Raw genomic sequence first — 144,179 nt, 5'->3', positions numbered from 1 at the left:
TAAGCGAACTTGGGATTCAGTATTCCTTCAGGTACCGAGCAGAGCTCTATATGACTTTCAATAGATTCTCGAACTTACTTGAATCTCCAGTGAAATCAAAACATTTATGGACACTTTACAGTGTGCTGGATGATTTCAAAATACAGATAATCATGTTTTTCGTTCTGAAAGAATGTTTGCTGGATGTTTCTGTTATTAACCAGTGTTATATCATCGTCGGGAATGGGGACCGTGTACGTTTTTATCTTCCTCTGGCTGTGGCACAAGCTGGTGGTAATTATCAATGTGACTATGATGACTAAATGCCCCTTATGGTCTGATTAAGCCCTTTTTTGTGATTAATTGCCCTGGATGGCACATTGGTAACCAGGTAGAAGATGACGTTTTGGGGTATGTATGTGCCCCCTGTGCGCAGGGGCTAGATGCATTTCATTTTGTGGATTTGTATGCAAGTAATTTTGGAAAGTTTTGAGGGCATGTTAATTGTAATAAGTTTAGTCTGTCTAGTTTTTGGCTCTATAATTTTTTTTCATTGATGCTCGGCGGTTTGTTGTTGGAGTTCTTCCTCTTTGGATTTCAAATGTTTTTACAGTGTACTCTTGCTAATGATGTACTGAAATGGTGTACCTGGAACATTAAGGGGAGACATTCGCCAGTGACACAATGATGTATTTTTATCAAATAACTCGCGAATATGGACTACGTCGTGGAGACCTCTTTCTTTTTTGCACATCTTGGATTTTCTTCAAAAAAGAACAATACCATTAATGGATCCTGATGCGTGACAGAGAAGATTGTGCGTAATACTTAGATCCCACTGTCAGTCAATCCTCTTTATCATTACTTGGAGACTGGAATGTCAGACGAGCCTGTGTGGATTTGTGATGTCAAAGAAAGAGAGTTGGTTTTCAGATCTCTTGGGAGACCTTGAAGGGATATTTGTGAAAACGCAAAAAGGATTTTAATTTGTAATAGAATCCATTGTCATGCAGTTGAAGATGCTTCAACGAGTCTATCTGGCCAAAGGTGTTTCTCAAACTTCAAAGTGGGGTTATATTCAACATGTTGTAAATGCAGAATGACTACAGACACGCTTCTTGATTGCCTGTGGTCTTGCCGAATTGGAGAACGAACCGGTTTGTCTTCTCCAGTGCCTGTCCAGCGTACGTTCTGCAGATGTGCACGTGGAGAAGACAATATAGCATCATTACTTTCTGTGGTAGAGAAAAAAAATATTATGTTGAGTTGGGTGTCTGAAAACGCCTCTGATCTGTAAGTTTGGCGTAAGCTGGTCATGGAGCATATCACTTTGGACTTTCTCACAAGTAGCTACAGGCTTATCTTCCACTCTAATAAGGGTTTTTGTATGGCCATGACGGTCTTGTCTAACGAATCTAATAAATAGAACATAGAACATAGAACATAGAAGGATACAGCGCAGTACAGGCCCTTCGGCCCTCGATGTTGCGCCGACCGAATCCTACCTAACCTATACTAGCCCAATAACTTCCAAATGCCTATCCAATGCCCGCTTAAATGACCATAAAGAAGGAGAGTTCACCACTGATACGGGCAGGGCATTCCATGAACTCACAACCCGCTGTGTGAAGAATCTACCCCTAACATCTGTCCTATACCTACCACCCCTTAATTTAAAGCTATGTCCCCTAGTAACACCTGACTCCATTAGCGGTAAAAGGTTCCTAGTATCTACCCTATCTAAACCCCTAATCATCTTATACACTTCTATCAGATCTCCCCTAAACCTTCTCTTCTCCAATGAGAACAGCCCCAAGTGCCTCAGCCTTTCCTCATAAGATTTTCCTACCATTCCAGGCAACATCCTGGTAAACCTCCTCTGCACTCGTTCTAAAGCTTCCACATCCTTCCTATAGTATGGCGACCAAAACTGCACACAATACTCCAGATGAGGCCGCACCAGAGTCTTATACAACTGCAACATGACCTCAGGACTCTGGAACTCAATTCCTCTGCCAATAAAGCCCAGTACACCATATGCTTTCCTCACAGCACTATTTACCTGGGTGGCAACTTTCAGAGATCTGTGTACATGGACACCAAGATCCCTCTGCTCATCCACACTACCAAGTAGCCTACCATTAGCCCAGTAATCCATCACCTTGTTATTCCTACCAAAGTGAACGACTTCGCACTTAGCTACATTGAATTCCATTTGCCACATTTCCGCCCAGCTCTGCAACTTATCTATATCCCGCTGTAACCTACCACTTCCTTCCTCACTATCCACAACTCCACCGACTTTTGTGTCATCCGCAAACTTGCTTACCCAGCTTTCAAGTCCTTCCTCTAGATCATTTATAAAGATAACAAAAAGCAATGGTCCCAAAACAGATCCTTATGGTACACCGCTAGTAACTGCGCTCCAAGATGAACATAATCCATCAACTACTACCCTCTGTCTCCTTCCAGCCAGCCAATTCCTAATCCAAACCTCTAATGTATCCTCAATGCCATACCTCCGAAGTTTTAGCATTAGCCTACCATGGGGAACCTTATCGAACGCCTTACTAAAATCCATATACACAACATCTACTGCTTTACCCTCATCCACTTCCTTGGTCACCTTCTCAAAGAACTCAATAAGGTTTGTGAGGCACGACCTGCCCTTCACAAAACCATGCTGGCTATCCCTGATCACGTTATTCCTACCCAGATGTTCATAAATCTTATCCCTTACCATTCTCTCTAAGACTTTGCCCACCACTGAAGTCAGACTCACTGGCCTATAGTTGCTAGGGCTATCCCTACTCCCTTTCTTGAACAATGGGACCACATTCGCTATCCTCCAGTCCTCTGGTACTATTCCTGTTGACAACGATGACATAAAAATCCAGGCCAATGGCTCTGCTATCTCCTCCCTAGCTTCCCATAGGATCCTGGGGTAAATGCCATCAGGCCCAGGAGACTTATCTATATTCATCCTTTCCAATATTCCCAAAACCTCTTCCCTGCATATTTCCAGGGCATCCATTCTAATTATTTGTGATTCCATATTCACATCAGCAACAGTGTCCTGTTCCTGAGTGAATACTGATGAAAAGTACTGATTTAATGTCTCTCCAATCTCCTCCGCCTCCACACACAACTTCCCACTACTATCCTTGACTGGACCGATACCTACCCTAGTCATCCTTTTATTCTTGACATACCTATAGAAAGCCTTTGGGTTTTCCCTAATCCTACCAGCTAAAGACTTTTCATGTCCCCTTCTCGCTTCTCTTAGCTCCCTCTTTAGCTCCTTCCTGGCTACCTTATAACTCTCAATCGCCCCTACTGAACCTTCACGCCTCATCTTTACATATGCCGCCTTCTTCCCTTTCACAAGGGACTCCAATTCCTTACTAAACCACGGCTGCCTCACAAGGCCCTTTACACCATGCCTGACTGGTACATACCTATCGAGGACACGCAGTAGCTGCTCCTTGAACACTCCCCACATCTCATTAGTGTTCTTCTCTTGAAGCCTGTTTTTCCAATCCACACATCCTAAGTCATGCCTCACTGCATCATAATTTCCCTGCCCCCAGCTATAGCTCTTGCCCTGCGGCACACGATTATCCCTCTCCATCACTAAAGTAAAAGTCACCGAGTTGTGGTCACTGTCCCCGAAGTGCTCACCTACCTCCAAGTCTAACACCTGGCCTGGTTCATTACCTAGAACCAAATCCAATATAGCCTCCCCTCTTGTTGGCCTGTCGACATATTGTGTCAGGAAACCCTCCTGCACACATTGGACAAACACCGACCCATCTAATCTATAGGAAGATAGGAAGAATTACGAATGTATGAATGTACACTATGTAAAGCCCTCGAAGAATGAGGGCTGTCATGTCGTTATGCTGAGATCTATTATTTATTTTTTACTTTTATTTACTTTTGTTTTTCTTCTATTCAATTACTATATTTACCTTGCTGATTTGTATGTACATGCCCATTGGTGTAATGCTGCTCAATTTGTACAGTTTTAGAGTTGTATTGTTATTGGTTTATTATAACATTAATAAATCTCTTTCTCAATAAAAACATTTTAAAAATTAAAATGTTAACATTGATAGAGTTTCCCAAAGGACTGTCATTAGAGAAACCACAAATGGTCGTTTAAATTAAGGATCAGCACATTTTGGGGAAGGGATGAGTTTGAGAAAGCGCCCTCTTAATGATAACCTCAGTCAGTGTGGGGAATTAAATCTGTGAAGTTGACCTGTCTCTACAGCACAAACCAGCCGTCAAGCCAACTGAGTGGGCGACTATTACTAACTGTGATTGGATATCGAAAATCTTAAAATGCGTTTAGATTTTTGATTGATCTGTGTAAAGCATGTTCACTATTTCATGAAAGCATAAACCTGATCGACTACATTGGAGAGTCAGTCCTCTTGGGAAATGCCTCCCGAACACATCCTCGATGAAAACCTGGGTAAAAGTGCCTGAGTGTCGTCTCGTCAGTGACAGGAGCATAGGGGGTTGAACGAATGAAAGTTCCCGTAACATGGAGCTGAGAAAACATACAGATCAGCCGTTATCGAATTAAATGCTAAACCACGGTTTAATGGCTGTATGGACTCACGATGTATTTGAATTGCAATTGATGTTAAAAACATACAAATCTACTTCTCCCTCTTATGTTTACACACTGGGGCACTGCCGCTTTCCTAAAACTGGGAATTATTTGCAATATTATTTGGGGCATTCCTTCATCAGCTCTCTTCAAAACATTCTCTAACAGAGAGAGGGAACGACCTGCCTGCAGCAGTGAGAGTGTTTCTGCCTGAAACAGTGAGCATGAGTCTTGTTAGGGGTTAAGCGCGATGACAGATATGCTGTGAGTTTGAGAGAGCAGAGCGAATATAGTGGCAATTATCCTGACAGAGTGGGAAAATTTATTGACACTTGTCGTGTATTGCTGGACATATATTCAGAGCGCAGATATTGTACTGAGCTGCGTTGTGAGCTCAGACCATGGATCTGGTAGGTCAGGTAGTTTTCCCCGACTCCCCCCACCCCCGTAAGCGAATTGTTCCCACTGTAGTAGCTCATCCACAAGCCCTCCACACCCCTGTCGACAAACTGTGGTGTAATTGCTCCTTATCTACCATTCTCGTGGTAAACTATGCAGGGCAGCTCTGAACTGAGAAAGCTCTACCGTGTGCTCATTGGTCTTTTCAAGATGAAACCGGTGCCTGGAACCACGGAAAGTCCATGGCCATCTGGGTAATGGCGACTACCTCCAGCATGAATGGTGGAGATGCCGCTGGCATTGAATTTTAGAACACCGTTGGTTGGGGTAGACAATTAATGAGGTGAGTTCAATATGGTAGCAGCAGGAAACTAGCTCAGCTTCATGCAGTCAATTCCTCTGTCAAACTGAGTGAAAATGTTACTGAGATAAATTATTATTAGATTTGGCTCAATTAGTCGAAGATTCTCCTGACCAACTGAGGCCTTACCAACGTCCTGTGCATCAGTAACACAACGTCCCAACTTCTATACTAAATGCCCTGATGTTGGCCAGTGTGCCAAAAGCCTTATTCAGTGCCCTGTGTATCGGCGACTCCACTTACAGAGAACCATGCACCTGATATCCAAGGTCTGTCTGTTCCACTATACTCCTTTCGGGCTATCATTCATCATTAAACTACTGCCTGGATTTCACTTCCGGTGTGACGGTATCCTGGGGCCTCACTGACTTCGAGATTTCCGGGTGTCCCACGCTCAAACATTTGAATTACTGCATCCTGTCCTTGTAACCTAGTCTGGTGCAACTCAATGACTGATTTCCGTTCCTGTGTACCAGTCTCATTTAGATGAATGTCAGCCTCCTGCCCGGTGTCCCAGTATCGAGCAGTTGAATGACTGTCACTTGTTCATTTGTACTAGTCTCGAGCAGGTGAATGATTGTTTGCTGTCCTTTGTCTCCGTGTCGAGAAGTTGAATGACTCCCTTCTGTTCCTTTGCCCCAGTCTCGAGCCGTTGAATGACTGCCTTCTGCTCCTGTTTCCTAGACTTGGGCTGGTGAATGACTGCCTCCTGTTCCTCTGCCCCAGGTTTGTGAAAATAGATGTCCTCCTCCTGTTCTTGACTAAAATGCTCCAATAGCTTTTTGCACTCCTGTTTCTCCTAGTAACGGGCTCCAGCAGCTTTGTGCTATCCCGCTGCTCCTTTCGAGTGGAATTCATGAACTAATTGTTCTCTTCACATTCCTCACAGCTTCCGTTGACTGAAAACCTTTCTGCTGCTTCTGTAACACATCCTCAAAATCTAAATGTTGTGCTTTTGTATTTTAAATTTTGTACTATTTACTCTTAGTAATTCAGCAAGCAAGCTGATTGACAAATTTCTGAAGCTGAATGATCTCTTCCTGTTCATTTGTTACAGACTCAGGAGAGAACAGTGTCTCAGAGATGTAGAACACAGAAAATAAAAACTCTTCCGTCCAGGTTGTTCATGCCGACTAGATATCAGAAATTAATCTCGTCTCATTTGTCAGCACTTTGCCCATATATGTCTGAAAGCTTTCTATGCATGGACACATCGAAATGCCTTTTAAAATTGTGTAATTTTACCTGCTTCCACACCCTCTTAGGGTTGCTCATTCTACGCGTACAGCGCCCTATGTGTAAACAAGTTGTGCCTCATTTCCCACTTTTAAATCATCCCCCCACCCCCTCTCCTCAAACCTTTGTCGTCTAATTTTTTTTACCTCCCCATACTGGGAAAGAAATGTTGACAACTTTCCTTATCTATGCCGCTTGTGATGTCATAAAACTCTAGGAGGTAACCCCAAGGACTCAACACTTTAAGATAGTCCCAGTCGATTAATAAATGGCAGTGTATGAACTATTGATCCTTGTGGGACGCCATTGGACACTGGTCTCCAATTTCAATGAACAAACCTGCACGTGCTGTCTCCTACCTTCATAAAATTTTGTATCTAAATAGTTCGCTCATCCTGGATTTCAAGCAGTCTAAACTTGCTAACCAGTCTAGCATGCAGAACCATTCGATGTCTTACTGATATCCATGAAGACAATATCGACTGCCCTGCCATCAAAAGTCATCTTAATCACTTCTTTAAAAAAAATCAACAATCAGTGAAACGCGATTTCCCATGGACAAACCGTCTTCATTGCTGGTTCTTCCAGATACATATATAGCCTTTCCCTCATAGTCCTCTCCTACAACTTTGTCATCATTGATTTCAGGCTCACCAGTCCATAATTCCATGTTTTTTCTTACCTTCTTAAATAATGACACTATGTTAGCAGGCAGGTTAAAGTGAGGACTGCAGATGCTGGAGATCAGAGTCGAGATTAGAGGGGTGCTAGAAAAGTACAGCAGGTCAGGCAGCATCCGAGAAGCAGGAAAATCGATGTTTCTGGAAAAAGACCTTCATCAGCACCACTCTAATCTAGACTATGACAGCAACCATTCAGTCTTTTGGCACCATACCTCTGGCAATCGACGTGACATATATATCAGCAAAAGACTTAAAGATCAATTCCCAAGCTTTCCACGACATTCTGGGTGTCAACCGATCAGGTCCGAGTATTTTGTTCATCTTTATGTGCTTTAAAACGTCCAACACTTCTTGAAAGAGAACGACTTTTTAAGATGTCACGAAGTATTTCTCCAAGTTCTCTCGCTCTTGTCGTCTACTACACAGAAACATTTGAGGGGTATACTCGTTTAGTATCTCACCCATCTCCTGTGGTTCCACCATAGACAGTCTGACTAATCCTTAATGGACCCCATTGTCTCTCCAGTTAATCTTTTTCACTTATTTGTCGAATTTCTTCAATATCTTGTTAACCCTACTTACAAAGCCATCTCATGTCCTACATTTTCTGCCCCGAAAGCCCTGTTGACTTTCCACGTACTGCCCTTGTACTCCACTGGTGATTCACTCCGTCCCAACTCTGTTTACCTGACGCATTCTTTTTTCCTTTCCTTGAACAGACCATCGATATCACTGGCCATCCAGCACTCTCTGCAGTTGCCAGCCTTGCCCATCTCTGATAGGAACACCTTGCCGATGGAAACGCAGAATACAATTTTTGAATGCCTTCCATTTTCTAACCATCCTTTTACCAGTCAACACGGTCTTCCAATCAGCCTTTTAAAGGGCTTGACTGACACTTTCAAAATTGGCCTTACTCCAAGCTACCAGACTAGGTGGGATTGAGGTTCATAAGGAAGATTTATCAGAAATCCTATAGAGTGTGAAAATAGGTAAGTCCCCTGCGCCGGATAAGATTTATTCTAGGATCCTCGGGGAAGCCTGGGAGGAGATTCTCGAGTCTTTGGCATTGATGTGTAAATCGTCATTTTCGAGAGGAATAGTGACAGAAGATTGGAGGAGAGCAAATGTGGCTCTCCTATTCAAGAAGAGGAGGAGAGACAACCCTGGTAATTATAGACCAGTGAGCCTTACTTCAGTTGTTGGTAAAGTGTTGGAAATCTTAGAACAGATAGGATATGTAATCATCTGGAAAAGAATAATTTCATTAGGGATAGTCAGCACTGTTTTGTGAAGGGTAGGCCATGTCTTACAAAACTTATTGAGTTCTTTGAGAAGGTTACCAAACAGGTAGATGAGTGTAAACCGGTTGATGTGGTGTATATGGATTTCATCAAGGCGTCCGATAAGTTTCCCCACAGTAGGCTGTTGTACAAAATGCGGATCAATGGGACTGTGGGAGATATAGCAGTTTGGATCAGTAAATGGATTGCTGAAAGAAGACAGAGGGTGATGATTGATGGGCATATTCATCCTGGAGTCCAGTTCCTGGTGGTGGACCGCTAGAGTCGGTGTTGGGTCCACTACTGTTCATCATTTTAATAAATAGGACGTAGAAGGGTGGGTTAATAAATTTGCAGAGGACACTAAGGTCGGTGGAGTTGTTGATAGTGGCGCAGAATGTTGTCAGTTACAGAGAGACATAGACAAAATGTAGAACTCGGCTGAGAGGTGGCAAATGGAGCTGACTGCAGTCAAGTGTGAGGTTATTTTCTTTGGTCGGAGTAACCGGAATGCAATGTATTTGGGCTTATGGTAAGATTCCTGGTAGTGTCGATGAGCAGAGACGTCTCGGTGTCCAGGTACGCAGATCTTTAAAAGTTGCCAACCTGGTTCACCTTGTTGTTCAGAATGCATACAGTGTTTTAGCTTTTATTAATAGATGGATCGAGTACCGGAACCATGTGCTGTGCAAAATCCTGGTGCGGTTGCACTTGGAGTATTGTGTACAGTTCCAGTCACCGCATTGTGAGAAGGATGTGGAAGATTTGGAAAGGATGCAGTCGAGATTTACTCGGATGTTGCTTGGTATGGAGGGAAGGTCTCTTGAGACAAGGCTGTGGAACCTGAGGCTGTTTTCGTTGGAGTGAAGGAGATTGAGAGGTGACTTAATAGAGACATATAAGATAATCAGAGGGTTAGATAGGATGGACAGGGAAAGCCTTTTTCCAAGTATGGTGATGGTAAGCACGAGGGGGCATATCTTTAAATTGAGGGGTGGCAGATATAGGACTGATGTCAGAGATAGTTTCTTTACTCAAAGAGTCGTAATGGTATGGAATGCTTTGCCTGCAACGGTAGTAGATTAACCAACTTTAAGTACATTTAAGTCGTCATTGAACAAGCATATCGAATAGTGTAGTTTAGATGGGCTTCAGATTGGTATGACAGGTCGGCGCAACATCGAGGGCCAAAGGACCTGTACTGCGCTGTAATGTTCTATGTTCTATGTTTTGTGTAACGTTGACATTAGGTCTGTCGTTTTCCTTAACTATTTTAAAACTAATATTTATGGAGTAACAGATTTGCAAGGTTGAATGAACTCCGCCTGTCCCTTTGTACCAGTCACGATAGGCTGAGTGGTCTCCTACTGTGCCTCTGTAACAGGCTCGAGCGGCTGAATTATCTCCTCGTATCCGTCTGCAACGTTCCTCCAAGTTGAATGGCCTCCTCCTGTCCCTCTGTAGCTGACACAAGAGATTAAGTGACCTCCTGCTGTCCAACTGTAGCAGACTCGAGAGGATGAATGGCTTCCTCATGTTCCCATGTGACTGGCCTGAGAGGTTGAATAGCCTCCTCCAGTAATCTGAAACAGGCATATGGGGACAGAATTGATTCCTATTGTTCCTGACCAACAGTCTCAATGCTCTGAATAATGTCTGATTGTTATGGAAGTATTTGACAACGGAGGACTTAAAACCAGGAGCAGCATTGCGCAATGCCAATGGGCAATAAACATTGTAACAGTGGTTTATGATCTCTAGAAATTTCCCCACCAGATATTTTATGCAGCTGATCTGTTATTTTAGACTTGTCACCTTTTATAAGCGGGTTGGAACATATATAACCCTGAAGTGGTCTGGCAATATTCTCACATCCAAGAAAGGTAGAGTAAAAAGTTTGAACATTTATGGTACGTCCCTCAGCAAACGCTATAAATTCAATCGAGATCGAGTACATGTTTCGTTTTGTTATGATTTGGAAAGTGATGTCAGGAAGGCGTTAGCTGAAACTGTTTGTTCAATGACTGTGATTAATCTCAGTCTCCATGGATTATAATTATCCCAGTGGATGGTTTCCATCGTTTAAAGGTCAATGGGGTCTGTCAATGTATTATTGCAATGTATGTGCGGCAGCATCACCGACAGAATTTACAGGGATCAGCAGCTACAGAGAGAGGGGGAGGAGAGATCCGAACCTGAGTACAAGTGATTGGAATATTATTACATTGGTTCAGGATTTGAGCAAAGTAGATTGAAATATTGTAAGAATGAACAGGAGTTTATCTTGGGATGTTTGGTTTTTTTCTACATTTGATGAACAAGTATCATTATCATGGCGGACCCTGTTTGCACTTTACATTATTCAATATTTTTATTATCCAATCCTGGCTTTTGTCGGTGTCCCTGGTAAGTTTACTGTCCAATTATTAACCCTAGAAATGATGTTTGATGATAACACTGTTCTTTTAATTGATTCTACTATCCTTGCCACTGTTCTTGATCTTGCTAAGACTCTGAATCCAGATTTTAACTTTACAAACCATTACTAACTGCATCAATGAACTTGATATATCACTCTCTCCTTGTCTGCTTCTGGCAGTGTTTCTCATGGGTCTCTATATTAACCTACCGAGTTTCAGCTGTGAGCCGAAATTCATTGTATTACTGCCTTTGCTAGCTAAATGTTGGGAGCATGGAGACCTCTGAGGTCTCTTCTGGTTGCAAAAGCTATTTCATTCCTCCGACTCAATCCCATCCGTGGTTAATATCCGACTTCATCTGACGATACTTCACTGTCATGTCCCATCTGCTATTTGATTATTGATCTATGGAATGCTGTCTTTATGATGGCAATAATCTGCCACTGAGACTCCCAGCTTCAACTCTACAGAAACAACTCTGAATCGATACTCCACAACTCGTATCTGAACTCACAACAAAATCCCCATTCATCCATTACTCCTGTGCACACTGATCTGCATTTTTATTGGGTTTACTTATATATTCTAAAGCACCTCATGACACCGATCCATGCAAAGTTTCTCCGTCTCTCTCTCTGTCCATTAATTGAACTCCACCAGTTGTTCATCTGATTTCCTCCATGCAAGTTTTCTCTCAGACTATGATTCTCACATCTATCACTGTTCCGGACACACGCGCACACATGTACACTTAAAACCCCTTGCCTTGTGCTGATGCATGGAGATGCCAAGACACAAACCTGTGGGAGACCCTTTTAATCTCATTCGCAGTATGGGCTGCAAATCTTCCTTCGCTTGTCAGTTACCGAGTGCAAGAGGCACTGCAATACTCTGGCAAATGCTGGGAATACGCCCGATGCTGGGCACATAGTCCAGCTTAATGAGCAATACACTGGCATAGTCTGTACAACTCTCCATGTTGAGCTGTCGGCTTGTCCCAGTTTACTGTCTGAGCTGGTTCTGTGAGGCAGATTCAGAATTTTAAGTAACAAGCCATTTCAGCTAATCTGGCATTGCCTTTATTCAACGTTCTCATTCGTGTGATTGGGCACTCGAAAGTCCCATTACTCTATTTAGACCCACTGTCTTTCCTGTTTCGCCATATTTCAACAACATGTGGTATTTTTTTATCTTAATTGCCTCTTTCTGTCTTGAATGTGAATCCTTCTACGCCTTTCTATCTTTCACTGGCATTGGTTTCTGTCTCCCTCGTGTATTGAGTGTTGGCATTATCAAGTTCAAAACAATGAAATGGCTTGTGTTGGGCTGTTGTTCTCTTCCTGGCGTGCACCATGTGATGCTGCATATTAGATAGAGGGGTTCAGAAGCTTTGAGCTATGTCTTTGAAGCTTAGTCTTTGCCTATAATTGAATGCCTGTGCTTGTCCTTCTCAGCTGATCGTGCGGCCAGTAACACGAGGACGCCTCTCGAGTATTATTGTAAAGGACCAGGCATCTAACTTGTAGCTGAGGGGCTGCTGACTGACACCTGTTTTTGAAAGTTTAGTGGAGGTGCAAGATTTGCTTTGCTGCAGGTTGAGCTCTGAATTGCCTCAGACATTCAACGAGATCAGAGGATTTAATGTTGCAACTCTGGCCGCAGCACGGGGACTGTAGTTACAGCATCTGCGTCTGCAAAATGAACAGCGAATGGAGCAGAGTCTGCAGAGAGGGGAAACTCTGAAAACAGGGAGTGAGTTTGTGTGGGGGGGAAGAGAACTGCCATGTCTGTCTGGGTCTTCACCTAGACACACACATACACTCACTCTCACCCTTACACACACACAAGCACACAAACATACACATACAGATTACCCCCGAGCTCTCTGTCACATACATGCACACACACTCTCTCAATGTCTCCCCATTTCACACTCTACATTTATATCTCTCTCATGCACGCACACACACACGCGCACGCGCACATAGACATACGCACACACGTACTAATTTATTTGTTGAATTTGCATTTGCAATTTTGTGCTTACGTTCCATTTGTTCCAAAACATACATTTCTGTAGACAAGCAGTCAATATGGCATTATTAATGTCCAACTTTGAAAATAAGAAAGAATCTGACTCCAGGTTCAGGTACAGAGTGACTCTGCACAAGTACGTCCCTGTTTTTTTTGTGCAGGGAAGGTCACGTCTTAGCAAACTTAGTAGAATTCTTGCACAAAGTGACAAAATTGAACGTGCGAAAAAGATGGTCGATGCCATATGCATTGACAAGGCGTCTATTAAGATAGACTAATGGAGAAATTAAAATCGCATGGGTTCCAGGATGTACGAAACAGCTGGATAGTGACCTGGCTGGGCCGCAGGAGTCAGAGAGTAGTGGTAGAAGAGAATTTCTCAAAATGGAATACTGTGACCAGTGGTGCTCCCCAAGGATCCGTGATGGGGCCACAGTTGTTAGTAACATACATAACTGATCTGAAGACCGGTCTAGGTAGTCTGATGAATAAGTCTGCAGATGACAGTAAGATTGTTGGAGTAGCAGATAATGATGGAGACTGTCAGGATATGCTACAGAATATAACATGGATTGGACAGCTGGGCAGATAAATGTCAGACAGAGTTCAATCCGGGCATCTTGTGAGGTGGTGCAATTTGGAAAATCCAATTCAAGAGCGAACTAAATGAGGAATGGAAAATACCTCGGAAAATTGATGCACAGAGAGACCTGGGAGTTCAGCTCCATTTTGCACTGAAAGTGGCAACGCTGTTCAATAAAGTGATCAAGAAGGCAGACGGTATACTTTCCTTCTTGCATTCCAAGGATTAATGAATGGAACAAAAGAGAAAGTGGAAAACTACTGCGATGAATTCTCATCCACAGTGGGGAATCTGTTGGAATGTATTCAGTACAAGTGTTGGCAGGGTTTATCATGTCTGTGCAAGACTTTGCTTCAGCCACATTTGGAATACCTTGTACAGTTCTGATCGTCTCATTAACAAAAGGATGTGAATGGTTTGGAGAGGATGCAGAGCCTATTCCCCAGGTGTTGTCTGTATGGCGACGCTCGCTATGAGGAGAAGATGAGTTGATCTGGATTGTTTTCATGAGAAAGCCGGAGGTTGACGAAGGACCTGATTGACGTCTAGAAAATCATATGGGGTGCAATCACGATGGATGGCAAAATGCATTCTTTCCCTAAGTGGGGGCTGAATTACTACGGGTGACGAGTTCAAGCTGAGAGGTGATAATGTTTTGGAGGATATGCTCAGAAAGTTCTTCACGCAGAAGGTGGTCAGTGCCTGGAATAAGTTACCATAGGAAGTGGAAGAGGTGGGCACGATAGCGTCATTTAACACGCATCTAGACATATACATAAATGGACGGGAAGCACGGGGAACAGGTACTTGGAAAATCGGCGACAGTTTAGATAGAGGATTTACATTGGTGCAGACTTGGATGCCCGAAGGGCCTGTTCCTGTGATGGATATGCTTTTTTTTTTCCTTGCAAATATTCGCAAAAAGCTTCTGTTGATATTTGGAAGGGCGGCACGGTGGCACAGTGGTTAGCACTGCTGTCTCACAGCGACTGAGACCCGGGTTCAATTCCCGACTCAGGCGACTGACTGTGTGGAGTTTGCACGTTTCCCTGTGTCTGCGTGGGTTTCCTCCAGGTGCTCCGGTTTCCTCCCACAGTCCAAAGATGCGCGGGTCAGGTGAATTGGCCATGCTAAAATTGCCCGTAGTGTTAGGTAAGGGGTAAATGTAGGGTATGGGTGGGTTGCGCTTCGGCGGGTCAGAGTGGACTTGTTGGGCCGAAGGGCCTGTTTCCACACTGTAAGTAATCTAATCTAATTTAAACTGCTAACATTTGTAGAACAGTGAATATGTGGACAGGATAATATATTGTAGAAAACTGACATGGAAACTAAACAGTTATATTTCGTTTGTCTGCATGGAGGAAGATCCAGAAAAGCTCACAGAGAGACCACGTGACGATGGGACCTTATTAATTAAGACGAAAATCAGTCATATAAGGAACGAGGTAATATTTAGAAATACGGCTGGATTGAGGATTTTTAAGTCTGACGGACCAAATGACCTACGTACTGAAATTTTGGAGGAGGCAGCAATGGACCTAATGATTGCATTGGGGATTCAGAGATGGAATTCGAGAAAATGGGCTGGGAAAACTCTTTTACAGATTGTCATAAGATGCAAATAGGGATGACGGTTTTAGCTGATATAACATTGGAAAAATCCCTATGCCTGGGTGAATTGTATCTCAAGCTGCTGTTGGAGACAAGTGGGGAACGTCGCTGATGCAAACATTTTAATAGAATCTGTTCACGGGGGTGGTGTCAGTAGACTGGACAACACCCTTAATGGGAAGGCTAATGAAGATAAACCAAGAAATTAGAGACCAGTGAGTATTCCGACAGTTTTAGGGCAACTGAAGTACATAGCTGGCGGCAGAATACTCTTTGTGCGACTGGAAACCAGCATACACTACTGCACCACAGAGATCACTGCTGTGCCCCTTATTACCTGTGGTATTCATAAATGACGTTGGTGTGAATGTGCAGTCACCAGTACGGTCAGTGTGATAAGTAAGTTTGTACTTGACACAAAGGTTGCGTGGGTGGTTGGCACTGAGGGGGAGGGTCTTATGTTGCAGGAAGATATAGATAGAATGCTCAGATGGGCAGATCAATGGCACGTGGACACGAACCCTGATAAATATGAAGTGACGTAATTTTGAAGAAGCAACCAGACGGGGAGTGACAGCATACTAGGAGGCTCAGAGGGTGTTTCTTCACAAATCTATGAATGTGACTGAACAGGGTGATCGGTTATTAAGAAGTCACTGGGAGTAGTATATATAGCGTTACCTCATCCAGATGCAGATTATAACAGCGATATAAAAAGATGTTTCAGCCAATGTGGAATAATGTGTACAGTTCTGCGAGCCACATTACTGGAACGATGTGATTGCACTGAATGGGACGCAGAGGAGATTCAAAAGGACCTTCCCTGCGATGGAGCAAATCAGCTATGAAGAGAGCCTGGATAAGCTCGGGTCATTTCTTTGGGAGCAGAGAAGGCTGGGGGTGGTGGGATTCGGGAGGATAAGTTTCCGATGAGAATGGACGGGGTGAATAGACAAATGATCAAGAACTTGGGAATACACCTTTGAAAGTGAAGGTTTCGAGGTTCCAAGAGGGTTCGTGAATTGTTTTCACCCAGATGATGTTTTGGATTTGCAATGCACTTCATGACTGTGCAGTCGTCACAAAAAAAAATGTTTAAAAAAAGTAATTGGGCGAGCACCTAGAGTATCATAACCTTCACGGCAACGGGTCTTGTGTCGGAACGTGGGACTAACGTAGACGGTGTTGTATTTCTGACGGTAGAGATTCAATGCTTTTCTGACTGTATGATTGTGGAAAATCAACTGCTTAACTGATTAAGACAGGAAGTGACGGTTTTCTGGAACCGAAGTTTCAGATTTGAGAGAAGCAAATATAACCATAATATTTCCCAATGAGGCAGGGAGACAACAGGAAATTGCAGTCTGCTGAGCACCAAAGAAGCAGTCAGAACAATACAAGAATCTATTCTAAAGGATGCATTACCAGAGAACTTTGAAAATGAGGAGCTCGCTGTCCTCGATGTGGCTCTTTGTAATGAGAAATGAACAATTAATGACTTCATAGTTACAGATCCTCTTGGAAGGAATGATCACAGTCTGGTTGAATTTAGAATAGAGAGAGAGAGAGACTGTGAAAATAAAATCCAATTCCATGGTCCTGTGTTTCAACAGGTAACACTGCAATATACAGAGAGGTAGGACTTAGGCAAAAGTAGACTGGGAGCAAATACTTTATGGTGAGAATTTTGATGAGCAGTTAAGTACTTACAAAGCAATTTTTTCAAAGTCCAAATCAAAAATATGTACCAGTGAAAAGGAAGGATTGTGAGAAAAGGGGTTCTCTGCCACGCGTGTTTGAGGATATTAAGGAAGTCTATCATATTGAAAGAGAAGGCATAGAAAGTGACCAAAGAGTGTACGAAAATGGAAGTTTGGGAAAATTTTAAACGTCAATAGAAAGCCACAAAAAGTACTATAGAGAACGGTAAGATAGAAAAAGAAAAAAACACAGAAAATAAAAATAGATAGCAGAAGTTTCTATAAAAATATAAAACGATTTAGAATGGCTGAAGTGAACGTGTTTCCTTTCGAGGATGAGAAGGATCATTTAGTAATGGGATGTGATTAAACGGCAGAGGCATTGAACAGGTATTTTGTGACGGTCTTCACAGTGTGTACGTAATAACATATCAATATTTGATAAAGAGATGAAGGTAGGTGAGGACCTGGAAACAATCATTATTACAGAAATGCGGCGTTGAGCAACCTAATGGAACTAAGGATAGGCATGTCTCCTGGCCCTGACGGAATGCATCTCACAACACGAAAAGTGATGGAGGGAGAAATAGCAAGTGGATTAGTGCTAATTTCCCAAAATTACCTGCACTCAAGGGAAATTCCAGCGGATTGCAAAACAGTGAATGTGACATCATGATTCAAAATGGGAGTTGGAGAAAAGATCAGCAATTGTACACCAATTAGTATAACCTCTGATGTGGGGAAGATGCTTGAGGATACTACCATGGAATAAATGCTAGGCATTTCGATAGAAATTGTCCCGTTGCGCAGACACAGCAGGATTTAATGAAAGGCACGACATGCTGAACAAAACATCTGGAAACCTACGAAGGCATTACTAGAAAAGAGATCGCCGCATACCAGGAAGCTGTAGTGAACCGAGATTTCCAAAACACCTTTGACAAGGTGCTGCACAAGAAGCCGCTGCATGGGATAAGAATGCATGATGTTCGGGGTAAAGTATTACCATGGACAGAGGATTAGATGACTAACAGGAAGTAGAGAGTGGAGCGAGTTATTCTGGCTGGCAATCAGTGACTCGTAGAGTGCCTCAGGAATCGCTGTTGGAACTGCAATTATTCACATTTTATAAAGGTGATCAGGAGTTGGGGACCACGTGTAAGGTGTCAAAATTTGCAGTTGATCCAAAGAAGAGTGCCAGAGCAAAGTGTGCAGAGGACTGTGAAACAATGCAGAGTAATATAGATCCCCAAAATGAGTTGGCAAACGTTGGGCAGATGGAATACAATGTTGAGAAACGTGAAGTCGATCATTTTCATAAGAGTAACCGTAAAAGCTACACTTACCTGAATGATAAAATATTGCAGAATGCGGCTATGGAGAGGGACCCTGGGTATCCTTGTGCATGAATCACAGAAGGTCGGTCTGCAGGTGCAACAGGTACTTAGGAAGGCAAACAATTTTTGTCCATCATGTTACAAAGATTGAGATTAAAAGCAAGAAGGTGATGTTGCACCTGAACACGGTGCTGGTAAGGCCACACTTGGAGTACTGTGTGCAGTTTTGCTCTCTTTACCTGAGAAATGATATACTGATACTGCAGGGAAAGCAGAATACGTTCACTAGTTAGATTCTGGAGTTGAGGGGTTTATGTATGAAGAGATACTGAGTAGTCTGGAAATATATTCATTGGAAAATAGAACAACGAGGGGGGATGTTGTAGGAACATATAAAATTATGACCGCAAGGCACAAGATACAAGTAGAGAGGATGGTTCAAAAGACAAGTGAAGCTAGGACAAAAGAGCATAGCCACAAGATTAGTGGGAGCAGATTTAGGATTGAATTGAGAATTAACTTCTTCACCCAATGGTTTGTAAATTGATGGAATTCTTTGCTCAGTGAAGCAGTTGACGCTACTTCAGTAAACGTTTTCAAAGCAAAGATAGACATTTTTAGCAGTAAAGTAATTAAGGGATAGGGTGACAGCGCAGGTAAGTGGATGAGAATTCATGAAAAAAAGTCTGTTGTCCTTTTGAGTCGTGGAACAGGCTGGAAGGGCCAGGTGGCCTACACCTACTCCTCTGCTTTAGTGTGTTTGTTTTGGCGTTTATCAGGCTGGCTGAACACTGAAAGTAAGAAGCCTGTTGTGAAGATGCTGAACCCAAAGAAGCAGTCCCGCGCTGATCCTCCCACTCTACGACATCTCTCCTGCAAAACTTGTGATTGGATTTTTTTTTCCTTTATTTGCCATGGGTGTTTATGTGGGTTGTTACAAATACTTTGTGCAACTTCATTTATTTGCAATAATGGGTTCAGTTTTCAGATCGTAAACAATGAGGTCTGCAGATGCTGGAGATCACAGCTGCAAATGTGTTGCTGGTCAAAGCACAGCAGGCCAGGCAGCATCTCAGGTAGGCTGTTATACTAACTTCTATCCTCTTTTGTTTGTGGTTCATTTGGTAATCTTGTAAAGAAATATTGTTGTGCTAAAAACTAAGTGTTTGATTGGCTGCACCACTTCTGGAATATCCACCTTACACCTGCTTAAGATAACAAACATAATTTGATTCAGAACTTGGAGTGGAAAGCAGGGACTGGCGGGATAATCCAGAAATTGATATTTGGGCCCCAGCTACTCAGAAAGCAGATCACTCTTTTGTTAGAGGGTATTAAATGCAACCTTTCTAAGTCTGCTGATGCCATAAAAGTGAGATAGTGAGTTGGTGAGGAACACTTAAAGAAGTTCCAATGTGATTGAAACAAGTAAACTGAACAGGCAAATACGTGGGAGAGGAAGAGCAATATGAATGGACGTGGCATTGAGTACTTTGGTGGGAAAACAGAATTGCTGGTTATCATTTCAAAAGAGCTTAATGTAAATATGTTGGATTATGAAATTCTTATGTGCATACGTTGGTTGACTTCTTCCAGAAGTTAATATTGGGAATGGCATTGGCACACTGACCAGTGCGCATAGATCTATCAGGTGGGTAGAAGGAACATTGAAGGGGATCTTGATTTCAATGCATACCATCACTGAAAACAATATTGCAGGAACACAAAGATGTTAGAACGATAATTGATGTGTTGTCCTCCGTTTCAAGTGGGTTTGATTGGATGAGTAAGGACGTGTTTCTGCAGCTGTACAGGCCATGGTTAGACCACATCTCAGACATTGTGCAGTCTTGTGTGCACTTTAGCTCTTAAACAAAGGACAAACTTGACATTGAGGGAGTCTAGAAGAAAGTTAGGACTGCAGATGCTGAGGATCAGAGCTTAAAAATGTGTTGCTGGAAAAGCGCAGCAGGTCAAGCAGTAGGAGAATCGACGTTTCGGGCATTGTCCAAAGCAAAAATATATACCAGTGAAAAGGAAGGATTGTGAGAAAAGGGTACACTGCCACGCGTGTTTAAGGATATTAAGGAAGTCTATCATATTGAAAGAGAAGGCAGACAAAGTGACCAAAGTGTGTCCGAAAATGGAAGATTGGGAAAATTGTAAACGTCAATAGAAAGCCACGAAATGTATTATAGAGAAAGGTAAGATAGAACACGAGAAAAAGCACATAAAATGAAAATAACCAGCGGAAGTTTCTTTAAATATATAAAACGATTTAGAATGGCTAAAGTGAACGTTATAAGGTATCACCACACAAAAATGACAGACATGGAGAAACTGTGAGAATTGAGTCAATGTCAACTGATCATGTGTTCAGCCACATGCAGATGTTTCGCTGAATAGTAGAAATGGACCAGGCACAGAGATTGAGGATTGCTGGCTTACATCTGCTCTGAAGAAGAATAATGTGGTTAAAGACCGAAAGGAAGGTCAGTGGGCACGCATGGGCAGACATATAAACATATATCCAGTAACACTCAGTAATTATTGTTTCTGATCAAACAGAAAGACTCGATAAGAAGATGATGCATCATGTTTGGCAAAGTCTTTCATGGAGAGTATTCAATCACAAACTGGCGAGTATTACTGTCAGGACCGATTTAGGAGGTTTAGTTCTGGGACCAGAAGCACGTGATAGGCATGAATTTCAACTGTGCTTCCGGAATTATCCCCAGAAAGCCCTGTTATTGCTGCTCGACGTTGTTTCCTTCTGACTTCCAACCGACTCTGGCTCGCTCTCCCTCGTGTCTTTGCAGTAACCTTTACTCAATGTTAATAACAATACCTCTGATTCCTTATTCTCCTTCTCAAATTACAGAGCATTCCCTGACCTGATTGTCACGCAGTTCACCTTGAGCTGCTTGATTAAGTCTATCTTCCATGCATTTACATTAATCTGATTTTGTGCTGCCATTTTGCCTCTGGTCTCAGTGTGGTTCAGCCTCTCCATTCGGGCTGTTTTACATGTTACATTCCCATTTCCTTCTTGAAAGTTTACATCTTGTAGCAAACCTTATTGAATACATCTTTCACGTTTTGTACAGAAATCATACTTTCATGCAAGTTTCAAAAATTATATTCAGCCTTCCTTCACTTTGCTTTAGGCAAGTGCAGGCTGACCGTGTAATAGAAGAATTCCCTTTCTTATATAGATCTAGTGGAAATGGTTTTTCACTGTAGAGATCATCAGCTCCTTTAGAAAAAGGACTCAGGTGCTTGGCATCATATTGGCACAATTAAACGTTTCATGCTGCCTTAGCATTGCAATATGAAGACAAACAAAATCAACAGTATGAAGTGTTCGGCTGAGTGCTGTTTACCTGTCATTTTAAATATAGTCTCAAATTTCCAGTGCTTACTTTTAAATGCTTTATCTTGAAGTTATTATCAGATGGAATGTGGGAGGTCGAGCGGTAAAATTCTCGAAGTTTATAAAATCATGAGAGACATGGATAGGCGTGTTCAGACGTAGAGGGAAGAGACTTGCGTTACAAGGGGAAAGATGACAAAGGGACAAAGGGGCAACTTTTTCACGCAAAAGCTGATGTCGGTATTGAATGAGTTGCCAGAGAAAGAGTGATCGATGCAAGTGCAGCAACAACATTTCAAATAAATTTGGACAATCATGTGAATTGGAACAAATGCAGGCATTTGGACCAAGTACAAACAGATGGGACTAATTAAGTGGGCGGTAAGGTGTTTCTGTGTTTACCACTATGCCTGACTGCACCATGGTCCTGGGTACGATTCCCACCTGTCCTTGTGGAGTTTGCACATTCTCCCTGTGTCACGGTGGGTTTCCTCTGGGTGGTTCGGCTTCCTCCACAATCCAAAGATATGCAGATCAGGTGAATTGGCGATGCTAAACTGCCCACTGTGTTAGTCGGGGTAAATATAAGGTAGGGGAATGGGTTTGGGTGGGTGTCTCTTCGGAGGGGCGGTGTGGACCTGCTGGGCCAAAGGGCCTGTTTCCACACTGTCGAGAATGAAAAGTTTGGAATGCTCAGCCAGATGGACAAGTTGGATCAGAATTAGTTTCTGCGCTATATGACTATATGATTCTATACAGCTGAGAAAAAACAGTTAGAAAATATTACGGAAGTAAATTGGGAAGGAATATTTGCAAACGCATCATGAGCTTTCTGTACATATATAAGAAAAAAATCAATATGAGTGCGACTTTTGGCAGAAGTCAAATTTAGAAAGTATATTGAGAACATCTGAATGTTGTGACCGTGGAATTGAGTGCAGAGAACAGGCGGATAATTTGCACCAGTACTTTACATGATTCCTCACAGTGGAAGGCACCGTAAGTATTTCAATGATATAAACAAAATGGTAAAAGGACGAAAGTTCATGAAATGTCTCTAACTGAAGGAACAAGGTTTTTATTATCAAACTGATAAGGGAATACAGGTCAGCAGTAAATTATAGTTGATTTTAAATTACGCATTTAAACTTTGAATGGGATGTGTTGCAATACCCCTCACTTGCCTGGATTATTGCAGCCCAAACAAGATGCATTGCATCATCCAGGATAAAGCACCCGGTTTGACTATCAGTTCATCCATTATTCTCCACCAGCAACTCTCATCAGCATCAGTTTGTACTATCTCCAAGCTGCACTGAAATGATTCATCAAAGATCCACAGACAGTATCTTGCAAAGCCATGACCACGTCTATCCAGGAGGAAAAGGGCAGAAGATGTCAGGGAATATCACCATCGCTTGGTCACCAGTTGCTCACTATAGACATTCAGCATTCTGTTGATTGAAGCAAATGTCATATAACCCAGTTTGCTGACGGCACGTAAGGACGTTGGATTGTTTGTGTGTGAGCTGGATATAAAAATAAATCTCTCCAAGGTGATGGAGGCAAATGGAGTGAATGCGGAACTACGTGGGAGAAGGAGAATACTGTGGGTAGATGTGATGTTGAACCCATTGGTGAGAACAATAGATTTCAGCCTACCATTTTGAAAGTGGTTGAGTGAAAGACGTTACTGTATAAAGAGAATTATGCGTTTTGTTGTTTCCTTCTGTGCAGGCATCTGCAGTCCATGCAGGGCAGGGAGTTCTAAAGTCAGAGGTCTATACTGAGAATGGCATTGGCACACTGATTAGATTAGATACCCTACAGTGTGAAAACCTGCCCTTCGGACCAGCAAGTCCACACCTACCGTCCGAACAGTAATCCATCCAGACCCGTTTCCCATTGGCTAGTGCATTTAACACGATGGACAGATTAGCATTGCCAATTCACCTGACCTGTACATATTTGGACTAGTGTACATAGACCAAGCAAGTGTGTAGCTGTAACATTGCAAAGGATCTGAGTCTTCCTGCACACCAGTCGCTGAAAACAATATTGGAAGAAAAGGAAGCAGTTAAAAAATAAATGTTGAGTGAAACTTTAAGTCATGGGCACTTGAGGACAGGTGTTGGCGTGCCTAGCTGCAGCGGTACAGGGCCTTCGTGCGACTTTGTCTCGAACGTTGTTCTGTATTATGTGCAATCTTAGTCTCCTTCCCCACCGAAGAACAAATCTGACGTTGAGTGATTGCAAGGAAGGAAGACCAGACTGATCTCTGTGATGACAGGCTCTTTGTGTAAGCAGAGTTTGAGTCGTCTGGGCCTGTATTCCATGAGTGTAGGAAAATGAGTGGAGAAATCAGTGAAATATCTAAATCACTGCAGGACATGTCAGATTGGAATCAGGGACGATAATTCCCCGGACTGGGACGTGTTAGGTGCAGGCGGGCCATTCTACACTGAAATGACAACAAATGCCTACACTCAGAGAAGGGAAAAATGGTGAATTTTCTCCCACATAAAGCTGTGGAAGCCAAGGCAATTCATATCAGTTATGACTTACAGACACTAAAGGGGTATGGAGGGAGAAGGATTATTTCGTGGTGATAGAGAATTAGCCACCTACGGGGTAGAAATCTCTGAAGAGAAACTTGCAGTTCCTACTTCACATTTTTCCAAAGAGAATCACAACAAGCAATAAATGTCTTATGTGGGAAAAATACATTGGGAAGATGCTCAGTCATGTACTAGAATTGGGAAAGCTTAATTTGTTGAATGACCTTCTCCTTTCTTGGAGGTTCTGTGCAGTGTATGTGATTGTTCTGTAAATGTTGCAACAAACTCTCGAATGTTAGGAATGAGGACTCTGCAGAGTCAACTGGACTGTATTTCCCATTCGCTTTTCCGATACCGAGGCTGTTGACCTGTGTTCTGAGCGATTTAATCCGTTAAGGCCTTGTAGCACTTTGCTACAGTTGAGACTCTTGCTTTTCCCGTTCAGAGACCATTGAAGGGTCTGTGTGTCGGGAGTCACATTTCAGCCAGACCAGGAAAACTTCTTCCTGAAAGTACATGGGGAAGCAGATTAGTGTTTACAAACGACATTGGCTTTAGGGTGACTATTTCTGACACCAGCTTTGAGATCTTGATTTTTAAAATTGTTCTTAACTTCCACCAGTTGCCTGACAATTAACCTGGTTTGGACTAATATTCCAGTGACATTTCCACAACAGCCCCATCTCCACGTGGGTACCTACCGCCAACCACACTGAGCGGGTTATTTCTGTGCTGTTGACACCTCTGAAAAAACAACTTTCAGAAGTTTGACTGTTGTGATGAGATCGAGGGGTGCTAATCGGTCAGACTGTGATTATTCCCCTCTTTGGCGACTGGACATAGTTGAGTAATTTTCCATATTACCAAGGCGATGTCAGAGTTTGTGCTGGAATGAAACAGCATCCCCAGGGACACGGCTTGTTGTGCAGCACGAGTCCTCACTCCTATTGCAGGAATGGCGTCAGGGCCCATTGCCTTCGTCGTATCTATTGTGTTCAGCTGTTTTTTCATGGCACGGTCAGCGAGTCAAATTGTTTGAAGACAGGTATCGGAGATTCTGTGGTGAGTGTGAGTTGGATCATCGAGTCAACACTTCTGTCTGAAGATATTGCATATACTACATCCTTGTCTTTTACACTGATAGAAAGGGCTGTTCCATTATTTAGCAATGATATCTTTGTGAAGCCGTCTCCTTCAGTGAGTTGGTTCCATGAAAATTTACGACGGGACGCAAAAGGACTCTTCGTCTGTTGGTGTTGGGATTATTTCGGCCTCTCCATCGTATTGTCGTCCTGCTCTTTCGAATGTAAGCGGTCAAGTGCGGAGGCTTTCACGGGTTGCCATCAGGTGTAGGTACACATGGTTCTGACCCTTGAATATTCACCTACACTCGTTATTAAACCATAGATCGGCTTGATGTTCATGGTAGACTGAAGAATTATCCCAGCCGAAAAGTTACAGATTGTCGTTGAATACAATTCTGCAGGTTCTGCTGTGGTCCGCAGCACCAAATCAATGCCAGGAATACTCTAAGAAAGTTCAGAGATGATCGAAAGTATTTAAAGGGAATTGTTAACCTGGAAATGCATTGAGGACTTTGAAGAATTGGTGATGAAAGAGACCTCATACAGTCAAAGACACTTCGAAACATTCAAAAAGCAAAAGGACGCTTCAATCCAACTTGTCGATGCTCACCACGTTTCCTAAACTGAATTCATTCGATTTGCCTGCATTTGGCACATACCGAGTTGAAACTGTCGTTTTCTGTCCCCATTCAGTTGTGTTTTACATGTTTTAATTGTCTTCGCCTGTGCCACTTCCACCTACAGCTCTTTACATATGCACACCATCCTGTCTGAGAAACAGCTGCATCTTATTTCCCTTTTAAATCTCTCGCCTCTCACCTTATCCTACCTGGTTTGGACACGTGCACCGTGCAGTAAAGACGTTAGGCATACACCCTATCCATGTATCCCATGCTCTCATAAACCCTGCAAGGGCACCTCATCACCACCCATGCAAAAGGGGAAAATAATTCCGCACTACCAATTCTATCCTTATATCTCAAAGCTCCAGTCTCCATTACATCATTTAAAATATTGTACAGAGAATATTAATGTGTCGGGTCCAGTGACCCTTTCTCAGATCTCTGAGGGATAATGCAAATTTCTTAGCCAGTGGCACTGCAATTTCTCCCCCTGTTTTCCACAATGACCTGGCATACACAAACAGATGTTGGGTATTCATTTACTGTTATGAATTTCAAGACCTCCAGCACTTCAAGTTCTCTAACGTGGCCTCCTTTCAAAACATCACTACATGGATTCCTTTCCCCAATTTCACTCGCTTGAATGTCTTCCCACAGTAAATATTCATGAGATATGTTTGTATAAGACATCACACATCGAGCAGGAGCAGAATGTAAGGCAGAGGAGTGGGGAAGGTCGACTACTTGTGAGGAATGTAAACCCAGCTTGGCCAGGGACTTGTGGGCTGTTTTGTTGAACTGTCAACTATGTTTCTGCTTTTTACGGGAATCGATGTAATGTTTTCCATTCTAATGTTGTTTTCTTTACTTTTCTGGTTTGCATCAGGATTCTGTCCCTGGGTAGTTCGAATGGGGGAGGTTGAGGAAGCGTGCAGAGCTGTTATCATTGTCTGTAAGATTGCGTCACATGTGGTGACTTGTAACATTTTTACTTTCCTCATGTGAGTACATAGAACAATAAATCTAATAAATCTAATCATTCTCGTGTGAATCATCGCAAATAGACGGCAGAGGTATAGCGTGAGAGGGGAAAGATATAAAAGAGACCTGAGAGATAACCTTTTCATTCAGAAGGTGGTACGTGTATGGAATGAGCTGCCAGAGGAAGTTATGGAGGCTGACGCAATTGCAACATTTAAAAGGCATCTGGATTGGTATATGAATAGTAAGGATTGAGAGGGATATGGGCCAGGTGCTGGCAGAGGGAATAGATTGGGTTCGGATATCTGGTCGGCATGGACGAGTTAGACGTGGGGTCCGTTTCCATGCTGTACATCTATGCCATAAATGGCTGTTCAATTTTTAAGGGGCTCTATTCTCTCCCTGTTTTTTCTTTCGCCATTCATATGCTTATGGAATCTTATCTGATTCTGCAAGCACTATTTTCCAAAACTGTCTCATGCCCCTTTTCCTCTCCCGATTTCTCCCGTAAGTATACGTCCTCCATGCTTCTTAACGGTTTCATTGAGACCCGACATATGCATACTTCTTTTGTCCTTGGCTAGAGTCTCTATCATGTTTTGTTCCCTACTCCTGGTGACATTGCCCTTGACAGTGACTGGAACATGTTGTCACTGAACTCTTATTTTATCGCTTCTGAAAGAGTCTCACTTGCCAGATGTACCTCTACCTGTGAACAGTTTCCCTGAATCATTTTTGAAAGTTCATGTCTAATACTATCTAAATGGTCCTTGTCCCAATTTATAATATTAACTTTAGGACCGCACTGTCCTTTTCCATTACTATTTTCAAGCTAATAAAATTATGGTCAGTCGTCTCAAAGAGCTTTCACTGCAACAGCGCGTTCACCTGCCCTCTTATTTCCTAACTGCTAAGGGAAGGATGATATTCAACTGGAAAAGGTGAAGAAGAAATTTGTAAGGATATTGCCTTAAATCAACAGTCTGAGATACAGGGAGAGTTTGGACAAGGTAGGAATTTGTTTCTTTACAGTAAAGGAGACTGCGGTGTCTCTTATAGAGGTGTATTTTATAGATGAGTATAAGATCATAAGAGGCATGTATATGTTGAATAAACACAAACATTTTCCACAGGATTGGGAAAGTGAGGATGAGAAAGCATCAGTGTAAAGTTCGAGGGGAATGGGGAAAAGGGAACCTGAGGGACAACGTTTTTCTACAGAGGGTTGTATGCATCCGGAATGAGTAACGAGCAGAAGGGGTTGAGACGGGTCTGTTAACAACATTGCAAAGGCATTTGGACAAGTACATGGATAGGCAATGTTACGGAGGATATGGTCTACGTGCAGGGAAATGGGACTCCGTGAATGGACATGTTCATCGAATTACATCAGTTTCGTCCAAAGTACCATGTCTGTATGACTCCCACATACCAATTGCTGCCCCGTAAACTACCACTGGCTGTTTCCAGAAATTTAAATCGAATCTTACTATAATTTGGTAAATTATATCAATAAAATGTAATAAAATTCTCAAACTCTTCTAAAATGCTTCATTCAGAGTGGCCTGAATACAACTGTACTGCTTTGGTCTGCGTATTTGCCTCTGCTGGACAGATATCTAGTCTAGGTCAGTGCACTGCTATGGTCTGCATAGCTCCAGGTACTGGAAGGCTGGTACAATTGTAAGATTTAAAAGTAATTATTTTGAGGGATATGGGTGGGGTGATGGCAGGTGGGAATAGATTAGGTTTTAGATATCTATTCGGCATGGACGGGTTGGACCGAAGTGTCTGTTTCCATGCTGTACATCTCTATGACTCTATATCTCGTCTGGGTTTATAGATGAATGCAGTGTCGTGGTCTAAAGAGCACCCCGTGCTGAACAGATATCGAGTTAGAATTTATGGACCAATGTACTCATATGGTCTGCGTAGCTGCCTGTGCAGGACATATAGCTCACCCGGTTCTATAGGTCAATGCATGGATGTGGTTTGCATACCTCTCTTTGCTGGACAGATATCTAGTCCGGGTTTATAGATCAATGCACGGCCATGGTCTGCACATTGTTGCACTCTGAGTAGACTGATGGTGTGGATCAAGGAGAGCTTGCTCAACACAGTGCTCAATGCTGAATAGATATCTCCTCTGCATTTCTGGTACATGGGCTAGTTCTGTAAGTGAGATTGAAAACCTGATATAAGTAACTATTCCAGATGATCTGGCAATGTATTTCTTTTATGTTTCCATTCTTGTGGTTGGACTCTCCGTATCTCACTCTACTAATGTTAAAGTGTGCCCATGCACAGTACATCATGTTGGTGTCTATACACTGTCTTGGCAGCAGCCACATCCTCTTCATTTGGAAGCAGTCAACCATTCTCATTGTCTTCGGGACTTCACATAGAAAGAAAGGATGAACTCTCACATAAAGGCAGACCCTTTGATACATGGCTCAAATCACCCTCCCGCCCATCACTCACCACCGTCAACCGACGACATGAAAATATCCCATGCGTACCGACAGCAATGGCGCCATGGTGAACGGCATGGAGCAGATCATCAAGGAGATGGAACAACTCTTCCCATGTCTGAACAGACCTGGGTGAACCCTCCAGTATACACTGTCAAGAAGTCCAGTAAACTGTCACCATTTGTGTAATATTCAACCTTTTATTCTGCCAGAAAAAATCACAGATTCACAGTTATCCGTATTATATGCTATCGAACAATTATTGTCCATTGTGTATCCAGTGAGAGATTCTCTACCTCCTCTTGATAACTTGGTTTCCAGTGTATTTTAGTTTCATCCACAAATTCAGCTACTGTTTCGTTACATTTACCAAAACGATTGAAGTAGTTTGCAAATAGTTTAGTTCTCAGGACTGGCCACTGTGTCACAGTGAATCTGTGTTAATCTGATGAAGACTAATTTATCCCGAATTTATCCTGCTTCTGGCTCAGCAACCAGTCCTCCCTGTATTCCTGTGTCGCAGTATTGAAAGGCTGGATATTCCTTTCCATTTGCTGTGTAACAGACATGAGACGTGAAAAGATCTGCTCCAGTTGCTGAGTATCAGCTCTGAATGCCTGAATAGGCTCATTCTGTTCCATCTTAAAACTCTTGATGGGCTGAATCGTCTGCTTCAGGATAGGTGCAGGTTTTGAATGGTGCTAAATATTTTTAAACCGTCAGTGAACAATCCACTTCTTCTTTATCTCGGAGGCAAGTCATTGATGCTGTAGTTGCTGATAGCCCACAGTGATTCATGGATGATCAGTTTCGATTTGTCAGTACTACAGAGGAGGAGGTGCCACATGACACAGTAGGTTGTATCTTCAAAATAAGGCTGAGCCTTTTCCTCTGCCAGGACTGAGTGCTGGCTGCTCCTACATCTCTGTAAAGTAGTTTGGTGAGAATGTCTCCCACTTGTTGGTTCCTCCATCACTTCCCACAGTCCAGCTGCTGTGTATTAGAAGTCTCGTCCTGTTCAGTCAGTGGTGAGCTTGTGGGGACACTGTTGGTGATTGCCATTGAAGTTCCACACGAAAAGTCCGACCTGGGTCATTGTAACAATGAATAAAAGCTAAAAAGAAGTCACAGCATAGGAACAAGCCCTCGGGCCATCCAATCCTGTGCCCATCAGACCCTCGAACTAAACCTGTCGTCTATTTTCCAGCGATATGTATCCGTCTGCTCCCTGCCGATTCATGTATCTGTCTTAATAGATTTAAAATAGCGCAATTATATACGCCTCTGTCACCCCCAGTGGCAATGCATTCCAGGCAACGTGCCCCCCTGCATGAAGAACTTTCCACTCATACCTCCCAAAAACGTTTCCCCTCTAAAATGAAATTTGTGACTCCGAGTAATGGAGTCCACACTCTGGGAAAAAAAGCATCTGACTTTCCAACCTGTCTACACCTCTCATGATTTTCTCGATCTCATTCTGGTTCCCCTCAATCTATGTCTTTCGAAGGAAAAGTAGTTTAATATAGTCAATCTCCCTTCAGAGCTTGCACCCTCCATACTGGGCAACATCCTGTTGAACTTTCTCTAAGACTCTTCAAAATACCCAAATTCTTTTGCTAATGTGGCGACCAGACTGCACGCAATATTCCAAACGGTGCCAAACTGTAGTCCTATGCAACTGCAGCATGACTTGCCATCTCACAAAACACCCTTCAATGATTGAAAGCTTGCTGTATGCCTTCTTGACCACCCTATTGAACTACGTTGCCACCTTCAGGGAGCATGAGACCTGTACACCCAGAACTCTCGGTGCTGCAGTTTCCCCCAGGGCTTTTCTCGTTTTCATGTAGGACACTCCAGAATTGGGTCTTCAAAACTGCATCACCTCACATTTGCTCGGATTGAACTCTATTTGCCATTTCTCTGCCCAACACTCCACATGTATCTGTATTCTGCTGTATTCTCAGACAGTTCCATTCACCATCTGCTACGGCACCAATCTTAGTGTCATCTGAAAACTTGCTAATCCGTGTTCAAGGATGCTGCAAAGACATCTAGCATCGCTGCAACAATTTCGACTCTCGCTTCCTTCACTAATTGGGATAGATTCCATCAGGACCTGGGGACATGTCACCTGAGTGACTTTTAAAGTACCCAACACTTCTTCCATCCTTGTGCTGACTTGACCTAAACTAATCAAACATCCATCCTTAAACTCAACATTTGTTAAGTCCCTCTCTTCTGTCAGTACCGACTCACAGTACTCATTCAGAATCTCAGCTATTTTCTCTAATTCCACCTATAACTTTCCTACTTTCTTCCTGAGTGGGCCTACCCTTTCCCTTGATGCCATCTCAATCCCATGTACGAATAAAAGCTTTTGGAATTTTCCTTAACACTGCTTGCTGAAGTTATATCATCATCCCTTTCAGCCATCTTAATCCCTCGTTTCAAATTGGTCCTAATTTCCTGATATTCTTCCAAAACTTCATTTGCTTTCAGTCACCTAGACTTTACAGATGTTGCTTTTATCTTCTTAGCCCCTCTCTCAATTCAACCTGTCCTCCATGGTTCCATAATCTTGACATTTCCATTCTTCATTTTCACAGAAATATATTTCTCATGGACTTTAATCGACCTCTCTTTAAAAACCTCCCTAATATCAAATCTGAATTTATCCTCAAACAGTTGCTCCCAATCCACATTCCCCAGCAGCCGAAGCTTGCTACAGTTGGCCTTGCACCAGTTAAGAACTCTTCCTATCCGACTACACGCGTCTTTGTCCATGGCTGTTTTTTAACTTACAACAATGTGATCACCACTGACTAAGTAATCCCTTACCGAAACTTTAACCACCAGATCAGTCTTATTCCCAAACACCAGGTCCATATAGACACTTCCCGACTTGGATATGAACACGCTGCCCTTGAAAACACTTCTCTTTGCTCATTACAAATTCTGCTCCATCAAAACGTGATTTGGACGAGCCGTTGTTGGACTGGGGTGAACAAAGTTATACAATCACACGACATTAGGTTATATTCCAACCTGTTGATTTGGAGGCGCTGACCTTCGTAGTGTTGCTCCTTTAACCAACTGCAGCGCTTCGAAGTGCAGTGTCTCGAAAAAAACATATTGGACTACACCTGTTGTTGAGTGATATTTTCTGAAAGGAAATCAAATTTTATTTTGAGAGATTAAGAACCCATACAATAAATTGTATACTATACAATACTCTGGTCATATTTAACAGTTGTACTGTCTTACACTAGGCTTGTGCAATGCTAATGATACTTCATATAAAACAGACAACTTCAAATGGGATTACCAACGCGAAGCCAATATCTGCCCATCGATAAAGGGCATTCATACAGCAACAATTATCATTTTCTTTCGAGGCTGAATTAACCTTTTAAAAAAAACACTATTAAAGCAGAAACCGTGAGAAATTTTACCATTTGAAGCGCCAACGTTTCCTCAAACGCAGCAACATCTTCAAAAAAAAAACAAAGTAATGGTAGTTTCATTTCCTTGCACTATTGGAACTAAACTTAATCGAAACAAAACAAAACTAAGGGGGAAAGAGGTGACTTCCCAGTTGACTCACTGAAATAGGTGAGATAATGTGACTAGGCTTTGCGGCATTAGATCAATCAATTTCACATTCAGTACACAAGTGCACTAGGAGCAGCAAAAAGTATCAATTGAATTTTCTCTAATTTCCTGTTCAGCCATAACTTTTGTCAAAATTCTGAATGTATTTGCTTGACAACAAAATAAGATGTAATTGTATTTTATCAGAATTGCCCCACTCACACTATTGTCTAAGTTATTTTATATTTAGGACAGTCCCATCATTCTATTCCATCTTCCTTTCAATAACTGGTGACAGAGTTTTAACATTTACTCTTAGAAGTCATAATCATGACTCCTTAGCAGTATCAAATCTCATCATATTAAATAACGGTTGTGATGTTTAGTTAACTCCAATTAAACCGGTAACACGTTGTGAATTCCAGTCAATGCTGGGAAAATTAAAATATCCTATCACCAGCACACTGTTGCTCCTATATTTTTCCATATTCTGTTTACATATTTGTACTTCGATCTCACGCTCACTGTTGAGAGGCCTGTAAATCACACCCAACATTGCTACCGCACCATTCCTATTTCTGAGCTCTGCCCATATTGCCTCCATACTCGAGTCTCCATAATGACCTCCTGCAGCACAGCTGTGATATTCCCTCTGATTAGTACTGCAACTCCTCCACTCCTTTTACCCCATTCGCTATCTGCCTGAAGCATCTATATCGTGGGACATTTAGTTGCCAATCTTGCCTTAGACTCAAACAGTTCTCAGCAATAACAATAACATCATGCTCACAAATACCCATCCAAGCATTACGTTCATCTGCCTTACCTACTACACGTCTCACATTAAAGCAAAATACCTGAAACCACCTGTTGCTTTGTGTTCATAGTCCGCTTCCTGCCTCGTCATACCTTAGTCACGCTGACTTCATTATCTCGTTTCTGATGGGCTTTAGTTACGAACTCTTACTGTCCGCTAAACTGTCCGTTTGGTTCCAACATCCCCGGCAACATTAGTTTAAGTCCTCCCCTGAACACGCTGCCCTTGAAAACAGCACCCCTCAGGACGTTGGGTCCAGTCCGGCCCAGATGATGACCGTCCAATTTGTCATCGCCCCTCTTCTCCTAAACCCAGTCCCGGCGTCGCAAAAATGTGATCCTCTTCCTCCTGCACGATCTATAAAGTCACGCATTAATCCTGCCTATTCTATCATTCCTACTATGACGAGCATGTGGCACTGGTAGCCATCCTGATATTACTACCTCTAAAGTTCAACATTTTCATATGGCTCATAACTCCCTAAATTCTGCTTGTATGACCACATCCCGTTCTTTTCTTAACCTATATCATGGTTGCTGATATGCACCATGACAGCTGCTGACTTCTTCAATGCTTCCTCCGATTTTTTTTTCAACATCGAGGGGAACTGAGTTATCACACAGGGGTAGTTTGGAGTGCAGTAGATGTGCATCGGCCTGATAATATCTTAGCTGTTACCATGAGATTTCTCAGGTTCCACAATCAATGCTGGGGAATTCCAGCTTAACTCACTTCCTGACAGTATACCAGGGTGTCCCCACGACTGGACGGTCTGTCCTACCGTTGAGGTAGGATATACCCAGAGATGGTGATGGGGCTTCATAAAACGTCAAGTATCAGGTCTGATTCTGAGAGTATGGTGATGCCAGAGTGTTTCCTGACTGGGTCAGTGTGAGGAACAAAGGTGATAATGTATCAGGGAATAATCGGGTAAAGGGCTGAATGAAAGGCAGTCTGTCTAAATGCGTGTTGTATTATCGAACGAAAATTAGGAAATTATTGTGTGCATTAGGGAAATGAATGTGAATTAATGGCATTAGAAAGAAATGATGAGAGGATGACTGATATTGGGAACTGAATTTCGAGAACATGTACACCTGGAAGTGTTCGACCAAACTGTGAAAGAGCTGGGGGTTAATGAGGCGATCTCTACGATCGCAAAAGAAGATCTGAAATCAATTGTTTCAACGTATTACACAGATGATTCAGTGTTCAGAAACAAGTGCACTGTGTCAAAGTTCACAGACGGCATTAAGATGAGTTGCACAACGAAATTTGCAAAGGATAATGTAAGTCTGCAGTGGGATATAGATAGGTTAACTTAGTTGACAAGGGTCTGGCAGATGGAATATGATGTTTGTCAATGTGCGGTTCTACATTTTGCTTGGAATAATAGCAAAATGCAATATAATTTAAAGGGTTAACAACTAGAGCATACTGTTGTGCAGAGGGCCCTCGTGTATAACTCACAAAAAGTTGGTTTGCATGTTTACAAGGTAATGAAGAGTGTAAATGGAATAATGTCCTTCATTGCCAGAAGAATGCCGGATAAAATCAGGGAATATTTGTCATAATTGCTTATGATGTTGGTGAGGCCACGCCTGGAGTACTGTGTACAGTTTTGGTCTCCTTACTTGAGAAATGATGCACTGGCTCTGGATGGAGTTGAGAGTGTAGATGAGGTTGACTGGATGGATTCTGGAGTTGGAAGGGTTGCCTGATGAGTACACATTGATTATACTAGTATATACTCATCAGAATTGAGAAACACGAGGGGGAATCTTATCGAAAAACATCAATGGAACAAATATGATAGGAACACAGAAGGTTTCCTTTCCCCACGGACGGGTGAAACACGATTTCGGGACACTGCCTGAAAATAAGGAAGAGCAGATTTAGCAATGACTAATCCAAAGGATTGTGAATCTGTGGAATAAAATTCCCAGTGAAGCAATCGAGGCCCCGTGATTGCATGTTTTTTAGAGGAAAAACATCGAGGTATTTCAACATTGCAGGAAATGAAGCATGTAAGTGGAACTGGGTCCATGAAAACATCAGGCATGATTCGATTGAATGGCGCAGCAGGTTCACTGGGGCAGATAGTCTAATCCTGGCCTTATTTCTTATGTTCTTTTGCGTTGAGCTAATCTTATTGTTTTGTTGTAAAACGATAATTTATGTTTGGGTAGAAATTCGCACTTGGAGGCGGAAATTAGCTCACAAACTCCTCACATTAATTGGTTTTCGAGCCCACACAATGCAAGTCAAATTGGGATTCCCTTAGTTCGTAGGACACAACATTCCCAGAGCACCTCCCCTCTCAGCAAAACGTCTGGAATTACTCGGCATCCCAGGAATTAGTGCCATCTTTGAAAGCCCATAGTGCACTCGGACACGCACAGTCCATGTGGAGCTGCCGTGCAGAGCCTCTGATATTTAGCCTTTAAGTGGCAGGCAGGGGAACATTACACCCCTCCCTAAACCCAGATTGAGTGCATCGGCTTAGATCTCCTCCTGGGAGGTGAGGGTCATAAGCAGGGCTTGCCCTTTCCCCAGGACCAGTGATGGGGGCCATGGCACCAGACTATGCCTGCCTGCTATGAATTTTCTCCTGGGTTAGAGCAGTCTCAACCATCGAGAGGGATACGCAGCATTTTAGGGATATCATTGTCCTTCTCCCTCCATCAGTGTAAGGGGCGACTCACGGAGATTGTCACCATTACCCTTGATGAGAATTAATAAGAAACAGCTGGATTATCACGAAATCAAGAAAGGCTTCAGGAAACATCTCACTGACTGTATCAATTATCTCAACACAGCCCACAGTGCTCCGATTACACAGCGGTAAAACTGTGGAGCAAATTTTGTGCATACTTCAAACGGGAAATCAGCTATTCCAGACATTGCGGATGAAACTAAGTTATTCTGCTGACAGCTGTAGAAAAAAAAAAGTAGAGATATTATTTCAAATCTGGGAACCCTTCATAAGAAAAGTTTTTGTTTCCCATCTTCAGCATCTTCAGTTATTTGTTTTATATTAGATTTGCAAGTATTGTTCGTACGATATTAATAGATGACGTGGTCAAGGAAGAAGGGAAAGGGGTGACGGCAAAATTGCAGGAGATCGAGCGGTGACAGCCGGAGGCCAGATCTATCAGAGTTTGGCTGGGGTAAGGGTGTGTGATTCCTCGGGTGAAGGAAAAGAAGGTCATGTTTGAGGTATCAGAATGGAATTCAGAAACATCGGAACAGATGTGACAGATCCAGAGGAAAGTGGGCGAATGCAGTCACTCTCCATTGATCATTGCGTTGGCATAGTGGCACAGTGGTTAGAACTGTTCCTCGGACAGGCTTTGATTCTACCCTCGGCTGGCAGCCTGTGTGGGGTTTTCACATTGTCCCCGTGTCTGCGTGTGTTTCTCCAGGTGATCAGTTTTCCTCTCACACTCTAAACATCCGCAGTTTAAGTGGACGGGCCTTGAGCAATTACACTGCATTATTCAGTGATGGGCAGGTTAACTATAGAATTGCAGTATTACAGGGATAGGGTATGGGTGTGTCTGGTGGGACACTCTTTGGAAGGACGACACTCTTTGGAAGGACAGTGTAACGTCGATGGGCCACGTGGCCTGTTTTCACACTGCAAGCGTTCTATTATCTCTATTAAGGTCTGTCTGTGGCAACACTTCACATGACCCTACATATAAGTCTTGTCCTGCTTTACCTTACAGAATGCTACAGCCTAATTCTGTCAGGCAGATAGCAAGTGCAAGCGTTGCAGCATTATAGTGGCAAAGCTTTGCAGTACTTCCCATACTGGGCACGTAGTCTGGTTTACTGAGCAATACATTAGCATACTCTGCGCAACTCTCTGTGCTGGGCTATTACCTTGTCCCAATTTGCAGTGTCTGGGATGGTTCTGTGAAACAGATCCAGAATTTGATGCAACGAACCATTTCAACTGGTTTGGTAATGTCTTTAGTCAATGGTCTCTTTACTGTGGTTTGGACCTTCCAAGTCGAATGACTTCCAGTACGTCTCACTCCCCTGTCTTCTCCCACCCCACGATGTTTCCATGTATGTCCTCAGTTCATGAATTGTCTGTTTCTATCTTAATGTGAATATTTCTGTCCCTCTTTATCTTGCCCGGGACTTGGATTCTTAGTTCTCTGTCTGTCGAGTGCTGTCAGTGAGAAGCACAGAAACAATAAAATGGTGTGCGTCGGGCTGTTGTTCACTTCCCGGTGTGCCCCATGTGGTGCTCGAAGTTGAACACGGTTATCCAGCAGCTTTGAGGCATAACTTTGAAACTTGGTCTGTGCCTGTCCACTGATGGATTATGTTTGTTGCTGTCAGTTGATCGTGCTGCTAATAACGCACCGAAGCTCCTTGAGTATTGTAGTAAAGTATTTTCATTAGCATGTAGCTGAGAGGCTTCTGACTAACTCTTTATATTGACGAATTAGTGGACGTGCTGCAGATGCTTTGCTTCAGGTCGTCTGTGAACTGCCCCAGACATTCAGGGACACCTGAGGATTTCGTGGCCCAACTCTGGATGGAGCATGAGATCTACAGTTACAGCGTCTGGGTCTGCAACATGAACAACAAATGAAACAGAGGCAGCATAGAGGGGCAGGTCTAAAACCATGGTCTGAGGTTGTGTGGGGAAAGGCATCTGCTGTATCTGTCGTTGTCTAACTTGGACACATACACTCTCACTCTACCCCCTACACACACTCACGTTCTCCCCACCTCCCCAGACAATCCTTCTACTGGTCTCTGTCTCTTTCTCTGTCGCTCTCTCTCTCACACACACACATACCTGGTACCTCCAGGCAGTGAATTAAAATGAATTCTGGGATTTGCACATTAATCAATCAAATCCTGCACCTCCATTCTAACGAATTAAAGAATTAAAAACCATCGAGTGTGTTCATTTAATGCGTTTGAATAGTACAACCCTTTGATCTTTTCCTTATAAATTCTGTGTTGAAAATCATCCTCTCTCACTAACACCTGTTTAAGTAGCTACACTCCAGAAACTAGGGTTCTCAAATAATCCTGTTGGACTATAATCTGGTGTCGTGTGAATTTTGACGTTGTTCAAACCAGTCTAACACCAGCATTTTCATATCCTGATTAGGCAATCCTCTCTCCAAGCCAATATTTTTTGCCTAACCCCATGTGCTCTTATTTTGCACTTTAATCTTTTGTGAGGCATATTTTGCAATGGCTCTGAATATCCAGGTATTATACACCTATCGGATCCCCATCCTCTAATTTGATTGTCACGTTTTTTTTTCAAAAAGACCTCAGACAAATAATTCAAACACGATTTATTCTTCATAAAATCATGTTCACTATGATTGACAATGGTTTGAACTTGACAATCTCTTGTTATTAATGCCTGACTAAATTATCCGACCAATTTGCATTCAATCCCAATATTTTTTCACTTCATTTTATTCTCTAGTGAAATTGATTATTCTAAGTCGCTTGTTTTCTATAACGTCTACATTCCCTTTCAATGCCTGTGTAACAGGCACAAAGCTTTAAATATCTGCTCTTATTGCTGTGTAAGAGGCATAAGTTGCTGAATGACCTCATTCTGTTCCAGGTTTACATACTCGATGGGCTATATGTTCTTCCTGGTGTTCTTACATGGTAGTCACGATGGGCTGAATGTCTTCCTGTTGTTTCTACATTTCAGTTTCGATGGGCTGAATGTCCTCCTAGTGCTCATACGTTATTGTGTGGGTCGGCTGAATGTCCCCCTGGTCTTCATACATTACAGTATCAATGGGCTGAATGTCCTTCCCCTGCTCCAGATCAAGACGCTCAAGGCCGAAAGTTCTTACCCGCTGCTGTATGAGTGGTTTTGTGACTTATGGAATCTTGTTACTGCTGTACAACATTTTGAGTGAATGATTTGTCTCCTCAAGTACCTCCATAACACGATTGAGATACTAAACAGTCTCCTGCCCGTATTCGTGAAATGGAATTGAGAGAGAGAGAGAGAGAGAGACAGACAGACAGACTGAGATCGAGATTGGTAGTTTCCTGTTCCCATACAACAGACAGGTGGCTGAATTATCTCCTCCTGTTCACATCAAAACATCTGAAACGGTTTCATGTCCTTCTCCTGTATTTGTGCAACTAAGGGATTACGCTGAATGTCCTTAACCTAGTGTGAAAATATCCAGTGACTCTGTGGCCTTTTCCAGTTCTAGTGTTGCAGCATTTAGAAGGCTGAACGGTGTAATCTGATTGTTGTGTAACAACATACAATTGCTGCACAGTCGAGTATGGGTCCTATGTTGTAGCGTGGAGGGGCTGATTGGCGTCTTCCTGAAATGGTATATCAGGACCAGGAACTAAACAGCCTCCTCTAGATCTAAAGTAACAGTGTCAATTAACCTACTTCTGCTGTTCCTGTGTTACGGGTTCGCGAGGTGGATCAAACTCCTCAATTTGTTGTGTGATTGTCCTCTGTTGCTGAACACCAAAACAAGATCATCTGTCATTCTTGTAAACTTTAATAAGTGTTGGATCAACCTGCTCATCGCTCCCTCTTAAGATAACGTGAAACTGCGGATCAGTTGATTAAAGTGCCTGCTTCCGTGGTTCAAACTTCAGCATTACCTACACAGTCTATTAACCATTCATTGCTTTAACTTCTCTCAAACGCGATGTTGTTGTTCCATCAGGTTATTGATCCAACCTGGTGCTGTGGAAGCAGATAGGTATTGGCTGTAAATGATTCCTATGTTTTAAACAATTAGCGCTCCAACTCCTGTTGCCTGTGTTTGGCCACGATCAGAGAATGTTGAGTTCCATTCAGGTGGTGGCGCACTGATATAATCACTTCCTTTTCCTTCCAGTGATTCAGTAATTTAAACAGGATTCAAAACTAGCAGGTGGGGTTAGTTCAATGTGGTCGCGTTGGTGTGCACGCTGAGTCGCTGGACTTCGGCTTGAGTATGGAAGTTGCTATGAGTTCACATCGCATAACTGCCAGTTATGCTTACTTGGTGCGTGTGCGTACCGTTTAAATTGAACGCAACTCAATACAATATGTTTCATGCGAAGTAATCGATCGGTCGACACAGGACTGAAACTTCAGCGGGACGGGGCCACACTCCATTTCTGCAGTGTTGTGGTTATTGCATTCACCTCACATGTGAAAGTTGACTGGGCACAAACAAGGCTGTATCGCTGCTTATTTGTATGGACAAGCTGTGTTGCTCACGCTGGGTAGCTCAATGGTTAGGAGAGCTGCCTCACAGTACCAAAGATTCAGGTTCAATTACAGGCTCAAGTTACTGTCTGCATGAAGTCTGCATATTTTCTCCTTATCTGCGTGGGTTTTCATGGTGTGTTCCATTTCCCCCCACAGTCCTAAGATCTATAGAATCAGTGGATTGGACATGCGAAATTAGCCAGGATGTGCAGGCTAGGTGCATTACTCATGGAAAATGCGGGCTTAAAGAAGTTGTGTGGGGGACGGTGGTGTGGGTACGTGTGGATGGGATGGTCTCCTTCAGAGGATCAGTGTGGAGTCTGGGCCAAATGGCCTGCTTCCACATTGTAGTGATTCTATGATTAACAACACCGTAACAGAAATTAATTTAGAGAGTAATCCCTGAGGTAATTGTCATGTCCTTTCCTTACTGTACACACTACTGCTGATGTGATCTCACTAAAATCCTGTACAACAATATCAGCACTTTTTCCATCCTGCTGTAGGTTTCCCACAAAGATTAGATCAACCTCAGCTGTGTGGGGAAATGTACTGCATTACTGAAGGATCATTGTCGTCGTCTACTCCCCCAGCACAATAGAAGATCTGGTGAGAATATTACAATGATGCTTGATAAGAACGGATAAAATGAGGCCATATAATGATAATAGTGAGATATGCCTCGGCGAACATTTTGCCTGTATTTACCATTAATCTCGCCAGAGCCCACATCACTCAAATTCCACAGAATTGGATAATGTGCAGCTCAGAAACAACAAGAAGAATCAAACATTGATGGGAATATATATCAAAGTCAAAGTTCTGATACAAGTATTCAGAACAATATGTTGAACACCGAGCTTGAGATCAGGCAATTTGGAAGTAGTGGTCTGTGATCAGAACAGCTAATATAAAACTAGGCAGTAATATAACTTTGGGGAATAGTGTTCTGTAAACATTGAAGTTCAGATGACGCCTGAATACATCATCTCCCAGAAATACAAAATGACCAGTATTCCAATAGACCAATGCAGCAACAACCATATGGATTGCATTGAGATCACTGTATTTCTTTTCTGCAATCAATTTGGAAGGTTGTTCATTTATTCCAACGATTCAAGAGGAGAAGAAGAGGGAGAATGGAGAATTATTGGCCAGTTAACCTATCATCCACAGGAGAGAATCTGTTGGCATATCTTGCAATGAAAGTGATCTGGGTCATTTGGGAAATAATAGCACACTTCAGGAGAATGATTCTGCACCTATGAAAGGGAAGTCATATTTTTAAAAAATATTTTGCTTGAAGTTATCATTTATAGATATGAACAATAGAGAATGTATGTATGTGAAATAGTTGCACATTCAGGAGGATATTTTCATGAAATCACACAGTGAGGCATTTGAAAATTATTGAAACAAAGGGCACTGGGAAGACCATATGTATCTGGGAAGATACAATTTAGGTTTGTTTACATTTAAAGGGTATGAGAGTGTAGATGATGAAGACTCATACAGACTGGAAGCCTCTGCATGAACGCTGTCTGACCCGTTGTGAACTGCAGCATTTGTTGATTTCAGTACAGATAAAAGCATATGCAGTAATTTACTCCAAGTAAAAGGCAATATGTCCTGCATAACGTACACTGAGTTCTGGCGAGAGTGTATCTGGAGTTCTGTGCACAGTTTTGGTTACAGATGTAAGGAAGAACATACTGACAACATATACTGAATAGACATTTTCCAGATTAATCCCTCAGATTACAACATTGTCTGATGAGGGATTTCGGACCGTGTTCCCTCGAGTTTCAACTAATGAGAAGTAATCTTAATTAAAACGAGAAAAATCTCACGGAGGGGACTGACAAAAACAGGTACATGGATAATTGGGAACAGGCAAGATTGGAGAAAATCCCAACATAATCTGCAAGGACATCAAGCAGAATACTATCACCAGGAACAATAAGAACACATTAGAAACCAAGAGGGCAATCTGTGTGTGAATCTCGTGAACGTTGACAGATTGTTACATGAGCACTCACATCTGTTTTTCTTGAGAGAAGTAGGATTCAGGGACAGAATTCGAGAAGATAGACTGGGAAGCTCTTGAGCATTTGATACAAGATGTGAGCGGGGATTGATGGTTTTCACTTGTATACAAGTGGATAAGTGATCCATTTTTTTTTCCTCCAGGCTGATGTTTGAGACTGGGGAGGAAAGTCCCTGATCATTTTTAAAATTAGAATCTGTTCGCGGGAGTGATGCCTCAGGACCGATGTGTTCCACCTCAAAGGAAGGATAGTGCAGACAGACCAGGGAACAACAGACCAGCGAGTATCAGTTCTCTGTTAGTGATAATTATGGAGTAAATAGGTAAGGAGAAAATTGATCTCCATTTGAGAGGCGATGTTTGATCAGGGATAGTCAGCATGGCTTTATCAAAACGACGAGATGACGAACGAAATTGTGTTGAAAACTTTCAAGGAATTCATTTAATGGATTTCTCAGCAAGCGTTTGACAAAGCCCCACATGAAAAACTGAAAAAAATAAGTAAAAGCTCATGTTGTCAGTGGTATCTTGGTAAGTTATATACAAAACTGTCTAAAATGGTAGGAGACAGAGGGTGGTGGCAGAATGATATTTGTGTAACTAGAGACAGTGTCCGGTGGTTTACCATAGGGATCAGGGCTGTGCCCCGTATTATGAACGGATTTCATTCGTGATGAAGGCGTGAGATTGGAGGAGTGTCATTAGTAAGTGCGTGTTTGACAGCCAGGAGGAAATTCTTGTGTTCCAGGAAGATATAGGTGAAATGGTCAGATGGACAGATCAATGGAAATGGAATGTAACCCTGATAAATATGAGGTGATGCACTTTGGAAGAAGTAACCAGACAGCGTGTTAGATTTGATTTCTTACAGTATGGAAACAGGCCCTTTGGCCCAACAAGTCCACACTGACGCTCCTTAGGACTAATGCACCTAACACTTTGCGCAATTTGTCATGGCCTTTTCACTTGACCTGCACATCTTTGAATGTGGGAGGAAACCTGAGCAGCTGGTGGAAACCCACACAGATATGGGGAGAATGAGCAAACTCCACACAGAGATTTCCCCGTGGCGGGGAACAAATCCTGGTCGCTTTCCCTGCGTGAAAGTAGTGCTAATCACTGAGACACCGTGTCGCCCATTTACTCAATGAATGGCAGCACACGAGATAGTTCAGAGAGCGCTTTTCCACAGATCCTTGAATGCGACTGCACACGATACAACGTTTTTAAGAAGTCATGTGGACAATAGCTATTGTCCATATTCATCATGGCATAGTTTAAAAGAGGTATTAAGGACATTTGCTAGGCCAAGATGGAATAATGTTTGCAGTTCTGGGAGCCACTTTACAGGAATGAAGTGATTGCACCGGAAGGGATGCAGTGGAGATTCACCAGGATGGTCCCGGCGATGGAGAATATCAGCTCGTATAAGCTCACATTGTTCATGTTGGAGTAGAGAAGGCCTAGGGCGATGTGATCCAGAAGAATAGGGACAAAGTAAACGTAGATTTATGAAATTAGAGTCAACTTTGAGGAATTGACTGTTCGACACATTATGGAGAAATAGTGCATGCAGTGTACTTTGGTTTTCAGAAAGATGTTTGATAAAGTCCCAAACCTACTTTGCAAAATCAAATCTCATGGATATGGGATAATACATGAACATGGTTTTAAAATGGGAGAGTTGACAGGAACCAGTGAAAACGTTAATGGACTCATTTTGGGGGGGATGTAAGTATCGTGCGTGATACTTCAGGTATTCCAAATAAATTTCAAACCTGAGTTGCGGAGTCCAAAATAATATTCCCAAGCCCGCTGATGGCAATACACGATGTCCGCTTGTGAGTGGTTGAGGAGGACATAACAGAAGCTCCAATGTGACTGAGACGAGTGGTGTGAATGGACAAATACTTGTCGGGTGGAGAGCAATGTGGGTAGATGTGACGTTGTGCACTTTGTTGGGAAGAATAGAATACTAGCCTTTTTTTGAAAAGGGATTGCACAAAAATATGGTTCTATAAAGGGGCAGCGAGTTCTGTAGCCAGAAGTCAATGCCGGGAATGGCAGTGGCACACTGACCACTGTACAGAGACACACCAAGTGGGTAGCTGTAACTGAATAGGATCTGGATCGCCTTGCACATCAGCCACTGAAAGCAATATTGCCGGAGCAGACAACATTTAGGAAGACGAATGTTGTATTGAAATTCATTTCAACGGGTATTGAGCAGAAGAGTAAGGTTGTCTTACTGCAGTTGTACAGAGTCATAGCGAGACCTCATTTCGAACATTGTGCGGTATTGCGTGTAGTTTTGATTTACTTTAGTATTGCCGGATAATCGCGACATTGAAGGAGTGCAGTGAAGTATAACCAGACTGATCTCTGGGATGACCGGCTTGTTGTGGATGTGGACTTTGGTTCGACAGGACCTGTGCTTTATTGGGTTTGAGAAAATGAGTAGAAATCTCAATGAAATATATAAAAAGCTGACAGGGCCAGACAGATTGGAAGCAGCGGTGATAATTCCCCTGGCTGGGACGTATAAAACAGCATGCCACAAAATTCGGTACAGTAGGCCACTCTGCATCGAGATGAGAATACATGTGTGCACTCAGAGACTGGTGAACCTGGGAAAATCCCTCACACGTCAAGCTGTGAAAGCAAAGGCACTGAATATAAATAAGGATTTTGAGACAATAAAGGGATAGAGATAGCACAGGACTATGCTGTGAAGTTAGCGGATCAGGCATCATTTTATTGAATGGGCGAATAAAACAATGGATCGAAAGTATTGCTGATGATAATATTCAACATGTTGTCCAACGGTTAATCATATTAAGGGACGCGTGCATTGTGGGGACGAGGTTCACTCGTGAACTAGAATGGGGGAGGCTGAATTTGTTGATTGACCTACTCCTTTCCCGATGTTTCTGTGAAATCTGTGGGTAAGCTCTTTTAATGTTGTCGCAAGCTCTCAGATGTTAGGAAATATGTTTCTGAAGAGTCGACATAATTGTGTTTCCTATTCCCTTTTCCGATACCGAAGCTGGTGCCGGGTATTCTGTCCGGTTTAATTCTTTAAGACCTCGGAGCAGAAGAGCTTATCACATGTCTTGTCTAGACTCACGTTTAGGCCAGACCAGGAAAACACGGGAGATTTTCACCTGAAAGTATAATGGGGAAGAACACTGACGTTGGATTGACATTGGATTCAGTCTCTATTAGTGACACCAGATTTTAGATGTCGATATTTTATTAATTGTTTGTACTTTCTGCCAGCTGCCATAACATTAGTACTGTGTAGATGAGCAATCCAGTGACACTTGCACGACAGCTCCACCTACACATGGGGACCCAACAGAAACCACCTGAGCAGGTTATTTCTGTGCTGCTTGACAGCTCTGTCAAAAAGAATTTCCAAAGATTTGACGATCGTGATGAGACTGAGGGCATAGTCATATATTAGATTGTAATTATTCCCCTCTTACAGGACGGGAAATAGTTGAGTAATGTTCCACATCGCCAGGGAGCTGTCAGAGTTGGAGCTGGAATGAAGCAGCTTTCCCAGGTACACGGATTGTTGTGCAGCAGAAGTCTTCATTCCTATTGCAGGAGTAATGTTGGGACCATTGACTTTGCCATATCTCCTGTGTCCAGCTGTTTCTTCATGTCATGTTCAGCGAGTCGAATTTGTTGAAGACTGCCATGGGTGATTCTATGGGCTTCATGGCAAGGGTGAGGTGGATCTCTACCTAAATGCTTCTGGCTAAGGATGATGCAGATATTACATCCTTGCCTTTTGCACTATGTACAGGTCTGTTAAATTAATTAGCATGGGGTTAATTGCAGAGCAATCTCCTGCAGTGAGTAGTAAAAGCATCCATCAACATTTACGAAGAGGTTTTGCAGAACTGTTGGTCTGTTAATCTTGGGATCATTGCGTTCTGTCTATCAGATATTCGTCCTGTTGTTTGGAACGTATGCAAAAAGTGAAGTAGCTACAACTGGTTATTGTCAGTTTTTGCTACACACAGTTCTGACTCTGGCAAGTTCACCCGCACTCGTTACTGAACCATAGAGCAGCTTGATAGTAATGATAGATTATCCTGGTTATAAAAAAGTTTCAAATTCTGGTTGAATATAATATTGCTTCTGCTGCTACTGTGGTTTCCAGCACCACACCAATGTCACGAATTCTCTAAAAAAGGAATTTCAGAAAGCTAGACTTTGAAAGCATGTGCAGAGGATGTTTTGACTTCTAAATGAATTGATTGCAGTGAAGAATTAGTGACGAATAATTGAGTCACAGACTCTCAGAGTCATGCAATGTTCAGACCAAACTCGTCCATGCTCACCAGTTTTCCTGATGTGAACTAGTTCTATTTTTCTTCTTTCAGCACATACACCTCCAAAACTTTTCCTATTCAGGTACCCATTAAATTGTCTTTTAAATGTTGTAATTGTACTCAACAATACTACTTCCTCTGACAGCGTGCTACATTAATGCACCACCTACTTTGAGAAACAGCTGCTCCTTAGATTTCTTTTAAAACTCTCCCCTCTCACTTTCAACCTAACCTTTCTGGTTTTGGATCCAACCACCCCCCCCCCCCCCCCACCATAACCCTGGGGAAAAGACTTTGCTATTCATCCTATCTCTGCACACTCATGATTTTATAAACCTATATTAAGTCACCTCTCAACCTCCAATGCAAAACTAACAAAATCCCAGGCCATCCATATATCTTATCTCTCCAGTATCCACCCCATAGTTTTAAATATTTTATCCCCTTTCCAGTTTATCGCATTCTTCCTGTAGCAGATCAATAAAAGTTATACGCAATGATACAAATGTGGCCTCACCATTCCCTTGTACAGCCACAGCATAATGCCCGAATTCCTTTACTCAGTGCTAATGCCGTCTTCACAGCCCTGTCTACCTGCGACTCAAATTTCAAGGAACTTAGTAGCTGGTCGCTATATCCCTCAGTTCAATAACACTCCCCAGGTCCCTACCGTTAAGTGACTATGTCCTGCCCTGGTTTGTCAAACAAAATGCCATGTCTCACATTTATCTGCATGAAGCTCCATTTACCACACCTCAGAAGACTACTGACCTCGTAGATCAAGATCTCATTGTTCTCGTAGATAACCTTCTTCACTGTCCATTATCACACAAATCTTTCATATCGTCAGCAAACTATCCATGGTTCCTATATTGTCATCCAAATCAATTACATAAACAATGAACAACAGTAACCTGGTCACTGTGGGACACCGCTGGTCACAGGCGTCCAGTTCGAACAACTAATCTCTCCCAGCGCCCTCGGTGTTTTACTGCCAAGCCCTTTTTGAACCTGATTATCTAGCCCTCCCTGTGATTTAGCCTTCTTAATCAATCTACCATACGGATTTTTGTTGGGACTCACTAAGGTGTACGCAGATAATTAATGCTGTTTATCTTCCCTGTCTTCTAGGTCACCTCTTTCAAAATTGTAATCTTTCCCACACATAAAAACATGCTGACTATCATAGCAGTCCTTGCCTTTCGAAATGCATGTAAATCCTGCCTCTGAGAATCTTCTACAAAAACGTACCCACACCTGACATCAGACCCATCAGATTGTAGTTCCATGGCTTTTCTTGCAGCCATTTTTATGTATGATATAACAACATTAAGTGTTTTCCAGTCTTCCAATACCTCACCCGTGACTGTCAGTGGTATAAATTTAATTTGAAAGAACTGCAGATTCTGCAAATCAGACACAAAGTCAGAAGGTACGGCGAAAGCTCAGCAGGTCTGGCAGAATCTGTGCAGAAAAATCAGAGCTAAAGTTTCAGGTCCAGCGATCCTTTCGCAGAACTCTGACGAATGACATGAATATCTCAGCTAGTGACCCCGAAGTTACTTCTCCGGCTTTCTGCAAAGGACTGGGATATACGTGAACAGATCCCGGGTATTTATCTACGATTATGCATTTTACGACCTCCAGCATTTCTTCTTCTGTAATGTGGTCACGTTCAAGAATCACTTATTTTTATTTCCCCGAGTTCCCTAGCTTCTATATCTTTCTCCACAGTAATACTGAGGTGATATATTCATGTGGAATCTCACCCATGGAGGAGTAACAGGCTGTAAGGCAGAGGGGGAGGGCGATTCCTTGTGAGGAGTGTGAGCCCGACATTGCCAGGCACTTATGGGCTGTGCTGTTGAACTGTTAACTGGGTTTCTGTGTTGTTTCCTCTTTTATAGGAAGGGCTGCAATGTTTTACATTTTAACTTTCTTTTCTTTATCTTCTGCTTTGTAAAAAGATTATGTACATGAGCGGCAGGTGTGTGGAATTTGGTACCTACAATTATGCCACTTGTACGGACATGGAAAGTTTTCACTGTCCTCGTGTGAGTACCTGTGACAAGGACACTAATAAACTTAATTCATCTGCTGTGAAACTACATATACATGGCTGTTTGATTTAAAGTGGACCCTATTCTCTCTCTAGTTTCTTGGCTACCTTTAATATACTTACATAATCGCTTTCAATTTCCCTTAACTTTATCAGCTACAGCTATCTCATGCTTCCTTTTTGCCCTTCTGATTTCAATGGTAAGCGTTCTACTACACCCCGTAAGCTAAAGGGATTCATGATCCCAGCTGCCTATTCCTGATATACACTTTATTCCTTTCCCATGACTGGACCATCAATGTACCCTGTCATGTCTTGTTCCTTACTCTTCACACTGACACAACATGCTGTCTCTGAGCTCTCACTATTTCGCTTTTGAAAGACTCCCACTTGCGAGATGTACTTTTATCTAAGAACAGCTTCCCCCGAATCATCTTTTGAAAGTTCTTGCCCAATGCCATCGCAATTGGCCATGTCCCAGTTCGCAGCATTAACTTGTGAAACAGGCGTATCCTTTTTCAGAACAATTTCCAAACTCACAGAATTCTGGTCACTGGTCTGAAAGTGCTCGCACTCAAACAGCACAGTCACTCGCCCTTCCCTAATTTCCAAGACGAAATAAAGGTGAGGCCAGAATGACGTGCGGAATAATTCCATATAATTTCGTATTAATGGTTGTGTGTGTCTCTGTGTGTGATGTCCCTTCTCTCTCCATGTCAAACCTTTTGCGTTTCAAATGAAGTATTACCAAAGTCTGCTGGCCGCCGCTGGTCATTTCAGGAGCAGCAGTTTGTTGGGTAAAGGCATCAAAGACAGTGACTCTCTCAGATTTGAATTAAATTGGCTACATTGTCACGTGCACACTAATGAATGCAGTGAACTTTTATTAGTGTCTTCGCTTATGCCACCATCTCAGGTGCAAGAAATCTCGGTATACATTCTTCAGTATTTGGTGCAGAACAATAATAAGGTAAAAAAAAAACGGATTCGAATTACTGACCCTTACACCCCAGTGTGTGCCAGCAACGAATTTCTAGACCGCACCGTGGCAAGCGTCCAGAACACACCAGGCCGAGTCTCCAAAACGCATCAGGCCCAGTCTCCAGACCACACCAGGCACAGTCTCTAGCCCACTCTAGATCACATCACGCCACGTCTCCAGACAGCACTGGATCCAGTCTCCAGACCATACAAACCCCAGGCTCCAGGCCACACTGTGCAATAAATCGCGAGGCCTTGACTCCATTAGCACGCCTCTGTTCAGGGAGTCATCTTCAATATTACCATTGGAGGCACTTTAAAAGTTTATGAAGGAAAAATACAGCCGAAACCAGAACAGAAATGGGAGGCACAACGTGGGTCCTAACCTGCAGGCATCCTTCGTATTTTACGCTGTTTCCTTTCATATTTCACGCAGCATATTTCACACTGTTTCCTTCTTCCACATATAACTTGGAGACTCAGAGCAGTTTTGTCCGATTCATTGCAATGCTGTCCCTGAAATATGAACAGAGGGGGATGAACATGACCATTACTATCCTGCATGCTGCCATTGGCTTTGTTTCAGGTCTTTATAATCCATTCTCACTGAGATTCGGAAAAGTACAACAAAACACATTGAAAGTTCGATAAATTGATATTACCTTCATCTCAACCTCTTCCAAAGTGCTTCACTCAGAGTGGCCTGGATGCAATCGTACTGCTGTGGTCAGCATAGCTCCCCTTGCTGGAGAGTTTTTTTTTGGATTAATTCACGGCATAGCTCCCCGTGCTGGACAGACATTCCTTCCGGATTTACAGATCAATGCATTGCTGCTGTCTACACAGTTTTCCACACTTGGCAATTTTCTGGGTTGAACCGACCACAGGTTGATCTATGCATTGCTGACCAGATAGGCCCTCTTGGTTAATGGCTCTCTGTGGTGGATTGAGAATTTGGTGTAACTAACCATTTGAGTTGATCTGACACAGCGTTTTATTTGTGTTCTCCTTCTTGTGTTTGGAACCTCCGTTTCTCACTCTATTAATGTTGCCGTGTGCCCATGTACAGCACATCATGTTTGTGAATTCACACTGTTTATGTCAGCAGCCACAGTCTCTTTATTCAGAAGCAGTCAGCAATTCCAATCGTCTTTGTGTCTTCACGTAGAAAGAAAGGATGGCCTCTACGATAAAGGCCGTCCCCTTGGTACACAGTTCAAAACATGCTCCCCCTCACTACTTCACACCGCCAAGCAACCACATGAAAATATACAGTGTGTAATGAGAGCAATGGGACCATTGGAAACATCAGGGAGCAGACGATCAGGGAGATGGAGTAACACGTCCCATGTCTGAACTGGTCAGTGTGAACCCACCAGAAATCACTGTATCGCTGAGTCCTGTAATCTCTTTCCGTTGCAATCGAATACTGCATTTCATTCTTACTGAAAAGTTCAAAGGTTCACGTTGAAACACGTTATCTTCCAGCTGCCAAATTATTGTCCTATGCTTATCCAATTAGAGTGCCTCGACCAATTTTTGATAACTTCAGTTCCTAACTATCTTAGTTAGAATACATCTTTTGCATTTATCTAAATCTTTGATATCGTTTGCAAATAGTTGAGGCCCAGCACTGGTCACTTTGTCATTGCAGTCGTTGACTTGTGTAAAAATGATAAAAATCGAATTATCCCTAATTTATCCCTATTTCCGGCTCAATGACCTGTCCTCCCCTATTCACATGTCGTTACTTTGGAAGGCTGAATATTCCTTTTCATGTCCTGTGTAACAGCCCTGAGAGTTAAAACATCTCTTCCAATTGCTGAGTAGAAGGCCCCAATGGCTGAATGGCCTCATTCCGTTCCCATGTAAAATTCTTGATGGGCTGAATAGCCTGCTTCAGTATATGCACAATTCCGAATGTTGCTGAATATTTTGGAACGATCAGTGAACAGCCTACTTCTGACCTTTTGATGGAGGGAAGTACATCGATGTTGCAGCTGCTGATGAACTAAAGTAACTGATGGATACCCAGTTTCCATTTGCTTAGGCCATCAGAAGAATGACCTATTTCACAGGATTTAATGCCACATAACACAGTGGGCAGAACCTTCATTATGAGGCTGAGACATTCTCTTCATCCGGACTGTCTGCTCGGTATTCCTACAGCAGTTGTCAGAGATAGATCTATTTGTGTCAAGGTGTATGTCGTGAATGCTTCCTTCTTGTCGTTTCCCCCATCATTTACCACAAACTGGCTACTGCGTATTAGAGGCTTCTGTCTGCTCATTCAGTGGTGGATCTGTGGAGACACGCTTTGTCATGGACATTGAAGTCCCACACCCTGAGTGCGTTCTGTTTCCTTGTCACCCTCAGTGCTTCCTCTGAGGAACTGAGTTATCACCAAGGGGTTGTATGGAAGTAAAGTAGATGACGACCATCAGGAGATTTTCTGCACCTGTTACCATGAGATTTCCCATGTTCTGGAATCAATGTTGGGGGAATTGCAGGGTAATCCTTTCCTGACTGTATACCCGAGGAATTTCCCACCATTGGTGGGTCTGCCGTTCCCGCGGGACAGGATAAAGCCAGGGATGGTGATGCACCTTCATTCGGTATTGCCCATCAGGCATGATTCCGTGAGTATGGCAGTGTCAGACTGTTTCCTGACCAGTGTCGGAAAAATCAGCCCGTCAGGCAGAATCACACAAGCTTGAGAATCGATATTTCTGGCATAAGCCCCTTTCCCCGGATGAGGCTGATGTGTCGTTTGGCGGAGGGGGGAGGGGTGGGGGGTGGTGGGGGGCGGTTCGAGAAATAAATGGGAGGAGTGCTGGGGCTGGGGGCAAGGTAGCTGCGAATGCGATATGAAGATGAATCTGAGGGAGGAGTTGAGAGGTTAGAAAAGATAGTAGAGTGGACAGATGGGAAAGGCGATGGACTTGTCAAGATGGCAGTGCCGAGTTGGTGACTTGAGACTCGGATAATGCTGGGGGAGGGGAAATGAGAAAACTCGTGAAATCCACATTAATGCCGTGGGATTGCAGGATCCAATGTTTAAGATAGACGTTCTTCCTCCAGTTATCGGGAGGTTCGGGTTTGGTGATGGAGGAAGACCATGACCATGCATATCCTTGGTGTACAGGGAGAGAGTGTTGAAATTTTCACCCACGGGGCTCTGTTAGTGCGGGTGCCCCAAAGACGTGCTCTGAAATGATCCACAAGTTGGTGCCCTGGCTCCCCAACGTAGAGATAATGACAATGTGTGAAACGGATACATGTGTGCAAGTGCATGTAAATTTATGATGTGTGTGGAAGGGTTCTTTGGGGCATTCGATGGAGGTGATGGTGTAGGTGTGGGCACAGGTTCTGCAATTACGGCCGGGGCAGGGAGATATGTCAGAAGTTGGGTCAGTCTGGGTGTCGCCATGGACTTAAAAAAGGTTATCACAAAGGGGATGGTATCCCGAAAATGCTGATAGGGGTCGGGAGGGAAATGTATCTCTGGTGATGGGTCTTTTTGTCTGTGGTGAAAGTGATGGAGGATGATCCGAAGGATACGGAGTGAGGTGGGTTTGCAGTTAAGGACCGGGAACATTCTGTCCTTATTGCAATTGAGGGGCGGAGTTCGAGGGCAGAGGTACGCAAAGTGGATGAGAGGAGCTGGAGGCCATCATCGACTATGTGGGAGGCGGATTGCCGTTTTTAAAGAAGGAGGACATCGCGGATGTTTTAAGGTGGAATTGCTCATCCTGGGAGCAGGTGGGGCCGTTGTGGAGGGATGGGGAATAATGGATGTCGTATTTTCTAGCAAGTTGGGTGAGAAGATGTGTAGTCGAGGTAGTTGTAGGAGTTGGTGAGTCGGTCATAGGTGTCCGTTTTGAAACGGTCGCCAGAGATGGAGATGCAGATGTACAATAAGGGCAGAAAGGTGTCCGGGTGTGTACAGGTTAACTTGAGTTTGTGATGGAACGTATTGGTGAAGTTGATGAACTATACAACCTTCTCGTGGGAGCACGAATTGACGCCGAAAAATTCATCAAAGTAGCGCTAAGAAATGTTGCCTATCTAACTAAGAAGTTTCCCAGCAGCATTCAGCACAAAACATTCTGTCTGTTCCTGGAATTCCCTAGAAAATACTCTAACCATCATTCTATGTAGCATTCTACCCCCGACATTAGTTGAGAACGGCCGGATGTCAGTGAATTGAAACAAATAATAAGATCCCAAGTGAAGAGGCCCCGTTGCACGGTGAGGGAGACACTGTTACGAAGTCCCCACAGGCAGTTAAAATGGTGAATACGTTTTCCCCCCGTTTACACTGGTTCACTGACCGATCACAATTGAGTCTAAAAGTCAGAAATTTTCAAACTCCATTTGTCTTCAAGGAACCAGGAGAGAATCCTTCACGAAACCAAGCTTTCACACTCCATGTTAGAATATGGAAAAAAAGTGATCTGTGTCTGCTCGCCAACGATCGAGTATGTGGGAGTTTCCTCGAACTCCTCTGTTCCTTTGGATGTGTCTCTGCATGCTTGGGGAGGGAATCCCAGAGTACAGTCATCATTTGAAAATCTCACTCTGTCCTCAATGAAACAAGTCACTTTCCCTCCATGTTGATGTACAATGTGTTTTTTTTTTACCTTCCTCACAGTTAACGTAGTGACGACCTACGTCCTGCTTTATAAAGATTGTGGATTGTCTCCATGTGTCAGACGTTATCTGGGAGCCATGGCAGCGGCGGATCTAATGGTCATTATTCTCGACCTGATATTGAGACACATTCCCATTGTTTATCGGGAACAGTTTTATTTCCTGTACTCCGTCCCCGTGTGTAATATCCACGCCGTCCTGCTTTATGCAGCCACTGACTGCTCTGTCTGGTTCACCGTCACTTTCACCTTTGATCGATTTGCCGCCATTTGTTGCCAGAAGCTTAAAGATAAATATTGCAGTGAGAAAACGGCGGCTGTTGTTCTGGCAACAGCGACTGTGCTGAGCTGTTTAAAAAATATTTTCTGGTATTTTATGTTCTCAGGTCAGTATCGGCTGGCGAACCAGCCCTGGTTTTGTGAAGTAACAGACGGTGTTCATCGCTCCCCTTTCTGGGTGGCAATTGAGTTCCTCCACTACATTCTAACCCCAGCTCTCCCATTTCTCCTGATCCTGCTGCTCAATGTTTTCACCGTCAGACACATTTTAGTGACCAGCAGAGCCCGCAGAAGACTCCGCGCTCATACCAGTGGGGACGCTCGGTTTGACGCAGAAATGAGAAATCGCAAAAGATCTATCATTTTACTGTTTGTGATCTCGGGCAATTTCATCCTGTTATGGTCAATATTAATGATGTTTTTCATATGGTACCGGATGGATGTGTTCGGGCGTCGACGTGTGTCTTTACCTAGCTTTGTGAAGCAACTGGGCTTCATGCTGCAGCTCCTCAGTTGCTGCACAAACACCGCAATTTATGCCGTGACCCAGACTAAGTTCAGACAGCAGCTGAAGAATGTCCTGAAATATCCCTTCACCCAAATATATCAATCAATCAGATTCATTTACAAATCAATCCATCCTGGAGTCCCTCATTTTAGTTGAATTTTTCAGCGATGAAGCAGCCTGTCGCTTTCGTATCAGCCTGTGGGTAGCGCTGGTTTGTCCAACCGTATCCGACAAGCGGGTTACAGGGATATTTCATTGATTCTATCAGCTCAGGTGCCAGTAAGTAAAGGCACCATCCCACTGACTATATCGATCACTTCAAAGTAAAAACAATAAAAAATGTGCATTAAAAATTACCGAGCAGCAGAGTGAAGGATATTGTTGTTTGTCGTTGTTTTGAAGAAGCTGAGCTGAACAGAAACAGAGTCAGCCACAAGTCTTGGTCCTTCGGGAAGGGGAGGGGATCGGGGCCTGAGCTCAGGAGTTCGGGAGAGAGAGAGATGGATTCGGGGGACAGTGGGCAAGGAGGGAAGGATATAGAGAACGGGAAAGAAGGGAAAGAGAATGGGAAGGTGGTGGAGGGAGAGAGAGGGAGAGTGAGAGAGAGGGGGAGAGTGTGGGTGACAGAAAGTGGGAAGAGGGAAACAAAGACAATTGGAATGAAGGGGGTAGAGAGAGTGGTACGGGAGGTAGATGGACGGGGAGGTAGGGAGAGATTGGGAAGTGGGGAGACAGAGGAATATAGGGAGAGAGGGAGAGAGGTAGCGGGAGGAAGGCAGTGAGGGAAGTGGAGAGAGAGTGTAGGGAAGTAGAGGGGGAAAGAGAGAAATTAGGGGAGAGCAGTTGGGGAGAGGTGGGGGAGAGAGGGAAAGGGAAAGAGGGCAGAGAGAGTCTGGGGAAATGGGGGAAGAGAGAGATCATGGGGAGAGATTTTAACAGAGAGAGCATAGAGGATGAGAGGTGTGGAGAGTGCGGGGGAGATGGTTGGAGAAGAGAGAGTGACGGGGCAAAGGAGAGGGGAGAAATGGGACTGGCAGGAATAGAGAGAAGGTTTTGAGAGACAGGAGTAGAAAGTGGGAAGAGGTGGGGCAAGGAGATTTTGGGAGAGAGAGAAAGAAAGAGGGAAATGGGAGAATATGACAGTGTGGACCGGGAAGGAGAGCAGGAGAGGGAGAGGGAGAGGGACAGGGACAGAGGTAGTGGGGGAAGGGAAGAGATAGAGTTGGGGTAAAGGGGAAGGGGTGGGAGTGAATGGCAGAGACAGAATATAAAAGGGTAGGGAGATTGTGAGGGAGAGAGAGGGATTGAAAGAGAGGGAGATAGGAGTGAGAGAAGGAGGGTGGACAGTGATAGTGAGAGAGGAAGGCGAGAGGGAGAGAGACTGAGAGATAACATGTGGAAGGATGAAGAGAGTGCGGTACAGGGCGAGTGGAGGGGGAGAGTGTGTGGGAATAGAAGAGGGAGAGAAAAAGACATGGGGAGGAGGGGAAATGAAAGCGAAAGGGGAGGGAAGAGAGATAGTGGGCAGAGAGAGAAAGATATATTGTGCGAGAAAGAGATAGGGCCGTGGGGAGCGACAGATAGGAGAATTGGAGAGAGGCGGAGGTGGAGGAAGCTAAGAGAGAGACGTGGGGAAGCGAGAGAGTAATTGGGGATACGGAGAGAGAGGGGCGGCCGAGAGATCAAGTGATCGAAAGAAGCGAAAGAAAGATGGGAAAGGGACAAAGTGGAGAGTAGGAGGGGTCGGAACAGATTGGTTTAGATTCCCTACAGTATGGAAACAGGCCTTTCGGCACAACATGTCCATAGCGACTCTCTGACTAACGAAGCTAACACTACAGTTAATACAGCACGGCAAGTTCACGGGGTCTGCACATCTTTGGACTGTGAGAGGAAAATAGAGCAACCGGAGAAAACCCAAGCAGACACGGAGAGAATATGCAAACTCCATACCGAGGCTGGAATTCAACCTGGTGCTCTGGTGATGCAAGGCTGCAGTGCTCACTACTGAGCTACCGTGCCACCCACTTGACTAAATCTGAAAAACGAACTAATGAGGTTTGAAATCACGACCTCTGGTTTTATAAGTAACAACGTTCACTGTAATCTCAGCTGGTGTAGCATTTACACCCCTGAGGTTAGCACTGTTCTGCATTGCAAACTGGCTGCGCAACCAACTGAGCTAAACTGACAGAGAGAATTAGAGCGGTGCTGGAAAAGCACAACAGGTCAGGTAGCATCCAAGGAGTAGAAAAAAAATCAATGTTTCGGGCAAAAGCCCTTAATCAGCAAAAGAGGCAGGAAGATTGCACGCTGGAAAGAGGGGACGAGTGAGATAGAGGAATAGAGGGGAGAATGGAAGAAAGAGAGATATGGAGATTTTAGGAGGGGGAGGTGGGCGACAGACGGAGCGGGAGAGAGGTGAAGGTTGGGATAGACAGGGAGAGAGATCTAGACAGATAAGAGTGGAGGCGAAAGAGATAGAGAAAGGGAGGCAAGTGAGAGAAAGAGAGGAAGAATAGGGGAGCGGCAGACTGAATCAAGGGTGAGAGAGAAGGATAGGGAGGAGGGGGTGAAGTGAGAGAAGGATGGAGAGCAAGGAGGCGTGAATTGGGAGTTAGAAGGAGGGAAAGGTTAGAGGGAAGGGATGAGGAGAGAAAGGGAGGATGTAGAGAGACAGAGAGAGACGAAGGGAAGGGAGACAGGAAGGGAGGAGATTGAGACAGAGAGGACGAGAGAGAGATGAGTGGTGAGAGACAGTGGGTATCGAAAGGGGGTAGGGGAAGGCAAAAAGAGGGGGAGAGAGAGGCAGCTGTGGAGACAGAGAGAGGTAGATGGGGAGAGAGAAAGAGAGGTGGGGGCAAGAGAGATGTAGAAAAAGAGGGTTGTGGAGAGTGAGGTGCGGTGACAGAGGGAGACAGGGAGGGATTAGAGGGAGAGAGATTGGTCGGGAGAGACGGAATGGGTAGAGAGAGGGAGCGGATGGAGACAGAGGTGGGAGGGACAGAAAATGGAAAGAGAGAGAAAGAGAGAGGGGAGGTGTAAGAGAGGTGGAAAGAGACGGATGGGAAAGAGAGATGTAGAGGGCGAGGGAGAGAAAGGGAGGCACGGGTTAGAGACAACGTGAAAGCGAGAAGATAGAGGGAGGGATGGAACAGGACAGAGAACAAGACAGAGAGAAGGTACAGAAAGAGGGAGGGGAGAGAGAGCGAAGGAGAGAGAGGAAAGAGGCTGAGTAGAAGTGAGTGGGGGAGAGAGACATAGAGTGCAAAAAGACAGTGAGGGAAAAAGGATGAGAGATTGAAGGAGTGAAGAGAGAATGATTGCGGGGCAGACAGAGAGAGATAAACAGGAGAGAGATGGGAGAATGCGACAGTGGGGGAGGACAGGAGTGTGAGAGAGGGGAGCGAGAGGGACACGGGGGAGGGAGAGTGAATGGTCGAGATAGGGTGTGAGGGAATAGAGAGAGAGAGGTACGGATGAGAGAGATTGGTGTGAAAGAGATTGGAAAGAGAAGCATGAGGACAGAGGAGAGACGGCTGGAAGGAGAGAGGAATATTGGAGCGAAAAAAGAGTCAAGAGAGGATAGAGGGGGAGAGGAAAATTAAGAGAGATGAGGAGCGATCAAGACACGGAGCAAGAGAAGTGGGTGAGAGAATGGGTAGAGACAGAGATTGGAGAAAGCGAGAATGGGCAGCGAGCCAGAGGAGAGGGCAGAGAAAAAGAGGGAGGGAAAGGGGAAAGAGAGATGGGGAGGCTGGGACAAGCGGAGAGAGATAGTTCATTGAGAGAGAGTGAGTAGAAAGAGGAAGACAGGCAGACGTGAGAGAGGGAGAGATAAAGAGGGAGGCGGGAGAAATACTGAGAGGGAAAGGAAGAGTAGGCTCAGAGAGGGAGGGAGAAAGGCAGAGTTACAGGGAGGCACAGATGGCAGGGAGAGAAAGCGAGGAGGGAAGAGATAGCGAGAGAGAGGCTTGAGAGAGTGAGAGGAGAGAGAGGGGAAAGAGAGAGGGCGGACGGGAGAGAGCGAGGGAAGGAGAGAAAATTAAAGAGGGGAGAGAGTGAGAGACGGAGGGGTGGCAGAGCGTGGGAAAGGAGAAAGAGAGGGAGGGAAAAACAAAGAGGGATGGAGGGAAGAGAGAAGAATGGAGCAGCGAAAGACAGGCAGCAAAGTTGACAGCGAGAGAGTGGGAAGGGCAGAGAGCGAAAAAGATATGTGGAACAGAAGAGGGAGGAGGACAGACAGAGAGGGAAGGGTTCAGAAAGAGAACGGTTAGAGATATGCAGGTCGGAAGAAAGAAAGGGTGGGTTGGAGAGAGAGAGAGGGATGAGAGAGAGTGGAAGCCAGTGAGACGAGGAGGACGAGAAAGAGAGAGGAGAGAGAGGGAATTGTGGACGTAAAGAAGGGAGAGAGGAAGAGAGTTCGAGGAACGAGAGAGAGAAATAGAGGGTAATGCGACAGAGAGAGAGGGATACACAAATGGAGAGGGGAGAGAGGGAGTGGGGAGAGTGAGCGACGGTGGTGGGGAGAGACAGAGAGGCAGAGATAAAGAGATGGACGGGGTACAGACACAGAGAGGGAGGGGAGAGAGAGGGAAGGGGAGAAAGAGGGAGGTTTGAGAGACTGGGAGCGTAAGAGTGAATAGGGGTGAGACTGAGGGAGACGGGACGGTGGGAGGAGAGACGGGGACTGGAGTTGAATATAGGGAGAGAGGCAAGGTGAAGAAAGAATGATGAAGGGGAGAGAGGGAGTGATCAGAGAGTGGGGGAAGGAGATTGCGGTGACGGGGAGAGACATGGAATGGAGGAAACTAGGAAACAAGTGTGGAAGTAAAGGTGGGAGCGAATGGTAGAGAGAGAAAGAGAGGTGGAGGAAGCAAGGGGAACGTGCAGCGAGTGGGGGAGCTAGAGTTGTGAGAGAGAAAGGGAAAAGAGGAAGGGATGAGAGAGGGGGAGGAAGGAAGAGACGGAGAGAAGGAGAGAAAGTGAAATGGATGTGTAAGAGAGAGAGTGAGTGAGATTGGGAGGGGCAGAGGGAGAGGGTGGAGTGAAAGAGAGGAAGCGCAGGAGGGAAAGAGCACGTAGGGCAAGAGACATTGAGAGGAGCTGAGAGAGAGAGACAGAGAGAGAGATCGAGGGGCAATACATAGAGGGTAGAGAAATTTAGAAAAGAGGGCGTAACGAGTGAGATACGACAGAGGCAGGGAGAGAAAGAGATGGAGAGACCTGGGGTAGTCAAAGATAGAGAGGAGTAGTGAGAGTGTACGAGGGGAGAGGGGGGAGGTATTGAGAGAGAGGGAGACGGAAGAGCGCGGGAGAAAGTTTAGAGAGCAGGGGAGGGATGAAAGAGAAGCAGGGCTGACAGATTGTTGTGAGAGGAAAGCGGGAGAGAGAGGGGGAGAGGAGAGATGGAGGTCGAGCAAAAGAGGCATCTTGACAATAGAAAGAGAGAGACAGAAACAGAGGGGGTGTGAAAGAAATAGGATAGGGACTAGCAGACGGAGAGACATGGGGATGAATAGAGAGATTGGGAGAGAAGAGCACTGGAGCGAGACAGTAGAGAGCGAGGAACAGTGGGAGGGTGTCAGAGAGAGTGAGTTATGGAGAGAGCTGGGGGAGAGTTTGAGGGAGAGTGGATGTCATGGCGCGGGGCGAGAGGTGGGGTAAAAGAGAAGGGAGGTCATAAGAAAGACAGAGACTGAGGGCAAGAGAGAGATAGAGGAAGGAGGTAAAAGGGCAGAAGAGAGAGTATAAAGAGTGAGAGAGGACATAGCGAGTGAGAGAGAGATAAAGAGAGCTATGGACCTAGAGAGAGGGGGAGACAGAGTGAATGAAGAAGGCACGCCGGAGACTGAGGGAGAGCAAAGCAAGATAGTGAATGGGGAGAGAGTGATGGAGGACTGAAAGGAAAATGAGTGAGAGGGATTGTGGGGAGGGGAAGGTAGGAGAAAGAAGAAGGGTTGGAGAGAGCGTGGGTTGAGCAAAAGACGCAGCGAGCGGAGAACGAGAACGGAACAGAGATGGAGGGAGGTGGTCAGAGAGAGCGAACAAGGAGGGACAGAGAAAGACAGAGGAAGATAGTTAGAGAGGAAAGGAAACGCTATTGAGAGAGACAGGGAGGGGTGTTAGAGAGAGACGGAGGGTAAAGAAGGTAGAGAATGTGCAAGCAGTGAGGGGGCAGAGGGATGGAGAGAGAGGTGAAGAGAGTTGGGCATACAAGGAGAGAGGTTGAGAGAAAGTAGATGGGGCGCGGAGAGCGAGGGAGATGGAAGAGAGAGGGAGGGGAGACGGAGAGAGAGGGAGAGGAGAGGGAGTTCGGATTAGAACACGCAGCTAGGGGATAGAGAAAGATAGATACAGAGGGAGGGGAGAGGGAGAGGAGAGCCTGTTGCAGAAAAAGAGAGATAAGGTTAGAGAGAAGAGAGGGTGAGAGGGAGGGGAGACAGAGAGAAAAAGAGAATGGGGAGCGAGAGAGAGCAGGAGAGGGCAGCGAGGGATGGGTGGAGAGAAGGAGGCAGATGGGAAGCGAAATCTGGGGGAATGATCGAGAGAGAAAGAGCGGGAGGTAGTGTGAGAGAGAGTGAGAGCTTGTGAGGCAGAGATGAAGGGTGAAAAGAGGGAATGGGAAAGAGGGGGAGAGGGACGATATAGATGGAGGAAAGGAGATAAAAAGAAACTGAGGAGGGAGAAAGAAACCGGGTGGGTGAGGGGGAGAAAGAGAGGGAGATGACAGAGAGGGAGGGAGCTGAGGAAGAGGGGCAGACTGCAGACAAATACAGGCAGCAGAGAAGAGAGAGAGTCTGAGCGGCGAGATAGAAATAGACGTGAGAAAAAGAGAAGGAGGTGTATCGAGTGAGGGGGAGTTTTGGACAATGAGAGTGGGAATCGAAAGAGAGTGAGGGGAGGAGAGATAATTTAGACGGGTAGAGAGAGGGAGAGAGATGGATGGCTGTGGAGAGAGAAGGCAGATGGCGAGAGAGGAAGAGAGAGCTGTGGGGAACGAGAGAGTAAAACAGAGAGAATGGGGTACGGAGAGGAGGGGAGTTTACCGAAAGGGAGACGAGCAGAAAGGAATAGAGAGAGGCGTCAGAGGATGAGAGGGTGATGGGAGACAGGGAGATGGCGAGAGAAAGGGAGGGGGAAGAGAGAGTGAGGAAGGAGAGGGAGAGGGACTAATGGGAACAGAGACATTGGTAAGTACGAACGGGAGGGTGAGACACAGAATGGCAGAAGTGGAGAAAGAGAAATACGGAGGGTAGGAGAGATGGTGACATGTGGACGAGAGGGGGAGTGGGAGCGAGAGGGAGTGGCGAGAGCGAAAGTTGGCGAGAGGAAGATGGAAGGTACAGAGAGAAAAGGAAAGAAACTGAGAGAGCGAGAGAGCGAGGCTGAGAGCGGGTGGAGAAATAGTGGGAGGATGGATTCAGACAGAGAAAAGGATGAAAGATATTGAGAGATAATAAAGTTTGGGGAAGCGGGATGACAGAGCGAGAAGAGAGGCATCAGAGGACAGACAGTTGGAGTGGATAGAGAGCGAAGGAGGTCGAGAGAGAGAGAGATAGACATGGTCGGCAGACAGAGGGGGAAGAGCAAGAGAGAGGGTGGGGGTAGACAGAAGGAAGGCACGAGCGGGGCTGAGATATGTTTAAGAAAGTCAGTGGGGAGAGATGGAGAGGAGAGAGAAATGGAGAGAGAATAGGTTAGAGGAATGGGTGGAGAGAGGAATGAGAGCGGAGGCACAGAGAAGGATGGGAGTGCGAGTTAGATGGGGAAGGAGAAAGAGAGAAGTGAGGGAGCGAGAGAGAGCGAAAAAGAGGTAGGCAGACAGAGAAGGAGAGGGACTTTTGAGAGCGAATGGCAAAGAGGAGGTAGTGAACGGCGAAAGATAAGGGAAGGGGGTGCGAAAATGGTATCAGAAGGAAAAGGGAAGACAGCGGTGGAGATTGTAAGGAAGAGGTGAGAGAGAAGCGGCGAGAAGGAGGGAGGGGTCAGAAAGAGACGGAAGGTGCAGAGGGAAAGAGAGGGAAAGTGGGAGAGTGGGAGGCTGATAGACAGGGGAACAAAGAGAGGATGGATGGTGAGACAAAGACAGAGATGGAACACAAAGAGAGAGAGAGAGAGAAAAAAAGAGATATCGAGAGATAGTAAGGCCGAGAGAGAGAGAGTATAGAGAGGGAGGACAGAGAATGCAGTTGTGACGAACGAAATAGAGAGGTGGGGACAACGAGCGGAAAAGAGAGAGGGAAGGGAGAGAGGCAGATAGGGAAACGTTTACTGAGAGCGAGTTGGGAGAGAGAGGGAAAGGGGGAGTGAGAGACAGGGAGAGGGAGAGATAGAGCAGTAAGGCGATAAAGAGAGGAGTGGAGAGGGGGAGAGTGAGGCGGAGAGGGAAGATGTCGTCGAGATAGAGATATGAGCTAAGAGATACTGAGGGTAAGGAGAGAGAGAGAGATTGGGATGCTGGGAGAGAGAGAGAGGACAGAGAAAGGGGGTGTAGAGAGAAAGAGAGGGAATTGGAGTGAAAGAGAGAGTGGAAGGATGCGAGAGAAGTGGATGATGGGGTGGAGACAGATTAAAGTGCAAAGAGAATGAGAGTGAGGGAGGCGTGAATACAGAGACTGGGTTGGAGGACAAATAAAGGGAAGGGTCAGACAGAGGGATAGGGAGGCTGGAGAGAGGGGCTTGTGAGAGAAAGGGAAGTGGGCGAGTAAGAGGGAGAGGTTGAAGAGAGTGAGAGTGAGAGACAAGGTAGGGGAAGAGAGAGTCGCTGGGGAGGGAGAGAGGATGATGGCGAGGTATAGAAGCTAAAAGAGAGAGAAAGGACAGTTAAAGTGGGAGTGGGAGTTAGAGAGATTGAGAGAGTGAGGTGGAAGAGGAAGAGGGAATGTTTGGGGACAGAGAGAGTGGAAGAACGAGAGAGGGAGGCGAAAAGGGTGAGTGGGAGGAGGGAGAGAGGGATACGGCAGGAGAGAATGAGAGACAGGTGAGAGAGAAGGTGTGAGAAAGAGGGAGATGTCAGAGAGAGAGGGAGGGTGCAGAAGAGAAATTGAGGGAAAGTGGGAGAGAGAAAGAGTCTTGGATAGTGGGAGAAAGAGCGTGAGAGTGCAGAGAGAGAAAAAGTGAGGGGGAGAATGAGGGTGTAAATCGAGGCACTGCAGAGAGAGACCAAGGGGTGGAGAGAGAGAGGCAGAAAAAGAAGAAGGGAAGGAAACATATGGACAGAGAGGAAGCGAGACAGACACGGTTCAGAGAGGCAGAGAGTGAAGGGAGAGAAAGAGCGTCAAACGGGGAGAGCGCGAGAATGAGGGGTGTGAGAGAGAAGAGGAGGGGGAGGAAGAGAGGGAAGCCCCGCCGATGAGGGAGTGGGAAGCAAGAGAGAGAAATGGGGGTGGGTTAGGGAGAGAGGGGCACAGGGAAGTGGGGAGGTACAGAAAGGAGATGGAGAGAGGGCTGGAGTGAGAATGTGACAGAAATACAGAGGGGCAGAGACGGAATCGGGATTTTGGAAAGATGCCGAGAGACGGAGGGAAGTGAAGTCAGAGAGAGTTCGGGGGGAGATAGAGGTAAATGGGGAGAGAAAAGAGAGAGTTGGCTGGAACGAGAAAGAGAGAGAAAGTGAGAAAGTGTTCAGAGAGAAAGGGAGGAAGTCAGAGAGAGGGGGCTGGGAAAAAGTGTGATAGAGGATGGAGGTGTGTGAGGCAATTAGAGGCAGAGAAGAAGAGAACCAGCGAGAAAGGGGGCAATGCAGGAAGACAGAGAGGTGGGGAGAGGGAGACAGAGAAAGAAAGTATAGAGAGAGAGAGAATGACGGCGTGAGCAAGCGAAAGGTTGGGAGAGAGGAAAGGGCAAAAGACAGAGAGAGAGGCGGGAGGAAGAGAGAGAGAAAGAGATGAGAACAGAGAGAGGGGAAGCGAGGCAGAGAGGATATCGACAGAGTCAGGCAGAGGAGATGGGCAGGAGAGAAGTGGAAGGCCGGAGTTTAAAGAAAAGAGAAGTGGAGAGAGAGAAATATGAGGGTAGAGAAGGTAGGGGACACAGAGAAAACGGGTGAAGAGAGAACAATGAGAGAGGGACAGGGATGGGAGCTGCGGAAGGAGAGTGAAAGAGGGGCAGAGAGGGTCAGGGAGGAAAGACAGAGAACAGGGAGAGGGTTGGTGTAGAGAGGAATAGGGAGAGAGACTGGATGTGGAAGAGAGGGAAGGTGAGAGTGACTAGGAGGACAAAATTGAGAGTGAGGAAAGAGGAAGAGAGTGGTGCAGTGGGTGAAGAGAGGGAACAGTAGAAACATAGAATGGGGTAGGAGAGAGAAGGAAAGGGAATGGAGGTTCAGAAAGAGGGAGGAAGGTGGAGAGAGACTAAGTTGTGAGAGAGAGTTGGGGCGGTGAGAGGAACTCGTGGATTGGGGTGGTGAACTCCCTGCCTAGCTCTCTCTTCCCTCTCACTCTCATTCGTCTCAGAGACAGAAGGAGAGAGAGATAGTCTTGATGGGGAGAAAGATAGGTAGGTGTGAGGTTGAGAGGGGAGCGAGAGGGAGTGTAAACAGAAAGTGAGAGAGAAGCGGGAGCGGGGGGAGAGAGAGGGAGAGGAGAGAGAGGTGGGGAGCAAAAGAAATGCTGCAGAGCAAAGGGGAGACAGAAAGAAATAGGGGAGAGAGAGAGTGCGAGGGAGATAAAGCATAGGGAAGTGAAGACCGATAGAAGGGAGATAGAGATGAGGAGGGGAAGACAGAGAGAGGGAGGGGAGAGGAGAGGGCGAAGAAAGAGATTATGAGAGATTGGAAAGAAGAGAGGAAGGGGAGTGCGAGACAGACTGAGAGAGAGGGAGAGCGAGATAAGGAGAGGATGATAGGGAGGGACAGAGAGAGGCGAGAGAGAGAGAAAAAATGGAATAAGAGAGTGAGGCAGGTGGGGAGTGAGAAAGATAGAATTGGGGAGATACGAGAAAAGGTAATAAAGGGATCAGAGAGAGGGATGTCGAAGAGAGAGGGAGAGATTGAAGGGTGACACAGAGAGAGAGGGAGGCGGAAAAAGGGCGACGGCAGTGGTGAGAGACAGAGAGCACGGGAAGAGAGGGAGAGAGGGAAAAGTGAGAAGTGACGAGAGAGGAAGGGGAGGGGTTAAGGAACATGACCGGTAGCTCACAGAGGGGGAGGGGAGTTGTGACATCGAGAGAAAGAAATGGAGTTATTGGAGGGAGTGAATGAGAGAGAGAGTGATGGTGACTGAGAGAGGGGGAGGTAGAGGGAGCGAGAGAGATTGTGGGCAGGCGTTGGGGAGTGATAGACAGGAGGGAGATAGAGAGGGGCTAGAGAGGGAGAGGCACTAAGACGAAGGGTAGAGAGATGGGAAAAGAAATAGCGAGGAAGGCAGGAGGAAGGGAGATAGGAGGGAAGCTGGATAGAGAGAGATTTAGTGGGTGGCTGGAGAAGGAGAGAGCCAGAAAGGGGAGAAGTGTGTGAGAAGGGAAGGGAGATAGAGATAGAGATAGAGATAGAGAGAGAGATTTGACTGGCAGAGGGGGTAAGTGAGAGAGTGAGAGATGGGAAAGAGAGTTGTGTAAGATAGTTAGAGCAAGAGGGGTGGGTGTGGATAAAAAGAGCTGGAAGGGGCAGACGGGGTGCGAGACAGAGAGAAGGGTGGGTGAGTGACAGGAATGGGAGAATGGGGAAAGACATACACGAGCGAGAAAGAAAAGAGGGAGGGTAGAGACAGAGTGGGGCAAACAAGAACGAAATGTAAAGAGAGGGAGACGCGTGAGAGAGAGGGATGGTAGAGAAATGGATTGGGGACAGAGAAGGAGTGGTGGAGAGCGGGAGAAATGTGCGGGGAGGCGACCGGGAGAGAAAGAGAGGGAAGGGAGTGAGAGATTGAGTATGTTACAAGGAGGAAGTCAGGGAGATATGGAGTAGGGAAAGTGAGGGACAGGTTGAGTGAGAAATTGGGAGGGAAAGGAGAAGGTAGAGAAAATTGAAAGGGAGGGGAAGAAAGGGAACACCAGGGAGAGAGACAGACAGCGGGGAGACCGACAGAGGGATGGGGAGGTGGTAGAGAGGGAAGCGTGTAGCAAGTGGGACGCCGGTGATAGAGGGAACGGGGGATTAGGAGTGGGAGAGAGAACTACGGAGGCGTTGCTCTCTTAGAGAGAGAGGAAGCAGAGAGAGGGTGAAGTCGAGAGGGACACGGGAGAGAGAAAGGGGAGAGACAGAGACAGAGAGGGAATGGAGTTGATAAAGAGAGTGGGATGGGGAGAGCGAGTGGAGAGAAATAGAAACGGAGGGTAGCGAGAGGGAACGAGAGAGCGGCAGAGAGGGAGGGAAATAGTGTGGAAGGCGGAGACAAAGGGGAGAGAGGGAGAATGGGGAGAGAGGGGGAGAAAAGATAGATGGAGGAGGGAGTTAGAAAGAGAGGGGAGGTGAACACGAAAGAGGGAGAAGCGAGATAGAGACAAATAAGAGGTAAAGGAAATTTCGAAACGTGATGGAGAAATGGTGAGGTGTGAGCTGGAGGGGATTGACTGCGTTGGGGAGAGTCAGAGTGAGGAAGGGGGAATGAGATGGAGGGGAGAGTGAGAGGGAGCGTTTGAGTGAGAAGGTGATGCCTGGTACAGGGAAGTTGAAAGTGGGAGAGGAAAAGTGAGGACGGGATAGACAGATGTGGAGGAGAGGAAAGGGATGGGGTAATGGTGAGAGAGAGAGGGAAGGATGCAAAAGAGACCGGGCAGTGGGAAGAGAGCGAGAGAGTGGCAATACGTAGAGGGAGATTGAGAGGGGTGCAGAAACAGGGTTGAAAGAGAGAGAAATGGTAGGGGAGAAGGAGAGATAGAGAATGAGGGTGCAGACAGAGCGAGACAGTGTGATGGTACAGAGAGAAAGAGAGATACGGGATGAGAAACTCAGGGAAGTGGAAAGAGAATGGGGAGAGCAGGATAGCCGGAGGGGGAAAGTTTCAGAGAGGATGGAGAGAGAGTGTGACAGAGAGAGAGATTTGAGAGTGATATAGAGTGAGGGGGAGGTTTAGAGAGACAGGGTGAGGGAAATAGGGAGAGGGTGATCTGGAGAGACCAAGTGAGAGGCAAGAGAGAGATGAGGAAATAAAAGGTTTGGAGATTGAGTGTGGGGCGTGGAAAAGAGAGTGGGAGTCAACGGGAGAGTGTGGTCATGGAGAGACAGTGATAGTTTCGCGGAAAGAGAGAGATGGAGTGGATAGACAGAGAGAGTTGGGTGGTGCTGGCGAGCTGGAATGAGAGTCAGACCGAGGGGCGGGGCGAGAGAGAGGGAGGGGGAGAGAGTGAGGCTGGATAGATGGAGGGGGTAGAAATAGCGAAGGAGGTGTGAGAGAGGAAAGGGATGGGAAGGGACAAAAGAAGGAGGGGACAGTGAAGATGGACGGGAGAAAGGAGAGAACGAGAGAGGTGGAAGAGTGAGATAGTGGACGGAAATTGAGGATAGAGAGAGGAAGAAGGACAGAGAAAGAGAGAACGATAGTAGAGAAGATGAGAGTTTGGGGGAGAGACAGGAAGATGGATGAGAGAGTGGGAGGGAAGAGAGAGCTGGACAGGGAATGGAAGATAAAGACAGAGCAGAGAGATGGGAAAGGCAGAGAGAGGAGGTGAAATAAACAGAGGCAATGGAGAGAGAGAGAGGCCGGGACAGAGCGTGACAGGTAGGGGAGAGGAGAACGGGAGGGAAGGGAAAAACAGTGGAAGGGGAGCGAGAAGGAAGGGACAGAGAGACAGAGGGAGGGATTACAGAGAGGGAGTGATGAGAGGACAGAGCGTGGGCTGAGAGAGGATGGCATAGTAATATACGAAGGAGGTGAGTGAGAGACATAGAGGAAGCGAGCAGACTGAAGGAGAGAGAGCTTTGTGAGAAACAAAGAGCAGGAGGAGAGAGGAGGTGAAAGGTGAGAGATGGCTGAAGGGATCGATCGATGGAGAGGGGAAGCGGGGATGTGGGGAGAGTCAGACAGCTAAGGAGAGAGCGGGAGGGTGAGCGAGAGAAGGGGTGAGAGAGAGACGGAGAGAGGGCAGTGACAGAGAGGGACGGGTGAAGAAATAGAGAGGAAGAGGGAGAGAGAGAGAGAGAGGGCAGTGAGTAGAGACAGACAGGAGGGGGCGAGAGGGGTGAGAGAGGGTGAAGGTCGAGAGAGGGGAGAGAGGGAGGGGAGGAAAAGAAATACAGACTGAGGTGGGAGGAAGAGAGAGAGACAGAGAGGAGAAGGGTGAGAGGGGGAAGGGAGAGAGAGGGGAAGGGAGTGAGAGAGACTGGAGAGGCAGAGGTGAAAGGAGAGAGAGAAACAGGCACAAGTGGGAGAGAGCACAGATTTCGAGACGAAAGGAGGGGCGAGTGAGAAAGAGAGGGAGATATGATGCGAAAGAGGGAGGGCAGTGAAAGAGTGAGAGAGTGGTGACGGGAGCAACAGATAGAGGGAAAAGGCAGGAGGAGAGTGGTGCGGGTGTTGAGATACAGCGAAAGAGAGGAAAATGAGAGAGAGTGATGGATTGGGTTAGAGAAATGGAGGCGGGATAAAGAGGGAGCAGAGAGAGTGAGCGACGGGGAAATAAGAGATCGGGTGGGATGAGCGAGGGAAGAGATAAACAGCGAGGGAGGGGAAGAAGGGCAGGAGTAGGGAGAGACAGAGATAGAGATAGTCAGGAAGTAAGAGAGGGGGAGGGGAGCCATAAAGGTAGGTGTATAGAGTGTGAAGCTCAGGAGAGGTAAGGAGCGTGCGGATAAGGAGGGGGAGAAAGTGTGATAGAAGCATTGATGTGTATCTGGGAGAGGGGACACAGAGCGAGCCTGAAGGAAAGAAAATTGGTGGGAGAGAACAGGAGATGGAGCGGTACAACGAGAACAAGAGGAAGGCGGAGAGAGCGGGAGGGAAGATAGTGAGAGTGGAAGAGTGGAAAGGGAGCGAAGAGTGAGGAGGAGTGAGGCAAAGAGTGGAAGGAGAGAGTGGAAGGGAGAGAGGGAGAGAGAGGAAGAGATGGGGCGTGAAAAGCGGTGGGAGGAGGGATAGGAAAGCGAGGGGGCATGCTCGTGGGCCGAAATAGTGAAGGGGAGAGAGTGTGTGGAAGGGAGAGTGAGAGGGGGAAGAGAGACAGTGAGGGAGGTCGTTGAAAAGCAGTGATGGTGGGTGGAGAGAAGGAGAGCAGATGGGAAAGGACACAGAGAAAACTATGAAGGGAGATGAGAAGGCAGTGTGGAAGCTGTAGCATAACCTCATGGTTCTGCAACTCTATCACTCAATTCATATAAGCTATAACACTGTATGCCTTCTGAACAACCATGTCAAGCTGGGTGGTAACTTTCCAGGATCTGTGAACCTAGACACCGAGATCTCTCTGCTCATCTACACTACCATGCAACTTACCATTAGCCCAGTACTTTGGTTACTCACACCAAAGTAAATCACCTCACACTTGTTCACATTATGCTCTATTTTCCACCTCTCAGACCAGCTCTACAACTTATCTATGCCTCTTGGTAACCTATAACATCCTTCGTCACTATCCACAACGCCACCGACCTTAGTGTCGTCTGCAAACGTACTAACCCGCCCTTCTACGCACTCAACCAGGTCGTTTATAAAAATGACGAACAGCAGTAGTCCCAACACCGACCCTTGCAGTACACCACCAGTAAATAGACTCCAGGATGATCATTTCCCATCAAGCACCACCCTCTGTCTTCTTTTAGCAAGCCAATTACTAATCCAAACTGCTGTATCTCCCAAAAAACGTATTCCTCCACAATTTGTACAATCACTCACTTTCGTGAACCTTATCGAACGCTTTGCTGAAATCCATATACAACACATCAACCAGTTTATTCTGATCTTCCTGTTTGGTCACCTTCTCAAAGATCTCAATAAGATTTGTGAGGCACAACCTGCCCTTCACAAAACCGTGCTGACTAACCCTAATCAAATTATTATTTTCAAATGATTACAAATCCTATCTCTTATAACCTTTTCCAACATTTTACCAACTATTGAAGTAAGGCTCACTAGTCTATCATTATCAGGGCTGTCTGTACTCCCCGTCTGGAACAGGGGAACCACATTTGCCATCCTCCAGTCTACCGGCACTATTCCTGAAGACAATGATGATTTCAAGAGCAATGCCAGAGACTCAGCAATCTCCTCGCTGTCTTCAATGACGTTCCGATGATACATCCCATACGGCCCGTGGGAGTTATCTATTTTCACACTCCACAGGACTTCTGAACTTCAATCCCACCTAGTCTAGTAACCTGTATCTCAGTATTCTCCTCGACAACATTGTCGTTTTCTAGAGTGAATACTTTCGAAAAATATTCATTTTGTGCTTCCCCTTTCTCCTCTGACTCCATGCACAACTTCCCACTACTATCCTTGATTGGTCCTAATCTTAATCTCATCGTTCATTTATTCCTTATATACCTATAGAAAGCCTTAGGGTTTACCCTGATCCTATCCACCAACAACTTCTCATACCTCCACCATGCTCTTCTGAGCTCTCTCATCCTAACATCAGCCTTCTTCTTCCTCTTGACCAGAGTTTCCACTTTGTAAACAACGGCTCCCGCACTCTACAGCTTCCTCCCTGCCTGACAGTTACTTACTTATCGAGGATACCCAGGAGCTTTTCCTTGGATAAGCTCCACATTTCTAATGTGTCCATCCCCTGCTGTTTCCTTCCCCATCCAATGCTTCGTAAATTTTGCCTAATCGATCGTAATTGCCTTTCCCCCAGCTGTAACTCTTGCCCAGTGGTATACACCTAATCATTTCTATCACCAAAGTAAACATGACAGAATTGTGATCTGTATCACCAAAGTGCTCACCTACTTCCAAGTCTATAACCTGGAGGGGCTCAATACCCAGCACCAAATCTAATGTGGCTTCGCCCACTGTTGTCCTGTCTGCATATTGCGTCAGGAAGCCCTCCTGCACACACTAGACAAAAAGTGGTCAATCTGTAGTACTCGTACTGTACTGTTCCCAGTCAATATTTTGAAAGTTGAAGATCCCCATGACAACCACCCTGTGTCTCTCACTCCTATCGAGAATCATCTTTGCTATCATTTCCACTACATCCCTGGAATTATTCGAAGGCATATAGAAAACCCCCAACAGTGTGAACTCTCTTTTCCTGTTTTTAACCCATGCCCATACGACCTCAGTTGACGAGTCCCCAAACATCATTTCTGCAACTGTATTCCTGTCCTTGACCAACATAGACAGCTTTGAAGACATCACTATTCATTTCCCCATGCTTCCTCGCTTCTATGTCCATGTAGATGATAGACAGGAAGTGGGGAGAGTAAGGGGTGGAGTTACAGACCGCAGTATTATTGTTTACTGACATGCTCTTATCGTCACTGTATTTTTGTTGCGAGCCATATTGAGATTCTGGTGAATAGTAACTCGAGGATACTGACCATGAAAGAGTGAGTAATGGTAACACAATTACACGTCATGGGACAGTGGTGAAAGAGCGTTTTAATGTAAATGATTTTGCCTATCACCTATTTGGCGTAAATCTTATACATGGCTTCTCAATTCATTGTTCTGTTCGGTTCTGTTCCCCGAGCTGGGAATTTGTATTGCAGATGTTTCGTCCCCTGTCTCAGTGACATCCTCAGTGCTTGGGAGCCTCCTGTGAAGCGCTTCTATGATGTTTCCTCGGCATTTATAGTGATTTGTATCTGCCACTTCCGGTTATCAGTTCCAGCTGTCCACGGCAGTGGCCTGTATATTGGGTCCAAGTCGATATGTTTATTGATTGAATCTGTGGATAAGTGCCATGCCTCGAGGCATTCCCTGGCTGTTCTCTGTTTGGCTTGCCCTATAATAGTGGTGTTGCCCCAGTCGAACTCATGTTGCTTGCTATCGGAGTGTGTGGCTACTAAGGATAGCTGGTCATGTCATTTTGTGGCTAGTTGATGTTCCTGGATGCGGATCGTTAGCTGTCTTCCTGTTTATCCTATATCGTGTTTTGTGCAGTTCTTGCATGGGATTTTGTACACTATATTGGTTTTGCTCATGCGAGGTATCGGGCCTTTCGTCCTGGTGAGTTGTTGTCTGAGAGTGGCTGTTGGTTTGTGTGCTGTTATGAGCCCTAGTGGTCGCGGTAGTCTGGCTGTCAGTTCAGAAATGTTTTTGATGTATGGTAGTGTGGCTAGTCCTTTGGATTGTGACAAATCCTCATTCCGTTGTCTTTCTCTTAGGCATCTGTTGATGAAATTGCGGCGGTATCCGTTATTGGCGAATACCCAGTATAGGTGTTCTTCTTCCTCTTGTTGCAGTTCTGGTGTACTGCAGTGTGTTGTGGCCCATTTGAAAAATGCTTTGATGCAACATCTTTTGTGTGTGTTGTTGTAGTTGCTTTCGTAGGTTAGGACTTGGTCTGTGTATTTGGCTTTCCTGTATACCTTTGTGGTGAATTCTCCGTCCGTTGTTTTCTGTACAATCACGTCTTGGAATGGGTGTAGGTTGTTCTTTTCTTCCTCTCCAATGAATCGGATTCCTGTGAGTGTGGCTCCGAAGATCCGGTGTGTGTTCTCTATTTCTGTGTTTTTAATGATGACAAAGGTATCATCTACATATCTGACACAGGGTTTGGGTTGAATTTGCGGTAAGACTGCTTGGTCTAACCTTTGCATTACCGCTTCTGCTATGAGTCCAGAGATGGGTGAGCCCATGCGTGTGCCGTTGATTTGTTCATATTGATTTGGTTATTTGGTTATTTCCTTAGTAGCCACACACTCAGATGAGAAGCAACATGAGTTCGACAGGGGCAACAATACTATTATAAGACAAGCCAAACAGAGAACAGCCAGGGAATTTCTAAAGGCCTGGCACACATCCACAGATTCAAACAATAAGCATATCGACCTGGATCCAATATACCGGCCACTGCAGCGGACAGCTGGAACTAACAACCGGACGCGGCAAAAACAAATCACTTTAAATGCCGGAGGACACATCACAGAAGCGTCTCACAGGAGTCTCCCAAGCACTGAGGATGCCACCTAGACAGGGGACGGAACGTCTGCAACAAAAAATCCCAGCTCGGCGAACAGAACCACAACAACGAGCACCCGATCTACAAATCTTCTCCCAAACTTCTCAATCCATTCTGGACTTTGTCCAAATCTTCGTTCAATTGGATTTGGACAGATTGTGGATTTCAAGAATCCATTATGATACAGGACATAGAGATGTCATTATTGAAAATCGCTGTTTTTGTGGGAAGGTCATTGATGAAGCAGCTGGAGATTATTGGGAAGAGGAGAAACTTAGGGATTCCTGAAGAGATATGCTCGAGCTGGGATGACACAACTCCAACAACCACAAGCACCGTTCTTTTTGCCAGAAATAAATGGAAAATAATTTTCCTGATTCTCATAGTTGCCTGTTTGTCGGCTGCTCCTAGATGCTACATCCGGCCAGTTATGGCCTTGAATCAAAGACCTGACCTCAAATCTCGATTTTATTTCTTTTTGACTCTGCTCAAATTAAGCGCTGCCATGGTTTCTGGCGTTAGTTAAAACCAAACAACCAGAAAACGCCTCACCTTGTAATATATTCAAATGTGAGGGACGGGAGAGTTCCCATTTCCCATTTAAATAACAATATCAATTTATTGTCCTCATTCTAATAGTGAGCACTGAACAAAGAAGCTGTTCGCAAATCCAAGCTCCCTTTTCTTCACGTTTTACTCTCTCATGCAAATCTGTACGATTTGCTGTTCCAGTGCAATTTTTAAACATTCCATCTTAATCTCAAGACCACACAGTATCTGTTTTGTTCGCTGACTTCAATCTTCGTCAGCTGATCGCTCAACTTTATTTTCTTTTAACTGTCAGTATGTTTTACATGAAAAGGCACCTTCGGTAGAGACGTTTTCCAATTTCGTTGAGAGAAAGATGTTAGATCCAGCTTGATGACCGATATTTAGCTGATCGGTGGCAGTTGTGCATTGTTCAAATTGTCAAAATTCCCTTGTTTTTCAGGTATCCCCAACGTCGGAACTTTGCATCGGACTGATGTTGTCAAAACAATGAATTCAAATTTGATTTTTTTTCTGTATCATGAGACTTATTAACCAAATTGGTTATATACGAATTGTTGTGATTCTGCAATCAAAACTCAGCTACCAATTTCACAGCCATATACCAATTGCATCTATCTTGTTTCACAGCCTTTCTATTTGCACACCTGAGCAAGCACCTCAAGTGTCCTTCAAAATTCAAAAAAATCTTTCTACTTTAAACTAGACATAAATGTTTAGGTCGTAGTACTAATTGGTAAGGTCATATCTGCATTTATGAGAATGACACTTGTGATGGCACTGAAAGAAGTATGTTGCTGTGTTAGAAACTTAATGGAGAGCCTCGACCAGCGAGGCTGGAGTTGAGAGAATCAGAGGTGACATAATTGAAACAAAAAAAAGGATCCTGAGGAGAATTCACTCGGTGAATTTGGAAATCGTGCTTACTTTTGAAGGAGCACCAATAAATGAAGATTCAACATTTATGAAGATTCAACATTTCTTTTTTAAAAAGGAGATGATCCAATCTGGAGAGAAAGATCGGTAAAGTAAATAGCTCAGACATTTTTTGGTTCTCTGCAATTCACTTTGTCAAAATAAAGTTAATGCAGAAACTTTTAAGGATTTTTAGTCGAAGGTTGATACCCTGTTGTGCATAAATAAGCGAAGAAGCTGCTGACTAAAACATTGTGCTGTCCTTAGTTTTATTTTTCCTTCCAGAGAGTTCGTAAATGACACGGAGTCCAAAAAGTCAATGGTTGAAGGGATTGAGGGCCAATTTGATAACAGCTAACCGATACTTTCTCAGGCTGAAGGCTCTCATTTTAAAAAGAAAAGTTGCGAAATGAAAGGGGAGTGGCCAGTTCTCGCTGCTGAGCTTCAGTCAGTTTTGGCTTGGTTTCTAGCACGAGTGTGAAAGAAGTTACTGGACACAAAGAAGCAGATCGAGGCAGGCGTTATCTTTCGATTTCTATTCTGTAATAACCTTTGTTTGATTTTACTTTTTGTGTCCGGAATGTTTATGTGGATTGTTGAAATTGTTTGCAAATCATTAACTGGGATGATATGTTGGGTTTTCGGAGAGGTTAAGTTACTCGGTATACTGTTTTCTCTTAAATATGGTTCATCGATAATCCACTCAATAAATTCAGCCTTGTTTAAAATTAAATGATTTCAACATTGGCATTTTCCTTGAAGTATCACGTTCAAACTGCTTCAAACAAACCATCAAAGTTATTGTCTTCTTGAAAGTTTTTTGGGATCTACCTTGGTCTGTAACAGTTTGTGGGCTCATTGAGGGATTTGTTCTCTATTTTCGAATTGGAATAAGGATTCTTGGACTCGACAGAAGCATCTGGTAGGTATTAGGGTCGTTTTTTTTTCCGAATGTTGAACTCATTTGGATTAAACTACGCTTGAAACAACAATTTACGACGAGTTTGCTTGAAGTGGAAGAATTGATATTCGGGATTTTATGAAAGGCGATCAAGGCCAGCCTGCTAGAATGTGCAGACACTCTGTGCTTAGAGATCACTTCTTGCACGAGGAAAGGAGAGATAATTCCAGCAATTGCCCAGCATTTAACTTTGCTGGAAATTTAATCAGAATCAAAATCAATTAGAGCTGGAAAAATTTCAATTGTCAACAAAGTACCTTTAGATAGAGGTAAAATACAATTACGGTGCAACAGAAACGAAAGAGTTTGATGCACGAATAAACGCAGGCGAGAGAGAAAAGGAAAGAGAGTATGAAGAGAGAGAAATTGAGAGAGAGGAAATGAAGGCAGACCGGCATTTTGAATTTCAGAAGTTGCCAATTATACAGGAAATTCGACGTAAAAGGATGGAGATGAATGCTGAAGATAAGCTCAGTGAGGAAGAGAGTGTGGATGATCCAAACCCTGACATTCGAAGATATGGTGACAATCTGCTTAAATGCATTCAAGCATCGCCGAGTTTTGATGAGAAGGATGCAGATGAATTTTTTTGTTAATCTCACGTGAGTTATGTTGCTCCAAGTAAAATTTGTAGTTAGAGGTGATGAGGCATTTCCATTACTGTAGCAGGACGGATCTGGGGTTTACGAGGAGTTGAAGAAAGCTGTCGCAATTGCATTGAAACTGGTGCAAGAAGCCTACAGAACATGCTTCAGGAATCTAAGAAGGGAACCTAGTTAAACTTCCATTGAGTTTGAAAGGATCAAATAAAGTAGTTTTGTATAAGGGAGGGGCATTAAAATAGAGCAAACCTACGACGCTCTTCGAGACAAAACCAGTTTGGAGGAAATCACAAATTCACGTCATGAAATAGCAAGAATTCATGAGGAAAAGCAGAGGATCAAGACGAATGGATTAGCAGCTGAAATGGCTGATGGTTATGAATTGGGTCAGTTATCAAGTTTGGCTTCCGTAATAAAGTTCAATCAGTCAGGGACTTAAATTCGGGAAAAGAGAAATTCTCACGTGCACATGGAAAGGTAGATTTCGATTAACTTTATGAGGATAATTTACCACAGGTTAAAGTCAAACCGTTAAAAGGAACAGAGAAAAGAAAAGAAAAACCTCCCGTGTTTGTATTGCAATAAAGTAGCACATAGGAAATCACACTGCTGGTAGGTTTGGAAAAGCTTTGGTAAACCAACTGTAAGGAAAAACGATAAGCCAATAAATTTTGTTGCACTGGTGACAGAAACTCCAGTGAAGGCTAGAAAAATAAACCAGAACGTACAAGCTGGTCGGAGTTTGGTTGAAGGGGAAAATATTTTCTGAAATCATATACGTGCGAATGTACAATTTACTCCCATATGTCAGGAGCAAGAAGAGAAAAGTTTACAATGTTCCAAGATACCGCTCAATATCTGATGCTGAAAGATGAGCTGTTATATATCTCTGAATGTCTATTGCTGGAACAGGTCCCAGAGACAACAATTCACAGTGGAACTAGGAACGCTCAATTATGTAAATTGATGTTACAATGTATTGTGAAGAGTGGGGAAATAATTGTCGGACAAGTGCTCTCTTCCAGGAATGTAATTTGTCATTGATAATGATAAAGATGATTCACCACTAGAAGTGGTTGAAACTGAATGGAAACTCAGGTAATTGAATTATTCCATAACACATATTCGAGATTTTTTGCTGACTTGATGGTATCTAGTTCACAAAGTCACAAGCTGAAAGAGGAGAAAACTAGATCACAGATAAGCAAGTTGACGATTCATTAGCAGAGATCTGATTTGATCAGACGGTTGAAACACTTCAGGAGCAGTGAAATGACTAAGCGAGTATCTATAGCTCAGATAAATTACCTCACTTACAGCAGAAATATGAACGCTGAAATTAATCATATCAAAATTCATCGACAGAAAAATTATTGGGATGTATTCATGTATCTTTAAAATCATTTCTTAATGGGCAAATGGAAACCATCACATATTCAGGCAGACGTGTAACGTGCAGATGTTCATCAAATTCGATTGCCAGTGCTTTATGGAAAGGAGCTGTTGCGGATGGCACAGAAGCTACCTCCAATGGTTCATTTAAGAGTGAGAACAACTGAAATTAAAACAAAAAAAAGCGTTTTTATTGCCTCCAGTGCACAAGGAAGTTTTTTGCATTTTGCCAGCCGTGTCGTACGTGTCAGGTAATTGGAAAACCAAATTCGCACCTTACTACCTATTGCAAGAGTCTTAATTGTTGTGTAGCACCGTACCCAAAACAAAAGGTGGGATTTAGTATTTGTTATCAAAAATGGATGTGTTGAATGTATTTCCAAAGGCCGTTTCATGATGCAATGTCACAGCTAATTCAATAATTGAGGAATGACTCACATTTTTCACAAGATACTGAGTACCCACAGCAATACAATCACATCAGTGTCAAAACTCACATCAACAGCATTCAACTAAGTTATGGACAGCTCGCAATATAACAATGTAAATCTACTGCATACCATCCTGAGTCACAGCGAGCACTAGATTGGTGGCATCGGAAATTAAATGCCACGTTAAGTACTCAGAGTGAAGACTATCCAGATGACTGGGGTAAAAAAATTCCGCTTTTGCTTTATTGTGATCAGAAATGCACTACATGATTCGATCTAATTCAATCTATTAAAATCAGTTCTGTGCATAATGTGAGAGGTTTGTTAAAATTGATTACGGAGAATTTGCTCAGTCAGAATTCTGACACCTCGCAACGTAATCTGTTAAATTTGGAGAGGCAAAGAAATATTCCAATTTTCACCACCTCAAGAAAACAAAACTAATTATTTAATTCTTTAAGACCAGAAAAAGAACAATAGACAACAACTATATGCAAATCTTACTCTTAAACATATCATTTACCTACCACTCGACAATACTGGTTTGATAAAAACACCGGATGTGGTTCACAGAAAAATAAAAACGCGTTTCATAGCTCGCCAGCATTATCAGTTCTCGATGTCGACTTACCTCTGTCAATTTTCCTCTATCATTTTCTCTGTGTCGCTTTTCCTCTGCCAATTTTCCTCAGTCGATTTTTCAGTGTCATCTATTCTTCGGCCTTCTGCCACACAAATCTCTGATGGGCAGGTAGCTTTTAAAAAGCTTTTGAGATAGCAGTCGGCTGATCTTTGCCGTTCTCGCAACTGGTTAAAGTGCCCGACTTTATGCCCCAAAACATCGAATCGTCTAATTGGTTTAATATCACCAAAAGATTAAAATTCAGATTCGAATGTATTTTGGTATCTTGGGACATAATACAAACTGATTGTCCAAATTGGAATTCGTTGTGCACGATGGCAACGCAGCGGAAGGTATTCTTTTCACAACCAAACGATACCTTTTTAAATTGTTCTGCGCACTCTGTGCTTTCAGTCTTTCCTTGCCAGGTTTCATGCTCTCTTAAATGTACAATATTCACGTGCGTGTTCAGAAATAGCAAATTGTCCTATTATTTAAATTGTAAAAACATTGCAGCATTCTGCAGTGCAGAGGTGTCTTTGTGGATTAATCAGAATAAGTTGGTTTGCAGATGCAGCAGATAATTAAGGCGGCATATGGAACAGATACGCACCCAACGACACAGAAAAACACAGATACTGACGCACATACAGAAAACCTTAATCACAGAGTCATACAAAAACAATATTTTTATAATTCCAAACATAAAAAAAGTTTTTTATTCCTAAGGGATCAAGCTTTATGGGGGAAAGGCAGGAGAATGACGTTGAGGAACATAGCAACCATTATCGGACATCAGAGTGGACTGAGCGGTACAAATGACCGCATTCTGTTCCTTTTTACGCTCTTATTGTATTATGGGATCTTAAAACGTGTCCTTCGAGTCCAGAGTCAATTAAGGCTGCTGCACATTTGATTGGGGATTCAATGTTAATGTAGGATAGGTTTAAGAGCTTGAATTATATATGTCTGTTTTTAATTGTTGTCTGTAGGTCTCAAAATAGTTCGTTCCTTATTGTGGGTTGAACACACTTTGATCATAATTTATCACCGATTGAGATAAAGTTGTCCATTTGTCGTTTGCACTGTGCCGTCTGCAGTGCCCTCATCCCCAGGGATAGCAAAAACTGGGTCTTTGTAGATGTTCAAGGCTGGGCTCAACGAACCTTTGGGCATTGCAATCAATAATTATTTGTCAAATAATGTTCAGACACAATCATATCATCAATGAGCATTCTGACTTGTGCAACAGTCTCGCGGAGCAGAATGGACAACTCTATGCTTTTCTGTCTCACTCAAGCCCTCAACGCCTTTGAGCAGTGAGAGGAAGATCCCATTCAACCAGTCAGGAGACGACCATTCTATGCCTCAGGAGTTAAACAGGAATAGAATGAAACAATTCAGCTCGTTATGTAATTGCAAAGCAAGGGACGAAACCATTCAAACATTCTATACTGTGACGTAGGAGCATCTTTCCCCTGCTTACGTCAACATGTTCCAATTTGGGGGTCGAGTAACGTTATTGCATGTTTCAGATCAAAGAGGGAGAAAATGGAACCCGTCTGAGAAGGAATGGTCTACTCCACTTTAGGTCGTTCTTTATTCCTCCTCATACCAAATTTGGGGAACAGAAAACTTTTCACTCATCTTTACCATTCGTACAGGATTCCTGACGATGATGCAGTGAAATGTCCCCACCGTCTGAATCAAAGGAATTTCGCAAAATCCACATGTTCCAGGTGGAAATCCCATTGCCAACAAAATGTTTCAGCAGAATAACTTCTAGGTGCAGAATATTATTTGGGAAATCACCTTTTTTTTTTAACTTTCTCAAGTGCTTAGGTATTGCTTGGACAAAGGTCTTTTCACGTTGACGTTCTGTACAGGCGTATGTCTGTGTATTGGCGTACAGACAGGAATGTTTGCTGCGACCCCAAGCAGATTAGTTACCATCTCCGTGCTGGTGGAACAGGGTCAGAGATTTTCTGCTCCACATTCGTATTCCCTTTGTTACTTAAAGCTCCGCAAAACTCTGCTGAGAAGTGTTGCAGTCAGGGAGACCGGAGGATTGCATAAGCCAGCTCTAGGTGAGATGTGGGGCCTGTATTGACAGTGAACCTGGGACTGCCACAAGACCAATAGATAAAGCACAAGTTTCGGAGAGGGGAACCTCTGTAAAGATAAAGGAGGGGACTCTTTTGTACCCAGGCGTATATTTCACGAGCATTGCCCAACCTACACCAAACTGTATATGATTGATTTGATGATGAAATGATCTCCTCTGTTGTTTTGCACCAGGTAGAAAAGGGCTAACAGCTGGGCATTGGAGAGATAGACAGAGGTGCAGAAGTGTGTATGTTCAAAAGATCGGTAGAGGTGTAGGGTCTGAAAGAGTCGAGAGTGATACGAAACAATGCCGGTTCTGGGTTTTAGATATATATAGGGATTAGATTAGATTAGACTTACAGTGTGGAAACAGGCCCTTCGGCCCAACAAGTCCACACCGACCCGCCGAAGCGAAACCCACCCATACTCCTACATTTACCCCTTTACCTAACACTACGGGCAATTTAGCATGGCCAATTCACCTGACCCGCACATCTTTGGACTGTGGGAGGAAACCGGAGCACCCGGAGGAAACCCACGCTGACACGGGGAGAACGTGCAAACTCCACACAGTCAGTCGCCTGAGTCGGGAATTGAACCCAGGTCTCTGGCGCTGTGAGGCAGCAGTGCTAACCACTGTGCCACCGTGCCGCCCTTAAACGTTGGATGTTGGAGGAACTCGGAGATATCTGGAGAGGTGTAGGGAAACGTCGAGGTTACGGAGACAGGGAGACAGGGAAGGATGAAGGGGTTGGAGGAGAAAAAATGTTTTTTCAAATGCGCAGAACACAGTTTGGCGCCAGAACAACAGTTACTCTTGTCGTATTGGAATATCTTTCTTTCAGTTGCTGGCAACAAATGACAACAAATCAATTGAAAGATAACATAACAGGAAACAGTCTGTGGCTGCAGGAAGAAGGACTACAATCAAACCTCACACAGGAGCGATATCCAGGAAAGACAATGGGAAGCAATCATTTGTAATATGCCTCAAGATAACCTCCGTGACAGTAACAAGGTGATTGGCTATTGCCATGGCCACAAAGTGCATGAACAGTGCAGGACGAAAGGCCACATTTTCCGTTGGGCTGATTCAGAATCAATGGTAATTACATTGGAGAAGACAGAATGAAAACTGAACGCAAATCACTTCAAACGATCTCAAATTCAGATCTTCACACTGAATACAAAATGAAACGTTCATTCGTGCATGTGTGTCTGTGTGAGTGTGTGATATGTACAGATATATCTCTATGTGTTTGTTTTTGTGTGTGTGAGAGAGTGTGTGTGTGTGTGTATGTTTATTGTGTGTGTGCGCGCGCGCGTGCATCAATCAGGGCCAACACAGATGTTGTGATGTTGCTGCGCCTATAAATAGTTTACATTGTCCTTGGCATTTTACTCGGAGAGTTCGTCATGGACATAGCCTCTGAAATGTTTACGTTTAAAGAGTTTTAGGGCCAGTTTGATCACAGCTAACAGATACCGCCGAAGGCAAAAATAGATTTCTTTGCCTTCAAAATAAACACCTGTCCAATGAAAGTGGAGTAAACGGTTTTTTGTTCCAGCTCAGGTTTTCTCAGTCTTGATGTAGTGTTTGATCGTGTGGTTGCTCACTGAATGCACTGAGACAGTTTTAAAGCTGTTGGTCCATACTCGCCAACGCTCTGTTAACTCTTTCCTGTGAGACCTTTTGTTTAGATTTTACCTTTTATGACATGGGGTATATAAGATGTTTTTGAAGCATTTAAATCAACAGGAGAACGTTGTGATTATCTTTTTGCTTTTCTGATAGTTTTAGTAATTTTGTGTTCTGTTCTCTTTGTTCTTGTTTCATGCAGTAAATATATAAATAAATTATATTTTGTTTAAAACGAAATGATTTAACCAGCTGCATTGTTCCTGGAACATCTGCAATAAACCTGCTTAAAGCAAGTTATAAAGTTAGGTTTGGGCCACGTTCTTGAAATGCTTTGACAGTGCCTGATCTGTTCCAAAACAGTGTTTGTTAATGAGAGAATGGATGTTATTTGCGTGAGTTTGTAAGTTATGGGAAAGGGGTTATTTCTCAACTTTGATTTTGAGATTTTCATCACCACCCGAAAACACATATAAGACGTCTGTTTCCCTTACATATCACAATCATGAGCCAAGCAACACTCTGAAAATTTATATGAAATACAGCAAATAATGGACAGCTGAAATGTGGGAAAATTTGGTGAAACAGCAGATGCGGTAGGGTCAGCGAAAAGACAAAATGCGTTAAGGTTTCCAATCCGACATGCCTCTTTTGCAGAATAACAAAGGATGGTCAATAGTTTTCAGAAATACACTTTGGCTAAAGGAGGAGCGAGGAGCGTGTGGAAGCTGTCCAACTTCAGTCATGTTGCCCATATAGATATTCCAGCTTGGTATACTCCATCCGCAGCTCTGAAATCCTGCTTCAACCTCCCCTGTTTGAAAGGGAAGTTATTTTATATTCATTTATACTTTGTTTATCGGATGAACTGGGAAAACAAATCATTAAAGCAAAATATAAGGAACCTTCTTCATGATACAGTTGATGCGCATTTTTGAGGCACAAAGTCTCCCCACTATTATGCAGCTTCTCGTTGATGAGAACGTTACGATGGGGAAAACTTGAGACTGTGCACGAGTGGAGTTCCACCTTACAAGTAATAACTGATTTTACTGCGGATTTCTGATTGTTGATTTTTTTTTCTGGCTGAGAGTAACTATGTTATGGCTCTATGTTAAGCTCAACATCTTAACTTGTGAACTAAGCGTTCAGAGGTAATCAGATCTTCAGAAAAGCAAGAGTTGTTTTTACTCCCTCAAATGCAGTAACATGAAGACGAAAGAAAACTGTTTGTGTTTTTTTCAGCAGCTGCTCTGTATTTTACGTTTAAAAATTAAGTGAATAGATCAGAGACGTTTCTCGCACACTCAGCCTGCACGTCCAGCAGCCAAGTGAAATATGCCAAACTAAGTTGCACTGAAACATTGTTCTGGACAACTTCGAAATAGTACACAACTTTTTTTTTTATCGGAAGCTATGGTTAAATTGAGGATAGAGATAATAAATGGGTGTGCAAATTGCAGGACTTTTATGTTGGTGTTCAAAAGTGCAGAAGCAGATATTTGGTTTAATGAAGTTTTAGACGGGTTGATCAAATGGGCAGATCAGCAACCGGTCGAAATTTGACATGAAAGCTGTTCAATAATGCACTTTGCAAGACGTAAAACGACAAACAGTAACTCAATGTATGGAAGGACGTTCGAAAGCTCTGAGTAAAAAAGGGAACTTTGGGTCCTTGTCCATCGACAATTGAAATTGGCACCAAACGTTGAAACTGTGCTTCAGAAGACAAATAAAGCTTCTGTCCTTTCCTGCCATGTCTACATCAGTGCAGAGAGCAAGGGCGTTCGATTATAGTTGTACAAATCTTCGCGTATGCCAGAGCCAGATTACAGTGTGCAGTCCCATTAGCCATGCCATAATATGCTGTGAATTCTCTGACGGGTGTGCACCACATATTCACCAAGGTGTTTGCTGGACCGAATAAATTTCGCCAGTAAGACAGTTTCGATAGACCTGAGGGTTTTCTTGATAGCTGAGACGGCTTTGTGGTTCCAGATTGAGGATTATGAGGTTATGAGGGGCAATGGGGCAGAGGAATGGTGTAGCGGTTTATTAAACTGTTGGATGAATAACGAAGAGGTTATAATTTTACGTTATGTCTTTAGGGCTACCAAGAATTTTGTTTCGCAGCCAAAGGATTTGGATGTCTGTAAGTGGCTGCCGGAGAGTGTAGGGTCAAAGTGCTAAACCTCACCGATGTTAAAATGAATGCAAATGAGCAGTTGAATTGTGATGGCAGACAACGTCATGATCTGAGCCTTGGAGTGTGGGATTAGTGTCAAAAGGACAGTGCAAGATCATTTTTGCAAGTTCATTTTCATTGCTGTTTTAGCTATGACACTATGTGTCTAGGAAACGTGTCAACTGATCTGTGGGCAGTGAGCACGGCTTTCCAATTCTTTCCCTTCGGCCAAAACGCGTTGAAACCACACACTAATCAACAGAATGTGTTTCCGACTTTGCAAGTCTCTCTGCATGAATCACGACATGGGAATCGATGCAGGAATGATAAGATATGACATTACCAAATTGGACCAAGCACACACATATGATGCTTCGCAGGTAAGTAACTTTTCTGAGCTTGTGATATTCCCACATCATTTAATACTATGCATTAAGTATAGCTAGATGAGACACAAGTAGGTTCGTACTGTGTAATTTGTGATTGTTGGAAATGCAGCAGAGAAGCATGAGTGGGAAATCTGGTGGAGGCATGCACGACTTTCAATGACATTGATTTGGTGAAACAAAAAAAATTCGCGTTGGTCGAGATGCCAATAAGACGATTGCGTAAAATTAAAGTGGAAGACTTACTGTTAAAAAAACCTTGCTTTTCAGTGAAATAAAGTAGACAAGCACACGCACAGAGGTGTGTCAGTTTCATATCATTGTGTGACATATTACATTGAATGCAATTATTTTGATTGCATTTGCTGTATGGCAGAATACATAGACGAAACAAAAAAAACGTTTGCCTTGTGAAACACAGCTGTTCGAGCAAATTCTGTGGAAAGAAGACTCCGTTGATGTTTTGAACACTGATTCCCTTCTTGAGTATATATGAGACAGACCTGAAGGCATCAATGTCGTACCACACAGAATGATTGATCTAAAGCGTTTGATGCGATGTTTCCAGCCTTCCAACCCCCGGATTACAAACAAGCATAGATGAAAATTAGTTTCAGTTGGCGTAAATTGGTATAAAAATTAGATAGACTGAAATGAATTTCGTACTAATTCTAAACTTGATTTTAAATGGGAAAATGGTTTGGCGATCACTGGAATAACCTAAAATACCTCTCAGTTCTGCTGAACTAAAGCGTCCCTGCGGCTTTATGCACCTCATGCATTGTGTTGGAGTGCGAGATTACAGAGATGGGAGAAAGCAGTACTCGGTTTCCTCCTGCGCAAATCTTCATCATCGGGTGGGTCGTTTTCAGATGGCTTCTGACAGAGACAAATCTAAATGGTTTCCACTTTCACAAATGGTTTGGAGAAACAACATTTGTTTTTGTATGTTATTTACAGAAGCGGTTAATGAACTGAAAACATATTCACAATGACGCCACCAAGAAGGAGAGTCGAAGCAAATGACAAGAATGTTTGGATTGTTTTAACATTTTTCAGGTGATATTTGAAAGTGTCACGCAATGCAGAGAGAATGCGATTAAGTACTTATTCGTACTAAGGAAAAAAATGTACCTTGGAGTTTATTTTATTGTTCTTTAAAATATAAGAATCAAACAAAAAAAGAGAACGCAGCATAAACCCATGTCCAACCTTATACCGTGATAATCAACGTTTTGTTTTTGGTGAGATTGTGACAAATTGCCACTAAATTCCAGTTTACTGTTTTCAGACGAAGATTGAATGCTCATATCATTGACTACATTGTGTCAGGATCTGTTTTAAAAACGATGACTGCATCAGTTGTTTGTTGTCTCTGTTGGTGCTGATGATAGTATCGCACATCGCATTGAACATAGTTGCCGATTAACATAACCAGGATGTACAGAGATGCCAGTTAAAAATTGATTTTCGCGAACCCGTGTCTGGGATTTCTTTTTGCATTGATCATAAAAATCAAAAATGCACATGATAAATGCAGAAAATTTAGAATGCTTTAATTGCTGCGAATTGGCAGTGACATTGGTGAATTAGATTAGCCTGTCAATTAGATTGTAGACTGATGAGTCAAAGGAAGAAATTTCATCAAATGAATTTAACAATAACATTGTATTCGGACACAGAAACCTGTTCGCATGCTTCCAAAGAAATAGGGAAATGACATAGGAAATTTCACGGAGGTTACATTTGGGAGAAAGATTGTGGAGAAGCGATATAATTTCAAGATGTAAAGTTTGCACTCGCAAAAGAACAAAATTTAGCAAGCCTGGAGTTTTTGGAGGATTTGGAAAATGTATAACACCGCTCAAAAAGCAGGACTCTAGTTTAATAAATAAAGGACAGCATATTGAAGCAAGAAAGCCTTGCACAAAATATGCATTTCCCAATCGTAGCAGTAGTACTTTCATTTCTTCAATTAGGATATACCGTGTCCAACCTCTAATGCATCTATGGGTCATCCGTGATACATTTATTGTGCACCTATATTTCATGGTGCATGAATCGAATTGGAACATATAACTTCCTTTCTTGCATACGAGAAGTGATGATTGCAAGATGAGATGTTCTGTCTTTTCCTGATCTTTATTTCTGCTAATGTTACAGTCCATTGTATTTTTTTTCTAACTCAATTTCGTTGATTATAAACATACATTACCATAAACGTACAAATAATAAAGTTTGTGTAATATTTCATTTAATTCACATTCTTCTCGTACGTCATAGGCATCCTTGACATTTCCAGCAAAATCAAAATCGAAAGGTGTTAAACATGCAGCAGCAAGCCGATGTGAATTTCGTTGTAAATACGCTTTATAATTAAATTACAAATTTAAAATCACAGGAAACAATCATAAGTATGGTAAGCTATTTTCCGATAAAAGCAGAGGATACTCTTATAAGTCTGCTAAACATTTTTCCCACAATTAGTAGGACTTGTTTCTGAACATGCAGTTTCTTTGAGGTTTACTTGATAATAATATCCAACATATTTCGAGCGATTCCACTGGGAAGACTGTTGGTACCTTTGAAAAAACAAGTTTTGATGACAGCCTCTTTGCTCCTTCTCATTTCTCATCATGATCATATATTTCATCACATTTAAAATGATTGCAGTATTCCTTTTAATAGTATGTTGTAATATATTTTCAATCAGCATTTCTCATTGGATATTCCCTTTCGAATTTCTATGGGTTTATTTTCAATTTGAATTTTGTGACTAACATGCATATGGTTAACTCCTTGTGCGTTTTAATGCACTTGCAAGTTGTCACTTTTCAGAATTGGAAATTGTTGATTATTACTTGAATTCATTGATAAATTCATCTACTTAGATTTCACAAGCAGACAGAACGTGTTACAGTGAAATTAAGTCAATGCATGGGTTTTGAACTAATTTACTAATCTCAAGAATACACGGTGTAATTATGAACTTTGTAGAATTCCACGTAAGACGCTGGAATGTTTTCTTCTTATATTTGTGGGAAATTCTTCCAATAATGTCTCAAATTGTGTACTGTCACTAAAAAGCTGCTGGGATCGGGTGGCATTGAAAACTGAGAGCCAAAATCTGTGACATTTATGCGAGGGGTCAGATTTTGAGAATTTACCTCGGATTCCAGGGAAATAATTGGAATGTGTCCTATTTGTCCGATTACGTTTGGGCAGATTGTTTGACGCTAGAATATGGCATTGAGTTTGCTCTTCTAATTATCCAGATGAATTGATTTCATCGCACCCTCGCTGTTTTTGGCGTCCACGGTAAGTGAAGTATCGATTTCTAAACATTAGGAGTTGCCATGCTTGACAATACTCGCCTCTCTGCTCGACTGTTGCTGCGTCTGCAGAATACAGTAAACAGTTCTGGAGTTGCAGTTCCTGGACCTCCTCCACCGCCAAACCATTACCACACGGTGCCTGGAGAAGGAACGTCTTATATTCGGCTTTGGGACTCTGCAACAACGCAGATAAATGTGGACTTCAAAAGTTCCCTTATTTCCCATCTCCCGCCATTATCTCAGTCTCAAGCGTACAAATCGGCACCACCCTCTGGACCAGTCCATCACTCCTCCTCTGACATATCACCTTGGGCCTCACCTTCAGCAACCTATCACTTTTCGAGCTACCTTCCCGCAAATCCAGCCCCGACCCACACGCCTAATTCCTAACGAAGCGCTTATGTCCTGAAACATAGTTTGTCCTGTTCTTCGGATGCAGGCTGACCTGTGAAGCTTTCCCAGCACTACGTTCTAGACTCTGATCTCTCGCATCTGCAGTCCTGAATTTACCCCGAGACCTAAGTCCATCTTGTTTATCACACTTATGAATAACTCAACCAAATCCTATTTGCAATTCTGTCAAAACCCTCCTTGTATTGTCTCAATTTTGCACAATACACCTCAATGTTTTGCGGTGAATTCCACAATTTTACAACCCTTTTGGAACGGTAATTCATCCTCACCTTAGTTTTCTGTCTGCCATCCTGTATTTTTTTTCACATCAGGAAACGCCTATTCCATGTTTACATTATGTACTGAGGGCTGGAAGTATTCAATGGTTTCCTTAATGTCTTCACAAAACATATGCAAGGAGAAACGTGCACACTTGTGCATATCTATGTGCCCTTCAATCCTTGTCAGAGTTTGTAAATTCCACTTTGGAAATACAACCAGTCCGACTGAAGATGTGTACACAGACAGACTATAACTTCACAAACCGCATATAACCGTTCAACTCTGATGGGGTAACCCTGATGAGGAGGACAACGTGTCTGCAACTAATACTGCATTGATTACAGAAGTATTGCAACAGAAGTCGGTAATTCTGCTCTTTAACCCGCTCCGCCATTCATCAGGATTATTGCTAAACATTTAAACTCAAAAGCCTAATTCTGCTTTCATCCCTTTGATCCCGGTCGCCTCAGATTCTGCATTCAGCCTCTTTTCCGATCACACTAGTTGTTTTGACATTCATTGCTTCCGATGGTAATGAATTTCAGAGTCTAACTGCACTTTCGGTGGACTGAAGACTCCTCATCGTTGTCCTACAAAGTGAATGCTGGATCCTCAGATTGTGATCTCCGTGTTCTCGACATACACTCATACTGTCGGCAACATCCTCCCTGCATCTACCCTGTATAACTCCTTCTAGAATTTTATAACTTTCTGAGAGATTCCTCATTAATTCGTTTGAATCTTTGTGAAACAATCCAAACAATCAATCTCTCTCCATACCTCAGTGCCACCATCCCTGGAATCAGACTGGGAAACGTTCATTGCACTCCTTCAACAGCTACACCATTGAGAGAAGATATGTGAAGCATTACTAATTCTTTTCACTTATAGACCGTTTCAAACATTCCATTTTGGAGAAATTAAGGTGAAACTAACTCCAGTTGGTTTCGTGAAAAATACAGAAAAGAAACGTTTCTGTGGATTATCAAGATTATACAGTTGCACCTTCCTGGATTAGAGTGGTGCTGGAAAAGTCACAGCAATTCAGGCAGCATCCAAAGAGCAGGAAAATAGACGTTTCGGGCAAAAGCCCTTCGTCAGGAATAGAGGCAGGGAGTCTAGAGGGTAGGGATAAATGAGAGGGGGATGTGGTGAGGAGAAAGTAGCATAGAGTACAAAAGGTGAATGGGGATGGTGATGGCGGTGATATGTCAGAGACGTGGGGGGGGGGAGTTATCAAAGTGGACAATGGGTGTTTGGGGGTGTGGTTGAAGATGCTAGATCAGAGAGGAGGGACGATTCGATAGGTGGAAGGGAAGATAGGCATGTCAGACAGTTCATGGGGACGGTGCTGAGCTGGAAGGCATCTGCCCACAACACCGCCTAATGAAAAAATGATGTCTTGTTTCCTCAAGCAACTCTCCGTTTGTGAATTTTCGACTTCACATTATGTTTCATTACTTGACAATGATGTTCCATCCACTGCTCGGGAGTTAAAGAAATGAACCATCAGCAATATATCACACAGCATCAGAATAAAGATCCAGAATTATCATACATTATTAGTTTTGCTACTATTTATATTTATTTTAAAAAATCCTGAATTCTTCATTTTTATCTTTATGTCATACACCAAGTCCAATGACAAAGGCCATGATCTCCAGCATCTGCAGCACTCACTTACTCCTACATGACTGACAAAGGCAGATATATGCCCTTGTCTCACTTTTCTCTCTTGCCTTTTGATGTTGCAGCATTTTTTTTCCTTTGTTTCATCGATTACGTGCCTGTAGAACAATATTAGAACAGTCATCTTCTGTTTGGGTCTGAATTCTATTAACCAGGCGAAGTCTGCAGAAGTGAAATACTGAATTTCCCAGCGTTCATTAAACTCTTATCGTCCAACTGGTGAAAAAGAAGGCAAATTAAATTTTGGTACATGTTGCTGAAGAAAGTAAACAAAAAGCAAATATTTTTCATTGAACTATGCAAGGCATTGGTTTGTTTGCATCTGGATTGCTGCGTAGAGTTTGCGGCACACATAACGGTAGAAATCACACAGCATCCGATTGTAGTATCTCTGATGTATTTGTAAGCATGTGCTTTCTTACAGCTGCCTCGTCATCAGGTATTTGTGGCGCTGCACCTTAAGATACAGATTGCAAGCAAAACACCAAAGTGCCATGCAGTTCAAATATATTGAACACACATGAAATGGGTTTTCTAGTTTCAGTTCATCATTATGCAAATCCCAAATCTCCTTTTAAGTCACATTCTCAAGATACCTTCAGATTCCCTGACATGTGGTTTCATCTTAGCTCAGGCAATGCATGAAAGGTTTGAAGGTATTTTCTGTATCCAAATCTAGAGTCGGACTGGTTCTATTACTAAAGTCGAATTTACAGAATTTTTCAAGGATTGACTGTACGTTATGCATATCGAGCAAAATAAAATCCGGATTTTGCTAAAAAAAAAGATATACTGTATAAACTTAAATCGCACCATCAAACAAAAATCGTACGAAACAGAAATGATCACTCGTCAAAATTCTGATTGAAAACCTAAGGGATAACTGTGAAAAGCGTTTTTAACAACCCATGTTATTAAGGAAAACAGGGTGAAATCTAGCCTCAACTACAAAGAGATTCCACTGAAATATATTGCTCTTGTCCACATTTTTAAACAATACTCCGAGAGTTTGTTTCAATAGCGATTCCATTGCAGTTTTCAGTTCTCCACTGATTTTTTTTTCTGCGTCGTGGCATAAATACAGGGACTCAGGAAACAACTAAACAACTTGAGGCTATTTGCTGTTTCAGTTACGATATATTGAGGGTCGTTAAAGTCACATCTGTAATAATTAGGGTTTGCCAGTCTGGTAATGACAAAAATAGCAGAATATGTCAACCAAAGCAACATGAAACTGACGGATACCGAAAATAATAAAACGATGGGCTTTCTCCGGTTCTCCATCTCTGCACTGCTTTCATTCATATTTCTGTGAGCACAGAGCCTTATCCGAGTTCGATTCGCCATCACAATATAGTGGATGGTTAAATAATTAAAAGAGAAAATTAAGAGAAATGGAAGCCAACCAATCCAGGCGCTCTAAACTCAGGCCAACGCTACCTATGCAGACGATGCTTCACTTGTTCGGAGCCCCATTGGATTTCATTAATGATTTCCTCTGGCTCATATGCAAACAAAACTGGAATATTCTTTGACAAAGTCAACACCAAAATGATTATTAATTCTGTGCTGGCAGTTCTTTCGGTACGATATAATGTTTTAAATCTCTGGAAGCTGATCATCACAAATCTGTCAAATGTAAAGGACACAGTGAACCAAACAGTTAAATCGAGACTGATCGTAGTCATGTGTATAATGAGCTTGCAAACAGGTGTAAGGGAGAAGATGGAAAATAGAAAGTGATAACTTAAAATGTGATACACTACAACATTATTGATGACGACCAATAGATCCAATGTTGCCATGGCCACGATATAAACAGTGATGCATTTGGAAAGACCACAGTTTCTTCATAAAAGAATTAAAATAGTCATCGTGTTCGCTGTAATAAAGACAAATATAATAGACAGAGGCAGCAATATGGCAATGCATAATTGCTATAGAGGGGAAGATATTTATTAAGAGGATGTGAGTGATTTACATTTTGAGTGATTTACAAAACATTACATTTACGCAAAGGTTTAATATGCTGCTGTATTCATCATTTCATTTGGTATTAACAGACTGTCTAAAGAACGACACGACTCCTTGCAGGCGGCACATTGGTGGCAATTGTTATGACACGAGTTATGCTCCCATATAAAATGCAGAAGCCGAAAGTGTTCAGTCACTAGTTTGATAATCTTCGTGATTGCTGCCAGTGGATAAAATTAGAGTATTCAACGCTTACACGGATAAAGTAAAATCAACGAGAAAGAAACAAGATAAATAGCTTACCTGGAAGACCAGCAGCTGCAGGAAGTGGATAGTAAATCTCTTGCCACAGCAAAACCGGTGATTTCCTCATTTCTGAAAATGAGTAACTGTTGTAGTTGTTGAAGATCTCTGGTTGCTTTATGACCAACACATGGAAATGGTAAGCTGTATTTATGCACACATCAGACCTCCAGAGAGTCGATTACGTCAAATCATCACTTGTATTAGTTCTGCTCATTTAGAACGTCTTTGTTTTGCGTTACACAACAAAACAAAATAAGACCTGGCCCTGACATTCTAGATTTCACTTCCCTTGTTCTCTCTATGCATTGGACGCCAGATGTCATGTACATGACCTTATTTCAGAATTTAGACAGACGAAGTTTTTGAAAAATAACACTGCCTCCTCAATTTATTTGTTATTAATGCGTTTATGAATTGTACTCTGCACTTCCTCGTTGCCAAGTGCTGAGTCCTTACGCATATTGTAGCGCATCAAATTTGAATATCTGTCCAGTTTCTGAAATTGCATACTCAGTGGCGAATCGAGAGAAAATGTACACGAAGAGATTGACTTACCACATTGTATATTTTTTTCATGTATCACAATGTGAAGAATGCAATCCTCTTATCCAGTAACTCATTCCAGACCAGTTGGGAATTTACTCTACCTCATCTGAAGACCTGGGAGTAGACAAAGAACACTAAGTAAATATCAATATTCTTTACTGACAACATGCATAGTCTCTATGATATTTAAGCAACCGACAAATGATAAAGAATATGCGGGTGGAATTAAATATCAATACCATGGCGAGATGAAGTAGAATCACAAAAAAACGCATTGTGCTGGTGACAATGCTGTCACTTTATAAATGATATTCTGTCTTTTTTAAATTAAGAGGTCACAAAGGCATAGCTGCCGCAGTGTCGATTTTAAAAATGATTTGGAGGTGAAGTTGTTGGTCTACAACACCAGGTTTAAGTCCAGCAGTTTTATTTTCATGCATTACTTTTCAGTTTAACACTGAAAAAGGAAAAGCCCGTGCCCACAGTTCATGCATTTTTTTTTCGACTTTATTTCAGCTGCAGCAGACACAAGATGGAAGAGTGCAGGGAAGTCGCCAGCTTCTTGAAAGGTTTTTTCAGACTTTATATTGAAGTTTATGTCTTTGAAATTGTTTCCTTCCGTCTGTAAGAGTCTTTTTTTTTTTGCCATGGGCATGTTCAGGTGCTATTGAACTATTGGAACAGTTAATTATTAATAGCTATTGGAACAGATTGGTGAAGGTTTTAAAGAGTTAAGTTATTCAAAGTTCCATTTCATTCGTTGGGTCTGCAATTGTTGTCCTGAAATTACTTTTTTTCGGAAAGTCCAGTTCTATGATGACTTGTATCAGATGGGGAACATTCAAATCACATCAACCTTCATACAAAAATCAGTCAGGGCCCCCTTCTGAACATACTTTGAGAGGGCCAAGCCTGTACAATTGTATTTTGTTGGGATGCTTTGTTCATTCAAATTTGGTTTTAGAGTAGTTGGACTCAAAGGCGAGTGGCAAATGTCAGTTTCTTTTTTTCAGCGTGTTCAATTCGAGGAGTTTAAACAGTACTTTGCGGTGGAATGGCTCTTTCAGTCAGTAAGAATTTTCTGCGGGTGAGGGATGAAGTAATTTGGTCATTTTGCAGAAGGTAAAGATAAAGTCAAAGGCATTGCAACTGGCAGCTGGAATGCACAGACAAGGTGGAGTTGTTTTTACCTTTGCCTGTGAAAAACTAAACGGTAATAACAACAACATTCCAAAATTTAAATTTACTGAAAATGATGGAATTGACTCGAATTCAATTGGATATGAAGCAGATTGAACATGAATTGGAACTGAAATAGTTCTCATAAAATTGAAGACAGAGGAAAATGTAGAAAGACCGAGTCATTCTCAGAAAAAAGTAAAGAAGGGGAGAGGATCACAGAAGAAAGATAACAAAGAGAGGAAGCATGGGGAGAAACAGATTAAGTTTGGTCTACAAAATTTTGCACTTAGAATGGAAAGTTGAAGTAAATAGATGAAGGTGACGTTGAAAGTTACGCTTCGTCAGGAAGTTAGTGATGTTGAGCAAAGTCATCGTAGCTGAAGACTTGGTGGAACTCTGTTCAAATGTATCCTGGCAGTATACACATTTGCTTTGAAGAGTGTCGAAGCCTTTTTCATTTAATTCCAGAAACAGGCTAAACAAATGGAGTGGCCCCTCACGATATGGGTTTTGCTGAACCAAAGACGTTTGTTAGGTAGAACTGGTGGTGTATCCGCATCACTATCAGAAAAGGGAGGTGGGGATATGATGAGATGAAGGAAGCCATGCTTATGTGTATATGACATTCTATCCGAAAATCACAGGCAGCAATTTAGAAACCTGAGAACGGATGATGTTCGAATGTATATGGAATTTGAAAGGATAAAATCGTCTTCGAACATTAATTTCAATTGATGTGAGATTGAAATGATGTTCAAATGAAATCCTCTGGTGGTCAGGGCAAACTAGACGTTATTGAAGATAATAAAGATAGTTTACCACAAGACAAAACGGAAACCCATGAAGGGGGAAGATAATTTAAACGGCTGACGTGTTTTCACTGCAATGAAATAGGCACAATGAGTTCACAGTATTTGTGGTTCAGTAAAAGCACTGGGAAGAAGATATTGGAAAGCAGCATAAGCCAGGAAATGTTGATAAAATTGCAAAATGAATCACAATGGGTGATAAAATATTGCACCATAATTTAGTACCCCAGACAGACTGTATTTGAGAACGTAGCGGTAGTTCTCATCAATTAGTTACTTGCCAATTGATAAGCAAATAAAATGTCCTCTCATAGAGTGGTAACAATACCTAAATAAGATTTAGTATTCAGAGATACCGGATCAGACCAATCTTTAATGTTGACAGATGAAGCGATATGTAAGGCAGAAATACTAGTCCTGGAACAGGTGTTGGACGTGGAATTCATGGTGATCCAAGAAATGCTCCATTTGTGCAGTGAGGTTGATGTGTGAAGGGAAATGTGGAGAAGTATTAATAGGAGTACTGGAGAAGCTCTAGGCTCCTGGAGTAGGATTGTTGCTTTATAACAATATAGCTGGGCCACAGGTAGGTTTTCTGCCTACAGTGGTGAAAAACCCAATAGAGAATCGGAATTCTGTAATAATGAGGTATTACAGAAGGTATACCATGAGAGTTTTCCTGACAATCTGGTAACAAGATCAAAATATCACCAGTGGGAAAAAGATGAGGAATCAATAAGGAAAGACGTGAATGTTAAAGTAGAATTGTCTGTAATCGTGTTTGATTGCATGCTTGAGCCATATCATGGGCAGGTGGAGGACAAAGAGGATATTTTTCATTCAGAAAAATAAGCAAAGTTACAGCAAAACGTGGAAAACTGAAACGATTCTATCCAAAAGCGTACATAGAAGAATGATCTGAATGTATTTCGGAATGCCATCACCTTAAAAAAAATGTTGGTGAGCAATTGGAGACCGTGGTACATGGAGGAGAGATGGGCAGAAGTTGAAAAAGTTGTACTGCCAGTGGTTCACAGAAAGGAGGTGTTGTAGGAAGCACATGAATTATCAGTCGGAGAAAAAGTCATGCGAATACAGAAAAGAAACATTTCAATGTAAAAAGATGTGTTTAAATTTTGTTAGAAATGTCATACGTTTCAGGCAATTCGTAAAACTGAGGCAACAATAACACCAGCATTGTTAATATCCGTTTCTGCATTTGAGAAACCTTTTGCGAGGATTGTAATTGATTCCATCTAACCAATACCTGAAAGAGAATTTGTGAAAATCTAAACACATGCATTAAATATCGTGCTGAATATAGAACACATCTGATCTAAATGTTGACACGTTTCAACAAGCATCCAAAGAAACATATATTAGATTTTTTTTCAGAAACTGAAAAGACAGAGCAGGTACACTTCAGCACACAACTGGAAGAAGATTGTTCAGTACTTCTGATATCTTGTCAATTATTGCAGTTCATTTTGTGCCCACAACCCTGAAAAAAAGGCAAGTGAAGACAGGGAGACATAAGGCAACGACTCAATTAATTAAGAGTCACAGCAAAAAAAACGTCTGTACAACAACCATTTTATCTTTGTTCCTGTTGCATAGAAATGGAAGAATGGCAAGCAGCTCCTGAAAGCTATTGCATAGGAAAAAATGAGAGCACTATTCTGCTCTAACTTTTATCAAGAAAAGTAATTTCGCAAAGCATTATGCCAGTTATATGGGATTAATCCGTCTCAGTTCAGACTGCCTGCACTGACTACATTGTTGAAATATGCAATGACATGATAGAAAATTAACCGTTGATCTACTGAGAGAAGCCTTAGTCTGTATTTGCCAAATATGCTACAAAATCTAGTAAGTAATGTGTAATTTTCTGGTTCATTCAGCATTTTGTTAGTTATCCATAATTGTTCAAAGTTTGGGAGAAGATTTGTAGCTCGGGTGCTCGTTGTTGTGGTTCTGATCACCGAGCTGGGAATCTGTGTTGCAGACGTTTCGTCCCCTGTCTCAGTGACATCCTCAGTGATTGGGAGCGTCCTGTGAAGCGCTTCTGTGATGTTTCCTCCGGCATTTATAGTGATTTGTACCTGCTGCTTCCGTATCCGTGGACATCAACTAGCCACTAAACGACATGACCAGCTATCCTGAGTAGCCACACACTCAGATGACAAGCAACATGAGTTCGACTTGGACAACACTACTATTACACGACAAGCCAAACAGAGAACAGCCAGGGAATTCCTTGAGGCACTGCACTCATCCACAGATTCAATCAATAAGCACATCGACCTGGACCCAATATACCAGCCACTGCAGCGGACATCTGGAACTGACAACCGGAAGTGGCAGATACAAATCACTATAAATTCTGCAGGAAACATCACAGAAGCACTTCACAGGAGGCTCCCAAGCACTGAGGATGTCACCTAGACAGGGGACGAAACGTCTGCAACACAAATTCCCAGTTCCGTAAACAGAACCACAACAACATTTATCCATAATTGTCCTGGTGAAAATAAAAATGAAATGCAGCTCTCCTTGTGGTGTCTGTAAACTCGCACTGCCATTCCAGAATTCCTCTCAACGTCCGAACTCAATCAGGTGCTGAGTGGTGCACAGAGGAAATTGCAGAGGGAGGTGTTCCTATGTAACTGCTGTTCCGTACTTGGTCACGGTCGTGGACACATAAGGTGATCGCTCATGAATATTGTGATTTTTCTAAAGTGTATTTTGGAGATAGTGTCGAGTGCTTTAATTAGACCTCAATGTCGCAGGGAGCAAATGTAGTATCAGTTAGGCTTTATTTTGCATGAGGCCCAGACCAAGACAGATTTAACGCATTTTTAATAACTGCAGCTCCATGGCCATTATTAAACAATTAATGGGATTAAAGCGCAGTCCCATAGGAGATTACCTCAAGTTTTGCATTACTCATTTTGTCATCGACATCACAATTGAGAATTGAAATTGCTGAGCATTTGGCTTTGATCTTTATGGCTCATTTTCGCCAGCAATAGCGCCAGAAGACAGGAGGAGAACAAATGATTTTCATATTGTTCAAGAAGGGGAGTAGAGGCACCACTGCAAATTATAGACAAGTGAACCTTCAGTCAGTTGTGGGTAAAGGGTAGTGAAAGGACAGAAGTGATTGATTTATAATCAAAGATAAAGGAATGAGTTGATTAGAGACATGGACACGGTTTGACGAAGTGTTGATAGTACCTCCCAAATCTTGTTGAGTTCTTTCAGACGATGAACAACCAGTGAATAAGGGTGAAGGGATTGATTCCAAGAAGGTATTAAAAACGGATCCACATCGAAAGCTATTCCACAAGATTTCAGAGACATGGGATGGAGGGTGATCTGTGGTGTGGATACGAAATCGGCTAGCTGAGAGAAGACAGAGAGTTCTGGTTGATGGGAGATGTATATCATGGAGTTCAGTTCCTAGTAGTGTAATAAATGGATCTGTTTTCGGCCACTGCACTGCGTCATCTTTAAACAGGACCTGGATGAAACGCGTAGATGGGTGTTGGGTTAGGAAAATTGTGAATGGCATTAAAATTGGTGGATTTGTTATTCGTGACAAATGATGTTGCAGATTACAATGCGACATAGGCAAGCTACAGAGCTAGGCTAAGATGTGGAAAATGGAGTTTGCTGTGGATAAGTGTGTGGTGATTCACGTTGGAAAACCGAGTGGTGGGCATAAGGAAAGATTATTGATAGTGTAGGTGAACAGAGATATCTTGGGTATCCCTGTGCACAGATCTCTGAATATTACCACTCAGGTTGATATGGCTGTTAAGAAGCCATATGGAGTATTGTTTTTTTTTTTGGTAGAGGGATTGACGGTCATAGTAATGAGGTTATGTTTCAGATGTACAAAATTCAAGTGCAACTATACTTGGAGTTTTGCGTGCAGTTCTGGAAACTACATCACAATGAAGACGTGGGAACTTTGGAAAGGGCTCACAGCAGATTTACTAGGATCTTGCCGAGTATGGAAATAAGTTCTGATGGGGAAAGGCCGAGGGACCTGAGGCTGTATTCGTTAGAGAGAAGATGGTTGAGATGCGTCTTAATTGAAACATGCAAGTCTATCAGAGGTTTAGACAAGTCGCACAGTGAGAGCTTTCTTCCTCGGATGGTGATGGCCAGTACGATGTGGCATAGATTAAAATTTTGGGCTAATTGATACCGTTCTAATGTCAGAGGTAGCTTCATCACTCAAAGCCACTCAAGGCATGGAATGCCCCGCTCACATAATTTGTCGACTCGTCAAATTTATGTGAATTTAAATAATCATTGGATAAACATATGGATGAAAAATATAATACTTCAGGTTGAATCAACTTCAGATTGGTTTCGCAGATCGGGGCAACATCGACGGCTGGAAGGCCTGTCATGTGCTGCATTGTTCTACATTCTATGTTCTATGATGACATTTAGATCCAAAATGAAGAAAGGAAAATGAAAAATTGAATCTCATCACACTGAGGTACGAGGAGTTAAGTGACATGTTAAGACTTCTTTCCATTTAAGGGAAGTTTCTTCAGAGTACAGACTGCTGAGAAGCTTCGTAAGTGAATGAAACATACATCATATGCATTTACTGATGCTAAGAGTTTCGAACTTGGAATGCTTTGCTTCAGAGTAAAGGGAGAATTTGATGCGTATCTGCAGACGAACGATAGCAGAAATTCGTATAGTTGTCTGAAAGTTGTCTATTTGCAATATGGAAGCCATGTCCTTTCACTATAGTACAATCTGCACATCACTTACCTGGCTTTTTTAAAAATCCAGACACCATATTTCTTCAAGCTCCAGTCAATATTAATTTTGGTCATTAATTGTTCACTGCCGGTATCGCACATAAAAAAAATGAAAATCCAAATCTTCCCATGAAAAACATCGGAAAGCAGCGCTCTGAAGAATTGGAGGAAAAGTAAAGATTGAATTAATTTCAATTGTGTTTGACCAATTGCCACGTGTACTCACATGCCTGTGTTGAAAAATTTACTCTTCCCTCGATGTCGGGTTATCTTCGACAAAAGGACCTAACTTTGGGATATTGGAACAACGAACATAGAGCTGGGCAGCACAGGAACATGCACTTCGAACGATGATGTTGTCCTGAACATGAATCCAAATTAAACTAATTCATTCTGCCTGCCCTTTCTCTATCTCCCTGCATGACATGCATTCCCACGTGCATACCTAAAGGTATCCTTAGAACCCCCTTCTGCCACTATCGACATCACGACAACACATTCTACCCACCGAACACTCACTGCATTAAACAAACGTGCCCTTCATATCTCCTTTGAATTATGCTCCTCTCACCTCAAATGCATGCACATTAAAGTTAGACACTTCACTGTGGGGAAAATACTCAAGCCAATAACCTTTTCCATTACTTTCATATTTCTGTAACCTTTTGTCAAGTCTCACATTACCCCCCGCCTCTCCAGAGAAAACAACCAGAGCACTTTAATTGCATTTCCTTGTGTTGGTAGCATTCTGGTGAATCTCTGCTGCACCTTCTCCAATGCCCCCATATACTTCCTGTAACATGGCAAACAGAATTGAACTCTAATTCAAGACTAATATCTTATCAAACTGCAACATGATAGCCTGACTGTTACTCATAATTCGCCGAACAATAAAGCCAAGCATGTCATAAAACTGCTCTACTGCTTGTCGATATGTGTTGCCACTTTCAGGGTGCACCGGACTTGAAACCAAAATCCCTCTTCAAATCTGAGTGAATGAGGGTATCCTCAAGGCTGGAACTAAAGAAAGGTACATATCACAGAGATGTGAGAAACTGGAGGACATGAGATGGGGAGCGTTCTGTGCCTGGTGAGGAATTATATAAATAAGGAAAAGTTGTAAGGGTGGATGAGGTGACAGTGATCGGGAGATTTGAGGATGGAGGAATTTGGAGATAGTGCGAAATAGAGTCATAATGTTATACAGCAAGGAGACAGGCCCTGTGGTCCAACCAGTCCAAGCCGACCATAATTCCAAACTGAACTTAGTGTACCTGCCTCCGCTTGGTCCACATCCATCCAAATATTTCCCGTTTATGTACTGATCTGAATGGCTTTTAAATATTGTAATTGTATTCACAACTACCACTTCCTCTGAAAGTTCATTCCACACATGTATTTTTTTTAAATCCCTAATGTCTTTTCTCAAATCTTTCTCATTTCTTCCCAAAATGAAAGCACACGAGTTTTGAATCCCCCTCTCCCCCGGCTATCCCCCTTATCTACACTCTTCCTGATTTTATAAACCTCTCATAAGGTCACCTCTCAACCTCATGCACGCCAGTGAAAACATTCCCACCCTATCCAGCCTCTCCTTAGAACACAATCCCTCCATTCATGGCAACATGCTGGTAAATCTCTTCTGAACCTGCTCCAATTTAATAATATCCTTCCTATAACAGCTCAACCTGAACTGGACAGAGTATTCCAGAAGAGGCCTCCCCAATATCCTGTACATTCTCAACATAACGTCCCAACTCCTGTACTCAGAGGCCTGAACAATGAAGGCAAGCATGCTAAATACCTTCCGAACCATCTACATCTCACACAGACTTCAAAGATGTGAAGCCCTCGGTCTCTTTGTTCCCATATCACTACTCAAGGTCCTACCTTTATTGACTGTAAGTCCTGCCCTCGTTTGTTTTGTCAGGATGTTATATTTTGCATTTATTCCAATCCAAAAAATGTTTGAATATAAAGGCAGTAGGAGTATAATTAAGAGGGAAATCAGGAGGCAAAAAAGGATATGAGATAGCTTTGGTGAATAGGGTTAAGGATAATCCTGAGTGCTTTTATAAATATATGAAGAACGAAAGGCTAACTAGGGAGAAAATAGAGACCGGCAAAGATCAGCAAGGCAGCCATTGTGTGGAGCTGCAGGCGATGGGCGAGATAGGAAACCAGTATTTTGCATCAGTGTTTACTGTGAAGAAGTACATGGGAGATATAGAATGTGGGTAAATAAATGGTGACATCTTGAAAAATGTCCATGTTACAGAGGAGGAGGTGCTGGATGAGTGGCGAAGGAGCTGGTGCAGGGGAAAAGGATACACATTTTTGGATCATTGTGATCTCCTCTGGAGTAGAGTTGACCTGCATAAGAAGGATGGATTGTAATTGAATTGGAAGGTATCTAATATTCAGACATGGAGATTTGCAAGTGATACTCAGGAGGCATTAAACCAGTGAGGGCGTGGGTGTAAACCCAAGAAGATAGTGAGAAAAGAGGTAAGTCTGAGGCTGGTACAGTTCAGAAGTCAAATAGTCAAGGCAGGCAAGGGCAAGGCACAGAAGGAGGTAGAACCGAGCAGTTGCACTGCATTTAATTCAATGCAATAGGCCTGACAGGGAAGGGAGATGAACTGAGGGTATGGTTTCGAACATGATACTGGGATATTATGGCAATTACAGAGGCATCACTCAGGGATGGATATGACTGGGACCTTAATGTTCCAGGTTATAGATGCTATAGGAAGAATAGAAAGCGGGACAGGAGAGGAGGGGGAGTGGCATTTTTGATTCGGGATAGCATTATGTTTTTGCTTAGGGAGGATATTCCTCGGAGTATGCCCAGTGAAGTTATTTAGGTGGAACTGGGAAATAACAAAGGGATGATCACCTTATTGGGGTTTTCTGCATGGGTTTCGTCTGGGTCCTCTGGTTTCCTCCCACAGTCCAAAGATGTGCAGGTTTGGTGAATAATCCAGAATGAATTGTCCATAATGTTCAGGGATGTGCAGGTTGGATGGATTATCCAGGCTGAATTGTCCAGTGTTCTGGGATGTGCAGGTTGGGTTGCCCTGGGAAATGCAATGTTACAGGGTAAGGTTAGGTGGCTCTCAGGGTCAGTATCAATGTGATGAGCTGAATGACCTGCTTCCACGCTGTTGGGATTCTTTGATAATTCTACTAGTTTTAAAATAGTTACAGAAAATAATAGACCAGATCTACAAGTTAAGGTTCTGAATTGGACAAAGGCCAATTTTGATGGCACAAGGCAAGAACTTTCATCTGGCCCCTCAAGCCTGCTCTGCCATTCGGTAAGATCAGGGCTGATCTTTTCATGGCCTCAGCTCCACTTTCCTGCTCTCTCACCATAACCCTTAATTCCTTTCCTGTTCACATATCTACATTTTGCCTTAAAGGCATTCAAGTTGATAATGTCAAATGTTGCACTCAGCAGGGAATTCCACAGATTCACAACCCTTTAGCTGAATAAGCTCCTCCTGAACTCAGTCCTAAAACTGCTCCCCCTTATTTTGAAGTAATGCTCTGTAGTTTCACCTGCCCCCAGTGGAAATAGCCTCCCTGCTTCTATCTTATCTACTCCCTTCATAATTTTATTTGTTTCCTCTCCAACCTCCCATTCTTCTAAATTACAATGAGTATAGAACCAGTTTTCTCAATCTCTCCACAAACACCAATCCTCTGAACTCCCAACTCAAACTAGTGACCCTCCTCTGTACTCGCTCCAGTGCCAGTACATCCCTGCTAATGTACACAGTACTTCAGGTGTGGCCTCACCAGGACCCTGTACATCTTCAGCATAACCATCCCTCTAGCAATGAAGGACAATATTCCCTTCACTGCCTGAATGACCTGCTGTACCTGCAAACCTGCTTCCTGTGATACATGCACAAGGACACCCAGCTCCCTCTGCACAGCGGCATGCTGCATGTTTTCACCATTTCATCATCCAGTTTGCTGTTAGTCCGACCAAAATGGATTACCTCACATATCCCAACATTGAACTCCATCTGCCAGATCCTTACCCACTCACGTAACCTCTCTGTATCCCTGTGCATACTTACAGTGGCCTCTGCAGACATTGCTCTACCTCATCTTTGTATCAAATGTGAACTTTGACACCGTACACTTGGTCCTCAACTCCAAAACATTTGTGTAAATTGCAATCAGTTGTAGTGCCAACACTAATCCAAACACCCATTTATCCACATTCTTTTTTTTTGTTGGTTAACTGATCCTGCATCAATGATAATTACCCATAATGCTGTGCATCTTTACCTTATACAGCAGCCCTTTGTGTGGCACCTTATCGAATATCTTCTGGAAATCCAGGTACACCACATCCACCGAGTCCGCCTTGTCCAAAGTGCACGTCGTATCCTCAAATAATTCCAGTAAATCCTTAAACGTGACCTGCCTTTCGTGAATCTATGCTGTGTTTGCTAAATGAGACAATTTCTACCCAGCTATCTCACCACTACTTCCTTGAGAGATTCGAGCATTTTCTCCACTACAGAAGTTAAGCTAACGGGTCCTTTTTGAAAGATAGTGGTACCACATTTGCAACCTCCAGTCTGTCAAAACCATCCCAGAATCCAACGAATTTTAGTGAATTATCACGAGTTTATTTGTTATTTCCCTCCCGCCCCCATCTCCTTTAGTCCTGGAATGCATTCCATCAGGACCAGGAGACCCATCTACCTTTAAGTTGTTATCTTTCCCAACATTACCTCTTTACTGAGAATGATTGCTTCTCTGTCCTCATCTGCCATTGCCTCCATAGGCCTGCGGCAATGAGAGTATATAGACAGTATGTTCCTGTTAAGGCCAAGGCTGGTAGGTGTAGAGAATGCTGCCTGTCGAAAGAAATTGAGGGCCTGTTCAAGAAAATGAAGGAGGCATATGGCATGTACAGAGAACTGTGTTTGTGTGAATTCCTAGAGGAGTATAGGGGCAGTAGAAGTATACTCGAGGGAAACCAGGAGGGCAAAAAGGGGACATGACATAGCTTTAAAAAATAGATTTAAGGAGAATCCAAAGTGATTGTCCTTAGTGTATTTGTACAAATGAGTAACCAGGCAGAGAACAGATACCCGCAAAAATCATCAAGGCTGCCTGTGGAACCGCAGGAGGTGAGAGTGATTCTGTATGAGCGGAGAGGTTTTACAAACACAGTGTGCACATCGGAAAACACATATTTGAACGTCCTAGTCTCATCTTTTCAGTAAACGGGGAATTGCCTCAGTGTGGCTGAAGGCATGAGTGCGTGCCGCCATCTTTATTCGGGACAAGAATTCACTGGACACGTGCGGAGCTGCCAGCTTTGTAGGGGGCAAGTTACGGCTAAGCACATGTGCAGCCTTTCTCTGGTACAGAGTCATTGGGCAGGATTTACACAGAGCACATTCAAACTCAGAGAAATGGATGTTTATTTCTGGATTTGTTTTATAGTCTATTTAAATGATTTGGTATCGTAATTGAGTTTGCAGGTCGTACAAAATTGGAGATATTGTGGATAATGAAGAAGGTTACCTCAGATTACAATGAGATATTGATCAGATGGGGTTTAATTTAGATAAATGTGAGGTGCTGCATTTTGGAGAAGCAAATCAAGGCAGGACTTATACACTGAATGGCAAGGCCCTGGAGATGTTTGCAGAACAGAGAGACCTTGGACTGCAGGTTCATAGTCCTTGCAAGTCAAGTTGCAGGCAGATAGGATGATGACGAAGGTGTTCAGTAGATATTCCTTTATTGGTTCGAGCATTGAGTATAGGATGTGGGAGGTCATGTTGCTGTACAGGACATTCGTTAGGCCACATTTGGAATAGTGTGTGAATTTCTGGCCTGCCTCCTATCAGAAGGGTGCTGTGAAACTTGAAATGTTTCAAAAAAGACTTACAAGGATGTTGTTCGGGTTGGAGGATTTGAGCGACAGGATGAGACATAAAAGGCTGGAGCTGTTTTCCCTGGACTGCCTTAAACTGAGCGGTGATGTTATGGAGGTTTATACAATCATGAGGGGCATGAATAGACTAAATGAACAAGGTATTTTCCCTGGAGTGGTGGTGTCCAGATGTAGAGGGCATTGCTTTAGGGTGATCGGGCAAAAAATTCGAAGGGGCCTAAAGGGCAACTCTTCCATGCAGTGGGTCGAATGAGGTGCCAGAGGAAGTGGTGGAGGCTAGTATAATTAAAACATGTTAAAGGCATCTAAATGATATGATGAGGAAGCATTTACAGGGATATGGGCCAAGTGCTGGCAAATGGGAATAGATTAGGTTAGGATACCTGGTTGGCATGTATGAGTTAGACCGAAGGGTCTGTGTCGGTGCGATACATCTCTCTGACTGTGGGATCATAACAACTTATACTGCTCTGCTTCATCTCTGGGCTCCCTCATGACCACTTTGTTAATGTCTAGCTTCCTCAGTCTCGAAAAATGGGTGTATTTTTGGTCTGTTTAGTATTTTACTATTACTTTTACAGACATTTTTGTAAGCTTATTTTTCACTGCCATCCAGCCTCTGACCATGTGCTGCTTATCAATATTTTTCTGGAAAATCTTTGACAGTCAAGAATTCTTTTTTCCAATAAGCAAGTGTATTTTCCTTCCATTTCTAACTATCAAATTCTGTACCATTTTCATTCCCTGTAATCAGTTTTGCACGCCCTGAAATATCAACTGTGTTTCTCCTTGCACAGATCCTAGTGATTAATGCCAAAGCCCTGTTGCCTGGGGAGAGGGTGATGTTTGACTTTCTTGTACAGCTGCAGTTTGTGTGGTGAAGGTGTTCCCACAATGTGGTTGGGTAAGAGACATAACAGAGTATTCATTACAGCAACAGTGATGATTTAAAGATAATGTCCAAATCAAGAACAGTTTGTAGTTTTTTATCCTGCTTATAATTTCACAAAAATATTATTGGGAACTTTAGACATCAGGCCAGAGAAGGATATTATTAGGTCAGGTGACCAAAAGCATTGTCAAATAAGCAGGTTTTGAGGAATGTCTTAAAGGGGGAAAGCAGACCTGTGAAGTTTTGGCTGCGAATTTAAGACCTTGTTGCTTTGGCAACTATGAAAGCAGCCACACAGGTGAGGCAATGAATTAACAGGTCATTGGGAGTCTCGAACAGAATGGGTTGTCGAGGTCTCAAAGGGTGTGAGATACAGCGAGCTAGGGATGGTCACACCCAGGAATTACATCCAGGGTGAGAATTTTAAATTGAGGGATGGGGGCCGGATGCTGGCAGGTGAGACTAGATTGGGTTGGGATATCTGGTCGGCATGGATGGGTTGGATTGAAGAGTCTGTTTCCATGCTGTACATCGCTGTTGCTCTATGTTGTTGATTATGAAGAGCAGCCTTTTGATGGATCAACAAGTTGTGGTACGAGGGAGTACTTGGGCAGCAGAGATTTAGTTTTTCTTGAGATTACAGGGAGGTTGAATGTGGGAAGCTTGCCAGGAGTGTGTTTGGATAATGAAGTTTGGAGATAACACAAGGTGGATGAGAGTATGTGAGCTGAGATGAGGGAGGAATCAGCTAGAAATAGTGGTCTTGAGGTGGGACTGAGCTATCACCCTCACCTCACCTCATCTCTGGGATCAGCTGGTTGTCAGGTTGTGAATCAGCCGGTAACACAATCGAGAGCTGAGTGGCCCTGGTGGAGCCTAAAATGAGCGTCGCTCAGCTGGCTGTTGCTGAGCAGCTGCTGCTTGGCAGCCCTGTTGATAACATCTTCCATCACTTTACTGCTGATCGAGTGTGGACTGACATATTGTAATTGTCTGGGTTGGATTGTCCTATGTTTTTGTGTTGAACATGCCTGGGCAATGTTCCACGTTGTCAATCGATGCCAGAGCTGGTGTGGTACTTGGCTTGGTGGGTGGCAAGTTCTGGAGCACAAGCTATCAGTATTATTGCCAGAATATTGACAGCGCCGATAGCCTTTGCACTACTTAACCACTTCTTGATGTTATTCAAACTAAATAGAACTGGCTTAAAACTCACATCTGTGATGTTGGAAACCACAGGAGAAGGCTGAGATGGATCATCCCACTTTGCACTTCTGGCTGCAGATTGCTGCAAATGCTGTTGTCTTATCTGGTGCTTGTATATGTGGGGCCCCTCCATCAGTAAGGGTGGGGATATTTGTAATGCTTCCTCCAATAAGTTGTTTAATGGTCCATCACCGTTCACAACTGGGTGTGGGAGAACTGCAGAGCTCAGATCTGTTCCATTGGTTGTGGGATCACTTAGCTCTGTTGCTTGCTGCTGATGCTGTTTGAAAAGCAGATGGTCCTGCTTGGTAGCTTCACCAGGTTGGCACTTCATTTTTAGGTATGACTGGTGCTGCTCATGGCATGCCCTCCTTTCCTGTCTTGTGATGGGTGAGAGCGGGATTTGCAACCCCATGAGATTTTACACTGTGCTGGAGTACAGTTCTGCTGCTGTTGATGTCCCACAGTGCCTCAGAGATACCCAGTTTGAGATCCTGCATCTCTTCAAAGTCTGTCCCATTTAGAACAGTGATAGTGTCACTCAACACAATGGAGGTATTCCTCAACTTTAAGGCAAGACTTATGTCTCCAAAAGGAATGTGTGATGGTCGCTCTTACCAATACTGTCATGGACAGATGTATCTGCCGCTGGTCAATTCATAACAATGAGATCAAGTATGTTTTTCCCTCTTGGTTCCCTCACTACCCGCTGCAGACTCAGTTGAGCAGCTATGTCCTTCAGAACCTGGCCAGCTCAGTCAGTAATTCTGTTGCAGAGCTAGTCTCGATTGTGGACATTGAAATCCTGTACCCAGAGTACATTTGATACCATTTTACTTCCTCAGTGCTTGCTCCAAATGGTTTTCAACATGAAGGAGAACTGATCCATCGGCCAAGGGAGGACGGTACCTGGTAATCAGCAGAAGCTTTGAGATTTCCTGGTGTCCGGAGTCAATGCTGAGTACTCCAAGGGCAAATCCTCCCTGTCTGTGCCATTACCTCTGCCTGGTCTGTCCTGCTGGTGGGACAGGACATATCCAGAGATTTCAGGAGAAAGTGAAGACTGCAGATGCTGGAGATCAGAGGCAAGAGCCTGGTGCTGGAAAAGCACAGCAGGTCAGGCTGATGAAGGGCTTAGGCTCGAAACATCGATTCTCCTTCTCTTCAGTTGCTGCCTGACCTGTTGTGCTTTCCATCACCACACTCTCAATATCTAGGGATGGTGATGGTGGTGTCTGGTCATTGTCTGTAAGGGTTGATTTCATGAGTATGAGTATGTCAGGCTGTTCCTTGATTGGTCTGTGAGACAGCTCTGCACATTTTGGCACCAAACTCCAGATGTTAGTCTGGAGGACATTGCACCATCGAGAAGGCTGATTCTGTGGTTGTATTTTCTGGTGCATTGTTAGATACCGAGTGGTCCACCCAGTTCCATTCCTTTGTTGAGACTTTGCAGTGATTAATACAGGGAGTAGCTGGCTGGGCCACTGTCGGGTTGGCAGGATTTTTTTCGCAACTGACAATGGTTCCATGGAGATCAGGAGATTCCTAATTCCAGTTATTGTTTTCTTGAATTCAGATTCCACCATCTGCCAAGTTGGGATTCGAACCAGGACTTCAGTCGTTTGTTTTAATATTTTGGATAAAAGTTAAATACATTCAGTTTGTTCACTCACTTTAAATGTCACTTACCCAGGTTGTGTTTCTTTGTGGAACACTGTCCATCATCCTGTCTCCTCCACCTTCTCTCCAACAACAAGAGTTTGGAGCACATGGAGTTTCTCTGTCAATAAGACTGAAATAATCCGATCTGCTGCTTCCCTCCCTCCCACTAGCCCACTGAGTCAAACTGCCTCCTGTGGTGTTCCTGCTTTTTGTTCTAAACTTGCATCTTTCTCCAATCTCATGTCAAGCTTTATCAGAGCTCATCTTGACCCTTTACCCTAATCTCATTAAACCATAGACTTTCCAACTCTTTCTCCAACCCCTCATCAGTCCCCCTCACCGATTCACAGATATTATTGTTTGTTTGTCTTTTCTGGTTATGTCCTTCCATCCCAAAATCCTGCTCCATCTCCACTCTCCCTTTCCTTTCTGAGTTCCTTGCATTTGGTGTCGTTGGTCCCTTCTGTATCTCACGTACGTACTGCCAGGAGGTGCCATTGTGCAAAAGCACCATGTTAGGTTTCACATGTACACTGACGAAGCCCCACTCTCCCTCCCCATCATCCCTCTCCATTACTCCACTGTTACTCAGTTATCAAACTGCTTACCACATTCCCACTACTCGATTAGGTGCAGTTTCCTCCAATGAAACATTGTAATGGTTAAAACCGTTGTCTGACAAATTCCTTTCCCTTACTGCTGAGCCTCTCCCTCTCACTGGGGACGATGCAGCAGAACTACACTCTTCGCAATATTGCAGTTGTATCTGACGCGAGGCTGACCTTGTCAGACATCTACACAATCCCAAACACCAGGAATTCCAATCTCTTAAACGTTGCTTGTCTCCTCCTCACCTCCCTCCATTGCTACTGAAACCCCTTACCCGTGTCTGCGTTGCCTTAAACTTGACGAATCCGAAACAGAACCCTTGATTCTGTGACTGGCTCAGAATCTCGTTTAGAATCCCCTCTCAATATTTACCCCCACACACATCAGTATTTATTCTGTCAAACCCCTTAAGAATCTGGTGGTGCGGTCTGATTGTAGCTGGTGGAAATGACAGAGGATGATGTGTTGTATCTGGGCGAAAGGTAAGCACATGGGGGGTGTTCTATCCTTGTTGCAGTTGGAGGTGTGCGTTTCAAAGGCAGAGGTGCGGGAAGTGAAGGAGATACAGTGGATGGTATTGACCACATGGGAGGGGAAATTGCAATCCTTGAAATACGGGGCCATTTGGTATGTTCTGGCCTCACTGGAACACTGCAGTAAGCATGAGACAGAGACATTGGCCAGGAACAGGCTCGTGTGTTAAAGTGACAGGCAGCTGGAAGCTCGGGGTCAGTTTTTGCAGCAAAACGTAGATCATCAGTCGCCGTTTCCACCCCCTCCACTGAGATGCTGCCAGACACCGGTTCCTGTCCCCTCCATTAACAGCTATGCACCCTCCCAGCCAGATCCTAATCCACTCCTTTGTCTTTCCAAATGTTCCGGTCTCTCTCTGGGTTCTGTCCCTGTGTATTATTTACTCTTTAACCCCTATCTCCTGCAGTACAAAGATCTACAGGTTAGTTGAATTGGCCAAGCTAAATTTCCCATAATGCTCAGGGATGTGTAGGTTAGGTGCATTAGTCAGGAGAAATATACAGTAATAGGGTAGGGGAATGGGTCTGGGTGGGATACCATTCGGAGGGACGCTGTGGACTTTTAGGGCCGAATGGCCTGTTTCCACACTGTCAGGATCCTAATTTTCCCAGCTCCCATTGATTCTGAGGAAGGGCCACTGGACAGATTTCTGTCCCCAGATGCTGCCAGACCTGCTGAGCTTTCCCAGCACCTCCTGCTTCTTGTTCCTGATTGACACCATCCATCCACCTTCCGGGTTTGATTCAGGCAGGGGGAGGATCCCACCACTGACCTCACAATGGGGTCCAGCTGATTGGTGGAAGCTTCGGACAAATAGGAAAAGTAGGTGGGACTGGTGGACCAAGTGGAACCAGCTGGTCATCCAAAAAATGGGAGTGAATGAGGGGCGTGGCCAGTGGGATGACACGTCACCAGGAACTCTGCCTGTGCATTGCCACGTGACTCGGCCGTTGGTGAATGTGGGAGACGGAAACAGGGAAGGGGAGAGTGGCCTCGGAGACAGGGAGATAATGAGTCACTTTAGACTGGGAAGTTTTAATTACACTCTGTGCGGTTCGTAGGTCTGAATTAGAAACTCTTTCCCATGTTCGCAGCAGATGGGAAAATGGCTGCGGCCCTCAGGTGGTGATAGGTCCTGGGATATGGCCGCCATTTTTATTGGGGGCAAGGTACAGTGAGGGGCATGGACATGTCCCCTTCCTAGGATGGGGCGGGTGTGTACGATTTGAAGAGATGTATTTACACATCAGTCACATACCAAGAGAAAAGTCTGTCTTTGTATTCTTCCTGTACTTACTGTGAATTTTGTTTTGTGAATTCATTTCATAGGATATTAATTCAGAATAATTGAGGCTGGGATCTCAAAAGCACGTTTTTACAGTCAATGGAGTCATCAGGATCTGAATATCATTGGCATTTAACTGTGGAAGGAGAAAGGGTTGTCTGTTCTGTTTGTGGAAAAATATCTCCAATATTTTTGTTAAGCAGAAGGATGTCCAAATTTGTGGTTGGATCACCCTTTGGGTGTGTGCTCTGTTCTGGGCCCTGCAGCTGTGGAAGGAGATATTGCCCTGAGAGGGAGCACAGATTTATCCAAATTACACCTCGTTTCTTTGTAAGATCTCTCAGATTTAGACCCAGTCACCCACTTCATGATGTTAACCTGTAAACTTCATATTTTCAATTTCCTGCAAACTTCCCATTAAAAGTCCTTTTGGACTCAAATTCCAGCACCTTTTCAGGTGGGATGTTCCAGATTCTGACAACTGTCTGTTCATTCAGAAACTGCTGAGGTCCATGTTGACTCTGTGTTTACAAAGGGCTGAATTGAAAGATAAGATGCTGTCCCTGAGCTCCCATTGAGATGCATTGGAACAGTAGAGGAGGCTGAGGGCAGTGTAGGTGTGAGCAGACAATGAAAATGACAGGGCTGCACTGTGAGGGCTGCTTGGCTCAATGAGAGTGTTTTGGAGTTGGGTGTAAACAGAGCGTGGTGAGACAGGGAGAAGGGGAAACTAAAACTTAGGTTTAGTTCAGGCCGTTCAGAAATTCACATGGTCCCAATGGGAACAGCCAATTTTTAAGTGATACCAGCGGAGTATTTGTTAACAGTTTTTAAAGTATCTTTCCTGAGGGAAGTTGAGAGTTAATCACATTGCTGTGGGTCTGGAGTCACGTGTAGGCCAGAACAGGCGAGGATGACTGTTTCCTTCCCTACAGGACATGAGTGAACCAGATGGTTTTCTAACAATCGACAATAGTTTCATGGTCATCATTCGCCTTTTCATTCGGGATTGTATTGAATTCCGATGCTGCCATCAGCCATGTTGGGATTCTAAACCTAATTATCGGAACACTGCACATATCACCCATCTGGCAGGAATACATTAAGCCATTGCCTCCCTTTTTTAGCAATGTTTAAAAGAAAGTTCCATCATTCTACGTGTATAATGTGAGATAAACTGCCGCAATGTCCATGTATCAGCCTCTCCACAAGGTCAATCAACAGAAATTTGTTTGGGGGTGAAATATTTCACTTTTTTGGGGGGGCGGGGGGATTATTAAACAAAAATGAATCCAAATAAAAATCTTATGCCACGGACATGTAATTTCTGAAGCCGGAGGGGGATTACAGAAACAGGGAGGGTTGTGGGGCCAGAGGGGGACTGATGTCCAAACATCACTGTGGTGTACATGGACTGCAGCATTTCAGGGAGGCGGTTAACCACCACTTTCTCCACGACAAGTAAAGGGGGGGGGGCAATAAATACTGGTCTGGGCAGCAAAGGCAACCCCCAGTGAATAAAACCAAGCAGTGACCTCTCTGAGCTGACTTGCTGTGAACGTAAAAACCTCTCTGGAAATGGAGTGGGCAGAGGAGAGCCCTTAGAAGTACTCAGAGCCGGGATCAGCTCAGTGAGTTTCAGTCTCTTCAAATATCAATCTTAGTCAGTTTTATTTCATTAAATTTACAATAGTGAGTCAGGTGAGGATTTATTTTTAATGTATTATGGTCTCTTCATTAAATGTTTAAGATATGAAACGTAAGCATTAAGTTATTCTCGGGCAGTATTTTTCGACCAGTAAGACTGTGCCTTTGTCATGGTCTGTAGATTGTTATGGCGGAGAGATGGCCTGTTGTAGCATGGCGTGCTGTTCCTGTCGGATGTGGGAGATTAGGGAGAGTTTCAATGATCCTGATGATTATGTCTGCAGGAAATGTGATTGCAAATCCTATTGTATCGCATGGATTGGTGGAGGAGTGATTAAAGGCAGTGAGGAATTGACAGGAACCGGGTGGTGTGATAGGTGGCAGTCTCAGGAATGCAGGATACTGCAGATACAGTCAGCTAGGTGGGTTACCGCCAGGAAAGCTAGGAGGGGTAGGTAGGTACTGCAGGAGTCTCCTGCAAGTATCAGACAAGTATACTGTTTTGAAAAATGTAGGTGGTAATAGACTTTCAGGGGAATGAAGCACTGACAGCCAAGTTACTGGTACTGAGACTGGCTTCTAACGTAATGTGAGGTATTTCCAGTTCCACACGATCGATGGTGGTAGGGGAGTCTCTAGTCAGGGGCACAATCTGCCGTTTCTGCAGGTGACAGTGAGACATCAGAATGGGGTGGTGCTGCCCTGGTGCCAGCGTCAAGGATGTCTCACAGAGGGAGCAGAATATGCTCAAAAGAGAAAATAACCAGTGGGAGGTCATTGTACATTGGTACCAATGGCATAGGAAGGGGAAAGCATGGGGTCCTGACGATCAGGGAGATTTGGTAGTGCCACTCGGGTCGCATTAAACCAGTGAGGGAGTCGGGGTAATCCTAAAGAGATAGTGAGAAAAGAGGTGAGTCTGAGACTGGTACTGTTCACCGGTCAGACTGTCAAGGCAGGCAAGAGCAAGTCACAGAATGAGGTGGGACGGACCAGTTGCACTGCGTTTATTTCAGTGCAAGAGACCTGACAGGTCAGGCAGGTGGGCTCAGGGTATGGTTTTGAACATGTGCCTGGGATATTACAGCAATTACAGAGGCATCACTCACGGATGGATAGGACTAGCAGCTTAATGTTCCAGGGTATAGATGCTATAGCAAGGATAGAAAGAGACCAACAGAGCAGGGAGAGAGGTGTTTTTGATTAGGGATAACATTATTGCTGGGCTTCGGAAGGATATTCCTGGGAGTACATTCAGGCAAGTTATTTGGTTGGTACTGAGAAATAAGAAAGGGTGACCATCTTACTGGGATTATATTATAAACTCTCTCCCAATAGTCAGCGGGGAATTGAGACACAATTTTATCAGGAGACCTCAGTTATCTGTAAGAATAATGTGGATGCAATGATACGTGGTTTTAACTTTACCAACATGGCCTCGGAGTACTGTAGTGTTAAGGGCTTGGATGGAAAGTTATTAGTTCAGTGTGTACTTGAACGTTTCTGATTCAGTTTGTAGGATGCACTTTCTAGAGAAGGAACAAAACCTGACCTGTTTTCTTTATTCATTCACAGGATGAGGCTGTCACTGGCTCGGCCAGGATTTATTGCTGCGTTTACCCAGAGGGCAGTTAAGAGTCAACACGTTGCTCGAGGTCTGGAGTCCCATGCAGACCAGACCAGGTATGGATGGCATTTTCCTTCCCTAAAGGTCATGAGTGAACCACATTGGTTTTTCAAACAATTGACAATGGATTCCTTTTTGTCACTAGATTATTTTTTCCAGATATTTATTGAATTCATGTTCCAAAATCTGCCATGATGGGATTCAAGCCCTTGTCCCCAGAACGTTATCTGGGTCTCTGAATTAACGGTCTAGCGATAATTTCACTCCGTCATCGCTGCCTCTTAGAAAATGAGGCAGGGTGAGTGACTGAGTTATCAGCGGGGCAGCGCATCAGCACCGAAGATCCCACAGTATTGTGGCTCAGTGGTTAGTGCTGCTTCCTCAGGACCAGGGACCTCGGTTTGATTCCAGCCTCGGGCGACTGTCTGTGTTGGAGTTGGCACATTCTCCCCAGTGTCTGTGAGGATTTCCTTCGGGTGTTCCAGTTTGCTCCCACAGTTCAAAGATGTGTAGGTTAGTTGGATGAACCATGTTAAATTTCCCATAGTGTCTAGATGCAGTCTATGAGGTTTTGGGATGTGCAGGCAAATCTCTGCCTGATGTGAAAAGACCCTTTTGGGGTCTTGGACAAAGGTCAGAGGGAGGTGTGGCCACATGTTTTACATCTCCCGTGGTGGTAAGGGAGGGTCAAGGATGTGGAGCGTGGGTTGGTGGGAGAGTGTGGACCGAACAAGGAAGGCGCAGCGGGACAGAAATGATCAGGTAGAGTCAATGTGGCTTTGTACATGCACAATTGGGTCTCACTAACTTGAGTGAGTGTTTTGAAGTGACAAACAAAATTGATTAAGGCAGGCAGTGAATGTTGTTTATATGGACATTCAACAAGGTTCCACAAAGCAGACTGGTTAGCAGGGTTACATAACATGGAATGCAGGGAGAGCAAGCCATTACAAAACTACCTTGAAGGTAGGAGACAGAGGATGATGGAGGGTTGCTTTGCGGACTGGAGGCCTGTGAGCAGCAGTGTGCTGCAAGGATGGATATTGGGCCCTTAAATAAATGACTTGGATGTGAATATATGAGGTATGGTCAGTAGGTTTACAGAAGACACCAAAATTGGAGATGTACTGGACAGTGAAGAAGGTTAGCTCAGAATACAACAGGATCTTGATCAGATGGGCCGTTGGAGCAAGGAATGGCAGACTGAGTTCAATTTAGATAAATGTGAGCTGTTGTATTTTAGAAAGGCAAATCAGGGCAGGACTTGTGCACTTAATGGTAATGTCCTGGGGAGTGTTGCTGAACAAAGAGACCTTGGAGTGCAGGTTCATAGTTCCTTGAAAGTAGAGTCCCAGGGAGGCGGGGTAGTGAATGCAGCATTTGGTACACTTCCCGTTGTTGGTCAATGCATTGAATGCAGCTGTTGTGACGTCATATTGCGGCTGGACAGGGCACTGATTAAGGCCCTTCTGGAATTCTGTTTTCAGTTCCAATCTCCCTGTTCTTGGAATAATGTTGAGAAACTTGAAAGGGTTCAGAAAACATTTGCAAGGACTTTCCCGGGGATGGACGGTTTGAGCTATTGGGAAAGGCTGAATAGGCTGGGACTATTTTCCCTGGAGAGTTGGAGGCTGAGAGGTGGTCTTATAAAATCATGAAGCGCACGGATAAGGTGAGCAGTCAGGGACTTCTTCCCAAGTTCGGTGGGTCCAGAACTAGAGGGTACAGGCTTAAGGTGAGAGGGAAAAGATTTAAAAGCGATCTAAGGGGCATCTTATTCATGTTGAGGGCATTGCAAGTATGGAATGAACTGCCAGAGGAAGGGCTGGAGGCAAGTACAATTGCAGCATTTAAAAGGCTTCTGACTGGGTACATGAAGAGGGAGGTGTTAGAGGGATAAGGGTGAACCGCTGGCAAATGGGACTCCATTAAAGCTCTCCGTTATTGGTCAATGCATTGAATGCAGAAGCTGGGATGTCATATTGTGGCTGGACAGGACGTTGATTAAGCCACTTCTGGAATTCTGTTTTCAATTTGAATTTCCCTGTTCTGGGAAGGATGTTGTGAAATTTGAAAACGTTTGGACAAGAATTACACAAACGTTGCCAGGATTGGAGGATTTGGGCTACAGGGAGGGGCTGAATAGTCTGGGGCTATTTTCTCTGGAGAGTCAAAGACTGAGAGGTGACTTCATGGAGATTTATAAAATCACGAGGGGCATGGATGAGGTGAGCAGCTGGGGTCCTATTTCCTCAGGTTAGGCTACAGCACATGGGTTTAAGTTGAGAGGGCAAAGATTTAAAAGGGATCTAAATGGCAACGTTTTCAAGCTGAGTGTGGTGTGTGTATGGGAGGAGCTACCAAATGAAATAGTGGAGGCTGATAAAATCACAACATTTAAAAGGCTTCCAATTGGGTACATGAATAGGAAGGGTTTTGATGGATACAGACCAATAGCTGGTAAATGGAAATCCATTAGTTTAGGATTCCTTGTTGGCACGGACGAATTGGACCGAAGGTCTGTTTCTTTGATCTTAATGTATTAAGATGCATTCCTCTCTTTTGTGGAGAGCTCGCTGAAGCGCAGAAAACTATCCTTGGAGCTGAGAAGGTGAAGCAGTGATTTCGACTTGGTGCAGATTTGCTTCCAAGGTTTTGAATTTGCAGATAGAGAGAGGAATTGTTAATACTGTCACAATTTTTAGTAACTACTTTCAAGTAATTAGCAAATAATACAAGGTGAAAATGTGAACACTATTTTACTCAGTAAGTTCTGAGCATTTGGAACAGTCTGAACGACACAGATTCAGCAGGCATTCTCGAAAAGACTTGGAATTTTACTTTTTAAGGAAAGATTTGTGGGGATATGGGCACATGGGAGGGGACTTGGGACAGATTTACAGCATCTCCAGTGGGAGAGAGTACAGCCCCAAATGGGCTGAATAGCCCCCAGCCCCTGTGCTCTGTGATACTGTACCATTCACTGTGAATGATGAAGCTCATTCCAGGGCAGAGAGAGGGAGGAGCCAACCACTCACCCCTCAATCGACGCTGGCTTAATTAACTGCAGCTCTAGACAAATGGGAGAAGAGTCTGTATTGTCCTGCAGCCAATGGGAGTGAATGAGGGGTGTGGCCAGTAAGACAACACCTGTCCATGAGCTGTGCAGGTGCAGTGTCACTGGGTGGCGGTGGGAGAGAGAGCAGAGACTGGGACAGAGGCTGTCGGACCTGAATTACAAACTCCCGCTAAATTAAAACCTAAAGAACTGCGGAAGATGTAAATCAGAAACAATAACCAGGAGGTTCTGGAAAAGATCAGCAGGTCTGGCAGCATCTGTGAAGAGAAATCAGAGTTAACGTTTCAGATCCAGTGACCCTTCCAAAGAACCGATGTTACTGAGGAAAAAAAAATAGTTTATATGCAGAAGATCGTGTGGGGGGAGGATATCAGGAGTAAAGGATAGGTTGGAATATAGTGAGAAGAACAGTTGGATAAAGGAGTGGATAACCATCTGGCTGGGGGAGGGTGACTAGCTGTTAATGGCAAACCATAGGTACTGTGTAATGACAGGCTGTGAGAACAAGGACAGGTGAGTGTGGTAGGGGGTTATGACATGAGGTTGTTAGCCTATGGTTAGCCACTAACAGTCTCCATGTAAGTTATTGCCCACCTATATCACTCCACGATTGGAGCTGCCGAGGACACACACCTTTGGAATATCCTCCCGAGCCTTCTCTGTCCGCCTTAAAAATGTATCTAAAATCGTTCTCTTTAATCAACGTTTCCATCATTCGTGAAGCATTTTAGGAGATTTGTCAAAGTGAAAGGCTCCATACAATGCAGATAGCTGTTGTTAATGTCTGACATTAGGAGAAACAGGGACGAGCCCTCTCTCTCTTATACCTGATGAACAGCAGCAAAAGCAGGAAGCACTGAGCATGCTCCAGCCCACAATGGGCCTCGGATTATTGATGTCAGCGCAGGACCAATAAGAGTGGAGGGACGGGGCTGGAGGACCAGAATGTGCCACTTGGTACTTCAAACAATCGGAGTGAATGAAGGGTTGGACAATACTCAACCACGTGATAAGCTTCACAGAGCATGCAGGAAGCAATGCATTCAGGATGGTTGTCATCAGAGGATTCAAACCCTCTTTCCCCCGCCCCCCCCCCCCCCCCACATCGTGGACGCAATGTCGGACTCATTGATTTGGTTCTTAGTCTGCAGACAGGAGCTAGGAAACTGAATTCAAAGAGAGGAGAGCCAGTGTCAGAACTGGGTATGGAGGAAAGGAGTGGGGAGATTATTTGGATTTCGGTCACAAAAGAGAGAAATTGTGAGTCTGAGATTTAAAGCTTCGGGGGAACGAGGAAAATACAGGTTGACACTATAATTGTCTTATGAATTTCCATCCTGTATTAACAGTGGTAACTTGTTTTCTCGCTTGTAGAGTACTGAAAGGGTGGATTTGAACATCATGTTCAGACCTGATAGTTACTTATCATTGGCCTTTTCACGTGGAAGGAAAGGTGTACGTTCTGTCCGTGGGCGAATATTTCAAATCTGTGTGGCTGGGAAAAAATTACTGAGACACAACCAAGTCCATGTCAGCATGGTGACTGGGGAGAGAGATTTCATTTGTTTTTGAAATTCTGAAAAATCATGGCACGTTTCCCAGGAATAATTAAGCCACAGCTTTGCTTTGTAGAAGGACAAGTCTTTAATTAACCATAAAACCAGAAAGACACAAGGATACCTACACCTTGGGAAATACTATGGAAACGGGATTGTTATTAAGGAGTAAAAAATGAGGTCTGCAGATGCTGGAGATCACAGCTGAAAATGTGTTGCTGGTTATTAAGGAGTTAATTATTGATCATGGATTGTAATCCATTGGCGTTGTCACGTAGGTTCCAGCGCCGTGGGGAAACACTGGATATGTGATGAACGCAGTGTAGGTTTCAGTTATTAAACTGTAAAACATGCAGAAAATTTACAACGATGTTGTCAGGGCTCAGGGTTCTGAGCTATAGGGAGAGGTTGGACAAGTGAGGATTTTATGTTGAGAGCAGAGGAAACTGTGGGGGTACTTTTCTAGAAGTGTATAAGACCATGAGAGGCATGGATAAGGTGAATGCACTCAGTCTTTTTTCCAGGGACTCCAGGGCTGGAGGGCATCAGTTGAACGTTAAAGGAGAAAGAATAAAAGGGAAGCTGAGGGGCAACGGTTTTACACAGAGGGTGGTATGTATATGGACTGAGCAGCCAGTGGAAGTGGTTGAGGTGGGTACACTCTCACAACAGGTAAAAGATATTTGGACAAATACATGGATAGGAAAGAGTCAGAAGCAGATGGGCCAAGTGCAGGGAAATGGGGTTAGTGTGGATGGACATTCTGGTCAGCATGGGCCAGTTTGGGCCAAAGGGCCTGTCTCTGCTGCAGGATGCTGACTCCAAGTCTTTTTAATATTTCTCCCGCTATTTCTGGTAGCACCCTGGGATGTATTGCATTAGGGCAATGTCTACTTTTATCTCCATTAGCTTGCCCCTCTAACTCTTTCGTGATAATGGTTGTTTCTAGGTCCTCACCTTCCTCACTCTCCTTATCAATTACTGGCATGTTCTTCCTATCCTCTACTGTGAAGACTGACTGCTGTGTACTCATATCCCTAAACCCTGCTGGACAGCAATAACTAGGTACAGAACTCTGAGAGGTCTTCTTTGAGCATTTGAGCATTTATTGATGAAATATGGCAGTTACATGGATAGCATACATGCAAAACGCATTTAGGCAGTATCAGGTAACTCCCCACCTGTCCGATGTACAGCTCCCATTCTTATACCTTTGTGGTTTGGGACTTTGAATAGATTCTGTCTCTCATCGTTATCTCCATGGCAACGGCAGGTAGAAAGTCTAGTTCAGTTCAGCAGTTTGTGGTTAAACCACATCCCTCCCCCCGCGCTCCCATGGCTCCCTCAAGTATCTGACAGATGCTTCAGTTTCAGTGGGGCTGTCTATCAGGATTCTGATGTGGAGGAGCTGTTGTTGGAGCGGGGTGGGCAAAGTTATAAATCACACAACAGGTTATAATCCAACAGATTTATTTGGACGAACAAGCTTTTGGAGTGTGCAGTGAATTTTAACTTGATCAGGATTATCTCTATGGTAACAGTTAAGTGCTTTAACAATTACAGAGGACATATGTTCTCCACACAATAGGTTCCCCTCTAGCAGTATAAACTGCTATTCCGGCCCTGGGGACAGCTACTCATCACTTTTCTCCCCAATCCCACCTAGCTTTCTGTCGAACTTTGAAGATTTTTTCTGATCTCCTAAATTTTCCTTGGTCTTTGCCAGTTTGTACGCCTTCTATTTCAATTTGATAGACTCCCGTATTTCCTGAGCCACGCAGGGCAGATTACTCCTTTTCCTACATTCCTTCCTTTTCCCTGATGTATACTTCTGCTGAGCTCTTCGAAAAATTGATTTGATATTCCTCCACTGACCGTCAACTGTCCCACTATAAAGTCTTTGCTTCCAGTCTACATTAACCAAATCCTGCCTCATCCTGTTGTAGTCTCCTTTGTTTAAGAACTGGATTGGATTTAATCTTCCCGCTTTGCAACTGTATTCTAAATTCATCCATATTTATCACAAGTACTTTATCAGATTACAGGGTGAGGTGATGTTTCCTGGGTGTTTTGGGTTTTCGTTATCAGCGACCGTGGCTTTGTAATAAAGTACAGAATAGATATTCACAACAGAGTAATCTGGACGGTGTGAATGGACTACACAGTCTAAAATCATAAATCACTGTCGCCCCTTAGTTTAAAATTGCAAAATCATTATGTCCCACATGCTTCCTCACCATCTAAGTTTGGAACACTAATCCACTTGACTATACTACTATTTCCAAAAATCTCCTTTGGGAAGGTGGTGAGTTTTGGATACAGCTTTCCAGTTATTACCGTAAGAAGATAAGCACGGAGCACAGGAGAGGCAATGCAGTCCTTCGAACCAGCTCCCCATTTAATACGGTGATGACTGAGCTCACCTCGGTCCCAGCTGGATTTTCCCACCTGCTCTTTCTCACCCTTCAACTCATTGCAAACTCAACATCTGTGTCCCTTCAGTAAATTTGCTCATTGACCTGGCTTCCACTGCATTTAGAATAGCGAAATCCACAGATTCACAACATATCGAGATAGGTACATTCTTCTTCCTGAGAATAGAATAGAGTCTCTATAGTGCAGAAATAGGATATTCACCCATCGAGTCCACACCCTATGATGAGCATCCCATTCCGACCCTCCCATTCCCTGTAACCCTGCATTTCCAGTTGTTAATTGCCTAATCGGCTCATATATGGACCCTGTTGGTAATTGGCATGACTAATCCACCTAACCTGCACATCTTTGAACTGTGGGAGGAAACCGGAGCACCAAACAAAACCATGCAGACATAGGGAGAATGTGTAAACTCTACACAGTTTCCTAAAGCTGGAATCAAACCCAGGTCCCAGACGCTGTGAGGCAGTCGTGCTAGCCACTGAGCCACATCTGCTTAAAATCTACTGCCTCTTATTAACCTCCCCGCCCCGCAATTGGCTGAATCTGTGTTCTTTCCATCAGAAATCAGGTTGTGGAAGCAGGTGTCTCAGTAAAACCCAGTGACAGCCCACATGTCCTATGTGTCTGAATGGATATCCTATACACAACACCCTCCAGCCCACACTTTCTTTCATTTTCCAGAGACAGGTCTCCAGAAGCTTCATTGGGATGAGAACTCCCACAATTCCTGAGGCAGGGACCACACGTGTGTGGGGAAACCCGGCACTGCACATGTACAGAATGTGGGTGGGTTTTAGAGCATGTGCTTTGGCGTAACTAGTGTAAAGCTTTTCACACTGATTGGCTGGTGGAGGGACTAATCTGCTTATAGTATTGATCTGATCGGGGGGTGGTGTTCAAAGTGTTACCATACCCACATGGGACCAAGTTCCATCCCCAATTCCTCATAACACTGGGAAGAGACTAATGGGAAACAAGGAAGGATCTGACCCATTCTCCCAGACTGAAGGTTCATCTTCTGTCCAGAATCTGCCACCTCCCTTTCTGTTTCCTTTTGTTTCATTCTGCTGTTACATTATTGACTTGCAGCAACTGAAGGGAAAGGAAGTGAACCCAGAAAGGGTGCAGAGTCTAACCAGGGACGGGAAGTGGTGGCATGGATCTGTTTATCAGTAACTCCATGAGAATGGGGAGGGTGTACATTAGGGGGTATCAGAGTCAGAATGGTGGGAGAGAGTAAGAGGGCTGGAGGGTTACAGCTTTGGGGGGAGGGGGAAAATATTCCAGAGAAACTAAAATTGTCTGTTCTGAATTTCTAATCTGTATATATTCCTTTATACAGGGTGAGGATTTGCAGACTGAAATCTCAAAATCATGTGCCAATCATCATTAAGTTAAACAGAATTTGACAAACCAAACATGGTGAAATCACTTGGCCAAAATCCTGCAACACTCTCCTTCCCAGCATTGTCGGTCTATCTGTGCCAAATGGACTGTGAATGGTTCAAGACAACAGCTCACTACCGTCTTCTCAAGGGTAACTACAGATGGGGAATAAATGCTGGCTGAGCCAGTGATGCCCATATCCTGGAAATGGTTTCTACCTCTCGTTGCTGAAACCAAGTTGATGATGAGGGATGCTGAGTGCATCCTCCAGGAGGCAGCACCATCACATTACCCCTGCCTACACCCACACAGTAACAGAGCAACGTCACTGGAACAAAAGGCAGTGAAACCAAAGGAGGACTTAGATATAGTTCTTCGAGGTAAAGTCATGAAAGGGGATTGGAACACAGCAGGAACAGGAGACTGAGCTGGATGGTCCGCTGTTTCCCATTGAATGGTGGGGCAGGATTGAAAGGCCGAATGGCCGCCTCCTGTTGCTATCTCCCAGGTATGTATCCAGCCGTGGAGCCCAGGGAGGAAGGAGTGGGCAGGGCAGAGATTGTCCAGGAGATTGCACCTCCACATCAGGTTTCAGTGAGGGACGGTTTGACATTTGGCTTTTACATTACAAAAAACAAATGTGCAAACCTTGTGTGAAATTTTATTCCACAATAAGTAAAAGTAAAATAATTGAAACTATCTGAATATAACGGTTTTTAAGATTTCAAATGCCCTTTAGCACAAACTCCTGTCTACTCCCAGACTCCATCATTTTCCAGTTACTCAAACTCGAGGGAAATATTCCTTTCCTGTCTGAACCATTGGTTTGGTTTAACTGCTTTTCGATGCTCATTCTGTGAGCTGTGAAACATTCTTTTCTCCCCCATTTCTCCGACCCAGAAATGTGATCACACACAGCTGAGCAACCTTCCCACCATCAACATCATCATTATGTCATTTTGGTTTTTGTTAACATATAATCACCAGCAGTAAACCACCCGTGTAACTAATTGAATATTTCCAAACAAAGCCCATTACAGCCAAAGCAAATCATTACAAGTGACAGAGTGGGAAGGGACCAAATCAAAGTAGAGTTAGGGCTGAGGGGGCAGCGGTGGAGATAAAGCACTGTATCCCCTGCAGTGCCCACCTCTCTCTGAAAGCACCGAGAGCATTGATACACACCACATGCTCCTTCTCCAAGGACACCCTGTAGTGTAGCCTTTATCCTCAATCATGGAATAAAATCCCTGCAGTGTGGAAAGAGAGCATTGTCCCGTCAAACCACACCGACCGTCCGAAGAACAACCTACCCAGAGGTAGGAGGAAACCAGACACATGGAAGGTACGCACACTATCGTGGGGAGAATGTGGGAACTCCACACCGGCTGTTGACCAAGGCTGGACTCAAACCTTGTGCCTGATGCTGTGAAGCAGCAGTGCTACATTTATAATTTAAATCAAAACAGATTATCCCTGTTCGTTGTCACATTACTATTTGTGGAGACTGACTGCCAAGATGCATCCTGTGGTACAGAAAGTGGCAATATAAATTCAGTCAACTCCAGCCCAGTTAATGTGATTAACAACCACAACATCAATACTCCAAAAGTGTCATCATGTGCAAGGTCCAGTCCTGACTCTGATGAGCAGTAACTGCAGAATCAGAGTCCTGCAGAGATGTGTGAACACTACCCCACACGGAGCAGGGGGATGACCACTTCCCTGTGTCCACTCAATGGGCTCACAGTCATGTTGAAGACTCGCCAAATCCCTTGTCGCATAGCGAGGTAAGCAGCTCTTACCCAGTGTGAACCCGCTGGAGTCTCAGCAGACGGGATGAATCACTGAATCCCCTCTCACACACTGACCGTCTGAATGGCCTCTCCTCCTGTGTGGGCCCACTGGGGTCTCAGTAGGTGGTGCATTTGAGCGAATCTCTCCCCACACTGGGAACAAGTGAATGACCTTTCCCCAGAGTGAGCTCGCTGCTGTTTCAGCAGGTCACTGAATGAATCTTTTCCGCGCACTAAGCAGGTGAATGGCCTCTCCCCGATGGGAATGCACTGATGTCTCCGCAGGTGGGAGATTTGAATGAATCCTTTATCGCACATTGAGCAGGTGGAGGGTCTAAATCCACTGTGCTATCTCTGGTGCCTCAGCAGATTGTAAGATCGAGTAAACCCCTTTCGCATACATGACAGTTGAGCGGCCTCTCCCCAGTGTGACTGTGTCGATAAGTGTCCCACTGGGAGGGGTAGGTAAATTCCTTCCCACAATCCCCACATTTGCATACCCTCACCCTGGACCCATCATAATGGTGTCTTCCCAGATCACATGACTGGTTAAATATTCGACCACATGCATAACATAGGAATGATTTCTCTGGGCTGGGAATGCTGCTTCCCCCTTCCTTATTACCGATAAGGATCAGGACCTGCGGAATTGGATGACTCTGTAGTTGATGTGATGTTAAAGCTGAGTTTCCCATCTAGGAACTCTCTCTCTCTGTAAAACAAGATTTATTTTTTCCCCTGTCATTACTACAACTCCCAACACCAGCTCTCCAGCCAGTTCTCCTGAACTTCTAAATTTGGACTAATGCCCAAATTACCTTAGTAATGTGACTTTCTCTCGTTTGTTTCTGAAAGTAAATTAGGAACATTTTGAATAACTTTACGCACTTTACGAGAAGAACCCACACCTATTCTATCATTTGCAAGTAGTTTTAACTCATGAGAAATTTGTTAGCTGCTCCAATGACAGTTATAATGCTCTGACCACTTCTACAGAGCCAATGCAAGTCAATTCTAACAATTATCAATAGTTTGTACCTAAACAGGATGCCCCCACAACAGGAAGTACTCTGACACTCAATACCCTTAAGTTGTGTTTTTTCTTAAAGCCCCTCATGTGTCCGGCAATCTGGCAATACAATTGACGATATTTTATACAGTAACCTTACAGTCTCAATTGCCATTTCCAGTCCATGAAGCAGCCAGTGACATGCATCAGTGAATTGTATTCTAACCACAGTATTGCTCTGGCTGGAGAGATTGAGGAGTATGAAACTGTCTTCTCTGCAGTATCTAAAATGAAACACTTGAACAAAATTCTTCAAGAGATCGATAGAACAGATACAGGAAGGATGTGCTCCCTGGCTGGTGTGTCTGGAATGAAATCAACACTAACTGTGGTATCTTTACCCAGCATCCTCTTTAGCTGCATAAATGTTTAAGATGTATTTGCTGCTCTTATTCCACTCTCTTGATCACTCCTGTTTGTAAATGCTGTAGTGTTGGGGGCCATGCAAATTGATAACATTTGATTCAATCCATCCCAAAACCCCTCTGTTTCTGTGTCTCACTTTAGTTCACCGAGACCGTCATTCAATCTGACCTCTTTACAAACCCTGCCCTGATATTTCCTTAGAGGGCTCAGAATGAAATGTTCACAGAATTATTACTGCGCAAAAGGAGGCGATTGGCTCATTAGCTCTCCAAAGGATCACCTCACCGAATGCTAATTTTCTACCTTTACCCCATAAACCTTCCCATTCGTCCTCTTCCAGTAACTGTTCAATTCTATTCTCTTCGTTGTACCTGGCTCCACCACACTCTTTGCCAGTGCATTACTGACCATAAACATTCTCTGCATGAAAACGTCACATGTTATTCCTTTGTCAATCTCTCTACATCGGTGCCTCCTCATTGTTGATTCTTTCATGAATGTGAACAATTTGTCCTGATCTACTCTCACTAGACCCCTTTTGGAGGTATCTTTACCCAGTATCCCCCAGGATGGTGGATATCATCTCCCCCGGTCGCAGGAGACCAGTGCGAGATCATTCAGGTGCTCTCACTGTAGGACTGGGTTCAGTACACCATCCAGCCTCACTGTACTCCAGTGAATACACACTGGGGAGAGGCCATTCACCTGCTCTGAGTGTGGGAAGCAGTTCACTCAGATATTCAGCTTGATGAAACACCGGTGAGTTCACAAGTAACCACGGCGATTGCATTTGTTTTGTTTGTTCATGGGATCACGGCATCACTTGCTGGGGCAGCATGTGTCATCCATTCTGACTGCACAGGAGATAGTTCAGAGCAAACCCTATTATTTAGGGTCTGGATTCACATGCCGACTGGACAAGGTCAGAATTAACAGTTTCCCAGGCCCAATGACATGAAGAGTTGATTTCTGGTCTATTATCCTATTTCGGAAATAGTAATGAATAATGTTTGCAGTTGAATTAAAAGTGAAAGACCAAAAAGGGTTTTATTTGATTGAGCACGTCCTCCTGTTTCTCTCAGTTGTTATTGACAATCTCATCCCCGCCCACGCCAGAACCTGTTCCAGAGAGTGTTACAGAAAAGGCAGAATGGTCAGCTGCAGCTGGTCACCTGACCCGTCACTGGTCCTAAAGGTTCACTCTAAATTAATCAATAATATCTTCTGCAACAGACATCCTGAACATTTCCAGCAATGTCTGTTTTTGTTTCTGATTTTCCAGCATTTGCAGATCGTTAGTTTTTCAATATTCATCTTGTCTGTTGCAGAAGATATTATTGATTAATTTAGAGGGTTTTGAAAATTGCAAGTTAAGCCACAAATCTGCGATGATCTATTGAATAGCAGAGCAGGGTTGAGGGGCTGAATGGCCTCCTCCTGTTCCAATGAAAGTTGTCCATCTGCAGCTTTTGGCAACATTTCCCCTCACTCTTCACTTCACCTGATTTCTAACACACTGTTCCTGATTGAACAAACCTCCTGTGTTTGAACTAAACCTGCTCATGTTCAGTTGCTCCCTGTCTTGCCACCCGGGTTTAACTCTCATCATGGAATGCTGTCTTGCATTACTGCGGGAATGCCCACAAAGGACTCAGCCCGGAGTCTGTATCCCCTGGAATCCACAAACCCCATTTATTTCCTCCTTCCTCTCTCATTCTGGCTATTGAATTCTCGGTTTCAATAGATTCTCCTGTCATGCTCTTCAACATGCCCATGTGCGTGGACTACAGGCAGCTGGGATTTAATGAAGGGAAGTGGGAATTAGGCAGAAACATGAGGAGAGGCGACAGAAAAGACCATTCTTATTGTAACGGCAAAGTTTCTCCGTGGCCCAGTGAGTGCTGAGATTCCTGAGATTATGGGGGAGGCAGATTCAATCAGGGATTTGGAAAAACACTCAGACACTGACCTACCCATCTGATTGTTAACTCAGATAGAAAGACAAAATAATGATACAACTTTGACCTGGGGCAATGAAACATGCTTCAGACCCAACGATTCCAACCTCAAATCTCTCAACCCACAAAAACAATGCTTCCTCCTTATGCCAGGTTGTCCCTCAGCCTCCTCTTTTCTTGAGAAAAACAATTTGAGTTGTTCAGCCTTTCCTGGTAAATATAATCTCTATGTTCCTGTAAGATTTGTGACGAATCCTTTCTTATTTTTCTGTTCCTTGTGAGTTATGCCAGCTGACCTGTGTGTACCTGAGCTGAAAGACCTGGCATGAGGAAAACGTGACGACAATCACAACTAGTTAGAATCACAGAATCCCGTCGGTGCAGAAAGAGGCTATTCGGTCCATCGACCTACAATGAACTGCTCTCCCACCCTACCTCCATAGCCCCACATTTACCATGGCTAGCCCAACCCGCTGAACCTGCACACTACAGGCCATGTGAGCACGGCCAATAGAGCAAACCTGCACATCTGTGGGAGGGTCACAGATTCCATCCCAATGCTGGGAATTGTGGAGGAAGGCTCACGGATATGTGACTCTGACACAAATACTCTGTCTTTAAAAATAAAATCTGGGGGAAACTGCAACCAGAAAGATTTCCAATTATCTCTGGGGGAAGAGAATTCAAAACTCGTGCCACTGACCCAGGGGACACAATGAATGTTAAAGAGGCCTGGGAAACATCGGAAATGTAACAGATTGTGAGCAAGGTGGGGGTCAGACAAGGACAAAAAGGCAGTCTGTCACACAGGGGAAGGGGGGAGAGATTAAACAGCAGAAATGGGAGTCCCTCATGGTCAGATGGAATGGAGTTAGGGCTGGGAAAGAAACCAGGGAACAAGGTATGCAGCTGTCAAATACTTTGGAAAAACAGATTATAACAACATAGAGGGCAGAGTTCACAGTCTGAAATTGTTGCTCTCATTAGTGAGTACGTCCCACTCACTCATGAATAATGAAGCATAGTACTCATTAAGGACCTCCCCGACCTCCTCTGACTCCTGGCACACGTTTGCTTCACTATTAGGGGTATAAATGTGGAATTATGTCTCAGCACTGAATTAATATAAAGATATTGCATTGTACAATCACTTGATTACTTTGAATATTGAACTATATTTTAACTGAGAAAAAAGTTGAATTGATTTGATCATATTTCACTTGACACTAACATTTATTGTATTTTGAACCACAATAAGATTTTCCTTTTTACTTATATAAAACTTAATTAAAATTAATCGCATGTTTACGTACAGAAAATAGAATTAACATCTGCTTGTTCCTTCCTTTTTCAATGAATGTTCATTTTGAATTTGTGGAAGGTGTACATTGTTGAAAGGAAGGGGAATTGTCTTCAGCTGAATATTCACATTGAATGACTGATGTATTTTACAAATCAAAGTACAATAATCATACAGTTTTGTCAATATGTATTTCAAAGAATTGTCATGAGATTCCTGTTTATTTAAGTCTATCATTCCTTTATTCTATTGTTATTGTAAAATATTGTTTAATTTCCAGTCCATTACACACAGAAACTACCTAATCAATTCCCATTCAAATTACTGCAATAAACAGCTGATTAGTTTTCATTTGAGTAACCACATTAAACATAATATTGCAGTCCTGCCGGCCTGAGTGGGAACATTATGGAAGGAACTTGTGGAGCTGTGGCAGTGTCTCTATTACTAGACTCGAGGGAAGGTTTCAAATCACACCTTCAACAGAAATATATCAAGAGCTATCTGAATGTTGATTAGAGAGTAGCTAAGCACAGATTGAATTGCTTTTCAATCTAATATTAGATCTGCTTTTGACTATTACATCAATAATCACAAAATCTGATACTTACTTGAGTCAGGTTACCAAGAAATATGTGTTGGAAAATTCGTTTTTGCCACCTTGCTTTTACAAAAGACTTACATCTGTGCCTGTTTTCTCTCACTGTAAGAAATCTGAAGAGGATTATCACTTTTACGAAAAAAGTGGAGCTGTTTCCCATATAAATTAACGCTTCTTCAACCAACGCCTTTTCAGCTTATGAAAGGTTTCATAATAATGCTTTACTTTCAGATAGTGGGGATACCTGTATCTAATTCTGTCGCTTATAAGTTCCTGGAGAATATTTGAAAATGTTGCAGAATTCAACATTCCAAGTAATGAAATTGATCTTTTGTTTGTTGCAAAGGGGCAAGTCCAAACAATTGAAACACATTAAACATTATTTTCTCGTGCTATAAATTGGAAATAAAGTTGATATCTTCTTCAGTAAACTAACAAATGCTCCCACCTATTACTTGTCAGTCAGCTGATTGCCGACTTTGTAACTAAATATTGTGATTCATCTAAATATTACTCTGTCCTTTGATCAAAGTGAATTTGTAATTGTTGTTCAGTTTATAAATTGCCAGAAACTTGTTTTTATTTTTCCATTCACCTGTTCATTTTGACCGTAAGATTTAAATACTTTGAAAATATTGGAGTTTGTTCATTTAAAAATAAGATTTGCACATCTCTCACATATCTCATGTCTTGTATTATGATTCAAGAATGTTTCCTGGTGGAATTCAAGTAAATTCCAAACATTTGTTCACTTCAAATAAGATCTGTAATACCCATTTATCAATCTGTTGTTTATGTTTCAGCTGGTTACATTGACATTGATTAGATACTCATTCAGAGAGATCAACTGTCAATTATAAACTATTTGCAGGATTATTGAATTGAAAGAGAGATACAGACGGACAATCATATTTTGGAAGGAATTGCTTTTTCATTCAAACGTGTCGGCTGTTCAAGAATTCTATATTATGTTCCATTGGTTTTCTTGTCGAGAAATCAAATTTATAATTCATGTGAATTTTAATGTGTTCTGTATTTGTATCAGATTTAAGAATAAAAAGACGATAAATTAACATGAAAACTTCAGTGAATAGAAAGCACAGTAAACTAAATTGACAGATGCAACCTTTAGTATTACCTCTGAATATTCAGACAAATATTTCTAATGTCAAAAGAGCATGGTCAGGCAGCATGCGAGGAGCAGAATCGACATTTTGGCCATGAGCCCTTCATCAGGAATCTTTTCTGATGACGGCTGAATGCCCGACAGGCCGATACTCCTGCTGTTTGAATGTGCCTTCACTTTTCCAATGCTACAGCTTTCCTCACTTTCTACAAATATGTTTAATGAACATGAACTGAAAATGTTAGCATCAGCAGTTGAACAAGACCAAATTAACACATTTTTTGCTATATTTATAGTGAAAACCTGTTTGAGAACATGCATAAAATTCGATCGAACAACATCTCTTGCCGTTAGAATCCTTGGCCATTCATAATAAAGAATAACCATGCTTTGAACAACCAATATGATGTATAACGACTGAATTGAAATACCAGAGGTCACCGATTGTATTTATTGGAGGGAATGATAACCAGATCCTTACTGTGATAGTGGTGATTGATCTCCTAGACAATAAAATTTTACTGTGATTATTCCACAGAACAGTAATTAGATGGTCATGAAGATCTTTGTGTGGCTTTATGTGCAGCGTTTTGTTTGAACATTGATTTCAGTAACATTGAGATATTTTATAAGATTAACAATTGACACTTAAAGGTAAGTTTTAAATGCAACGTTTAAAAAAATGTTAGTTTTGGATAGCGAAACACAATTCGAAGTTTATCGAATCCCTACTGTGTGGAAACAGGCCATTTAGCCCAACAAGTCTACGCTGACGTTCCAAAGAACAATCCACTCAGCACCATTCTTCTCCCAGATTACTGGACATTTACCCCTGACTAATGCACATAACGCACACATCCCTGAACAGAACCTGCAGCTAAGCATGGCCAATCAACCTAACCTGCATATCTTCGGATTGTGGGAGGAAAACAAAACATACAAACTCCACACATACATGTGTCCGAGGATGGAATCAAACCCAAGTGCATAACACTGTAAGACACGAGTGCTAACCACTGATCCTCTGTTCTCAATGCCCAATTCCCATGCAAGAAGTGAAAAAGTGAGAGACGTGCAAAATAAAAATCACTAACAAATCATGAATGAGCAATAATTAGAAAATTAATATGATCAAAGGACACAACAATATTCAGGTGAATTTCATTGTTTAACAACAAATTTGGGAATGAGCTAACTAATGAATAACGAGAAGTGACATTTGTTTGTTTTACTGATGGAGAAATTGACTTGCTTTTCATCTTTGCAACACCGCAGAAAAGTGGTTTATCTGCCTGAAATGTTTGATGTAAGCTCTTTCCAATAAAAAAAAAATCAATGCAATTCCATCGACTTACGACTCAAACATTATCAAATACTTTCCAGGAATTTAGAACCAGCAGAATTATTCACTTTGATTTCTTGGGAACACAAACAGAATAAACAGCAGATTCTGTGAATTAGTCAGTCAATGCGATTATTCTGCTGAAGACAACAACCCTTCTTTGCAAAATGCTCAACTTCGAAAAATTCAAAATGTATTCTCATTGTTTAATGAGACAATACAGAGATGTTAATTCTTTTTCGTTTGACTTAACAAAACACAGGAATGTTACATGATTTTGTTGCGTGAAAAATACTTAAATCTTATTGTGATCAGAAATACAACAAATGTTCGCATCGAAGTGAAATATATTTAAATTAATTCAACTATGTTTCCACGAGTAAAGTAAGAATTCATATTAATAATGATTGAGATTATACACTACAATATATTTAGTTATTAATGTAAAGAGCCGTAATTCCACATTTACGGCAAATACTGGATTGAATAATTATTAGGTATGAGCAATAACTGAACATAAAATTCGATCAATGAATTTAGAAATAATGAGAAATCTCATTTTGCTATGTGACTGAGGAATATTTGCAAACAAACAGGAATTATTGCCGTGAAAAGTAATTGCAGGTCTGTGAATTTAAAGTCTGTGACTATGGAGATCATTCAAATAAGCAAACATTAGACAGTCACAATTAATGTTGGATGCGAAGTCCTTGGATCCATTGTGGGATACTTGACCTGAAAATCAAGTTTCATATTGCAGTGTTGGTACTCAGAAACAATTGATCAAATTAAAATCTGAACCTCATTTTACTTGTTCAAAAGACTTTCTTAAACAATTGTGCAAGTATTATCATGACAATGACGTGATAATTAATGTTGCAATATGAGCAATGAAGATGATTCAATATTTCAAAAACACATTGCTGTGATGTTGATTGGATATTTATTAAAATTGGTAAATTGTGGAATAGAATATAGTAACTAGCTTTAAGAATTGAAGAAAAACTGAGCCAGTGATTATAGAACAATTTTTTTCTTTCTTGAGTAAAAAATGCAGGTAACACAAGAAATATGAATTTCTATCAAATGGTTTCCTCATGGAGACATGTTATTTTAATTTAGATGATTAATATTATGATCAGAGTTCAGACATTTGTGTCAGAATTTGGAAGAAGGTTAATAGATAATGAAAGTGAGCATGAAAGTGAACAAATGATGCAGTCAGTGATATTTGGTACATAAAGGAATTATAAAAATTGTTCATAATTGTACATTGATGAATAATGTTGGAATAGAAAAGACAAAAAAGAATCAATATGTTCAAAGCAGTTCTTTTCTTACAATTAAATGAAACCAATAATCATTTTGCACAGCACGTGATTTTAAAAAAGTCATTTCATGTGTTATGTAAACTGAAAACTACTTCCATTTTGCAAAAATGGAAGTCTTTCCCAAATTCAAAATTTAGGTCTGCTGAATTATACAACAAAAATGGTTGTAATTTGAAATATCTCTTGCACACAAGTTTAAAATTAGTAAACTTAAAGATTATTAGAATGACAAAACGTTTGTTGTTTGCATGATTGTGTTACAGTCAATACTGAACTGAAATAGAAGATATCAATTGCACTTGTTTCATGGAATAGTAAACAAATGGTTACTGTTGTCATTGGTTTCAGGAGCAATAAGGTATTTTACTGAACAATAATCAGATGGTGATGGAAGTCTTTGTGTTGCTTTATGTGTATTGTTTAGTGTGAACATTGGGTTTGATAAAATTGAGATATTTACATGAATTAGGAACAGATCGACAATTGGGTGCGAATGATCTGATTTAAAATCAGACAGTTTTTAATATTTACTAGGATTGCTGAATGAAACGTTCTTAAACCATCATGCAATTAACGGGATAAGTAAGAGGTATGCAAATTGAACTTTCAAATGAGCACACCCTGATATTTTAACACCATTTCAGTATCATATTCAATATAACTAGATGACTGGAAAGCTAAAAACAAATCTCACACAACTGATAAACTGACCAGTAATTAAAAATTAATAAATAATAGCAAGTGGCATTTGTTTATTTTACTGAAAAGTCATTGATCTTTCCTCATAGCACTGGAGCATAAAATTCGGTGTTGTTTTAACTAAGATCTACAGAACAAGAGAAAATTAATGACTATCATGACGTTGTATATTTAAGCTTAATGACTGCAACATTCTCAAATATTTTCTGAGGAATATTGATTGAGTGGAGTTAGATGCATTTTGCTATGAGTGACCAGAAGAAAGTATATAGCAGATACTGTGATTATTGGAATGGACGATTATACCTCCAAATAATCTACAGACATTGTGACTGGAAATACAGTAAGTGTCGGCATCGAAGTAAATTACAATCAAATCAATTCAAAAATGTTTCCAAGTTTAAAATAAATGCAATATTCACAATGATTGAGAAATTGTACATTGCAATGTCCTTGCAGTATTTATTGCCCATAAGCATAATTCCACATTTGTAGCCCTTACTGGATTACACAATTATTAGATATAAGATATATCAGCAATAAAGGGATTCAAAAATACATATTCGTGAATTTGAGAATAATGAGATATCCCATCTTGATATTAGACTGAGTAATATGTAGAAATGAAGAGTAATATTGTAGGGAAAAGTATTTTTAATTGCTTTTAGAAACCTAACAGATAAATTGACTTAATATTTTTGAAAACACTTTTCTCTGATGTTGATTGGATATTCATTAAGATTAGGGAACTGAAAATTAAAGCATAAAACTTCGCTCAATGATGTGAAAAAAATCATTCAGCAGCAATTGAAAAAAATGATTTTGTTTAAAAATGCAGGCATTACAAGATTTATATGCTTCCAATAGTTTTCCTGAAGAGTCATGTCAATTTTATTGATATAATTTTTATCACAATAAATGTTTTGACATTTATTTCAGAATTAGGAGGAAAAGAATTTGGCCATGGAAGGGACTATTACTGTGAACAAAACATAGAGTCAATGAATTTCATCTGGAAAGGAATTCTCATAATTGTGTGATTATCGTTCACTGACATCTAATATGGGAGGAAAAGGAGAATTCTTTTTCTTATAGTGAAAAAGCAATATTTTTCTTATAGTGAAATAAAAATAAAAATCATTTTGGAGGGCAATTTGTTTGAAAAAAGGAAACAGTCATTTCATTTGACATTTGAGCTGAAGACTCGTTCCCGTTTCCCCCATTGTAGTCTTTACAATAATTTAAAACTTTGTGTTGGTTGAACGAAAGAACAAATTGATAAAATCAAAATGTTTTCTTGTAAACTAAAAAAAGTAAATGTAAAGCAATTTTATCCTGAAAATTATATCGCACTGAATGTAATCATTTCAAGCACAATAAATTTTTATGTGGAATTGAAATGTCATCATAGCTGTAGAAGTGTTTTTCCCCTGAGAGGGAATGAGGACTCAGGAGGCAGGCTGAGCTGAAACATGTGCAGCAATCAGTTAATGAAGGGATCACCACCCGAGTCCAATCACGGAAGGGAGATCCATGACACACTGTAACATATACAGTAAAAAGCAGCATTTTATGGATTTCTGCATCACAATGGCCACATGGAATGTGGTTACAGCCCTTCCCTCCTCATCCAAACACCCAATTGAATCACATAATCGCATATGGGCATTCTCATGGACATCCCCAGATTCCAATTGGGAACTTTCCATGCGTCTTATTGACATAGATTCCAAAGTTATTCCTGAACTCTCTCGGGCCTCTCAGGATACCTTATCAGTTGGGAAATTTTGAATTCTGCTAGTCATTATATTTTATTTTATCAAAGCCAATTACTCCTTATATTTTGCACTGTCTTAATTATGTATGTACAAAGAAATAGAAAAGACAGTTAATTTTAGCTTACTTGCTATAAGATTAGTAATATGACTTGTGTTATAAAGTTCGTTATATTGTGTAAAATTATACAGCTACTCTTTCTGTCAGGACTTTGTAATTAATGGGCAATCAACATCATACCGTGAAGTTAATTCCTAAAACTAAGTAACTTCAAATCTCCAGTCTAAATGCTTTGCTATGATGTTTGTAGTAGGCATTGGTTACATGTATCAAACTTATGTTGCAAATTTCCCCTATTATACTCAAGAATCCGTAATTAGAACCTTTGTTTAATGTTCTGAGTAACTGTAAAATAATAGCTATATCTGACAAATGAACTCTTCTGTTGTCATAATAGCTGCTTTGTGAGTTAACTGGGCTGCGTCCTGCAGCTGCTGTTTATTCATTTATTGGGACAATTATCCTTTCATTTATGAAGATCAGGATTGGTCATTTGTCTGTATGTCGGCATGCTCTTATAAAGAAATGTCTGGAATGTTGTAGTCCTGGCGTTGGACTCGGTCCATTGGTAGTGTGTTTTCTTTTAATTTAAGGCTGGAACAGAATGTTAGTCTAGTTTATCACCCCCTGACACCTTGTATTTTAGTTCTAAGGTAGGCTGCCTGTTTTTGAAAGTCAGGCATTTTGTATGAGCCAATATGGACCATTCTATTCCAGGTGGGGGCAGCCCAGAACAGCAAATCAACTAAGATTCAAGTATTGAAATAAAAATCACCATTCGCTACCATTGGTATCTGTAAAATGCAATGCGTTTGTTACTGAGCCTTAACTACACACTTAAAACTAGATACACTGGATTTGGTCAATTCTTAACTATTAGATATAAACAACAATTAATCTTAAAAACATTTCATAGCGAATTTAAAAATGATTAGAAATCTCATATAGCTGCCCGTCATGTGTAAAAATGAACAGCATTTATTGGAGTGTAAAATAATCAGACCTCTCTTAATATGTCAGGATGAATATTAATCCAATGATTTCAGTGAACATTCAAATGAGAAGGGAACAGATATTACCTGTGAGTGTTGGATAAGGAATCATTAATTAGTTTGTATTTGTGTTATCCTGGAATAAGAGAACTATTTTTTAAAAAATAATGACTCTAAGAAATACTGGATTAAATTAAAATGTGATTTTGACGATGTTTGTTACAAACCCGAAACTGTGTGATTTATAGAATGACAATGAATTGATAATTAATTTTAGAACTTTGGCAAAGTAAATGATTCAATATTTCTAAATGGATTTGCTCTGATGTTGACTAGATATTTCTTAATCTGTTAGCCGAGAATGCAAATTCTGGCACGATGATATGGAAGGACATTAGACATTCAGTGAACATTGATCAGAAATGGTTTGTCATTCAAAATTCTCAGATCTTCAAGATTTCTATACTTGGTTTCTCTACTTTTCTTCTGAAGAAATATAATATATAATAAGAACAAATTCTGCATTGTACTTAATTCATGCAATTTTTCATCTCATCAATATTTAGACATTTGAGTCAGAATTATAAAGAAAGTAAGTCATAAGGGAGATTTATTTTCACAGAAGCATACAGTCAACAGCATTTATCAATGTATTTGTTTCAATGTTGTCTCTGAATAAACAGATGAATACATTTAATGGGGGATCTTTTGACAATGTAATGAGCCACAATTAAATTTTTATCATAATTTTTGGCTTGGAAATCTATCAGAAAAAAATCCTATATTCAGGACTTGCTTCATCTCGATACATGTTTCGTGTAGTATCCTCAGTCATAAGAAATAAGGTGTCATCATGGGTCTGGGAAAGATATAGTGTGTAAATTATAATAAGGTTTCTCTTACGTATCTTAGGATCTGGTGAGACGGTGATGTTTGCTGTGATTATTCATCCTGAGAACAATAAGGCACGTACAAAGCGTATTTCATCGAACAGTAATTTGGTGGCCTTGAAGACCATTACGAGTACTTTGATTTCAATAATGTTGAGCTGATTTCCATGATCAGGGAAATATTTTACAACATTTTACCAAAATTCTGGATTCTAAGCATTCAATGGGTTTCATGAAAACACCCTTCACTTGTCGTCATTATCAAACGAGGTGTATAATGCTCAGGCACTGGCTGCAAGTCAAGGTGCCAGGAAGTCTGCATAAAACTCTTCAAAGCACAACTCTCGGGCTGGTTGTGACTGGATCTCTCGAACCTTTGTGACCTCTTTGACTGGTCTTTCCACAATTTTCTGGAGCTGATTATTTTGTCTAATGTTTGCTTTAGTTTGGCCTTTTTAGCTCCGATTTCTCCAGCTGTCGGAATATTTAGAATGTTCAATTATGTGCGACAGGTCACTTGACGTTACTGGACAGGGAAAATATGATTGGGAGATGCCGGTGTTGGACTGGGGTGTACATAGTTAAAAATCACACAACACCAGGTTATAGTCCAACAGGTTTAATTGGAAGCACACTAGCTTTCGGAGCGACGCTCCGTCATCAGGTGATCACCCGAAAGCTAGTGTTTTTCCAATTAACCCTGTTGGACTATAAACTGGTGTTGTGTAATTTTTAAATTTGTACACCTCAGTCCAACACCAGCATTTCCAAATCAAATCAACCATGAGTTCGTTGAATGGTTGAGCAGACGCCTTGCGCTGAATAGCATACTTCCACTTGGTTTAACATTTCGTCTAACACCTTATTTTATTCATAAGTTCAGAATTGTGAGGGGATGGGATGAAGTGACATAAAAGGTTTATTGAACAGATCAACAGAGCAGGAACAAGGCTCATAAACTCAGGAAGAAGAAATGTGCTGTGACCTGGGAGCAACAAATGACACTGGGCACAGCACAGGCGGCTGTGTACAGAAGCTGTGATTGCTGAAGAAAGTTGCTAGATCTTATACAGTTGGCAAGTCAGTGATCACGCTGGATGATGGATCGTTGTATGATTCACACACAGCAGAAATTTGTGAAAGAATGAAATGTTTGTTTCATTGGAGACATTTTCTGTGGTTCCAATTCCGATTGACTGTGTGAAATACTGGTCTGACTTTTGTGTGAAGTGTTAGGTTAAAATACTCATGAACAACCCCACTGGATAAGTCTGTGCTCCAGATCTGTAGGTTTTTTTTGTCTTTCTTTCGATGTAAATTCATAGAAAGACAAGATGGAATGTAGGGCGGAAAGAAAAATGGGTTCTTTCTCATTACACCAATTTCATCTACAATTGAATAGAATGGCTGCTCTCACTCTTCATTTCGACTTTAATGTGGTGTCGATTATTTGTGAATCTCCCGTGCAGTGAAGGGCAAGAACAAGATTCTCGATCCAGTGTATACCAGAGTGTGAGCTGCAAATAAAAACTGCTAGAGCGGTACATAAAGTTAGCAACCAGTGTGTGACTCGAACCTGTGAATATGGAGCACAGCGGTATAATTACCCACTACCATAATCTCTCGGTCCCCACTGCACATTTTGTAGAGGGGTGACATATGACCACACCATTGTGCTTCTGCCTTCACCAGAATTATAATAACAGCAAATTCCAATAAACAGTCATGCTGGTCAGAATGAATAACTGTCATTGATACATTCTGAGTCAGAACTGAGTCAGAATGAAATAGGACAAGAATTTTCTTTCATATTTACACGTACATTTGACTCATAATTTCTTATGTCACTTCCTCTCTCACTTGAAGAAGCAGCCATGGAGAGGGAAATAAAGGCGATGTTGTCGCTCAATGGCCTTTCTCATTTGGCTGAACCTGAATTGGATTAAATCGCAAGAAGCGCTGATTTGTTCGTTTCATTTTAATTTTGCTGAAACCTCACAATGTTCATTAATAATCAGAAGTGAATTAGATATATCTCATTGGAACGATTAATGTTGCATTCAAATTTGCTCTGACTTTATTTCAGCTTAAGGAAAATACTGCTAAGAAAAACAGAGGGTTAAAGTGCAAAAGAAAACCCACCAGTTTTGTTGCTCGTTGCTTTGGCAAATTTCACAGAGTACTACATGGATCAAACATCATGGTGTTTGTTCTCACATCCTGACCGCATGTGATGAAAGCAGGAAGTCGTTCACCAAGCAACTGGTCACTTCCTATTCATTATGTAATATCTTCCCTTCACAATAAATAAAAATCCACTCAGTTCCATTTACAATGCTTAAGGTGGAATATTATGCCAAATCTTTCAAAATGCAGACTTTTGGAACCGAATCTTATTCAGCTGCACACATTAAAGGAATTTCTTTACATTTAAAGTCAACTAACTCAAACATTGTTTCCCCACAACTTCCGACCGACTACACCCCATCCCTACACCTTTACCTACCCACACGCTGTGTCTCTCCTTGTGAAATTTATTCCTTGCATGTTAACAAAAGTGCCTTTCCAAATATTTTGAAAACCAGATTCTCGGAGTGACAGCGATTGTGTTCTCATCATTTCTTTCTCCTTCAAAGGTTTGATTAAAGGTATTGAACACCTGATATCTAGATGTTTACTTACTTGAAAGATGGAATTTTCCACCTATTTACTCTGACCAAACATTTCATAACCTGCAAAAAAAAAAGTCTTCCTTGGTTCAAGGATAACTGTTCTCAGTTTTCCAAGAAGACAAGTGAATAAAATCTCATCTTCAGTACACCCCCATCAGCATCTTCTCCAATGGCTTTACACCCCAGTAAACCCCGTCATTATCAATTCATGGAATCACAGAATCCTACAGTGCAGAAAGAGCATTTCAGTCAATCGGGCCGGTATCGACTCTCTGAAGAGCAGCTCGCCTAGACCCACCTCCCCTCCCTATTTCCATATATTTCACCTGAAGAAGGGGAATTCCGCCCCCCCCACCCCCACTTATGATTTCAAATAAA

This window comes from Hemiscyllium ocellatum, unplaced genomic scaffold (assembly GCF_020745735.1).
Source record: "Hemiscyllium ocellatum isolate sHemOce1 unplaced genomic scaffold, sHemOce1.pat.X.cur. scaffold_93_pat_ctg1, whole genome shotgun sequence".
Lineage (NCBI taxonomy): Eukaryota > Metazoa > Chordata > Chondrichthyes > Orectolobiformes > Hemiscylliidae > Hemiscyllium > Hemiscyllium ocellatum.
This window is presented reverse-complemented; position numbering follows the sequence as displayed.